Source organism: Ahaetulla prasina, chromosome 4 (genome assembly GCF_028640845.1).
Source record: "Ahaetulla prasina isolate Xishuangbanna chromosome 4, ASM2864084v1, whole genome shotgun sequence".
Taxonomy (NCBI): Eukaryota; Metazoa; Chordata; class Lepidosauria; order Squamata; family Colubridae; genus Ahaetulla; species Ahaetulla prasina.
The window spans coordinates 15,225,357-15,369,535 of NC_080542.1; the positions used below are offsets into that span (position 1 = coordinate 15,225,357).

Below are 144,179 nucleotides of genomic sequence, written 5' to 3' on the forward strand. Positions count from 1 at the left end.
TCCTGGAGCTCCCTGTACCCAAAGCCACTCAATTTTGCCAGGATTATATAGGAAACATGGTATAAGGATTACATTCAAAATGTTATCTTTCATAACTGCATATTTTTGGCTTAAAACCCAAAGAACGAGTTTTCAATCAGTTCTTCAAGATTTTCAGTAGCCCTTTAATGAGGCAAAGGAGGATTCTATCACAATTTAGAGAACTTATAGTGGACCAAATACATCGGTTTCATTTCTTTACCAGCTGTTCCTTTCTGTTCAGATCAGGCCTCAGAAGAATAATGTAACATTTGGGGGAAAAGATGCAACCCAGTAATCCAGCTGCAGAAGCCAAAATGGAGAAGATCTCCACAGCTACCATGTATTTTCCCTTGGTGCTCAGATAGGTGGGAACAAAGGATATCCAGACACTACAAAAGACCAACATGCTGAAGGTGATAAATTTGGCTTCATTAAAGCTGTCAGGTAACTTCCTAGCAAGGAAGGCAACTGAAAAGCTGACTGCAGTCAAGAATCCCAAAAAACCAAGAACAGTATAAAACATAATGGTTGAACCTTCTTTACATTCTAGGACAATTTCTTCAGCCATGGAGTGCATGTCAGAATCTGGGAATGGGGGGGAAATTGCCAACCACACTGCACAAATGGAGAATTGTGTCAAGGAGCACGAAAGAACTATAGCATTGGCCAGCCTTTGCCCCACCCATTTCCTCATCTTGGATCCGGGTTTGGTGGCCATGAAAGCAAGGACCACTATGATTGTTTTCCCCAATATACAAGAAAGAGCTATAGAGAAGATGAGGCCAAAAGAAGTTTGTCGCATGAGACATTTTACTTGGTCAGGTTGCCCAATGAAGAGCAAAGTGCAAAGGAAGGAGAGGAGGAGAGCAATGAGAAGAATGTAGGTGAGGTTCTGGTTGTTGGCTTTGACAATGGGGGTGTCCCGTTGCTTAATGAAGATTCCCAGGACCATAACTGAGATGAAAGAAAAGAAGGAAGCAATAGCTGTCAGGCTAATTCCCAGAGATTCTTCATGAGACAAAAATGTGATGTGTTTTGGAATGCAAATGTTGTGAGCTTTGTTTGGGTACTGATCTTCTGAACATGGGAAGCAGTCATCTGCATCTGGAAAAGAAATTATTGCAGTCATGTGTTTAATGTTATAGACAACAATCCACTACCCAATTGGTCATCATTTCAGAGATATTTCCTTTCCTAACAATGAGTATTTGAAGATTACTTCCTCCTTCCTTCCTTCCTTCCTTCCTTCCTTCCTTCCTTCCTTCCTTCCTTCCTTCCTTCCTTCCTTCCTTCCTCCCTCCCTCCCTCCCTTCCTCCCTCCCTCCCTCCCTCCCTCCCAAATGTGAGGCTGGTCCTCAGTCTTCATCATTATGGAAGTTGAAGACTGATATGCAACCCTGGGTGTCCTGAGGGCATTGTTTTCACATTAACATTTTAAGTTTTAATGCTGCAACCCTACTTTTAAAATTTGTTTTTAACTTATATTTACTTATATCTTTATACTATGATTCACTTTTATACATAAAGTCTAGTGAAAAGAAGAAGGGCTGTCATGATAACAGTGTTCCAATATTTGAAGGGATGCCACAAGGAAGAGTCGGTCAATCTATTCTCCCAAGCATCTGAAGGCAGGACAAGAAGCAGTGGATGGAAACTAATCAAGGAGAGAAACAACTTACAACAAAGGAGAAATTTTCTGACAGGGATAACAATGAATCCAGTAGGTGCTTCAACATTGGAAGCTTTTAAGAAGATATTAGATAACCACTTGTCTGAAAAGGTATAGGGTTCCCTGCTTGAGCTAGGAGTCGGACTAGAAGACCTCCACGGTCCCTTCAAACTCTGTTATTCTGTTATACTAAGATATTTATTTATGTATTTACTTACTTACCGTCAACTTCCGGACCTCCGGACCTTCCGTCGCGAGCTTAAAACACATTTATTCATCTGCGCAGGACTAGACTAGATTTTAAATTTATAGTGGTTTTAATTGGTTTTAATATTTATACTATTTTTTAATAATTTGGCTTTTAGAATAAGTTTTTTAATGGTTATCTTAATTTGTACATATATGTTTTTACTTGCCTGTGAACCGCCCTGAGTCCTTCGGGAGATAGGGCGGTATACAAATACGAATAAATAAATAAATAAATAAATAAATAAACTTACTTATTTATTAAATTTATATTTCCATCTATTGGCACATGGCGACTCAAGGCAGCGTACAAGAATATAAAAATCTTATATAAAAAAAGAAAATTAATAAAAGAGACAATCATATAATATATTAATAAAATAATATAATAAAATAAACCCCACCCTGATGACAATATATCACACAAACCATTTAATGGGCTCCATCCCGCTCAGGTTTTTCAGCATCAGAGTGGGGGCCATTCTAATCTCTGGGGGAATGATGTTCCAGAGAGAGGGAGCCACCATGGAGAAGGCCGTTCTTCCAGGTTTCACCAGGTGTGTCTCTCTAGGGGATGGGGCCCACAACATTCCTTGCCTCCCTGCTCTGGTGGGTCCAGTAGATGTTACTGGCAAGAGACGGTCCCTCAGATAATCTGGTCCCAAGCTATCAAGTTCTTTAAAGGTGACAACCAGCACATTTTAATTGCACATGGAAGCAAATTGGCAACCAATGCAGCTCCCACAGGAGAGGTCATACATGTGCACAATGAGGTCTGCACAAAACCATGTGGGCCCTGTGTTTTATTTTGCATTTTGCACCAACTGGAGCTTCCGGATTGTTATGTCCTCCTCGCCTCCGTCCAATCGATGGCTTAATTAGCCGGCTCTGGCAGCAAAAGAGCCAGCGTCTGCCAAGAACCCTCGTTAGCTGCCAAGACGCTGGTGAGTCACAACCTTCAGCTCTAGTCAATCCGTGGATTTGCCTGATACAAAGAGACACACCAGCTCTTGCTGCCTTTTATATCCTGTGGGGTGTGGCTCCATGACTCAGCACTTCCTAAGCCTGCCCCTCCCCTGCTTCTGTTGTTCTCTTCTCTCCTGCCTACAAAACCTGGGATTGAGCCAAGCCTGATTGCTGTCAGCTGGGTCTGCAGGCATGGCCTGGGGGGGGGGAAAGAGTCAGGGGAAGGAGGCCTCGTTATCTCTTTCGCTTGGCCTGCTTCTGGCTCCTGGAGCTGATCCAGGGAGGCCGGTGCTTCCAAGGTAAGTCCTGATGGCCCTTCCCCCTCACTGTCCAAGTCACTTTCTGGCAGCAGGCCCGGCTCCAAGACATTTTCGGGCATGGGGCCTGGTTCGGGGGTGGGAGCCACAACACGGATGCTCTTTTAGAGCACATTTCAATAGTCAAGACAGGAAGGCCATAACCACCACCTCCTCTTTGTGCAGGAGTCGTAGGTCCAAGAGAACCCCCAGATTATGCACAGGTTCTATTTGGGGTAAAACTACCCCATCCAATACCTAATGTAGCAATTATCCCTGGGCCAAAGAACCCTAAACCCAGAGCCACTTGCAAGGGTTTAGTTTCAACCCGTTGTTCCCCATCCAGCCCCTAAGACCCTCCAAGCACTGTTAGAGGGAGGACACAGCATCGCTTAACTCACCACAGGCTGAGACATATAGCTGAGTATCATCAGCATATTGATGATACCTCAGTCCATGGTGATGAATGATCTCACCCAGTAGCTTCATACAAAACTTGAAAAGGAGGGGAAAGAGTATGTAAAAATGTGTAAACTGTCCAGATTAACTTAATTCAGAAGATGGTAGAGAAATGTGATGCATACATAAAAACATAATCTAAATTTAAATTATTGTTTGTTTCCCAAACTACACTGTCAAGAAATTATGCTTGCTGAACTAACTAAGATCTATCCTTTACCATTTATTTTAAATCTTTCTGAAATGCAATTCCCAAAATGATAGGTCAGTTCATTCTACCCAGTCTTGAAATTTCTTTACTTTCATAGAAACCATAGGTCAACAGATTTATTTTTATGGTCTGGTTTATCTTGATTGATTTAACAATCAATAAGTGGAACAACTTGCCTGCAGAAGTTGTGAATGCTTCAACACTGGAAATTTTTAAGAAAATGTTGGATAGCCATTTGTCTGAAATGGTGAAGGGTTTCCTGCCTCGGCAGGGGGTTGGACTAGAAGACCTCCAAGGTCCCTTCCAACTCTGTTATTATATTATATCTTTCCCTAAGTAAAAAAAGATGACATGATATTTAAATAGACTCCTAAGTAATCAACATCTCTCCTGAATTATGGAGTCATTTGTAAAGAGATGGTAAACTATTGTTTTATAATTAAAGAGTAATATAAGGCATTGAACAAAATACATAGGAATGAAATCTCTGCTTTAGATATCTTACCTGTGTTTTCTGAAATTTTTCCTTCTGGACATTTAAGGCAATCATAGCAGCAAAAGGGCTTTTCTTCTATTTTCATTTTGCTGTAACCTGATAAGCATGGAGGATTGCACATAGAAAAGGGCTGTACCTATTGGACATTAAGAAGGAAAATTAAGAAATTATTACTTAACTTTTCAGGAAGTTTTGCATCTGAAGAATTGGATTTGACTAGTATTTCAATGCTTTGAAACTCATTGAATTCATCATTTGTTTGGAACTCAATGAGGAAACTAGAACTTGTTAATATCAGCTACATTGTGACTCACAACCTTATTACTTATGAGAAAAAAGTGTTGTTGTTGTTGTTTATCATCAATTTTGGTACCTCCCGGTACCTGGTTTACTCATTGCACCTCCCAGAATCAATTATCAATGACTACTGAGGTATCATTGTATTAACAAAATATTGTGAAACAGGCCAGAAACACACCTTGGGAGAAGCAAGCAGCCTTAGTGATCTTACAAACAACACTTAAGATATGAGAAATGCAACTCTATTGCAAGCATATGATGTTCGGTAAATGTTTACCAATTAAATAAATGCACAGGCTGGATGTTGGGTTTATTTATTTATTTATTTATTAAATTTTTATACCGCCCTTCTCCCAAAGGACTCAGGGCGGTTCACAGCCAGATAAAACAACAATGAATAAATACAAAGTAAAACAATAATTAAAAAACTTATTAAATATGGCCCTAAGTTAAAATACATTTAAAACTATAAAACCCACTAAGTAAAATTAAAACCAAATAAAACATCTAAAATTCTATGCCAGTCCTGCGCGAATAAATAAATATGTCTTCAGCTCGCGGCGAAAGGTCCGAAGGTCAGGAAGTTGACGAAGTCCTGGGGGAAGTTCGTTCCAGAGGGTGGGAGCCCCGACAGAGAAGGCCCTTCCCCTGGGGGCCGCCAGCCGCCATTGCTTGGCTGACGGTACCCTGAGGAGTCCCTCCCTGTGAGAGCGCACGGGTCGATGGGAGGCAAACGGTGGCAGTAGGCGGTCCCGTAAGTAACCCGGTCCTAAGCCATGGAGAGCTTTAAAGGTGATAACCAACACCTTGGGTTGGCCATGTTGTACAAAGCATATATCCTATGACAGCCATGTGACAGAAAGTGGTATAATTTAGGAAGTGCACCATATAGGTTATTTTTTAAGACTCTTTTGTTATTTGTATAATCAAGCAAGATGTCACCAACTTTATCACAGTTGGTGAAATGATGAACAGAGTCCTCAAAAAGGATTCATTTCTCAAATTAAATTATATCTTAATGGCTCCAATGATCTTCTTTACTGTCTACTTGAAAGAATGCTTAATTGCTTCCTTGGAAGAATGGCTAACTAAATTGTGAAAGTATTCTTCCATATCAAGAATAAATTTGTATTTAAAAATTTGACGTTCATTCTAACTGGAAATCATCCTTGCACTATAACATTATAAAAGAAGTTAAATCACAACCAAAAGTCTGTCTTTGAACTTTATGGAAAATTAGATTTCCAGTATTTTTTTTTTATTATTTATTTATTTATTTATTTATTTATTTATTTATTTATTTATTTTATTTTATTTCATTTTGTCACAACAGTATACACAAACATCAACATAAGAAAATCAACACATTATAAAAGAAAAATATATATATAAGCAAAAGTATCCAACAACCATGTTAATTTGTTATAGCAAAAGGGAACAATAGGACAGGAACGGTAGTCACATTTGTTGATTCCATGCATTGCATTTATAGCTTTACTTGGTGATTTATACTATTTTAAGTAGGTATCTCCAATTTAAAGCTCCAAACAATTTTCAGACAGATATTTTACAATAACATGATTTATGCTATATTTATAAACAGTAGATATTTTAACCTTTGGCTATCAACCAGTATCTTATTATCTTTACTTTGTTATTTTACTTCTCTTACGCTACTTTTGCTTATATATATATTTAAAAATGTTTTTGTAAAAGGTAATATAGTATCTAGGTTAGTCACCTAGTCATCAAATTTTAATTAAATATTTCTAATATGTTTGGAATCTACTTTTCTCTGAAGTCCATGTTAATTTCTGCTAATGCCAAATCTGGATCTACTGACCAAGTCAAATCAGAACCCTGAAAGATGTATGTCAGGGGCAGTGACGGAAAGCTCCGCCCACACACCCGGATGTCACCACGGAGACTGCACATGTGCAGAAGGTTTATTTATTATTTATTTATTTATTATTTAAATTTGTATACCGCCCTTCTCCCGAAGGACTCAGGGCGGTTCACAGCCAAGTAAAAATACAATACTATAAATACAAATTAAAATACAATTAAAAAACTTATTAAAATTGGCCAGAATTAAAATTTAGAACTAAAACCCATTAAAACCCATTAAAACACTAACCCAGTCCAGCGCAGATGAATAAATAGGTTTTAAGCTCGCGGCGAAAGGTTCGGAGGTCCGGAAGTTGACGAAGTCCTGGGGGGAGTTCGTTCCAGAGGGCGGGAGCCCCCACAGAGAAGGCCCTTCCCCTGGGTGTCGCCAGACGACACTGTCGCGCCGATGGCACCCTGAGGAGCCCCTCTCTGTGAGAGCGCACGGGTCGGTGAGAGGTATTCGGTAGCAGCAGGCGGTCCCGTAAGTATCCCGGCCCTATGCCATGGAGCGCTTTAAAGACATTCACCAACACCTTGAAGCGCACCCGGAAGGCCACAGGTAGCCAGTGCAGCCGACGAGGATAGTGTCACCCGGGAGCCACGAGGGGCTCCCTCTATCACCCGCGCAGCTGCATTCTGGACTAACTGTAGCCTCCGGATGCCCCTCAAGGGGAGCCCCATGTAGAGAGCATTGCAGTAGTCCAGACGAGACGTCACAAGGGCGTGAGTGACTGTGCACAAGGCATCCCGGTCTAGAAAGGGGCGCAATTGGCGCACCAGGTGAACCTGGTGGAAAGCTCTCCTGGAGACGGCCGTCAAATGGTCTTCAAAAGACAGCCGTTCATCCAGGAGAACGCCCAAATTGCGCACCCTCTCCATCGGGGCCAATGACTTGCTCCCAACAGTCAGCCGCGGACTCAGCTGACTGTACCGGGATGCCGGCATCCACAGCCACTCCGTCTTGGAGGGATTGAGCTTGAGCCTGTTCCTCCCCATCCAGACCCGTTCTGAAGGTTCTGTGCATGCGCAGAAGGGCTGACCGCAAGTGAAGCAAGCACACACACTCACAGTTCTGAACCAGTAGAAAAGGTAAGTGGATCGCACTACTGATATATGTAGTCTCCCCTTCTGGAAATGTCTTAACCTTTGAGGCACATGAAGTTGCAAACCATTCTATATTCAAATATGCTATGAAAATTCAATCATCCTGGGTCACCATTTCGGAATCATTTATTAATTCAGTTTTAACATAAATTAACCACTCAAGAGAATCTTGTACATTCAGAGACACTGCATGATGCTAATTAAATGAAGCTGGCTTCGTAATAGGGGTCTTTGGTGACTGGTAGGAAAACTGTTAATATACTTGTATCTGTTACACAGGGGATGTTACAGATTGCAATTTTTAGGAAGCTGAGTGTTACTAAAGTGTGCCACTTTGCATAGTGTTGCTATTTGAGGTCCTGCTTCTAAACTCCAACTTTCCAGGAAATCATGTAAACTCAGGGACAGAGTTTTTCTTTATATTTTGTAAATCCCCCTTGATAGAAATCTGTCTTCTAATCAGTGCAAATATTTTGCATTGGTTCTTTATTTTAGGGTTATCATATTCATGAGTCACTTTGAAAAAACAGTCATTGTATGCCTGCAATTCCTGAAAGAACTTTCTGAACATTGAAGCACTAAGTAAAAATAAAATGAATTATTCACCATGGTTTAATATTGGTGCCAAAACTACCTGATTAAACATGGCAGGCCAGATGATCTCCTCTGCATAAATAGTAAGAAGATTTTCAGGGAGAGTCACTGGAGCTATCTTTCCAATTTTGATTCGATGAAATGATTGGTTTGGGAAGGTGACCCAGTTGATAACATCAAATCCAGTTGCTAGCTCTCCTCTTTCGTCAAAGGAAACCATTTCTCCAGCACTGTTGTTAAATGAAACAGCTTTCAGATACCAATGGAACTAAATGGAAATCATTAAAAGAGATTTATAACAACTGGAAATAATGAGCAAGTATGAATGAAGGATCTTTCATAAATTAGGTGTTATCCTTTTAAGGCAGACCAATCAGCAAATATAATATGAGGACTATTTATTGTTATGAGGTATGATAACATTAACTTGAATACCTGCAGGAATTTCCTTCTATTGCAGAATTAGTCTCTCTCTCACTCTCTCTTCTTTCCCGGTACTAAATTGGCATTTACTTTCTCTTAACAATCTTTCTAATGTCTTTTGCATCCTTTCTAAAAAGAATTTAGGTATTTAGAAGTCCTTTAGTATTCTCATGCATGTTGGAAGCATGCATGAGATAATATTATAATCTATGTCAGTTGGAATATTGACTCTTAATGGCACCCTGGTTACTTGCTGTTGCTCACAAGCTCTGGTGTACTGAAATATTGTGAGCATTGGATCTATGAAGGGCCAACAAAAAATAGTTGTGGTCTGTTTATTTATCTCTCTTCAATGCCATCCTTTCTTTTTGTTCTTCTTTTTATTTCTTTTTATTCTTTTTTTGTTATTCTTTTTTCAGCAAATGAACCAGCAAACATGTGGAAAACTCTTAAAAATATCACCGGCTATGGCAAACCTCCTTCCCAGGCTGAAGGTAATCAACAACTGGCAGATGACCTGAATGAGTTTTACTGCAGGTTTGAAAGGAAACTACAGCCACCTATCTCCACAACCCCCATCTCAGACACACCAACAACAGCCAAGCCTCCTACAACTGACCCCATTTCATTGGGTTCACAACCCCTAGTGATTACAGAAAAGGAAGTGCAGGACCTATTTCACAGACAAAAGCCAGGAAAAGTTCCAGGCCCAGACAAGATAACGCCTTCTTGCTTAAACGTCTGTGCTGACCAATTGGCCCCCATCTTCACCCATATTTTCAATAAATCACTAGAGATGTGTTATGTTCCTTCTTGCTTCAAATGCTCTACCATCATCCCAGTGCCGAAGAAGCCCACCATCAAGGAACTGAATGACTACAGACCAGTTGCTCTAACATCTGTAGTCATGAAAACCTTTGAAAGGTTAGTGCTTTCCTACTTGAAAATCATCACGGATCCGCTGTTAGACCCCTTGCAATTTGCATACCAAGCAAACAGATCAACAGATGATGCTGTTAATATGGCTCTGCACTACATCCTACAGCATCTTGAGGCTCCAAAGACCTATGCAAGGGTCCTTTTTGTAGACTTTAGTTCAGCATTCAATACCATCATTCCAGACATTCTTCTAACTAAGCTAAACCAGCTACAGGTACCGGAACAGACTTGTAAGTGGATCACAAGCTTCCTAACAAACAGGAAGCAGCAGGTGAAGCTAAGCAAGATCACATCAAATACCTGTACAATTAGCACAGGGGCCCCCCAAGGCTGTGTGCTCTCCCCACTTCTCTTCTCTCTGTATACCAATGACTGCATCTCCAATGATCCATCTGTTAAGCTACTGAAGTTCGCAGATGACACAACAGTGATTGGTCTCATTCAAGACAATGACGAATCCGCATATAGACAAGAGGTCGAACGACTAGCCTTATGGTGCAACCAAAACAATCTAGAACTGAACACACTCAAAACCATAGAAATGGTGGTAGACTTTTGGAAAAACCCTTCCATACTTCCACCTCTCACAATACTAGACAACACAGTATCAACAGTAGAAACCTTCAAATTTCTAGGTTCTATCATATCTCAAGATCTAAAATGGACAGCTAACATCAAAAACATCATTAAAAAAGGACAGCAAAGAATGTTCTTTCTGCGCCAACTCAGTAAGCTCAAACTGCCCAAGGAGCTGCTGATTCAGTTCTACAGAGGAATTATTGAATCTGTCATTTGCACCTCTATAACTGTCTGGTTCGGTTCTGCAACCCAACAAGAAAAACACAGACTTCAGAGGATAATTAGAACTGCAGAAAGAATAATTGCTACCAACTTGCCTTCCATTGAGGACCTGTATACTGCACTAATCAAGAAGAGGGCCGTGAAAATATTTACAGACCCCTCGCATCCTGGATATAAACTGTTTCAACTCCTACCCTCAAAACGACGCTATAGAGCACTGCACACCAGAACAACTAGACACAAGAACAGTTTTTTCCCGAAGGCCATCACTCTGCTAAACAAATAATTCCATCAACACTGTCAAACTATTTACTGAATCTGCACTACTATTAATCTTCTCATAGTTCCCATCACCAATCTCTTTCCATTTATGACTGTACGACTATAACTTGTTGCTGGCAATCCTTATGATTTATATTGATATATTGACCATCAATTGTGTTGTAAATGTTGTACCTTGATGAACGTATCTTTCCTTTTATGTACACTGAGAGCATATGCACCAAGACAAATTCCTTGTGTGTCCAATCACACTTGGCCAATAAAAATTCTATTCTATTCTATTCTATTCTATTCTATTCTATTCTATTCTATTCTATTCTATTCTATTCTATTCTATTCTTATGTATTTCATACTCTTCTCTTCACTGTGGAATCAAGAAGCAGGACCCCAAGCAAATAATCAAGACTCACTGCAATGCCCTTCCTTCCTTCCTTCCTTCCTTCCTTCCTTCCTTCCTTCCTTCCTTCCTTCCTTCCTTTCTTTCTTCCTTCCTTCCTTCCTTCCTTCTTTCCTCCCTCTCATAATCTTCTCCTCACTGTGAAATCAGAACCCAAGCAAATAATCAAATACAATTACTGTATTCATTGTTAATGTAGGACACTGAAAATATTCCATCCAGAAACTAATGAAGGGAATTTCTGCAGAGCTTATATTTCAAAAAGGAGGGCAAAATGATGCTTACATACCTATTCATAAGTAATTACATAATAGATCTCGTTACTTCCAGCTTAACTGTTATATAAAGAGAACAATGGTCTTACTTAGAAGAAGCATTTGCATCATAAGATTCAGAGGTTCCTAGTGGAATGTTTTGATAAAACTATCACAAACCACTGTGGGACACAAAGACATGTTCCTTATATCCTATTAAACAGTCCCATTCATTTGGAAACTGATTTACCCCATACTCTTCCAAAACTCTTCTTGAATTAGCATTTGACATTGCCTCTTTCTCATTGTGCATTGTTTAATGTTATCCGGAATTATTATTTGAAGTTCTGACATATCACTTATGAGTTAGTTCAGCTTCAGAATACTCTTCTTAATTATTCAACTCCAAAATACTAGTTGAACATTTGTATTACTGGCCCTTATATAAAGGTGTATTTTCATTCATGTTGTTTTTACCTGCCAAGACTGTTGATTGAGTTCCCAAGCAGTTCCTCTTTTTCTGCTCTTAGATGAAAGCATGGCTTGCAGAGCATGGGCCACTGCATAGACAGCATTGTAAATGCTATAACTTTGCCCAGTTATACTAGACTCAAGCACAGATTCAGGAAGGGTCTCCAGTGACTCCTCACCAGTGCATTGATTGTCACTGTCCTCATCTAACCCAGCATTTGGGAAAGAACATTCAAATGCATTTTCCCAAAACACTCTTGTCAAACTGTCCTCTTCTGAAGAAGAAGGCTTTCTCATCTGAATAAATTTCTTAAGCCCTAATATTTCCTTTGAGGAAACTGCCAATGATAGTGCACCATGGATGAAATCCAGGCCCCTGTATCTTTGAAAGGGGATTGATGTGAATTCCATCTGTGCTGGCATGACCCAAACTTTATCTTTTCTCTTCATTGGCATGTCTTCATATTCTGAAATAAATGGAAACATTCTAAAAAGGGGTATATCCTCATTTTCACAATATATGATTACAACATTGGTAGTACTTCTCATTATAGCCTGATACAGCAAAACATAACCATTAAGTTGAATTTCAACATCCTTGGCAACAGATTCCTTTGGCAATTCTTCCATGAAATCAAAACAGATGCCTTTTTTAGAAAATATATCAAGCCTATTCTCTATCAACCTTTTCCCCTTTTCACGGTTTGGGACAATGAGCCCAATCCATTTCCACTGGAAGTGAAGCAACAATTGGATCAGCCCCATAATTTGAAGGTCTTCATTTGGAAATAATTGATGGAAGAAAGCAGCTTGTATGTTGTCATCTATCTCTGCAGTTGAACCATATATGAGCTAAAAAAAAAGAAGAAATTAGAGTATATACTTCCAAATCACTTATGTCTATTTTAAGGATCGTATTTAAATATTAAATATTAAATTCTCCAGGCAAGGGCAGAATTGATTACCATTTGCATATTACCATTTGCATATTCCAGTACAATTTCTATGATAATTGTTTCTTTTTGTTTTAATAATCAAAGCTCCAGAAATATATGAACTGCAAGAATGAATATGAACCTCTGAATTATGCTATGTTTACACATCTTTCAGTGACATTTAACACTGCCAACAATGCGGCTACCCTTCAAAAAGACCTTGACTTTGTGTCGGAATGGTCAAAAAATTGGCAACTCCAAATCTCAACCAGCAAATGCTTTGTCTTACACATTGGAAAAAAAAGACATCAGAACACTAAATACGAGCTTGATGGACATTACCTTGTAGATGACCCTCACCCCATCAAAGACCTTGGAGTTTTCATATCAAACGATCTAAGTGCCAAAGCCCACTGCAACTACATCGCCAAAAAAGCTTTAAGAGTTGTAAACTTAATTTTGCGTAGCTTTTTCTCCAGAAAGATTATACTACTAACCAGAGCATATAAAACATTTGCTAGACCAATTCTCGAATACAGCTCGTCTGTCTGGAACCCACACTTCATTTTGGACATTAATACAATTGAGCGTGTCCAGAAATATTTTACAAGAAGAGTTCTCCATTCCTCTGATCACAATAAAATACCTTATGCCACCAGACTTGAAATCCTGGGTTTAAAAAATTTAGAACTCCACCACCTTCGGCATGATCTGAGTATAACTCATAAAATCATCTGCTGCAATGTCCTTCCTGTCGAAGACTACTTCAGCATCAATCGCAACAATACACGAGTACACAATAGATTTAAACTTAAAGTGAACTGCTCCAATCTTGATTGTAGAAAATATGACTTCAGTAACAGAGTTGTTAATGCCTGGAATGCACTACCTGACTCTGTGTTCTCTTCCCAAAATCCCCAAAGCTTTAACCAAAAACTATCTACTATTGACCTCACCCCATTCCTAAGAGGTCTGTAAGGGGCGTGCATAAGAGCACCAGCGTGCCTACCGTTTCTGTCCTAATGTTCCCTTTGATTGTATCCAATTTGTATGGTTATTTCATGCTTATACTTATATATAGTGTTTGACAAATAAAATAAATAAAAATAAATAAATAAATAATTTACCCTGTAAATTAGATATACACAACTTTCTAGCATTTTGAATCATTCCTCTCTTTCCCACCCTGGATGAAATATATTTTGATGTATAGCTTGATTGTGATTTTAACTATATGAGGCAATGTTCGTTATCCCTTTGTTTCAATGTTTCTGAAACTAGTAGCATTCATAAAAATAAAAGTTTGGAAAAGAAATTAATTAAATCAAGTAAGAAATACCGTATTTGGATTTGACTTCTTTCTTTATGGGATGGCTCTTACCTGTGGGATCTTATATATACTCAGAATGTTTGACATGAACTGACCAATGTAAGCATTATGTCCTGCGATCACAGATATTACATTGTCCTTGAGGTCACATTTGTAGTTTGGGATGAATCTTCCCTTTGTAGAGAGAAGATCCAAGGTAGCCAAATAGATCCATCTTGCCAGGATGTAGCTATTGGACATATGGATACCGAGGGTCATATTAGGCAGGATCTTGGAATCCTCATTGATTTCTTTGATTGCAAAGTCCAACGCCAAGATGTGCTGGTAGTTTTGCATATGAAATCTGAAATGAGTTTTAGAACAACTGTAGCCACATCTGGAATTGGCTGCATTGTAATTGTATCACACAAGTTTAGATTGTAGAGGCCACAAGCAGTGATACAGGCAGATGTACTAGTACCAAACAAACCATTTGTTTAAAATATTCAAGAAAGAGGTCAAAGCAATATAACAATCTATACGCATTCAGGCAGCCCAATTGCACAACGCAATAAACATCAATAATTAGGTTCCCCCCCCTTAATTTGGAGGTTCAGATTTAATTTTACATCCTACCCCAATATTCTACTTGACTTATTCAACACAGTGGAAATTTCTGAGGAATATTTGATAGAATATCTGCAGGTAGGACTAACTGCAATAATGCACACCTTAATATATTGCTGGTATGAAGCAATGCTCTGCAGGCAATTATTTCATTTGTACTTCATTGAGTTAAAGCCATATGAAAAAAAAGTATTACAATTACACTGATTCCTGCTAAAATGGTACCGAAGCAGGTATTATAAGCAATAGAAATAAAAACACATCGGAAAATAACTTGCATAAGAGATGGAAATTGAAGCAATACTATTGAGAAATAATAGTGCTGGATAGGCAATTTAACATTCACCCTCTATCCTAATTCAGTCATGTCACAGGCTTTAACTTTTTTCTGTATTTGCATTACTGAAAAACAGGAATTCCATACATGAAATCATCAACCAGTTCATCTGATGGACTTCTTCTGAATGTTACTTCATCAGACATCATGTAAACTTGAGACGAAATGCCTGCAATGACCAAATCTTCTGAATGATATCGCTTGTGCTGAATAAAAGGTTGGTTTCCTACAGAACATTTAGCAAGGGTTTCATCAGCTTCTAAATAGAAGGACAATATTGCTACAGATGCAAAGAATAATATCATTTTGGAGACAAATTTATCTCTCAGCCCTCTGTTCACTCCCTTAGAATTAAGCATTTCAAATAGGACAGCCTGAGATACAGTGTTCCATGAGGCTGCTTTAAAATAAAAGTTTACTTTTTTAAAAAATCAGAATGACAGGACTTTGTCTGTATCCTTGGAGAAAAAAGAATATTGCATTTTTGTTGCTGTGGAAATACATTACGTTTAATATTATTATTTATTAGATTTATAAACCACCCTTCTCCCGAAGGACTCATATTTTCCGTAACTCCTTAGAGATTGAAAACAAGAATGCATAACTGATAATGACTGTACAGGTCTAGACGTGCTCAAACTGACTTGTGATACACAGGCTATTGTAACCTGGAATTAAGGACAAAATAATAATGACGGGGATGGAAAGCACTAAATGAGAAATGTAAAAGGTTTCTTCTCCAGCATCTGCAGTTGGCTTCCAACTGAGAAAACAGCTGAATTCAAATGAAAATTTCAGTCATGATTAATTAAACAACAAAGTAAATCAAATCAAATTGCATTCAATGAAATTTGGATCTCACTATTACGAATCATCTTTCTCTTCGGATATTCTAAAAATAATAAAATTACTCAAAGTACTGGTATTGTCTGAATTTTGCTTGATATCCCTTTTGGTCACCAATGTGCTTATTTGTGTCACACTTACATTATGAGCATTAGCACCACATACATAATTCTTCAATACAGATTTTCCCTTTTGGGGAAATCAATAACAGAACTAAAATTTACTTCTATTTCTTGGCACATTTCGGGCATTCCCTTCTCTTCTATCTGGGTCCTTGATTGAAGTCCAATTTCAGAGAGAAAGAGAGATACAGAGAGGAAGAGAGAGGGAGGCAGAGGAGAGAGAGAGAGAGGGAGGGAGGGAGGGAGGGAGAGAGACCCATACACTTTATGTGTATATACATACACATAAATATAAATGTATAAATCTATACATACATAGATCTTTTCCAAACTTTGATGTTTCAGTAAAAGAGAATATTTGTAGCCAAGGGTTGAACTGTGGACCGTAGTGCTCTCTGAGCTTGGTTATTTTCTTGCAGATTTTTCATTAAATTAGTCATCTGTACTACAAAAAAGTGGGGTTTGCTCTCATTGTATATAGTGGCTAGCCCTGTCAGTGAGACCTTCATGATTCCTAGATTAGGCTGTTGTTTATTGTTAGCTTGTTTGACTGCATTACTAGTTTGTTGATTGGACTTGTTTACTTGATTGTTGGTTTAGCATTAATCTTTCTGTTGATTGCTGGTGACAAGGTATTTTAAACTTATTGTTTTCTTTTTGGCTTTTTGATTGTCTCTTTTGAATGATATATAGTTGTTGTTACCTCTCTACGCATGTTTGGATTTGCTTGGTCTCTGATTCTCAGTTGAAACTATGGTTTCCCTCTTGAAACTATGGTTAAATCATTCCATGTGTTCTGACATGGAAATCGTTAAGAGTTTATTGCAAAAATCAAATCCAGAAAGCACACACGGCAGACTGATGCAGCAGGATTCATTACCTTCTTTATATACATAACAAATAATTTACAATACCAACAGCAGATTTCTTCCAACGTGGTAGTTCAACAGAGAGACAAGACCAAACTTGTTTGCTAGACTCAGAGCTGAGCAGAGAGCTAAGCCATGCCCAGATTCCTTCCATGCCCTCATTGGCTGACCCAGTTGCCATGCCTATTCATTGGCTGACCTTGTTATCATGTCTATTCATTGGCTAACCTTGTTACCATGTCTTCCCAGTCATGAATATTCTGACAGAAATTAATATGGAAATTAAGGCACTTTGATCATGTCTTCTGATGATGATTGCTAGTTGGTGTTCATGGATGCACTCTACTAGTCTTCTGACTTTTGTTCTAGACAGGGCCTGTTACACTATATGTTGTATATACTATATGTTGCATTTCTACTCTGGGACTGCTGGGTCTTTTGCTTTACTTTGGAGGCTTTGGGGGGCTTTAACTGGCTTATAAGATACAGTAAAGCCACCTGGTTTGCATTTTGCTATGTATTATTTTCTTTTGTAAGTAATTGTAAGTTGTGTTAGTGATTTGTTTTATGAAATTTACATTGACAAGTAGATAATATTATGGAAATGTCAAAACTGCTGAAAGACTTCAATCCCTAATCCTAGAAATACTTACACATATATCCCCTTTTTATTTTCTCAATTCTGTTTTAGACGTTTACCTATTGCCAAAAGATTTATCATCAGTTTTCCAAATACATCTTTTTCTCTCTTTTCTTATGTCTTTGGGTTATCAAGTTTTTTTTATGGTTGTAAAAAATGGCAAAAACCAGGCTCGAATTTTATTTCTCATTTAATAATAACAATAACAGAGTTGGAAGGGACCTTGGAGGTCTTCCCCTGCCCAGGCAGGAAACCCTACACCATTTCAGACAAATGGTTATCCAACATTTCTCCTTCTTTCCCTTCATTTTTTCAATAGCTTTTATCTTCTGGTTTTCCTATGGGTCTCTCTTTTCTATGACAAACGTAAATAATTATTATAGCAGCTACATTACATTTCTCTATTTCTCACAAAATATCCCCCAATCTGATGTGTAAAGAAACCATTTGATAAGGACTACATTCCATATTTTATTCCTGCACACTTGTTTTCAATCAATTCTACAAGATGGACAGCAATCTCTTAAGGAGAAAATTTCTATCTATCCTTGAGTGGCGCAGTCTGCTAAACAGTCTGTTATTAACAACAGCTGCCTGCAATTATTGCAGGTTCAAGTCCCACCAGGCCCAAGATTAACTCAGCCTTCCATCCTTTATAAGGTAGGTAAAATGAGGACCCAGATTGTTGGGGGCAATAAGTTGACTTTGTATATATTATACAAATAGGATGAAGACTATTGCTTAACATAGTGTAAGCTGCCCTGAGTCTTCGGAGAAGGGCAGGGTATAAATGTAAATAAAAAAAAATTAAAAAAAAATTGGAGACTTTATAGCATACTGGATCTGATGAGTCAGTTTTGTTTCTTTACCAACTGTTCCTTTCTGTTCAGATTAGGTCTCAGAACAATAATGTAGCATTTTGGGGCAAAAATGCAGCACAGTAATCCAGTTGCAGAAGCCAAAATAGAGAAGATCTCCACAGCTACCATGTACTTCCCCTTGCTGCTGAGATAGGTGGGAACAAATGATATCCAGACACTGCAAAAGACCAACATGCTGAAGGTGATAAATTTGGCTTCATTGAAACTGTCAGGTAGCTTCCTAGCAAAGAAAGCCACTGTAAAACTGATAGTAGTCAAAAACCCCATAAAACCAAGGACAGTATAAAACATGAAGGCTGAATCTTCATTACATTCTAGGACAATTTCTTCGGCCATGGAATATATGTCTGAATCTGGGAATGGGGGAGAAATTCCCAACCATATACTACTGATGGTGACTTGCACTAGGGAGCAAGAAAGAACAATAACATTGGCCAGCCTTTTCTCCACCCATTTCCTCATTTTGGAGCCTGGCTTGGTGGCCATGAAAGCAAGAACCACTATGATTGTTTTGGCCAATATACAAGAAAGGGCTACAGAGAAGATGATACCAAAAGTAGTGTGTTGCATGAGACACTTTACTTGGTCAGGTTCCCCAATGAAATCATAGTGCAAAGGAAGGAGAACAGGAGAGCAATGAGAAGAATGTAGGTGAGGTTTCTACTGTTGGCTTTGACAATGGGAGTGTCTCGGTGTTTAATGAAGATATGCAGCACCAAAGCTGAGATGAAAGAAAAGAAAAAAGCAGGAGTTGTCAGGCTCATTCCCAGAGTTTCCTCATAAGACAAAAATGTGATGTGTTTTGTAATGCAAAGATTGTGCGGTTCGTTCGTATATTCATATTCTGAACATGGGAAACAGTCATCAGCATCTGAAAAAGAAATTATAGCACTCATATTTATAAATGTTTTGATCAAATGGGAGGAAAGATGACTAATGAAACTTTCTAAGATACGTGTTTTCCAACTCAGTAAGCTCAAACTGCCCAAGGAGCTGCTGATTCAGTTCTACAGAGGAATTATTGAGTCTGTCATTTGCACCTCTATAACTATCTGGTTCGGTTCTGCAACCCAACAAGAAAGACACAGACTTCAGAGGATCATTAGAACTGCAGAAAAAATAATTGCTACCAACCTGCCTTCCATTGAGGACCTGTATACTGCACAAATCAAGAAGAGGGACGTGAAAATATTTACAGATCCCTCACATCCTGGACACAAACTGTTTCAACTCCTACCCTCAAAACGACGCTATAGAGCACTGCACACCAGAACAACTAGACACAAGAACAGTTTTTTCCCAAAGGCCATCACTCTGCTAAACAAATAAAACTGAGTCCTTCGGGAGATAGGGCGGTATACAAATTTGAATAAATAAATAATAAATAAATAAATAAATTCCATCAACGCTGTCAAACTATTTACTAAATCTGCACTACTATTAATCTTCTCATCGTTCCCATCACCAATCTCTTTCCACTTATGATTGTATAACTGTAACTTTGTTGCTGGCAATCATTATGATTTATATTGATATATTGATCATCAATTGTGTTGTAAATGTTGTACCTTGATGAACGTATCTTTTCTTTTATGTACACTGAGAGCATATGCACCAAGACAAATTCCTTGTGTGTCCAATCACACTTGGCCAATAAAAATTCTATTCTATTTTAAAACTGACCTGACCATAGACATTTTGATGCTTCAGCATTGCCATACTGGAGATGAGGGATAAGGAGGAGGGGGGAAAGAGATAGCTGGTGTTTTATAGCCAAAATAAAATACTTTCCATGGGAACCAAGGACATTCTAACACCTGGACACAGAGAGGAGAAGCAAAACATTATAGGCGACCGGACAGCACCTTGATTGGACCATGTGACTGATTGTTTGGGGAAGAGGAAAATCGTTTACTTTTAATTAGGTGAAAACTGCAGGAACCTTCATAGTTGGTTTTCACCAGAACTGAGCCAATATGATATTTTCAATAAAGCTGTTCTTTGAGGAATCTACTTGCCTCATAAGTTTATTTCAGTAGTGAGGTTCAAATCCCGGTGCTACCGGTTCCCTATTGCTAGTGCGTGGGCGCATGTGTTTGCTTCAGGAGCGTGTGGCACTTCTGTGTATGCGCAGAAGCTTCTGCATTTGTGCAAAGTGTTTTTGATGATGTCTGGGTGGCTGGAAGGAGCTTCCCGCCACCATTGCTACCGGTTCCACTAAACTAGAACGAACCAGTTGAAATCCCCCACCCCGATTTGTTTGCTATGGGTGTATTATTTGGAACTCTAACATCTATATTCACATATACTAAACAAATTGAACCATCCCAGGTCACCCTCCCACAATCATTTATTCCTTCAGTTTTAACATAAATTAACCACTCAGAGAATATTGTATGTTCAAAGATAGAACACTTGAAGAAATATGTGTAACTAATGAATTACCATTTGAATAGCATGGCATCCATTCAAGGTCCAAAGAGCCTTTTCTGGCATCACTCCCACCCTTTGGAACATTGTTCTCCTTGAGAGAAAATCCACTTGCACTCTTTTAGTCCTGTAAAGGGTATCAAAACCTCATTCTGCTGATTGACCTGGAGCCCCAGTGGGGGTGTTCCATGGTTAGTAGACTGGGAAGAAGATGCTGTCTCTGCCCTTTTGTATACTGATTATCTAATTTTGGTTAATTTTTAACTTTTAGTCTTTTGTATATTTGCTTTTATGATGTTGTCAGTCACCCAGAGTAGCCTGGCAATGAGATGAGTGGCATGTAAATTTAATAAATAAATAGATTTGATCAACACACAGACAAAATTGGAAATTAGTGCAGAATATTGTTGAATATGGTGGGCCAGATAATATTCTCCACAGAAATATATCAGTGCAATTTTAAACGTTGATACAGATCCCCATATTTTGTTGAAGCTATCACTGAGTAAGAGGTTAGATAACCATATTCTTTTCAGTATATGCTTTTTTATACTGTAATAAAATGCCTACAGTTTTTAATATAATGTTAAACATTGAAGAATGTTTTTTTAAAAAAATGATATATTTTCATCTTTTCTGAAAGTATTTATAATTTTTTTTAAGACTCAGAAAAATCAGGTGGATGAGGAAAATGGCTGCATTCTCTTGACAATCATCTATTCACCTAACAAATTCAGTTCAAGTCAGTTTTTATATTGGGTTTTTAATTTATTATTTTTCAGCTCTTTTTCCCCCTACAAAATTAAGCTAGAATGGTTTCATAAACGCAAAACAAAAACAAAACCCAGGATGCAAACACAAGTTGAGTTAATTTATGCTTTACTGCTGCCTTTGTAGAGAAATACAGGCCTTTTATCTATGTACTGCATTTTTAAAAAATGATGCAAACATGTTCAATATTTTTAACTCTGGGGATTAATCATAACTCTTTCAACTACTTTAGCATCTATTTTTCTCACATGGAGATTCAGTGAACACAAATCTTAGCATTGATGGAGTATTAGGGAGATGGTAGGGAAATGGAGATCCTCTTGTACCCAGCACTCCTTATAACTGAATTTACTGCATCATCATCTTCATTTAACAACCCCATCATCCCTTGTGGGGTGGAGTCTGGGCAACTGAATGGAGTGTTAGCAGTGTGTTTACTGGCTGGATGCCCTTCCTGATGCTAATATAGAGAGTTGTTCAGCAGATATATTCTCATTGTGTCCATAGAGAGAAATATCTGCTTCTACCTAGGATTGAACTCACAGCCTCCTGATTATGAGGTAAGAGCCACTGTACTACTCCTAACTGCATACACTGCATGATGCTAATTAAATGAAGCTGACTTCGTAATAGGGGTGTTTGGTGTCTGGGAAGTAAAACTGTTAATATACTTATATCTGTTCCACAGGGGATGTCGCAGATTGCAATTTTTAGGAAGCTGAATGTTACTAAAGTGTGCCACTTTACATAGTGTTGTTATTTGAGGCCCTGCTTCTAAAACTCCAACATTCCTCTGTGACCATACTATAAGTAATTGTGTTCTCTTCACCGATGATGTTAAACTATTGAACACTACCAACAATGCGGCTACCCTTCAAAAAGACCTTGACTTTGTGTCAGAATGGTCAAAAAATTGGCAACTCCAAATCTCAATCAGCAAATGCTTTGTCTTACACATTGGAAAAAAGAATCAGAACACTGAATACAAGCTTGATGGACATTACCTTGTAGATGACCCTCATCCCATCAAAGACCTTGGAGTTTTCATATCAAACGATCTAAGTGCCAAAGCCCACTGCAACTACATTGCCAAAAAGGCTTTAAGAGTTGTAAACTTAATCTTGCGTAGCTTCTTCTCAAGAAAGATTACACTACTAACCAGAGCATACAAATCATTTGCTAGACCAACTCTCGAATATAGCTTGCCTGTCTGGAACCCACACTTCATTTCGGACTTTAATACAATTGAGCGTGTCCAGAAATATTTTAGAAGAAGAATTCTCCACTCCTCTGATCACAACTAAATACCTTATGCCACCAGACTTGAAATCCTGGATTTAGAAAATTTAGAACTCCGCTGCCTTCGGCATGACCTGAATATAACTCATAAAATCATCTGCTACAATGTCCTTCCTGTTGAAGACTACTTCAGCTTCAATCGCAACAATATACAAGCATAAAATAGATTTAAACTTAATGTGAACCGCTCCAATCTTGATTGTAGAAAATATGACTTCAGTAACACAGTTGTTAATGCCTGGAATGCACTACCTGATTCTGTGGTCTCTTCCCAAAATCCCCAAAGCTTTAACCAAAGACTATATACTATTGACCTCACCCCATTCCTAAGAGGTCTGTAAGGAACGTGCATAAGAGCACCAGCATGCCTACCGTTCCTGTCTTAATGTTCCCTTAGATTGTATCCAATTCGTATAGTTATTTCATGCTTATACTTATATATACTGTTGTGTTTGACAAATAAATAAATAAAAATAAATAAATAATTTCCCAGAAATCATGTAAACTCTGGGACAGAGTTTTTCCTTATATTTTGTAAATCCCCCTTTATAGAAATGTCTCTCTTCTAATCAAGGCAAATGTTTTGCATTGGTTTTTTTATTTTAGGTTAATCATGTTCATGAGTCACTTTGAGAAAAGAATTGTATGCCTGTAATTCCTGAAAGAACTTTCTGAACATTGAAGCAGTAAGTAAAAATCAAGTAAATTATTCACCATGGTTTGATGCCAAAACTACCTGATTAAACATGCTGGGCCATGTTATATCCTCTGCAGAAATAGTAAGAAGATTTTCAGAGGGAGCCACCGGAGTTATCTTTCCAATTTTGATTCGACAAAATGATTGGTTGTGGAAGGTGACCCAGTTGATAACATCAAATCCAGTTGCTAGCTCTCCTCTTTCATCAAGGGAAACCATTTCTCCAGCACTGTTGTTAAATGAAACAGCTTTCAGATACCAATGAAACTACATGGAAATCATCAAAAGAGATTTATAACAATTGGAAGTAATGAGCAAGTATGAATTTAGGATCTTTCATAAATTAGATGTTATTCTTTTAAGACAAACCAATCAGCAAATATAATATGAGGAATATTTATTGTTATGGGGTATGATAACAGAAACTTGAATACCTGGACTTCCAGTCTGGCTCCGCTTCCTTGAAAGCAGTCTTGTTTAGACTGCTAACTCCATAGTCTGTAGAGATGTCAGGACATCGTAAATCAAATGTCTGACAGCTTGTAAATCTCTTCCCTTGGGCAAAGAAGGAGAGATGAGCATTCAGGCTGAAGTTGAGGCACCCAAAAAAGCCACAAAAATGTTTCTGGAGGTTTGAGGGGAGTGCTTCTTCCATAGCCTGAAAAGCTTCAGACTGGGAGAGGCATCTACCTTCTGGCAGGAAAAAACATAGCGTCCAGTCTCCATGGCAGAAATTGATTTATGATCAATTGTAACGTGGACGGAGCAGAAACTGGAGTTCTAGCATTTGTTTGTAAGAAGACTCCAAGCCCCTGAGCATATATTTGTTGTGAAAATAGGAGAGAAGAAAGCAAATGGCATTTTGTGGAATGTGTGTATTGGAAACGAAAGTTAAGGAAATGCTTATTAACAGCTAGTGTGGAACTAGAAAATATACAGGAAGACACTGACTAAATGGAAGAAATGAGAATTTTATGATTTATATTTTTTCTTCTTCTTTGGGATTATAGTGATTTAGAAGAAAAGCTTTTTGAATTTTTCTTTTTTAACCTCTTTTTGTCCGTTATTAGGCTATATTTTAAAAAGCGGCTTTTAAGCAAATAGTACCAAAAGTCACTAAAAACTTTGAAATTTCTTCAGTTCAGATTCAAAAATTAAAAGAAGAAATTAAAAAGGAATTAAGAAATTCTTTACAGGAGTTTTTGGAGATTCATTTTTTAGAAATAGATCAAAGATTTGATGAAATAGAGAAAGAGATGTTGGATTTTAAGGAAGTGGTGGAAGAGTAGAAGAGGGAGATGAAATGGTAAAGGATGCAATTGCGCAAATATTAAGCCCTTGTATTCAGATGGAAGATAATCTTGAAGAAATTAATAAAGCTAATTTAGAGTTGCAAAGGAAAATAGAGGAAATTCAAAAGAATCAAAATAATTGGAACTTAGATAATAAGATGGAAGATATACAGGCAAAGGTAGATAGGGCAGATGAAGAAAGAGTAACATTACAATATAGATTAATGGAATATGCTATAAGGGTGAGGGGGTTGAGGCAAAGTAGGAAGGAAAATTTAAAAGAGATTTTTACGCAAGCCTTTGTTCAGATAAAGGGTGTGGAGCCAGAAGACTTTGAGATTAATATTGAAAGACTTTATCATGTTAATTCTTGGTGGGCAAGACAAAATAGATTACCGAGGGATGTGGTTATTTATTTTACAACTAAAAAGATTAGGTATGAAATTTTGCAAGCCTTTTATAAAAATAAATTTCAAATATTGGGACAAGATATAAAAATGATGAAGGAAATTCCTCCTAAAATGTTAAGAAAGAGAAGAGAATTTGCTTTTTTAGTGGATGAGTTTAAGAAACATCCAATATATTTTAGATGGGAAGTTCCAATGGGTTTGTCAGTGAATTTTAGAGGTAGAAAGTATTTTCTTAATTCAGTTATGAAAGCAAGACATTTCTATATTAATGTTTTAAAGAGTGGGAATCTTTTGTTGTTAGATGCTAAGTTAACTGGTTTGGAAATGATGGAAAATAGAATAGGAGAGGGGAGAAATGTTTAAGATGTGAATATGATGATTATGGTTAATTTTTGGAATTGATTTGTTTAGGATATAAATTATAGGATTTTTGTTATTTGCTATTTGTATGGTATAAACCTATGGGATGATATTATTTAATTGTGAAGGATGGAAAGTAAAATTTATGAATTTAGATAAGGTTGTGGATGTAATGATTTTAACTGTTTACTGTTATATTGTGGATGTAACTTAAATGATTATTTGTTTTAATTGACACGTTTATAGACAGTAAAAGTTATGAAGTTAAGTTGGAAATATTGTATTTGAGAGATTTTATTCATAATGATATTTGATTGATGGAGTAGTATTGGAAGATCGGACATTAAATGTTATGACAATTGAAGAAATATATAAGTGATGAGAATTTGAATTCGAGAAGCTGGATTGTAATCTGAGAAATGGATTTATGAAATTTGAAGGAATATACAAGTGGGGGGGGAATTGAATTTGAGAAGATGGACTAATTTTTAAAATGGACTGTAAGAAGAAGTAATATGTGAAGTTGGTACGGTTTCTTTTCTTTTTTCTTTTTTCTTATTCTTTCTTATCTCTTTATTTTTATTGTGAGGGGATTTAGAGTTTTAAATTTTTGAGGGTGAGAGTTTATGTATATTTTGTATAGTTTATTTATTTATTTATTTATTTTGTCACAACAATATATGTAACTATCATACAGAAAGGTTATATAGTATATAAAGGTATAGAAGAAAAGAAAAACAATAGGACAGGAACGGTAGGCACGTTTGTGCACTTATGCACGCCCCTTATGGTCCTCTTAGGAATGGGGTGAGGTCAATAGTAGAAAGTTTTTGGTTAAAGCTTTTAGGATTATGAGAAGAGACCACAGAGTCAGGTAAAGTATTCCAAGCACTGATGATTCTGTTACAGAAGTCATATTTTCTGCAATCTAGATTAAAGCGGTTGACATTAAGTTTAAATCTATTGGTTGCTCTTGTATTATTGCAATTAAAGCTGAAGTAGTCTTTGACAGGAAGGACAATACAATAGATGATTCTATGAGTTAAACTTAGGTCTTGTCTAAGGCGATGGAGTTCCAAGTTTTCCAAGCCCAGGATTTCAAGTCTAGTGGGATAAGGTATTTTGTTGTTTACAGAGGAATGGAGAACTCTTCTTGTAAAATATTTCTGGACACGTTCAATTGTATTGATGTCAGAGATATGGTGAGGGTTCCAAACAGGTGAGCTGTATTCTAGAATTGGTCTAGCAAATGTTTTATATGCTCTGGTTAGTAGTGTAGTGTTTTTGGAAAAGAAGCTACACAAGATTAGGTTTACAACTCTTAGAGCCTTTTTTGCTATGTATTTGCAGTGGGCTTTGGCACTTAGATCATTTGACATGAAAACTCCAAGGTCTTTAACGGGATGGGGGTCATCTGTAAGGTAATGTCCATCAAGCAAGTACTTAGTGTTTGGGTTCTTTTTTCCTATATGTAAGACTGAGCATTTGCTGGTTGAGATTTGGAGTTGCCAAGTTTTAGACCAAGCGGTTAGATGATCAAGGTCTTTTTGAATGATAGATGTATTATCAGTGGTGTTAAATAGTTTGACATCATCAGCAAAGAGAACACAATTACTTGAGATATGGTCACAAAGATCATTAATGTATAGTATGAAGAGTGTTGGTCCAAGGACGCTGCCTTGAGGAATGCCACTCTTGACAGGAACAGGATTTGATAGAGCATTGCCAATTTTGACCACTTGTTGTCTGTTAGACAGAAAAGCAGATATCCATTTGTGAAGGGGTCCTGAAATGCCGTAGGATTTTAGTTTTAGGAGAAGTTTATCGTGTACTACTGAGTCAAAAGCTTTGCAGAAGTCTATGTAGATTGCATCTATTGTTTTGCCTTGATCAAGATTTGTAGTCCATATGTTTTTACAGTGTAAGTTGCATGATAATTTTTTCCTGAAACCAAATTGTTTATTGGAGAGTAGGTTGTTTGCTTCTAAGTGTGAGGTAATGTATTGGTTGATGATTGATTCCATGACTTTGCAGGTGACGCAGCATAGAGAGATTGGTCTGTAATTTTCGACTAAGCTGGGGTCTCCTTTTTTGAAGATGGGGATGACTGTGGCCAGTGACCACAGTTTGGGAAGGGAACTGGTAGTGAAAGCTTTATCAAAGATTATGCTTAGGGGTTCTGCTATATTAGTGGAAAGTTTTTTTAAGAAGTAGGCACATAGTCCATTGGGTCCAATAGATAGCGATGGTTTTATGTTATGAAGAGCTTTTCCAACATTTTCTTCTGTATTTTGGGGTTGTGTGATTGTTGGTCATAATACCCGGTATTTGCTCTGGGAAGTCTGGGGGGAGGAAGGGGGAGGAGGGGGGGAAAGGGGGAGAAATGATACATGGATTGGTTATTAATGTACAGTAATGATTGAAGATATGAAATTAACATTTAAAATGATATTGGGGCTGCCCGACTGCCATTTCAGAAAGAAAAGGAGAGAGGAGTAGAAGGAGGGAAGAAAGTAGATAGAAAGAGTTGAGAAGGAGGAGGGGAATAAGAAGGTTAGATAGGGTGGAAGAAGGGAGAAGTGGAGAAGGAGGAGAGGAAGTAGTAAAGTGAAGCAGATGAAGGATGGGAAAGTAATAGAGGGTAGAGGGAGGTTGTGAAGAAAGGAAGTGGCAGTCGGGCAGGCCTGTATCAGTAATAAATAAAAATAATGATTAATGATGAATAATAGTTTGTACATACATATGATGTTGGAAAATGGAAATAAAAATTTAATTAAAAAAAAGAAAGAAAGAAACTTGAATACCTGCAGGAATTTCCTTCTAAGGCAGGATTAGTCTCTATCACACTCTCTCTTCTTTCCCAGGACTAAATTGGCATTTACTTTCTCTTAACAGTCCTTCTAATGACTTTTGCATCCTTTCTAAAAAGCATTTAGGTATTTAGAATTCCTTTAGTATTCCCATGCATGTTGGAAGTAATATTATAATCTATCTCAGTTGGACCAAAGATGTTGACTCTTAATGGCACCCAGGTTACTGCTGTTGCTCACAACCTCTGGTGTACTAAAATATTGTGAGCATTTGATCTATAAAGAGCCAACAAAAAATTGTTTTGGTCTACCTATTGATCACAGTTCAATGCCTTCCTTCCTTCCTTCCTTCCTTCCTTCCTTCCTTCCTTCCTTCCTTCCTTCCTTCCTTCCTTCCTTCCTTCCATCCATCCATCCATCCATAATCTTCTCCTCACTGTGGAATCAAAATTCAGAACCCAAACAAATAATCAAAGATAATTACAGTATTCATTATTAACTTTGGAGACAGAAAAACTTCCACCCATGGAGGGAACTTCTGCAGAGCTTATATTTCAAAAAGGAGGGCAAAATGTTGTATGCATATCTTTTCATAAGTAATTATATAATAGATCTCAAGTTATTTCAAGCTCTCCTGTTAATTAAAGAAAACAATGGTCTTACTTAGAAGAAGCATTTGAATCATAAGATTCAGAGGTTCCTAGTGGAATGTTTTAATAGAACTATCACAAACCACTGTGGGATACAAGGACACATTCCTTATATCCTATTAAACAGACTCATTCATTTGGAAACTGATTTACCCCACACTCCTTCTAAAATTTCTCTTAAATTAACATTTGACATTGCATCCTTTTCATTGTGCATTGCTGCACCCTGTGTTTAGTGTTATCCAGAATTACTATTTGAAGTTCTGACATATCACTTATGAGTTAGTTCAGCTTCAGAATGCTCTTATTAGCTACACAACCCCAAAATACTAGCTGAACATTTATATTTCTGGCGTTATATAAAGGGGTATTTTCATTCATGTCGTTTTTACCTGCCACGACTGTCGACTGAGTTCCCAAGCAGTTCCTCTTTTTCTGCTCTTAGATAAAAGCATGGCTTGCAGTGCATGGACCACTGCATAGACAGCATTGTAAATGCTATAACTTTGCCCAGTTATACTAGACTCAAGCACAGATTCAGGAAGGGTCTCCAGTGACTCCTCACCAGTGCATTGATTGTCACTGTCCTCATCTAACCCAGCATTTGGGAAAAAACATTCAAATGCACATTCCCAAAACACTCTTGTCAAACTGTCCTCTTCTTCTGAAGAAGGCTTTCTCATCTGAATAAATTTCTTAAACCCTAATATTTCCTTTGAGGAAACTGCCAACGATAGTGCACCATGGATGAAATCCAGGCCCCTGTATCTTTGAAAGGGAACTGATGTGAATTCCATCTGTGCTGGCATGACCCAAACTTTATCTTTTCTCTTCATTGGCATGTCGTCATATTCTGAAATAAATGGCAACATTATAAAAACAGTCATGTCCTCATTTTCACAATATATGATTACAACATTGGCAGTACTTCTCACAATAGCCTGATACAGCAAAACATAGCCATTAACTTGAACTTCAACATCGTTGGCAACAGATTCCTTTGGCATTTCTTCCATGAAATCAAAACAGATGCCTTTCTTAGAAAATATATCAAGTCTATTCTGTATGAACCTCTTCCCCTTTTCAGGGTTTTGCACAATGAGCCCAATCCATTTCCACTGGAAGTGAAGCAACAATTGGATCAGTCCCGCAATCTGGAGATCTTCATTTGGAAATAATTGATGGAAGAAAGCAGCTTGTATGTTGTCATCTATCTCCACAGGTGAACCATATATGAGCTAAGAAGAAAGAAGAAATTAGATGATATACTTCCAAATCACTTATGTCTATTTTAAGGATCATATTTAAATATTAATATTTTCCAGGCAAGGGCAGAGGTGATTAGCATTTGTATATTCCGGTACAATTTCTATGACAATTGTTTCTTTTCGTTTTAATAAACAAAGCCCTAGAAATATATGAACTGCAAGAATGAATAGAAACCTCTGGATTATGCTATGTTTACATATATTTCATTGACATGATTTACCCTGTAGATTAGATATAAGCAACTTTCTAGCATTTTGAATCATTCCTCCCTATCCCACCCTCGATGCAATATATTTTGATGTTTAGCTTGATTGTGATTTTAACTATATGATGCGATGTTGGTTATCCCTTTGTTTTGAATGTTTCTGACACTATTCGATTCATAAAAATAAAATTTGGAATAGAAATTAAAGTCAAGGAAGAAATACTGTATTTAGACTTCTTTTTTTATGGGATGGCTCTTACCTGTGGAATCTTGTATATACTCAGAATATTTGACATGGACTGACAAATGAAAGCATTAGGTCCGGCAAGAACAGCTAGCACATTGTCCTTGAGATCACACTTGTAGTTTGGGATAAAATTTCCCTTTGAAGAGAGAAGATCCAAGGTAGCCAGATAGATCCATCTTGCCAGGCAATAGCTATTGGACATATGGATACCGAGGGTCATATTAGGCAGGATCTTGGAATCCTCATTGATTTCTTTGATTGCAAATTCCAAAGCCAAGATGTGCTGGTAGTTTTGCATATGAAATCTGAAATGAGTTTTAGAACAACTGTAGCCAAATCTGGAATTGGCTGTATTCTAATTGTATCACACAAGTTTAGATTGTAGAGGCCACAAGCAGTGATACAGGCAGATGCACTATTACCAAACAAACCATTTGTTTAAAATATTCAAGAAAGAGGTCAAAGCAATATAACAATCCATATGCATTCAGGCAACCCAATTGCACAATGCAATAAACATCAATAATTAGGTTTTTCCCCACTTAATTTGGAAGTTCGGATTTAATTTTACTTCCTACTTCAATATTCTGCTTTACTTATTCAATACAGTGGAAATTTCTGAGAAATATTTGATCAAATATCTGCATGTAGGACTAACTGCAATCATGCACACCTTAATACCACCTCATGCTGGTATAAAGCAATGCTATTCAGGCATTTATTTCATGTGTACTTCATTGAGTTACAGCCATATGGGGGGAAAAAAGTATTAAAATTACACTGATTCCTGCTAAAATGGTACCGAAGCAGGCATTAGAAGCCATAGAAATAAAAACACATTGGAAAATAACTTGCGTAAGAGATGGAAATTGAAGCAATATTATTGAGAAATAATAGTGCTGGATAGGCAATTTAACATTCACCCTCTATCCTAATTCAGTCATGTCACAGGCTTTAACTATTTTCTGTATTTGCATTACTGAAAAACAGGAATTCCATATGTTAAATCAACAAACAGTTCATCTGATGGACTTCTTCTAAATGTTACTTCATCAGACATCATGTACGTTTGAGATGAAATGCCAAATCTTCTGAATAATATAGCTTGTGCTGAATAAATGGCTGATTTCCTACAGAACATTTAGAAAGGGTTGTATCAGTTTCTACATAGAAGGATAATATTGCTACACATGCAAAGAATAATATCATTATGCAGACCAATTTATCCCTCAGCCGTCTGATCACTCCCTTAGAATTAGGCATTTGAAATAGGACAGCCTGAGATACAATATTCCATGAGTCTGCTTTATAGTAGAGGTTTACTTTTTTTAAAAATCAGAATGACAAGACTTTGTCCTCTAGCTGTACCCATGAAGAAAAAAGAATATTGCATTTTTGTTGCTGTAGAAATACATTACTTTTAATATTTTTTGTAACTCCTTAGAGATTGAAAATAAGAATGCATAATTGACAATGATTGTACAGGTCTTGACATGCTCAGGTTATCAAACCAACTTGTGATACACAGGGTATTGTAAACTGGAATTCAGGACAAAATAATAGTGATGAGGGACAGAAAGAACTGCATGAGAAATGTGAAAAGTTTTGTTATTCAGGAACTGCAGTTGGCATCCAACTGAGAAAACAGCTGAATTCAAATGGAAATTTCAGTCATGATTAATTAAACAACAAATTAAATTGCATTAAATGAGATTTGGATCTCACTGTTAAGAAGTATCTGTCTCTTCAGATATTCTGAAAATAATACAATTAATCAAAATACTGGTATTGTCTGAATTTTGTTTGATATGGCTGTTGGTCACCAATTGTTCTGTTTCCCTTCCCCCAATACTCCCAGCAAAGAGTCAGTCAGAGGCCTCTTTTCTGATTTATTTACATATATATAAATGTCCTGGCTACGTCTACCCACGGGCCTGCCAAGTTTCTGGAGATAACAAGGAAATTACAGATAAGGCCAGAATTACTCACGAATATATTCTTCCCTCTGTTGATACAGATTGCCCGCGCAAATTCATTACTTTGTCCAAGACAAAAAACCAGGAAGTTCCGCCTCCTATTTATAGTCTCTGCAGATGTCACTGCATGACAATTATGACTTGGCTTTGTCCCAACTCTTCCGCTGCTGCGCACGCCGGTCACGTCTTCGTAATCTTGCATCACTCCAAAACTGTTCTTGGGGCGTTGCCAAATCAGAAGGAGGCTCCATGGAATCAGGCTTTGCCGGCCCCTCCTCCTCCCTTTGAGTGGGTGCCAGGGAGGGAAAGGGCTCACGAGAAGCAGGGCTGGCCAGGTCTTCTCCCTCACTTTCTGAATCATCCGAGTCCAGGAGTCCGGGTCCAGGAACTTGGGTCACAACACTATCCCTCACCGCAGGGCCCTTCCCCCAGGGCTGACGATAGGGATGCGGTCGGGCTGGGTTCTGCTCATGGAAGGCCTGCACCAGGTCAGGGGCATGAACGTCGGAGGCATCTACCCAGGAGAAATCAGTCCCGTATCCCTTCCACGCGATCAAATATTGGAAACGACCCTTCAGCCAGCGGGAGTCTCGTACGCTGTGGACTTCGTATTCCTCCGATCTGTCCTCGGCGACAGTGACGGGTGCTATTGGGCATCGAAGGGGACTCGGTGTGGCCTCAGGAACCAGAAGGGACCGGTGAAAAACGGGGTGGATCCGCATGGATCGTGGCAGGGTCAGTCGGATACCGGGTTGATGACTGCCTCGACAGGGAACGGGCTGATGAATCGGTGGTCCAACTTCTTTACCGGGCGGTCGGACGGGAGGTGTTTGGTGGAGAGCCACACCCGGTCTCCAACTGCCAGCGGGGGCGTTGCCTGTCGGGAGCGGTCGGCGGACCGTTTGTAGTCCTCCTTTGCCCGATTCAGCTGCTGACGTACCAACTGTTGGACCGCATGCAATTCTGTCAGGAAGGTCTGCGTTTCGGGAACAGGAGAGTCCGGTGGTGCCAGAGGGAAGAGCCGCGGATGGTACCCCACATTGGCAAAGAACGGGGTCATCTGAGTAGAGGTGTGCTGAGAGTTGTTAAAAGCAAATTCCGCCAGGGACAGGTAGTCGGCCCAGTTGTCCTGTTGCTGGTTGATGAAGCAACGGAGATACTGTTCCAGTATACCGATGACCTTCTCTGTACCCCCGTCGGTCTCCGGATGGTGCGATGACGACAGACACACCTGCACCTCCAACGCGGCCATCAGGCTCTTCCAGAAGCGGGCTGTGAACTGAACTCCGCAGTCCGAAACCACCCTGTCCAGTAGACCATGGAGGCGGAAGATGTGCTGCAGAAAGAGACGGGCCGTTTTTGCGGCTGTGGGCAGTCCGCGGCATGGGATGAAGTGTGCCATCTTGGTGAGCATGTCCACCACCACCAGTACCGTGGTGAACCCAGAGGACGGCGGCAGGTCTGTCAGGAAGTCCATAGAGATCGCCCCCCAGGGTCTGTCGGGTGTCGGCAAGGGCTGGAGGAGCCCGGGAGGTGCCCCCGTGGCGGTCTTGGCTTGCCGGCACGGTACGCAGGATGTCACGTAGGCATGTATATCATGCCGCACTCGGGGCCACCAAAAGGTCCGTGTCACCAGGTGGAGGGTCTTGAAGAACCCAAAATGTCCTGCTGCAGGGTTGTCGTGGCACTGGGTCATGACGAGGGCTCGGAGTGGTCATGTGGGCACATATAATCGCCCCCGAAACTTGAGTAAGTCCTCCTCCAAGGTCCAAGGAGACATGGGGCCCACCTCCACTCTCCTTTGCTGCGACCAGGCGTCCTGGCGCTGCGCCTCTCGCACCTGGGCCCGCAAGTCCACTGGCTCCCGTGCTGCGGCCAAGGCTTCTGCCGGCAGCACTGTCCATGGAGGAAGGGGGTCCTTGGCGCAGAGGTACTCTGGCTTGCGGGACAGGGCATCCGCCCTCCAGTTGTGACCGCTGGGAATGTAGGTCACGCGGAAGTTGAACCGGGCAAAAAACAACGACCACCGGAATCTGCCGCTGGTTCAACTTCCGAGCTGTGGTGAGGTGCTCGAGATTCCGATGGTCCGTTCGGACCTCCACCTGATGTCGGGCCCCCTCCAGATGGTGTCGCCAAGCCTCGAATGCAGACTTGATAGCCAGCAACTCTTTTCCCCAGATAGTGTAGTTGCGCTCGGAAGGATTGAGTTTCCGGGAGTAGTAAGCACAGGGAAAAAGTGTGCCGCCATTCGTCGGAGCCTGTAGCAGCACCGCTCCCAGAGCCACATTGGATGCGTCCGTTTCCACCACAAAAGGCCGGAGCGGGTCGGGATGCCTCAGGACGGGTTCCGTGACGAAGGCTTTTTTGAGGGCTGTGAATGCTTCTTGCTGCGGGGGACCCCACCGGAACGCAACCTTCTTCCTGAGGAGCTGAGTAAGTGGAGCCATCAGTGTGGCGAAGCCCAGGATGAAGGTCCGGTAGTAGTTGGCGAAGCCCAGCAGGCGCTGAACATCCTTCACCCGACGAGGGGCTTCCCAGCTACACAAAGCTTCTACTTTACATGGGTCCATGGCTATGCCCTCGGGCGAGATGATATGCCCGAGGAATTCTATGGAAGTCCGGTAGGAGGCGCATTTCTCCAGCCGCATTGAGTTGTTGCTCCAAGCGTTGCAGAACCAGACCGACGTGTCGAAGGTGGCTTTCCCTGGACCGGGAGTAAATCAGGATGTCGTTCAGGTAGATAACCACGAACCGATCCAACATGTCTCGGAACACGTCGTTCATGAAGTGCTGGAAAACGGCGGGAGCGTTGGTCAACCCAAATGGCATGACAGTGTATTCGTAGTGTCCGTATCGGGTGCCGAATGCCGTCTTCCATTCGTCTCCTTCTCGCATCCGCACCAGGTTGTAGGCCCCCCGGAGATCGAGCTTGGTGAAGATCGTGGCCTCTCGCAACCTCTCCAGTAGCTCCGGGATGAGCGGCAGGGGGTAGTGATTCCGCACCGTAATGGTGTTTAGCCGGCGGTAATCACAGATAGGCACAAGTCCCCTGTCTTCTTCTTCACGAAGAGGACCGGGGCCGAGAGAGGGGACTTTGAAGGCCGGATGAACCCTCGGGCTAGGTTTTTGTCCAGGAAGTCCCTGAGGGCGGCCAACTCGGGCTCCGACATGGAATACAGGCGTCCCACAGGCAGTGGTGCGTTGGGCAGAAGGTCCACGGGGCAATCGTAGGGCCGATGCGGGGGTAGTCGGTCCGCCTCCTTCTCGCTGAACACGTCGGCGAAGTCCGTCAGCTCAGGAGGCAAGGTGATGGCAGCGGTGGGGACGTTCTGGCCGGCACAGGTGTGGCGGATGTGATCGACGCACTGCAGACTCGGGAAAGAGATGGCGTTCCGCGACCAGGCCACCTGAGGATCATGGGTCCGAAGCCAGGCCAACCCAAGGACCAAGGGAAAATGAAGGTCCGCCGTGACATAAAACTGGATCGCCTCCTCATGGTCCCCAATAGCCAGGCGCAAAGGCTGGGTGGCGAATTTAATGGGGCCGGACACCAGTTCTCGTCCATCAATTGTCTCTACCCGCATCGGAGGGTCCACCGGAACCACGGAGACCGCAAACTGGGTCACAAAGGCCTGGTCCATAAAGTTTGTATTGGCTCCTGAGTCACCAGCGCATGCGCCTGGAGCCCGTCCGACTGGTTCCCCAACCATATCCGTGTGTCCAGAATCAGATGCCGAGGGGGCCCAGAGTCTACTTCCGCAACGTCCAGTGGGGGCTTAGTACGTGCCCGACCTAGGGTTTCCCCGAGGTCGGGCCTGCTCCGTTTCCCGATTGGTCACGCTGTGATTCGGGGACCGGCGTCGTGCCCGCCGCTTTCTGGGGCAAGAAGCGGCGGTGGCGGGCTCCCACAGTACAGGCACAATCCCCCTTGGCGCCTCCGGTTCCGCTCCTGGGCTGTCAGGCGAGGTCTGGCCGCTCCCAACTCCATGGGCTCTTCCGCAGCGGTTACAAAACGTGGGGCGACCCCGGGTGCTGGTGGTGCAGGAAGTGGGGGTGCAGATGTTGATGGCGGGTCCCGGGGGGTGCGACGGGATGGTCGCCGTTGCAGACGGGCATCGAGGTGGAGACAAAGGGGCACCAAGTTGTCGAGGTCATGGCGCCTCCACGCGGGCCAGCTCGTCTTGCAATTCCTCTGAGAGTCCCTCCTGGAACGTGTCCACCAGCGCTGCATCATTCCAGTCAGAGTCCTGGCACAAAAGACGAAATTCGGCGATGTACTCCTGCAGGGGGCGTTTCTCTTGACGGAGTTCCTTAAGGCGCCTGGTTGCCGTCAGCATTCGAACGGGGTCCTCATACATGGTGCGCAGGTGCTGCCAAAAACGCTGTTGGTCTGCCAGCAGGGGGCTGTCCTGGAGCAAGAGGGGCGTGGCCCATCGAGCAGCCGAGCCGGAAAGAAGGTTAATCACGAAGGCCACCTTAGCCCGGTCGTCTGGGAAATCCTCTGGCCTCACAGCCATGTAGAGCTGGCACTGTCCCAAGAAGGTCGGGAACATCTCAGGCTGCCCAGAAAACTTATCCGGCACGGTTATCGGGCACTTGCGACGAGGAGGAGGAGTGGGAGGATGGGGGGGGGCTGCAGGCACATTCCTGGCAGCAAGTTGGCCTGCCAAGTGAGCCACTTGCTGCTGGAGCTGTTGATTAGCCGCTTGTAGCTGCTCTAACTGCTGCTGTACCTGCTGCTGGTCCATCTTTGGTGGAAGATGTTTTAGTCAGGTCTTGGACAAAATGTTCTGTTTCCCTTCCCCCAATACTCCCAGCAAAGAGTCAGTCAGAGGCCTCTTTTCTGATTTATTTACATATATATAAATGTCCTGGCTACGTCTACCCAAAGGCCTGCCAAGTTTCTGGAGATAACAAGGAAATTACAGATAAGGCCAGAATTACTCACGAATATATTCTTCCCTCTGTTGATATAGATTGCCCGCAAATTCATTACTTTGTCCAAGACAAAAAACCAGGAAGTCCCGCCTCCTATTTATAGTCTCTGCAGATGTCACTGCATGACAATTATGACTTGGCTTTGTCCCAACTCTTCCGCTGCTGCGCACGCCGGTCACGTCTTCGTAATCTTGCATCACTCCAAAACTGTTCTTGGGGCGTTGCCAAATCAGAAGGAGGCTCCATGGAATCAGGCTTTGCCGGCCCCTCCTCCTCCCTTTGAGTGGGTGCCAGGGAGGGAAAGGGCTCACGAGAAGCAGGGCTGGCCAGGTCTTCTCCCTCACTTTCTGAATCATCCGAGTCCAGGAGTCCGGGTCCAGGAACTTGGGTCACAACACCAATGTGCTTATTTGTGTCACACAATATTAGCATTAGCACTGCATACATAATTCTTCAATGGAGGTTTTCCCCTTTGGGGAAATCAGTAACAGAAGTAGAATAACTTCTACTTCTTGGCACATTTGGGGCATTTCCTCCTCTTCTATTTGAGTTCTTGATTGAAGCCCAATTTCAGAGAGACAGCGAGACAAAGAGAGAGAGAGAGAGACCCATACACTTTATGTGATATACATACACATAAATATAAATGTACTTTATATAAAGGTAAAGGTAAAGGTTCCCCTCACACGTATGTGCTAGTTGTTGCCGACTCTAGGGGGCAGTGCTCATCTCCATTTCAAAGCCAAAGAGCCAGTGCTGTCCGAAGACCTCTCCATGGTCATGTGGCCGGCATGACTCAACACCAAAGGCGCACGGAACGCTGTTACCTTCCCACCAAAGGCAGTCCCTATTTTTTCTACTTGCATTTTTACATGCTTTCGAAACTGCTAGGTTGGCAAAAGCTGGGACAAGTAACGGGAGCTCACCCCATTACATGGCAGCACTAGGGATTCAAACCGCCGAGCTGCTGACCTTTCGATCAACAAGCTCAATGTCCCAGCCCCTGAGCCACCGCGTCCCTCGTACTATATATATATAGATTAAGGTTAACAAAATTTGGAAAAGATCTATGTTCTTTATATACATAGATCTTTTCCAAACTTTGCTGTTTCAGTAAAAGAGAATATCTGTAGCTAAGGGTTGAACTGCCTGGACTTTAGTACTCTCTGAGCTTGGTTGTTTTCTTGCAGATTTTTCATTTGATTATCTATACTACAAAGTATAGATAATCTATACTACAAAAGAATGGGGTTTGCTTTCATTGTATATAGTGGCTTGCCCTGTCAGTGAGACCTTCATTGTTCCTGGATTAGGCTGCTGTTTATTGTTAGCTTGTTTGACTGCATTACTAGTTTGTTGCTTGGACTTGATTACTTGGTTATTGGTCTAGCATTAATATTTCTGTTGATTGCTGGTATTTTGAACTTTTTGTTTTCTTCCAGGCTTTTTAACATAAGATAACATAATAACAGAGTTGGAAGGGACTTTGGAGGTCTTCTAGTCCAATCCCCTGCCCAGGCAGGAAACCCTACACCATCTCAGTCAGATGGTTATCCAACATTTTCTTAAAAATTTCCAGTGTTGGAGCATTCACAACTTCTGCAGGCAAGTTGTTCCACTTATTGATTGCTCTAACTGTCAGGAAATTTCTCCTTAGTTCTAAGTTGCTTTTTGATTGTTTCTTTTGAATGGTATATAGTTGTTACCTCTATATGCATTTTTGGAGTTACTTGGTCTCTGATACTCACTTGAAACTATGGTTTCCCAGTTGAAACTATGGTTAAGTCATTCCATGTGTTCTGACATGGAAACTGTCAGAGTTTGTTGCAAAAATCAAATCCAGAAAGCACACAGAGGGAGACTGATGCAGTAGGATTCATTAATTTCTTTATATACATATACTTTATATACATATACTTCATATAACATATGAAGTAAATTTACAATACCAACAGCAGATTTCTTCCAACCTGGTAGAGAGGAGAGATTGTAAGTAAGTTCTTAGTTTTAGTTCAGCAGACAGACAAGACCAGACTTGTTTGCTAGACTCTGAGCTGAGTTAAGCCACGCCTAGACTCCTTCCTTAAGTTTCTGTTTCCAAAACAGCCCTCATTGGCTGAACCAGTTGCCATGCCTATTCATTGGCTGACCTTGTTACCATGTCTTCCCAGTCATGAATATTATGACATAAATTAGTGTGGAAATTAAGGCACTTTGATCATGTCTTTTGATGATGATTGATAGTTGGTGTTCATGCATGTGGGCTAGTAGTCTTCTGAGTTTTGTCTTACACAGGGCCTGTTATAGTCCTTATACTATATGTTGTATACACTATATGTGTATTTCTACTCTGGGGCTGCTGGGTCTTTTGCTTTACTTTAGATGCTTTGGAGGGCTTTAATTGGCTTATATGCTACAGTAAATCCATGTGGTTTGCACTTTGCTGTGTATTATTTACTCTTGCAAGCAATTGTATGCTGTGTTAGTTATTTTTTAAATTTATATTGACAAGCATATAATATTATGGAAATGTCAAAACTGCTGAAAGATTTCAATCCCTAATCCTAGAAATACTTACACATATATCCCCTTTTTATTTTCTCCATTCTGTTTTAGACATTTACCTATTGCCAAAAGATTTACTATTATTTATACAAGTTAAATCTATTTTCTCTTTTCTTATGTCTGTTGGTTATTAAAATTTTAATGGTAGTACAAAATGGCAGAAATGAGGTTCAAATTTTATTTCTCACATTTCTTCTTTCCCTTCATTTTTTTTTTCATTAGCTTTTACCTTCTGGTTCTCCTATGGGTCTCTCTTTTCTATGAGAAACTTAAATAATTCTATAAATAAAATAAATGCAGCTATGTTACATTTCTCTATTTCTCACAAAACAGCCCCCAATGGGATGTGTAAAGAAACCATTCTATAAGGACTTCATTCCATATTTTATTCCTGCACATTTGTTTTCAATCAATTCTACAAGATGGACAGCAATCTCTTAAGGAGACAATTTCTATCACAATTTGGAGACTTTATAGCATACTGGATCTGATGAGCCAGTTTTGTTTCTTTAACATCTGTTCCTTTCTGTTCAGATTAGGTCTCAGAACAATAATGTAGCATTTTGGAGTAAAAATGCAGCACAGTAATCCAGCTGCAGAAGTCAAATTGGAAAAGATCTCCACAGCCACCATGTACTTCCCCTTGGTGCTGAGATAGGTGGGAACAAATAACATCCAGACACTGCAAAAGACCAGCATGCTGAAGGTGATAAATTTGACTTCATTGAAACTGTCAGATAGCTTCCTAGCAAAGAAAGCCACTGTAAAACTGATAACAGTCAAAAAAAATCCATAAAACCAAGGACAGTTTTTTATTTATTTTATTTATTTATTTTGTCACAACATCATACAAAAAGATTATATAGTATATACACATATAAACATATATAGGAAGAAGAAAAGAAAAACAATAGGACAGGAACGGTAGGCACGTTTGTGCGCTTATGCACGCCCCTTATGGTCCTCTTAGGAATGGGGTGAGGTCAATAGTAGAAAGTTTTTGGTTAAAGCTTTTAGGATTATGGGAAGAGACCACAGAGTCAGGTAAAGTATTCCAAGCACTGATGATTCTGTTGCAGAAGTCATATTTTCTGCAATCTAGATTAAAGTGGTTTACATTAAGTTTAAATCTATTGGTTGCCCTTGTATTATTGCAATTAAAGCTGAAGTAGTCTTTGACAGGAAGGACATTACAATAGATGATTCTGTGAGTTAAACTTAGGTCTTGTCGAAGGCGACGGAGTTCCAAGTTTTCTAAGCCTAGGATTTCAAGTCTGGTGGGATAAGGTATTTTGTTGTTTTCAGAGGAATGGAGAACTCTTCTTGTAAAATATTTCTGGACACGTTCAATTGTATTGATGTCAGAGATGTGGTGAGGGTTCCAAACAGGTGAGCTGTATTCTAGAATTGGTCTAGCAAATGTTTTATATGCTCTGGTTAGTAGTGTGGTGTTTTTGGAAAAGAAGCTACGCAAAATTAGGTTTACAACTCTTAGAGCTTTTTTTGCTATGTAGTTGCAGTGGGCTTTGGCACTTAGATCATTTGACATGAAGACTCCAAGGTCTTTAACGGGATGGGGGTCGTCTGTAAGGTAATGTCCATCTAGTATGTACTTAGTTTTAGGGTTCTTTTTTCCTATATGTAAGACTGAGCATTTGCTGGTTGAAATTTGGAGCTGCCAATTTTTAGACCAAGCAGTTAGATGGTCAAGGTCGTTTTGAATTATAGAAGTGTTATCTGTGGTGTTAAATAGTTTGACATTGTCAGCAAAGAGAACACAATTACTTGAGATATGGTCACAAAGATCATTAATGTATAGAATAAAGAGTGTTGGTCCAAGGACGCTGCCTTGAGGAACGCCACTCTTGACAGGAACAGGATTTGATAAAGCATTGCCGATTTTGACCACTTGTTGTCTGTTAGACAGAAAAGCAGATATCCATTTGTGGAGGGGTCCTGAGATGCCATACGATGTTAGTTTAAGGAGAAGTTTATCGTGTACTACTGAGTCAAAAGCTTTGCAGAAGTCTATGTAGATTGCATCTATTGATTTGGCTTGATCTAGATTTGAAGTCCATATGTTTTTGCAGTGGAGAAGTTGTAAGTTACATGATAACTGTTTCCTGAAACCAAATTGTTTGTTGGAGAGTAGGTTGTTAGTTTCTAAGTGTGAGGTAATGGATTGGTTGATGATAGATTCCATGACTTTGCAGGTGACGCAGCAATACAGTATAAAACATGATGGTTGAACCTTCATGTTGTGGCTCCAGCCTCCAAACCTGGCCCCATGCCTGAAAGTGACTCTGAGAGTGAGGGGGAAGGGCCGGTAAGGCTTACCTCAGAAGCACCGATTCCTTTGGCCCGGCTCCAGGAGCCAGAACCAAGCCAGTCGGAGGACGTAATGAGGCCAACATCCCCTGATTCCTCCCTTCCTCAGGCTATGCCTACAGATGCAGCTGATAACCATACCAATCAAGCCTGGACTGATCCGCGCTTCAGAAGATTAGAGAGGTGTCATCATCAAAGGGAAGAGTGGGATATATATATCCACAGGATATATAAAGAGTTTTGGGACTGCTTTCAGTTCTACGGGAAGCAAATTAGCTGAACCGTGTCGAAGTGAGCTGAAGTCTTAATCTGTTTGAACTTTTTGGCAGGTAGCTGCGTTTTCCCAGCCAGGACTGATAAGAGCCATCTATCCACTGGCTGAAGGCCAGCTCATTTCTCCAGAGTGAGGACGGAGACAGAACACTTCATTACATTCTAGGACAATTTCTTTGGCCATAGCGTGCATGTCTGAATCTGGGAATGGGGGAGAAATTCCCAGGCATATACTACTGATGGTGGTACTAGGGAGCAAGAAAGAATGATAACATTGGCCAGCCTGTTCCCCACCCATTTCCTCATTTTGGAGCCTGGCTTGGTGGCCAAGCATGCGCAGACCTTCTGTGCATACACAAAACATTCAGCTCATGCCCAGAAGGTAAAACACACATTACTTCCTGTTTAAAACGAGGAAGTAATGACACCTGGGAGGGTGGGCAGAGCGTTGCTCTGCCATCCCTACCGGATCGCTGAACTACCAGCCACAATCGCTACCAGATTGTGTGATCCGGTTCTATCTTGGAGCATTTCACCCTTGCTACCAACCTGCCTTCCATTGAAGAACTGTACACTGCACGAGTCAAAATGAGGCCTGTGAAATATTTAAACATCATTAACATGGGAAATATTGCTAGATATAAAGATATTTTGAATGAAAAGGGGAAACCTAAAACTAAACAAGAGCCGAATGATCAAGGGATCAACATGGCGTGGTTTTCACAAGTGCAGATACATTCTAGATATGAGAAAGATGCTTAATTATATGGTTTCCATAAAGAATTAACAGAATTAGAGAAGATGTTAACAGGGACAGAAGACTGATAAAAATGCTGTATAATTACTTATTTGTCATTAAAGATTAACAATTGAAGGAGGCAATGATAGCATGACCAAAAAACATTGATTACAGAATAGAATTAGATAAATGGCAGAAGTTGTGGGACAGGAAATATTTTATTTATTTTTATTTATTTGAATTTATATCCCACCCTTCTTCGAAGACTCAGGGCGGTTTACACTATGTCAAGCAATAGTCTTCATCCATTTGTATATTATATACAAAGTCAACTTTATTGCCCCCAACAATCTGGGTCCTCATTTTACCTACCTTATAAAGGATGGAAGGTTGAGTCAACCTTGGGCCTGGTGGGACTTGAACCTGCAGTATAATATAATAATATAAATATAAATATAAAGTAACAATGTCAAGTGCATATAATGAAAATCTGTATAAGTTGTTTTATAGATGGCATCTTGCACTGGCGAGGTTAGCAAAGATTTTTAAAGACAAGTCAGCTAAATATTGGAAATGCTACCAGATACCTGGGTCATATTGTCATTTGTGCTGGACATGTGTAGAAGAAAAAAATATTGGATAAAAATACAAATGTGGTTGGAAAAGATGATAAAGCACCACATTGACTTAAAACCAGAAACGTTTTTGTTGGGGATTTTACCTGAAACTTATAGTAAAGGGAATGCATATTTAATTATACACGTATTAACCGCAGATAGAATTGTATTTGCACAAAACTGGAAAAGCGGAGAGGTCCCTACTGATGAGAATGCGATTAGGAAAATATTAGAATGTGCAGAAATGAATAGATTAACGCTTGCTATAAAGGAGAAAGGGCAAACTGACTATTAGATGACATGGGAGTTATTGTATGAATGGTTGAAAACAAAAATAGAAGTTAGAAATAAATGGAGATCAGTGAAATATAGAAAACATGTTAAGATAGAGAAGCAAACAATATGTTGATTCCTACTAATATGACTATTAAGATTATTATATTTAATATTATATTCTAATTAGCAGACATGTTAAGAGGGAGAAATGAATAGATGTATTATACTCATTATTGTTATTGTAAGATTAAGGAATTAATATCAATGTAATGAATGCTGTTGTAAATTTTTATTGTTATTGTACAAAGATATTTGTATCCAGACGACACACTATTTAATGGAAGATGGAATGTTTACGTTTAATATTTTTTTAAAAAAAGTAAAAAGTTTTGTTCTCCAATATCTGCAGTTCACTTCCAACTGAGAAAACAGGTGAATTCAAATGGAAATTTCAGTCGTTTAATTAAACAACAACTCCTTCTCCTCCTCCTCTTCCTCCATCACCATTTCCTTTGTTTTAGTCAACTATTAAAATAGGTTGTGTGAATCTGAAAACAGTAACTCTTAGAATGACCATAGAGTCCTAATGGATGATCACTTAAATATGAGCTAGCAGTGTGTGGCAGCAGCCAAATAAACTGTTTGATGTTTAAAAAGCTAAATGTTTGTTGTATAAAGAGGCATAAAATTGGTTGCAGGATCTGGGTTTGGCTAGAAAATATTAGAATGTGCAGAAATGAATAGATTAACGCTTGCTATAAAGAAGAAAGGGCAAACTGACTATTAGATGACATAGAGAGAGAGAGAGAGAAGGATTAGGGGGGACAGGGTAGCAGTATTCCAGTATTTGAGAGGTTGCCACAAAGGGGGGAGGGAGATGTCAATTTATTTTCCAAAGCATCAGAAGCAATGGTGGGATTCAGCCAGTTCGCACCACTTCGGTAGAACCGGTTGTTAATTTTCTGAGCAGTTTGGCAAACTGGTTGTTGGAAGAAATCATTAGGGCAGAGAACCGGTTGTTAAATTATTTGAATCCCACCACTGATCAGAAGGCAGGACAAGAAATAATGGATGGAAACTAATCAAGGGGGAGAAGCAACCTGGAATTAAGGAGAAACTTCCTAGCAGTGAACCAGTGGAATAGTTTGCCAATAGCAGTTGTGGGTGTTTTATCACTGGAGTGTTTTAAGAAGAGATTGGATAGTCTCTTGTCTGGAATGGTGTATGATCTCCTGTTTGAGCACAAAGCTGGACTAGAAGACTTCCAAGGTCTCTTTCAGCTCTATTCTGATTTATTGAGATAAAAATATGCACACTTTTCCTGAGCTTTGGTATTTACTACTTATTATGGTTTAATGAGTTGTATCTATTAAATGAAAATTATATTGTCAAGCAGGTTATTATTATGTAGATGTCAGATTGCTACAATATTTTAAATTAATTTATCTTCTGTTCCTGTGAGTATCCCCTCCAACTCTCTTTTCTAAGTAAAAACCATATTGTTTAGCATCTTTTTCTTATCTTGTTTGAAATATCAAAATGAAATTCAACAGTGAAAAAAGTAAGGGTCTACATTTAGGCAAAAAAACAAAAAAACAAAATGCACAGGTACCGGATATGTGGTACCTTGCTCAATAGTAGTAACTGTGAGAGGGATCTTGGAGTCCCAGTGGACAACCATTTAGATATGAGCCAGCAGTGTGCAGCAGCTGCCAAAAAAGCCAACACAATTCTGGGCTGCATAAACAGAGAGAGAGAATCAAGATCACGTGAAGTGTTAATACCACTTTATAATGCCTTGGTAAGGCCACACTTGGAATATTGCGTTCAGTTTTGGTCGCCACGATGTAAAAAAGATGTTGAGACTCTAGAAAGAGTGCAGAGAAAAGCAACAAAGATGATTAGGGGACTGGAGGCTAGAACATATGAAGAATGGTTGCAGGAACTCGGTATGTCTAGTTTAATGGAAAGAAGGACTAGGAGAGACATGATAGCTGTGTTCCAATATCTCAGGGGTTGCCACAAAGAAGAGGGAGTCAAACTATTCTCCAAAGCACCTGAGGGTAGAACAAGAAGCAATGGGTGGAAACTAATCAAGGAGAGAAGCAACTTAGAACTAAGGAGAAATTTCCTGACAGTTAGAACAATCAATAAGTGGAACAACTTGCCTGCAGAAGTTGTGAAAGCTCCAACACTGGAAAGTTTTAAGAAAATGTTGGATAGCCATTTGTCTGAAATGGTGTAGGGTTTCCTGCCTGGGCAGAGGGTTGGACTAGAAGACCTCTAAGGTCCCTTCCAACTCTGTTGTTATGTTATGTTATGTTATGTTATGTTATGTTATGTTATGTTATGTTATGTTATGTTATGTTATGTTATGTTATGTTATGTTATGTTATGTTATGTTATGTTATGTTTGTATTTGCATATTGGTTTTCTGAGGGGCTGAGGGAGATGAAACGCCGGAGAAGACGCCTAGAGAGTTCCTGGAGATCCAGTCATTCGGAGGCTGATCGGACACTGGTTAGGTCATATACCAGGACCTACCTAGCGGCATTGAGGGAAGCGAGACGTGGCTATGTCTCCTCCCTCATTGCGTCGGCAGATAACCGTCTGGCCGCCCTGTTTCGGGTGACTCGCTCTCTCCTTCAACAGGGGGAGTGGGATGACCTGTTGCAGGGACATGCCGAGGAGTTTAGTGGTTATCTATACGATAAAATCGTTCAGCTTCGGGATGGTCTGGATCAAAATTGGGTGGATCCAGGTGAGAGGTGGGTGAGCTGTCTTGTTGAGACTGTTTGGGATGAGTTTGACCCTGTGGCTCCCGAGGACATGGACAGGTTATTGGGGAGGTTGAATGCCACCACATGTTTACTGGACCCGTGCCCCTCCTGGTTGGTACTGGTTACACAGGAGGTGACACGAGGCTGGCTCCAGGGGATTACTAATGCTTCTTTGTTGTAGGGGGTCTTCCCTGCCGCCTTGAAAGAGGCGGTGGTGAGACCTCTCCTCAAGAAGCCTTCCCTGGACCCAGCTTTTTAGGTAATTATCGTCTGGCCTCCAACCTTCGCTTTGTGGCGAAGGTTGTAGAGAGTGTGGTGGCATGTCAATCACCCCAGTACCTGGATGAAACTGTCTATCTAGACCCATTCCAGTTCGGCTTCTGGCCCGGATACAGCACAGAGACGGCTTTGGTTGCATTGGTTGATGATCTCTGGAGAGCCAGGGATAGGGGTTATTCCTCTGCCTTGGTCCTATTAGACCTCTCAGTGGCTTTTGATACCATCGACCATGGTATCCATGCACCGGTTGGAGGGATTGGGAGTGGGAGGCACCGTTTATCGGTGGTTCTCCTCCTATCTCTCTGACCAGTCGCAGACGGTATTGACGGGAGGGCAGAGGTCGACCTCGAGACACCTCACTTGTGGAGTGCCTCAGGGGTCGATTCTCTCGCCCCTCCTGTTCAACATCTATATGAAGCCGCTGGGTGAGATCATCAGTGGCTTCGGTGTGAGGTATCAACTGTACGCTGATGATACTCAGCTGTACCTTTCCACACCGGGCCACCTCAACGAAGCTGTCAAAGTGCTGTCCCGGTGTCTGGAGGCCGTACAGGTCTGGATGGGGAGAAACAGGCTCAAGCTCAATCCCTCCAAGACAGAGTGGCTGTGGATGCCGGCACCCTGGTACAGTCAGCTGCAGCCATGGCTGACTATTGGGGGTGAGTCACTGGCCCCAATGGAAAGGGTGCGTAACTTGGGTGTTCTCCTGGATGGACGGCTATCTTTTGAAGACCATTTGATGGCCGTCTCCAGGAGAGTTTTTTATCAGGTTCGCCTGGTTCGCCAGTTGCGCCCCTTCCTAGACTGGGATGCCCTATGCACAGTCACTCATGCTCTCGTGACATCTCGCCTGGATTACTGCAATGCTCTCTACACGGGGCTTCCCTTGAGGAGCACCCGGAGGCTCCAGTTAGTCCAGAATGCGGCTGCGCAGGTGATAGAGGGAGGCCCTTGTGGCTCCCATGTGACACCACTCCTGCGCAGACTGCACTGGCTACCTGTGGCTTTCCAGGTGCGCTTCAAGGTTTTGGTAACCATGTTCAAAGCACTCCATGGCTTAGGGCTGGGCTACTTACGGGACGTCTGCTGCCACTGACTGCCTCCCACCCACCAACCCGTGCGCTCTCACAGGGAGGGACTCCTTGGGGTGCCATCCGCCAGGCAGTGCTGACTGGCGACACTCAGGGGAAGGGCCTTCTCTGTGGGAGCCCCCACCCTCTGGAATGAACTTCCTCTGGGACTCCATCAACTTCCCGACCTTCGAACCTTTCGCCGCGAGCTTAAGACACATATGTTTATTTGCGCAGGACTGGGCTAGGATTTTAATTTAATGTAGTTTTAATGGGGTTTTATTATTTTAATTATAAATCTTAATTCAGCCTTATTTAATAAGTTTTTTAATTAGTGTTTTATTTTGTATTTATATTTGTGTATTTGTGTTTTTAATAGGCTGTAAACCGCCCTGAGTCCCTTGGGAGATAGGGCGGTATAAAAATGTGATTAAATAAATAAATAAAATACCAATCTAATTCAATCCGCTGTTCTTCCAAATTTTGTTTCCGCTTCAATTCCCCCCATCTGTTAATAATTCTTTATATCTAATAATATTTCTAAAATTAAAAGTATTTGGATGTATTAAAGCTTCTATTGTTGATAACCATGTTGGAATGTTCATATAATATTTATCTCTAACCTTCTCCCAAACCAATAGCAATGCATTTCTTATATAATCTCTATGAAAGTACCTATGCATCTTCTCCCATACCATAAAAAAGCATGTCATCCCAGTTGGAAGTCATGTCCTTCCAAAGTTAATAGTCTTGTACAGGGGTGAAATGTAAAATTTGTTACTACCGGTTCTGTGGGCATGGCTTGGTGGGGGGGTAATGTGACTGGGTGGGTGTGGCCAAACTTTTTTTTAATTTTAAAAGCATTTTTTCTACAACCTCTTTGGCTGAAGAGGTTGTAAAAAATGCTTTTAAAAGCCTCTGATGATCAGGCAACTCAGCTGGAATCACCAGAGAAGCCTTTTAAAAGCATTTTTTTACAACCTCTTTGGCCAAAGAGGCTGTAGAAAAAATGCTTTTAAAGGGTTCTGATGATCCCAGCTGAGTTGTCTGATCGCCAGAACCTTTTAAAAACATTTTTTACAACCTCAGGTTGAATACTCAATTCTTCTATCATTGTATGAAAGGACTTTGGCACTATTTTCCTTGCTTTTTTTGTTTGTCTTTATTGTTTTATAATCCAATTCCGCATCCATTACAGCGTTAAAATCTCCCATTATACAAATGTTTTCATAGTCCAGTTCTAGGGTTTTTCTATGTGGTCTCTTATAAAAAATCTTGTTTTCATTCGGTGCGTATAACGCTATCAGGAGTATTTGCTTGAAGTGTATTTTTATTTCCACCATCAGGACTCTACCTTCTCCGTCTTCAAAAAGGAATTTGGGTTCTAATTTTTCTTTGATCTACAAGGATATTCCCCTTTTACTTGATATATTAACGAAATAAATAGAATTATTTATTTTGAATGTTCTAATAATTTTATGTGTTGTTTTCTAATATGGACCTCTTGTAAACATACAATGTCTATCTTCAGAGTATTTAATTTGTTTCATGTTCTATTCCTTTTTATTGCCACATTCAGTCCATTTACGTTTATCAATATTGCTTTTATTTCTTCTTCCATATTTTACTTGTTAGTAGTTTTTAATTTCATCGCCCTAGTTTCTCTTTGTTTCATTGGCTCCTTGAACCTAGTCCCTTCTCTCAGTGCTCTTTCTTTCTGTTCTTTTATTTTTCCTTCTTTATCTTTCTCTTCTTTTTGTTGTATATCTCCTGACGCTCCCCACTCATCTTCCAGTGGTCCCACAAGTTGGTCATAGAAAAATCTCACTTTTTCAATAGTGTCTAATCTAAGTCTTTGTTCTTGCCATGTCACCAAGATTTCTTCAGGAATTAGCCATCTGAAATTCACTCCTTTTGATATTAAGAGCCTTGTTAAGAATTGATATTCTCTCCTCAAATCTCTAACTCTTTTAGGTATTTGCCTCAATGTCACAATTTCTTTATCTTTGTATTTCAGTGCTGTATTTCTTGCTGCTTGTAATATCTCCATTTTCAATGCTTTCTTTGTGAATCTTACATGTACTTCTCCTGGCAGTTTGTTTCTCATTGCATATCTTGTTCGTAGTCTAAAAGCTTCATCAATCTCATTTAGAATCTTTTCCTTAGGTTGTTCGAGGGCTTCCATCAGTATCTCAGCTATCACATCAGGTAAATTTTCTCCTTTCTCCTCCTCAATGTTTTGAAATTTTAAATAAAAATCAGATTTGACCATTTCCAACTGAATTATTGTTTTCTCTTGCATTTCTTGAATTTTATCAGTTACTGACACTGCTACTGCTTCAGTTTTGTCCCTATCTGGAGTGAGGAGTGTTGGCTAAAGCCAACATGTCTTAATAATTGCAAAATGAGGCTATATTTTGACATGTCCAACCTGTCAGGCCTGGAAGCCATCTTTTGCATTGGATCTTCAGGCTTGCCACATTTACTACTGTGGGAAATTGGGAGGGGGGATTGTATGGAGCAAGGGCGATATACAGTCATAATAAAACTCCAGCTCATGCTGCTTCCTCTGTTTGGATTCTATTGAGGATGACGAGAGCTTAATAAAGTGCTCCCTATCTAGCATGGTTGTGCATCACAAATGCATGAAATTAACCAAAGCCATGGCCCAATTCATACAAGAGGCCTCACTCCCATCTTCTCATTTTGCACTCCCACTTCTCTGCCGATCTTGCAAACCAAAACTAGACAATGTCAATGCCCTGCAAGAAAGGGTTATCTCTATTGAATCTCGTTTAGCATCCCTTGATTCCTAGGAAGCAGGAGATGGCAAGCTACATCTGGAAAATCTTATCAAGAAAACTGCAGAGACATGTCCAGGTGGTCATCTGGGATCAACAGACTTTCAACCAACTTTTAAAAATGGAGATCATTGCAAAGAGGCAGGATATAAGAAATAAATTCTAAACTCTTGATTCAGGAAATGTCATAGTGAAAATGGACCACTTTTTGTTAAGTCTGATTAGTTCTGAATATTGGAGAGCACACGAGCTTATACTTCATCTGGCTTCCTGTTTGAAGATCCAAGAAAGAAAGTAAACTATGATGACCTGGGGCGTGGCACAAAGGCAACACAGCCAGAGAATAAGTCCCTTTATTAGCTCCAAACTTTGGCCCCAATGTCCCTTTACTCTCCGGTCTGGAGAAAAACTCTTCCACCAACCTGTAAGCAGACAAAACTTTCAACTATAAATCCCACAAGGCAAGATAAGGTAACTTATCTGACTTTGCCCTTCCCCAGTTTCCTCCACAGCTAATGGAGCCACTCTCTCACTCTCTGTCAGCTATTCCTTTTCTGTCTCAGAGTCAGACTCTGACAGGGGTCTGACACGGGGTGAAATCTAAAAAATTTCCCTACCGGTTCTGTGGGTGTGGTTAATTGGTGGGCGTAGCTTGGTGGTCAGATGGCTGGGTGGGCATGACCGATAACAATAAATAATAAAAAAAATAAACAAAGTATAAAAAGTAATAAAAGGTACCAAAAACCAACTTTCACACTTTACACACACACAACACAACACAACACAACTGACTCACACACAATGAAAAAGTAGCTGCACTTCACACTTCACACAGCCATAAAAAGCTCAAAAACCAACTTTCATACTTTACACACATACAACACAACACAACTCACTCACACACACACACACAAAATATCACATACAACTTTCTGAGATTTTGTGTGTTTGTGTTGTTAGAGTGAAACCCTACAGAAACACACCAATTCTCAGAAAGCTGCACAAATATTTTATTTTATTATTAAGTTTTGTGGACTTCAATTTCCAGAGTTCCTCAGCCAGCAAAGCCAGCCAGCACTAGTCACTCAGTGATGAAATAGATTAGCTAAGTTTATATTAGTTCTGTCTGGTGCTGAAAGCGAAACTGGGGCTTTCCAGCTAGGAAAAAAGCCATGAGGTCGATCAGTAATCAGGTAAGTGCCTTAGAATCTCTTAAAAGGAGGTTTTTTTAAGGTTCTGCTGATGAGGAACTCAGGTGAGATCCCCAGAGTAGCCTTTAATTTTTTTTTAAGTTTAAAGGCTCTGCCGATCTCAGCTGAGGGGCGGGATCCTCAAAGGCTTTTTTTTACTTTTAAAGGCATGTTTCGGCTGAAGCAAAACCTTCTTTTAAAAGTAAAAAAAAAAACCTCTGCTGATGGTGGGGCTCAGCAGAGGCGGGGGGGCGGGGCTAGGGATTTTTGCTACTGGTCCTCCAAACCAGCAGCCACCATCGCTATTGGATCACGTGAGCCGGTCTGATCCGGGAGCATTTCACCCCTTGACATAAACAAATCAAAGGATAGTAATATAAAGAAACAAACAGCATCATTGTCTTATGCTTAATGTCTCTGAAATATCTATTCTGTTAGCTACTTTAAGTATTACTGAGGGTCTAGAAAGACTAGGTGGATAGGATTACTTCCATGAAACTGAAGTTCATCCATTATTATGTCTAATGGATGAACTTGATCTTTACCAGGGTTGTCAAACTTGATTTCCTTGAGGGCCACATCAGGGTTATGTTTGACCTTGAGGGAGCTAAGTTGGGAATCGCTGGGCTGGGTGTGGCCAGCTTGACGTCACTTGTGTCAGGGGTGCCTGTGGCGACGTCAGCACTCTGCCAGCAAAAACGGGCTTCCAAACTCTTTTTTTTGGGTGGGGGGATGAGACAGCTTCCAGCAACCTTCTGTCAGCATAAACAGAGCTCAGGAGGGCTGGAATCTCTCTTGAGCTCCTTTTTCAGTTGTGATGGTGCCCTGCAACCCTTGACCAGTGAAAATGGAGCTCAGGAGGGCCACATGCAGCCCTGCTGAGCTCCGTTTTTACTGGCAAAGACATTGAGGGCCGGTCCTTTGCTGTTTCCAGGAAGGCCCTGGGGCCGATCTAAGCATCCCATGGGCCAGATCCAGCCCCTGGGCCTTGAGTTTGACACCCTTGGTCTTTACCATCTATGCATATATTCTGACTAAAAAAAGATCCACCTAGACTGATCTGACAGTGAATCTATGCTATTGTCCCCCTTCGCCTCCATCCGAGTGATGACTTAATTAGCTGGCACTATCAGCTCTGGCAGCAGAATAGTAAGCAACTGCCAAGTGTCTCTGTTATCTCCCTCGATGCCAATGAGTCACCCAGGAACAAACTTCAACTCTTATTTAATCAGTTGATTTGCCTGCTACAAAGAGGCACAGCGGGGTGATGCTCCATGACTCAGCACTTCCTAGGCCTGCCCTACCCCTGCTTCTGTTGTTCCCTTGTCTCCTGCCAATGAAACCTAGGGTCCAACCAAGCCTGATTGCCATCAGCTGGGTCTAAATGTGTGGCCTGGTGGGGGGAAAGAGTCAGGGGACAGAGGCCTCGTTATCTCTTCCACCTGGCCTGCTTCTGGTTCCTGGAGCTGAGCCAGGGAAGCCGGTACTCCCGAGGTAAGTCCTGACAGCCCTTCCCCCTGACTTTCCAAGTCACTTTCTGGCAGGAGGCCCGGCTCCAAGTCACTTTCTGGCAGGAGGCCTGGCTCGGGGGGCACAGACACAACAGCTATTTACTCAATAACGTACCCTCCAAAAGAATGTTGGAAACTACTATCCAATAATAGCTTCTTAGCTTCTTAAGAGCTCTGAACTGGATTTTGGTAACTATCATCTTATACTTAAGCCTCCTTCAAAGCTTTACTCATGAAGACCCAAGACTATAACAAATCTGAGCAACTGGTAAGCAAAATCCTGGGCAAAATCTTTGTTGTACTTTATTGGTTGACATGGATATAAACCTGGGTACATTCCAACATTAGACAAATATTTATTTTGTGCATTTTTGGGGGAAAAAATCTGGCTCAGACTGCGAAGTCTAACAGAAAAAGTAAACCTAACAGTGAAGAGAATTTATAAGATTTGGAAACATAATTTAGGTTTTTTTTAATAAGTTTGTCCTTTTTATTTAAATCAGGTCTTAGAAGAATAATATAGCATTTTGGGAAAAAGATACAGCCAAGCAATCCCATTGCTGAAGCCAAAATAGAGAAGATCTCCACCACCACCATGTACTTTCCCTTGGTGCTCAGATAGGTGGGAACAAATGTTACCCAAACACTGCAAAAGACCAACATGCTGAAGGTGATGAATTTGGCTTCATTGAAGCTGTCAGGTAAATTCCTAGCTAGGAAGGCTACTGTGAAACTGATACCAGTCAAGAACCCCATAAAGCCAAGGACAGTATAAAACATGATGGCTGATCCTTCATTACATTCTAGTACAATTTCTTCAGCCATTGAGTGAATATTAGAATCTGGAAATGGGGGACAAATTGCCAACCACACAACACAAATTGTGACTTGTACCAGGGAGCAAGAAAGGACAATGGAGTTGGCTAGTCTTTTCCCCACGCATTTCTTTATTTGGGATCCTGGTTTGATGGCCATGAAAGCAAGAACCACTATGGTTGTTTTACCCAAAATGCAAGACATGGCTACAGAGAAGATAATGCCAAAAGCAGTTTGTCGCATGAGACATTTCACTGGATCGGGCTGTCCAATGAAAAGAAAAGTGCAGAGGAAAGATAGCTGGAGAGCAATGAGAAGAATGTAGGTGAGGTTCCTGTTGTTGGCTTTGACTATGGGGGTTTCCCACTGTTTAATGAAGATCCTCAGCACCAAAGCCGAAGTTACAAAAAACAAGACAGCTACCGTGGTCAAAGTGATTCCCAAGGGTTCTTCGTAAGACAAGAAAGTTATCTGTTTTTCAATGCAAAGATTGTGAGCTTCATTTGGGTATTGATCTTCTGGACATTGGAAACAGTCATCTGCATCTGAAGAAGAAAACATTAATATTTATAGCTCAGAGTTATGAAATGAAGGGTCCTTGATGCTCTCTGAGCTTGGTTGTTTTCTTGCAGACATTTCATTACCCAAACTAGGTAATTTCATCAGTGCTAGTGACTACACTGATGATGTTACCTAGTTTGGATAAAGAAACATCTGTAAGAAAACAACCAAGGTCAGAGAGCACTAAGGGCCTGTTGTGGTCTGCCAACAGCCTGCGGACCTGGCAGCAGAGTTGGACAGTGAGGAGGGGAGGATAATGGGCCAGTTCTGGAGTCACGGGAATGCCTGGACAAGGGTTCTGTGTTGGAGGCAGAGATGGGGCCAGGGCCATCTGGGAGCAATGTGTGAACTCCGGAACCCTAGAGGCAGACAACAGAGAGGCAGAGGAACAGGGGGACCCTGTTCCTAGTGCATGCATGAGAAGAGCTGCCAGAAGGCAAGAGCAGCTGAAGCAAAAAGGACGACTCGGGAGTAAGGCCAGAAGATGATTGGCCACTCTCATAAGGCTTAAAAGAGCAGCAACGAGCCGGTTGGTTCTTTGTGGAAAAGCAATGTTCATTCTAGTGCTTCTTGTCAGCGTCTTTTAAACTTTGTGTGGTTTTTGCCATGAAAAGCCTTTGGCAGGTTGCCAAAGACAACATGGTTGGTGGTAAGGCCGAAGGACTGTTTATAAAGAATTTGTTTTGGGCTAAACTGAGAATTAATTCATTCTCAGCTGTTTTAATAAAGCAAGTTTGTTTTGAATTGTGTTTGATAATCACTACTTGGGCCTCAGTCACAGCAGGACCCCTCAAAGAAAATATTGTGACCCAAATAAGCTATGAATGCAAGTCCATTTATTTCTAATTAATTATGTCTGTTTTATTTGTTGTTGTTTTTTTAGCGTATGGCATGCGTTAGCCAGGGATCACTGAGGTGGTTGGCTGTCTCTGTGAAAGGAATTTTTTGGGCGGTGTTATCTTTACCCATGGGATGCCTGAATGCTGGTAAGCAATTGGGGAGGGGGGACTCCTTTCTTGTCCCTACACAGTTTATTCACTCACAGGAATTGAGTTGCTGACCTCAGCGGTGCGCAGGCCCAGCATCTTAGCATGTGAGCCAGGGCAGCCCTGTGTTTTATTTGTATTACAGTATTACAAATTAAGAATGAGAACATCCACATGCATAAAAGTAGCCTGCATGTGCTTGGTCACAAGAATGTTGTTTGCGTCAATCTCTGTCATGTTGGAGGATGGAAGGGACTGCAAAAGAGAAATGTTTATCTTAATTCAAAGTTTCCTAGTTTATTTTCCAGAGAAATGTTATGATACTTCTTTGTGAGCTCTTCTTGAACATCCTACTTAATAACTGACTTATTTTACGGAAGATGAGTTCAAATCTATCAGTTTTCCTCTTAATAAGTGACTTCTCTATATCTAGGAAAAGGTAATTTCCATCAACTCATAAACATTTTTGTTTTGGATATTCTTCATGTTCAACTGACAATTGTTTTAGCAAGAATTGCAGTTATTTATAAGGGTTAAAGATCCATGAGGATTGTAATTCACTATCAGAGCAGGAGGAGGACCAATATTTATGTTCCATATCTACTTATATGCCTACTTCTCTCCAGCATGGATGAACTCATCTTTGTGCTTCTTTATACCTAACATAGTATCATGAGCCATGGTGGCGCAGTGAATAGAATGCAGTATTGTGGGCTACTTCTGCTGATTGCCAACTGCCAGCAGTTCAGCAGTTCAATTCTCATCAGCTCACGGTTGACTCAGCCTTCTTTCTCCCAAGGTCAATAAAATAAGGATCCAGATTGTCGGGGGCAATATGTTGGCTCTGTAAACTGCTTAGAGACGGCTGTAAAGCACTGTGAAGCAGTATATAAGTCTAAGTGCTATTGCTATATTCAGTTCACTTCCTTCAAAGATGAAGAATAATAAAACACAAGTGTTCAACTTCTTCTCCAGTGCTCCAAATTTTCTTAATTTTAAGAAAATTCTTCTCTCACTTAGCAAGAAGTCTTTTCATGCTATAGAATTTCAGATATAATTTCAAAAAAAAAATTTTTTTTTAAAAATTCAGGGATAACAACACAGACTAGCAATTCAGATTTAGATGTTACGAAAAAGTTTTGAAGAAAAAAAATCTAATACAGAGGTTGCCTTACTTCAATGAAGCCAATACTCCGAATTCTGAATAACAGATTATATCTGAGAACAATATAATGCAGATTAAAAAACAGACAGGTCCACTATACTGCTGGTGAAAATCAATAAGTCTTCTCAATTATATACATGACACACCTTACCTAATCTGTTTGAAATTTTCCCCTCTGCACAAGGAAGACAATCAAAGCAGCAAAATGGCTTCTCATCTATTTTTTTCTTGAAGTAGCCTGGATAACAATTTTCATTGCATATAGAAAGTGGTAGTGCCTGTTCAGAAATGAAACCAGGAGGGAGTTCAATAGTTGCATATTATACACATGTATTTCACCATGTTTATGATATTCTGATAAATTTGCATGAATTTTTGAGAAATTCTATACATGGGATACAAATTCAACGTATTATTAAATAAGAACATTTAATTAATGTCACCATAATAACCTGAAAACCATCACAAATCCGTTCTTAGACCCCTTGCAATTTGCATACCGAGCAAATAGATCAACAGATGATGCTGTTAATATGGCTCTGCACTACATCCTACAACATCTTGAGTCTCCAAAGACCTATGCAAGGATCCTTTTTGTAGACTTTAGTTCAGCATTCAATACCATCATTCCAGACATTCTTCTAACTAAGCTAAACCAGCTACAGGTACCGGAACAGACTTGTAAGTGGATCACAAGCTTCCTAACAAACAGGAAGCAGCAGGTGAAGCTAAGCAAGATCACATCAAATACCTGTACAATTAGCACAGGGGCCCCCCAAGGCTGTGTGCTCTCCCCACTTCTCTTCTCTCTGTATACCAATGACTGCATCTCCAATGATCCATTTGTTAAGCTACTGAAGTTCGCAGATGACACAACAGTGATTGGTCTCATTCGAGACAATGACGAATCCGCATATAGACGAGAGGTCGAACGACTAGCCTTGTGGTGCAACCAAAACAATCTGGAACTGAACACACTCAAAACCGTAGAAATGGTGGTAGACTTTAGGAAAACCCTTCCATACTTCCACCTCTCACAATACTTGACAACACAGTATCAACAGTAGAAACCTTCAAATTTCTGGGTTCTATCATATCGCAAGATCTCAAATGGACAGCTAACATCAAAAACATCATTAAAAAAGGACAACAAAGAATGTTCTTTCTGCGCCAACTCAGTAAGCTCAAACTGCCCAAGGAGCTGCTGATCCAATTCTACAGAGGAATTATTGAGTCTGTCATTTGCACCTCTATAACTGTCTGGTTCAGTTCTGCAACCCAACAAGAAAAACACAGACTTCAGAGGATAATTAGAACTGCAGAAAAAATAATTGCTACCAACCTGCCTTCCATTGAGGACCTGTATACTGCACGAATCAAGAAGAGGGCCATGAAAATCGTTGCAGATCCCTCGCATCCTGGACATAAACTGTTTCAACTCCTACCCTCAAAACGACGCTATAGAGCACTGCACACCAGAACAACTAGACACAAGAACAGTTTTTTCCCGAAGGCCATCATTCTGCTAAACAAATAATTCCCTCAACACTGTCAGACTATTTACTGAATCTGCACTACTATTAATCGTTTCATAGTTCCCATCACCAATCTCTTTCCACTTATGACTGTATGACTATAACTTGTTGCTGGCAATCCTTATGATTTATATTGATATATTGATCATCAATTGTGTTGTAAATGTTGTACCTTGATGAACGTATCTTTTCTTTTATGTACACTGAGAGCATATGCACCAAGACAAATTCCTTGTGTGTCCAATCACACTTGGCCAATAAAATTCTATTCTATTCTATTCTTGTCTATATGTCCTCATGGAGCCATGCATTTCCTAAGATATGGTGTAGTCAGAAAACCTCTTAGGTTTTCTGAAGGCTTAATTGTTCAAACTGGACTTCCCTCAAATTCCATTTTGGTCAATCTGATCAGTAAATATCTTTATCAACCCTGAAGTGAACATGGCTGAGGCCATCTTGGAGGCTTCAGGGTTGCCACACACTAGTGGGAGGGGGGGGAATAGTTAAATGGGGTTTGTAGTCAAAACAATACAACTTTCCTGTGGGAACTCAAGGACATTCACACAAGTGGCTGGCCAGAGGAGGAGTGAAATAACCAAGCAACTGGCCAACTCCTGGACTGGACAGCATGACCAGTGAATTGAGGGTGGGGGAGGAAGGGAAAATTTTTTACTTTTAATTGGGTGAAAGCCACAGGAACGTTTAGAGCCGGTTTTCACCAGTTGTGCCAATACAATAAAACTGTTCTTTGAGGAATTTGCCTGCCTCAGAGTTCTAATTTTTATGGAACTTGGAATGCTGACAATTTGTGGAGATTCTCAATCATCCAGGTCATAATTGTCCCAAAGGTGTTTTTCAAAAGGCAACTGGACTTTCTTGGGTTTTTTCCTTAAAACATTTGAAAAACGTTCAGTTCTTTGAGAACTGAAGAAGCTTCTTCCATGAGAAATAAAATACTTTCAAGGGAAAAAAACAAAACAGGAAAGGCCAGTTGTCTTTTGAAAAGCATCTTTGGGATGAATCTGATCAGTAGTTTATCCCATGATTTATAGGTGAAATTAAACCTTGGAATAATCTGCATTTTCATTGATTCTTTCTGTCAAATAGTTCCTGAAAAGTAATACTGTGAAGGTAGACTATAATAAAATTATAAGGTAGTGATTTTCTACCCTTAACTGATGAAGAAAAATAAATGTGGAACATGAGCAGGAATAAGACATTTCAACCAGTACAGTGTCTCAGCATATAGCTTCTTTATTATTAAATAATTTCCAGCTTTTATAACTCAAAGATGGTTTCCTATGTAGGGCAACCTGAAAATTCCAGCTGGTAATTACATACATTCAGAAATGCACATAGATTTTATTTATTTATTTTATTTCTTATTTATTTTATTTATTTATTTTGTCACACAGTATATATAAGCGTAAGCATGAAGTAACTATACAATATATAAGTATATATATATAAGTATGGGTATGTAATAACTATATTAATTGGATAAACAAAAGGAAACAATAGGACAGGAATGGTAGGCACTCTTGTGCTCTTATGCACGCCCCTTATTATTTATTTATTTATTTATTGTTTATATTTATATACCGCCCTATCTCCCAAAGGACTCAGGGCGGTTTACAGGCATTTAAAAAACAAAAAATACAATAAATACAATTCTAAAAACAATTAAAAAACTTATTCAAAAGCCTTAATTAAAAATATAAAAATTAAAACCCAAGATAAAACCCACAAACTAAAATCTAACTCAGTCCTGCGCAGTTAAATAGATATGTTTTAAGCTCATGGAAGGTCCAAGGTCCGAAGCTGACGAAGTCCTGGGGCAGTTCATTCCAGAGGTGGGAGCCCCCACAGAGAAGGCCCTTCCTGGGCGTCGCCAGACGACATTGCCTCGCTGACGGCACCCTGAGGAGTCCCTCTCTGTGAGAGCGCACGGGTCGGTGAGAGGTATTCGGTAGCAGCAGGCGGTCCCGTAGATAACCCGGCCCTATGCCATGGAGCGCTTTAAAGGTGGTCACCAAAACCTTGAAGCGCACCCGGAAGGCCACAGGCAGCCAGTGCAGTCTACGCAGGATGGGTGTTATACGGGAGCCACGAGGGGCTCCATCTATCACCCGCGCAGCCGCATTCTGGACTAACTGCAGCCTCCGGATGCCCTTCAAGGGGAGCCCCATGTAGAGAGCATTGCAGTAATCCAGGCGAGATGTCACGAGTGCGTGGGTGACCGTGCATAGGGCATCCCGGTCCAGAAAGGGGCGCAACTGGCGTACCAGGCGAACCTGGTAGAACGCTCTCCTGGAGACGGCCGTCAAATGATCTTCTAGAGACAGCCGTTCATCCAGGAGGACGCCTAAGTTGCGAACCCTCTCCATCGGGGCCACTGACTCGCCACCGATGGTCAGCCGCGGATTTAGCTGACTGTACCGGGATGCCGGCATCCACAGCCACTCTGTCTTGGCGGGATTGAGCTTACAGACCTCTTAGGAATGGGGTGAGGTCAATGGCTTAGTGGCTTAGGACCTGGGTACTTACGGGACCGCCTGCTGTTACCACATGCCTCCCACCGACCCGTACGCTCCCATAGAGAGGGACTTCTCAGGGTGCCGTCCGCCAAACAATGTCGGCTGCCGGCCCCCAGGGGAAGGGCCTTCTCTGGAACGAGCTTCCCCCGGGTTTACGTCAAATACCTGACCTTCGGACATTCCGTCGCGAACTGAAGACACATCTTTTTATTCGCGCGGGGCTGGCTTAAATTGGATTTTTAATAGTGAAATTTTATCAATTTTAAATGGGGTTTTAATTGACGGTAATTTTTTAACTTCAGGCTAATTTTAAATAAGTTTTTTAAATGGTATTTTAACTTGTATATTTGTATTGTTGGTTTTATCTTGCCTGTACACCGCCCTGAGTCCTTCGGGAGAAGGGCGGTATAAAAATCAAATAAAATAAAATAAATAAATAAATAAATAAATAAATGGTAGATAGTTTTTGGTTGAAGCTTTTGGGATTTTGGGAAGAGACCACAGAGTCAGGTAGTGTATTCCAAGTATTAACAACTCTGTTACTGAAGTCATATTTTCTGCAATCAAGATTGGAGCGGTTAACATTAAGCTTAAATCTATTGTGTGCTCATGTATTGTTGCAATTGAAGCTGAAGTAGTCTTTGACAGGAAGGACATTGTAATAGATGATTCTATGAGTTAAATTCAAGTCATGTCGTAGACAGCATAGTTCTAAACTTTCTAAACCCAGGATTTCAAGTCTGGTGGCATAAGGTATTTTGTTGTATTCAGATTTCTTTTGTTTTATTTTTTATTATTTTTTATTTTATATATTATTTTATATATTTTATAATGGAAGCCCTTGTACACGATGGCGAACCTATGGCACATATGCCAGAGGTGGCGTGCGAGCTGTTGCCCCAGTTCAGCCCCACCGTGCATGTGCGTGTGCCTCCCGTTGGCCAGCTGGTCTTCAAGGTCTCTGCTGCGTGGGCGGGGGAGCGCATGAGGGAGCTGCGTGCACATGCTGAGGGGTGGGGGGCATGGGGGACATGTGGGGAGGCACATGCACATGTGCGGGGGCCGTGCATGATTTGCATTTTGGGGTTTTGGGCGTGCGCACATTTGCACATGCACACGCTTCGGGCACTCGGTCTGGAAAAGGTTAGCCATCACTGTCCTATATAATCTAATCCCTGCTCTGTTCATTTTTCAACACATTTTCTTGGCTTAATTTTATTACTACAATGAAGTCACTCAAATGATAAAACTTGATTTTTGAAAGCGGCAGGGAGGAGGATTCTAGACAACCTGAAATGTCAGTAGGAAATACCTGGTTGAACATGGTCGGCCAGATGATGTTTCCTTCAGAAATCCTGAAAGACTCTTCAAGAGAAGCCAATGGGTCTATCTTTCCAACTTTGATTTTAAGGAAAGTTTGGTTTGGGAACGTGATCCAGTTGATGATATCGAATCCAGTTCCTAATTCCCCCTTTTCATTAAAGAAAACTTTTTCCCCAACACTGTTGTTAAATAAGACTGTTTTCAGGTGAGGATGGAGCTAAATGGAAGCAGATCAAACACAAATGTTTTGTATTTGAATTATATTGATTTTTTAGCTTTGTGAATTAATTGTGCACCAGCAATGGGTTTCCAATATTCTTAACACTGGTTCACTGCATGCACACTCGCTTCATGTGTGCACCTTCTGCGCATGCGCCCAGCCTTCGCCGCATGCACTTTGCTCCCACGTGTGCCTTCTGCGCATGGGCCCAGCCTCAAAAACTTGGCTAAATAGGACGGCATTATGCTGGGACAGGTGGGCAAGCCCACCCACAGTTGTCACTACCGGTTCACCCGAACCAGTCTGAACCGGCTGAATACCATCTCTGTTGTGCATGCTATCCAGGGTTACATGTCTGAGATGGTAAAGGTAAAGGCAAAGGTTCCCCTCGCACATATGTGCTAGTCGTTGCCGACTCTAGGGGGCGGTGTTCATCTCCGTTTCAAAGCCGAAGAGCCAGCGCTGTCCGTAGTCATCTCTGTGGTCATGTGGCCGGCATGACTCAACGCCAAAGGCGCACAGAATGCTGTTACCTTCCCACCACAGGTTTTCCCTATTTTTTCTACTTGCATTTTTACGTGCTTTTGAAACTGCTAGGTTGGCAAAAGCTGGGACAAGTAATGGGAGCTCACCCCGTTACATGGCAGCACTAGGGATTCGAACCGCTGAGCTCCCAACCTTTCGATCGACAAGCTCAACGTCCTAGCCTCTGAGCCACCGCATCCCTGCTGAGATGGGCAGCTACATAAATCCCTGCTGAGATGGGCAGCTACATAAATCCAACAAATAAATAAATAAATGCAATTGATCTGGAAAAATCAATATCCCTACGCTAAATGTACAGTAGTACCTTTTAAGAGGTGAATTGTAATATTAATAAACATAATGTTGCCAAAGTGAAAATGGCTTGACAAAGCTACAAACTGTATTATGAAAAGGTGATCAAATGCATTTTTCAGATTGGATCCTTCCCACCCATTGCTGTCATAAAACATGAACCAGGGCAGAGGTTTGTGTAATTTCTAAACTTTCCGGATACTGAACCTGAAATGTACAGTTTTGCGGTCAGAAAATCACCTGATCGCATCCGGAAAGCTTGATCAATGTAGCATTGTAAATTTTTCTATTATTTACCTGCCATGTTTCTTCCTTGAGAATCATCAGGCTTCCATGGTCCACCCTTGCTCTGTGTTTGTATTTGGATAAAAGCATGGCTTCCAAAGCATGTGCCACAGCATAGATTGCATTGTAGATGCTGTAACTCTGCCCAGTCATGGTGGTCTCAAACATAGAATTGGGAAGAGTCTCCAGCTTCTCTTCTCCAGTACACAGCTTTCCAGCGTCCTCACCTAACTTATCTTTAAAGAAAGAACATTCAAATGCCTGTTCCCAGAACAATCTTGTTAAATGGTCGTCTTCTTCTGAAGTGGGGCTTCTCATTCGCAAGAACGATTTGAACTCAGTCACCTCCTTGGAAGAAACTGCAAAGGATACGGCACCATGCATAAAGTCCAAAGGCCGTATTTTCTGAAAAGGGATTGACGTGAACTCCATTTGGGCTGGCATGATCCAAACTTTGTCTTTTCTCCTTACCGGTATATCCTCATATTCTGAAAGATAGGGAAATATTCTGAAAACGGCAACGACCTGGTTTTCACAGTAGAGGATCACAACATTGGCCGTGCTGTTCATGACAACCTTGTACAGGGCAATAAAATCTTTAAATGCAGTGTCAATGTCATTAGAAAAAGTTTCTTTGGGCAACTCTTGCATGAAGTCAAAGCAAATACCTTTCCGGGCAAACAGTGTAAGGGCATTCCGTACAAACCTCTGTCCACTCTCATCACGTTGGGAAATCAGCCCTATCCATATCCATTTTAAATGCAAAAGCAGCTGAAGAATCCCCTTGGTCTGAAGCTCCTCCTTTGGGAAAAAACGGTGAAAGAAAACTGTGTGTTCGCTGTTGTCTATCATTGGGGCTGATCCATATATGAGCTAAGAAAAATAGTTTAGGGTAGTTGGGTTTTAGGGTCTATGAATTCAGACTATGTTGGTCACAAACTTCAAGAGCAATATAGTCTAGAGAGAAACTAGGTTTTTTTCCTTTAATAAATATAAATGAAAAATGAATGAATGAATGAATGAATGAATGAATAATATTTGAATGGCAGAGATTTGACGATCTATTGATTCAGTAATTCCTAGAAGATAGGCTCAAGATCCAGACGGATCTTGACAGACTTGAACACTGGGCCCTATCTAACAAAATGAAATTCAATGTAGAGAAAAGTAAAGTCCTACACTTAAGTAAGAAAACTGGGGGAAACCAGGCTTAATAGCAGTGACTGTCAGAGGGATCTTGGCGTCTTAGCGGACAACCAGTTTTTATTTATTTATTTATTTTTATTTTATTCAATTTTTATACTGCCCTTCTCCCGAAGGACTCAGGGCGGTGTACAGCCAAGTAAAAAATCACAGTATCAATATTAAAAGAGATTAAAACAAACATATTATAAAGTGGCCAGATTTAAAACGAATTAAAATATTAAAATATAAATAACCCAATAAAATTTTAACCCAATAAAATTTTAGGCCAGTCCCGCTTGAATAAATAAGTGCGTTTTCAGCTCACGGCGAAAGGTCCGAAGATCAGGCACTTGATGTAAACCAGGGGGAAGCTCATTCCAGAGCATGGGAGCTCCCACAGAGAAGGCCCTTCCCCTGGGGGCCGCCAGCCGACATTGTTTGGCGGAAGGCACCCTGAGAAGGCCCTCTCTGTGAGAGTGTACGGGTCGGTGGGAGGCAAACGGTAACAGCAGGCGGTCCCGTAAGTACCCGGGTCCTAAGCCATGGAGCGCTTTAAAGGTGGTGACCAAAATCTTAAAGTGCACCCGAAAGACCACAGGAAGCCAGTGCAGACTGCGCAGGAGAGGTGTTACATGGGAGCAATGAGTTGCTCCCACTATTACCCGCGCAGCTGCATTCTGGACTAACTGCAGCCTCCGGGTGCACTTCAAGGGGAGCCCCATGTAGAGAGCATTGCAATAATCCAAGCGGGAAGTGACAAGGGCATGAGTGACTGTGCATAAGGCATCCCGGTCAAGGAAGGGGCGCAACTGGCGCACCAAGCGTACTTGGTGGAAGGCCTTCTTGGAGACGGCCGCCAAGTGATTGTCAAATGACAGCCGCCCATCCAAGAGGACACCCAAGTTGCGCACCCTCTCCGTTGGGGCCAATAACTCACCCCCCACAGCCAACTGTGGCTGCAGCTGACTGTACCGGGGTGCCGGCATCCACAGCCACCCCGTCTTGGAGGGATTGAGCTTGAGTCTGTTTCTCCCCATCCAGACCCGTACGGCTTCCAGACACCGGGACAGCACTTCGACAGCTTCGTTGGGGTGGTCCGGGGTGGAAAAGTACAGCTGAGTATCATCAGCGTACAGATGATAACTCACCCAGAAACCACTGATGACCTCGCCCAGCGGCTTCATGTAGATGTTGAACAGGAGGGGCGAGAGAATTGACCCCTGAGGCACCCCACAAGTAAGGCGCCTCGCGGTCGACCTCTGCCCCCCTGTCAACACCGTCTGCGACCGGTCGGAGAGATAGGAGGAGAACCACCGATAAACGGTGCCTCCCACTCCCAATCCCTCCAACCGGTGCAGCAGGATACCATGATCGATGGTATCGAAAGCCGCTGAGAGATCTAATAGGACCAGGGCAGAGGAACACCCCCTGTCCCTGGCCCTCCAGAGGTCATCCACCAACGCGACCAAAGCTGTCTCCGTGCTGTGACCGGACCGGAAGCCGGACTGGAACGGGTCTAGATAGACGGCTTCATCCAGGTACTGGGGAAGCTGCCATGCAACCACACTCTCTACAACCTTCGCCACAAAGCGAAGATTGGAGACTGGACGATAGTTACCCAAAATAGCTGGGTCCAGGGAAGGCTTCTTGAGGAGGGGTCTCACCACCGCCTCTTTCAAGGCGGCGGGGAAAATCCCTTCCAGCAATGAAGCATTTATAATTCCCTGGAGCCAGCCTCGTGTCACTTCCTGAGTAGCCAGCACCAGCCAGGAAGGACACGGGTCCAGTAAACATGTGGTTGCATGTAACCTTCCCAGCAACCTGTCCATGTCCTCGAGAGCCACAGACTCAAACTCATCCCAAACTACCTCAACAAGACGTGCCTCCTCCATCCCATCTGGATCATCACAATTTTGGTCTAAACTATCCCGAAGCTGAACGATTTTATTGTATAGATAACCGTTAAACTCCTCAGCCCGTCCCTGTAGGGGGTCATCCCGCCCCTCCTGATGAAGGAGGGAGCGGGTCACCCGGAACAGGGCGGCTGGGTGGTTATCTGCCGATGCAATGAGGGAGGAAACGTAGGAACGTTTCGTCTCCCTCATTGCCACTAGATAGGTCTTAGTAAAAGACCTCACTAGTGTCCAATCAACCTCGGAACGGCTAGACCTCCAGGTGCTCTCTAGGCGTCTTCTCCGGCGTTTCATCTCCCTCAGCTCCTCAGAGAACCATGGAGCCAAGTGAGATCTACGCCGGGTCAGAGGCCGCAAAGGCACGACATGGTCCAAAGCCCCAGCCGCGGCCTGTTCCCAGGCCGCAACTAGTTCTTCAGTCGTGCCGTGGGCAAGATCCTCAGGAAATGGCCCAAGCTCCATCTGGAACCTCTCTGGGTCCATCAGGCGCCTGGGATGGAACCAACGCATTGGCTCCGTCTCCCTGCAGTGGTGAGCGGCGGTCCGAACATCTAGGCGAAGGAGAAAATGATCTGACCATGACACCGGTTCTGTCACTAAATCTCCTAATTCCAGATCATTAATCCACTGTCCAGAGATAAAAATCAAGTCTAGTGTGCCTCCCCCCGTGTGTGTAGGGCCATCAGTTACTTGAATCAGGTCCATGGCCGTCATGGAAGCCAGGAACTTCTGCGCTGCCATCGACGACAAGCCGGCCGATGGCAAGTTGAAATCTCCCATGACCAAGAGTCTGGGAATCTCAACTGCCACGCCAGCAAGCACCTCTAGCAGCTCAGGTAGGGCTGTAGTCACGCAGCAAGGAGCCAGGTACGTGATCAACAGACCCATCTGATTCCTATGGCCCCACTTCACAAGGAGGGATTCACAACCAGCTATCTGAGACACAGTGGACTCCCTCGGCTCTAGGCTTTCCTTAATCACAACCGCCACCCCGCCACCCCTACCTTGAATATGAGTCAGCGGCGTGCAGCGGCAGCCAAAAAACCCAATGCAATCCTAAATTGCATTAACAGAGAGATACAATCAAGATCAAGCGAGGTACTAATACAACTCTATAAAGCCCTAGTAAGACCACACCTAGAGTACTGAATCCAGTTTTGGTCATCACACTATAAAAAAGAAAAAGTGCAGAGGAGAGCAACAAAGATGATTAGGGGACTGGAGACTAAAAGAACAGGAACTGGGCATGGCTAGTCTAGTGAAGAGAAGGACCAGGGGAGACATGATAGCAGTGTTCCAATATTTAAGGGGCTGCCATAGAGAGGAGGGGGTCAAGCTATTTTCCAAAGCACCTGAAGGCCAGACAAGGAATAATGGATGAAAACTGACCAAGGAGAGATTCAACCTAGAAATGAGGAGGAACTTTCTGACAGTGAAAACAATCAATCAATGGAACAGAACTTGCATTCAGAAGTTGTGGGAGCTTTGTCACCTGAGACTTTCAAGAAAAGATCAGTGCCCTTCCAACTCTGTTAATCTGTTCATTCCTGAACTTTAACAAGATAACAAAATAACAGAAGTTGGAAGGAGCCTTGGAAGTTTTCTAGCCCAACCTCTGCTCAAGCAGGAAACCCTATACAAGTTTTAGACAAATTATTGTCCAATCTCTTCTTAAAATCCTCTAGTGATGGAGCATCCACAACTTCTGAAGGCAAGTCATTCCACTGATTAATTGTTCTAGCTGTCAAGAAATTTCTCCTTCATTCAATTATTTCTCTCCTTGATCAGTTCTCATCTATTGCTTGTTGCTCTGTCTTCAGGTGCTTTAGAAGATAGGTTGACACCTCCCCTTCCTTATGGCAGTCCCTTAGATATTGCAACACTACTATCATGTCACCCCTAGTCCTTCTTTTCATGAAACCAACATACCCAATTCCTGCAACTGTTCTTAATAAACTTTAGTCTCCAGTCCCCTAAACATCTTTATTGCTCTTCTCTGCAATCTTTCTAGATTTATTTTAATTCACAAAATTTTCTTCTCCCGTTTCATGTGATGATCTGCTGTGATATATGATGATATGACATGTGACATATGGTCAAATACAGCTCATCTGCCTGGAATCAACACTGTATATCAGACATTAATACAATTGAATGTGTCCAGAGGTATTTCATGAGAAGAGTACTCCAATCCTCTGCTCACAATAGAATACCTTATGCCACAAGGCTTGATATTTTTGTTTGGACAATCTTGAACTATGCCACCTATGGTCTAACCTAAGCATAGTACACAAAATTGTCTCCTACAACATCCTACTTGTCAACGACTGCTTCAGCTTCAACCACAATAATATATGCGCACACAATAGATACAAGCTCAAGAATTACTGCTCCAAACTTGATTGCAGAAAATACGACTTCAGCAATAGAGTGTTCAATGCCTGGAATGCTCTATCTGACTCCATTGTTACTTCCTCAAACCCCCATAGCTTTAGCCTTAAACTGTCTATCCCATTCCTAGCTAATCATACCCAATGCATTGTCATACATGGTGAACAATTTTTGAAAAAAATACAAAAAAATATTCTTGGTTGCAAAAATAAAAATCACTTCTATGGAATGGAAAGAAATGTTTTCTAAGTATAAAGTCCAACAAGTAGGTCTTGTATAAATTAAATTGAATATCAATACAGATATAGTGTGCATTGTTTTATCATAGCTCAAATTATTTCACGGCCAAGCAGTATATAATGTTGATCAAGGTCCAATATGGGTTGGTCACTGAGACCACATGTTTAGTCTTCCAAGCATTCATCTTGTGCCAGAGCCTCAGGGAACTTCTCTCTACTGGAATGTATATCAATCAAGACACATTATTGATTTATGCATATAAAGGTAAAGGTAAAGGTTAAGGTTAAGGTTAAGATTCCACTGTACATGCATTTCCAGCTCTAGGGCTGATCTCTGTTTCAAAGCCGAAGAGCCAGCGCTGTCCGAAGACATCTCCATGATCATGTGGCCAGCATGACTAAATGTCAAAAGCGCACGGAATGCTGTTTCCTCTCCACCAAAATGGTCCCTATTTTTCTACTTGCATTTTTTACATGTTTTCGAACTGCTAGGTTGACAGAGCTGAGGCAAGTAACGGAAGCTCACTCCATTATGCAGCGCTAGGGATTTGAACCGCTGAACTGCCGACCTTCTGATTGACAAGCTCAGCATCTTAGCCACTAAGCTACCACGTCCCTTTTATGCACATATCACATAACTTAACCCTACTCTTTAGAGAGTTTTGCCTTTTTATTTACTCAGATGGTCAATTTGTTCGCAAATCTCAACTTTAAAAAACAAAAAAAATTAGAAATTGAATAAAAAGCTAACCAACCATAGATATTAGACATCGTGGGGAAAAAAGATCCTTATTCATAAGTCATTCTTACTTGTGGCATCTTGTATATATTCAGAATATTTGACATAAATGGGCAGATGTTTGCATTAGGTCCTGCAATAACAGATATTGTCTTCTCCTGGATATCACACTTATAATTTGGGATGAATTTTCCCTGTGTGGACAGCAGCTCCAGGGAAGCAAAATAAGTCCATTTTGCCATTAAATTGCTGTTAGTGATGCGGATGCCCAGGGTCATGTTAGATAAGAGCTGAGGGTTTTCATTGATCTCCTTCACAGCGAAAATCAAAGCCAGGGTGTGTTGGTAGTTTTGAAGAAAAAACCTGCAACGAGAATTATGGATGCATAGAGTTCTACCTGTAGAGTGAAAACCAATGTGATTTTCTGGCAGCGTCTAGAATTGGGTTTTCTGCTTTCAAATATATTTTAAAACTAACCTATAGCATGAAATATATTTTTATATGAGAAAGAGAACAAACATCTTACACTAGAGAATGAATGAATGACCAAATGGAATATTCATGAAGGATATTACATTTTGCTTGTCTTATTATTTCTAATCCTGCTTTCTATATCTTCTTCCTTCACTTTTTTTTTCTTCTGTAAAAGGTTAAGCTATGCAAGAGTGTAATTGTTTTAATTCTTGGCAACTCTTTAAAGCAACCATGCTGTTTGCCAAGATCATGCAACAACTGCAGAAAGCAGATATGTAATCCTGGAGAAAAAGATAGCTTACTTTGAACAGATTCATGATACAGTAGTGGCTAAAATTGTGGAAACCTTTTGGGAAAAGTGTGTTTTCTAAAACTAGCTAATAGCACCACTTTTTTTTTTTTTTTGGAGTAGAACCATAAAATTATATATCAATGGAAAGATAATTTAATCAAGAATGTAATGAAATAACTTTTATGAAGGATTTGCTATTAAAATAAGAGTTATAAAGAAGAAAAGTGAAACAAGATATACAAAAATTATCACCATAGAAAAAATGAGATATACAAAAATTATCACCAGGTCAGTTAATACTTAGTCAGGTAACCTTTAGCATGAATTATGGCTTTACAATATCTTCCTATAGAGTGAACCAAGTCTTTTAGTTCAGCTTTTATGTAAAACCAAGACTGAATGATTACTTCTATTAACTGGGTTTTATTGCTGGGTCGCTTCTGATTAGTAAGTTTCTTTAGCCGGCTCAATAGATTTTCAATTGGGTTAAGGTCTAGACTATTCCCAGGCCATTCCAGCAGTGGAATATGATTATCTTGAAAGTCACAAAAAAAGTGGTGTTGTTAGCCATCAAACCTCAAAAATACACTTTTCCCAAAAGGTTTCCACAATTTTGGCCACTAGTGTATATTTTACCTACTATATTGTCTAAAGAACCTTCTAAGACTTGAACTCAAAATCCACACAAACCTTCCTTTTCCTTAATATCCATGAAAATAATTCAGATCCTAAATATTGATGTCTGATTAATTTCAAAGGGGGATCAGGGATACATTATTGGCAATTCATTCTACAGTGTATACATTAAAAATTGAACCATAAATTTTTCATCATTTCTAGAAACAAAAGGAATGACTTTATGTAGTCCCTTGATATTATAGGTTTTGTTTTATTTTTCTTTTAAGACAGGAAGTATATACTGTCTTAAAAGATGTATATACTGTCAAAATACATACAAGAAACTTGGATCAATCAGCAAGAAATGCCAACTATTATTGGCATGGTTGATAATGATGATACTATGCTATAATGCAATTATTATCTGATAATTATTACTATAAAGCAGTCGGAAGGTAGGATTTCCATCAGTTCGACATTCCCTCTTTAAATATAGTTAAACACTCAAGTCATCATAGTGAAGAAAGATATCTATTTTATTATATGTTACACTTAATAGCAATATACATGAGGTCATCAACTAGTTCTTCAGATGGATGCCTTCTAAAATTCACTGCATCAGAAATCATGTAGAACTGAGAAAGAATGCCAGCAATGATGAGGTCTCCTCTATGATAACAATTATGCTTAAGAAGATTAGGGTTGCCCAACACACAGCTAGCAGTAGCAGGAATATGGCATACCACATCTGGCAGTAATATCATCAATGACATGAACAGTAGCATATTGTGCAAGAAATCTGAATTTCCTTCTGAAAAGCAAAAGCCTCGTTAAAGTGTGATAGCCTCCATATATGTTCTTTTACTTGCTTGATTGGAACTTGGAAATGTACAGTTTGAAGAACCGGATTGTCACAGTTCGGTCTTTTGCATCTCAGGCTTGAATGGACACGAAATGTTATTTGCTCACTTCAATCGTATTTCATTGTTTATGCTACCCTCCCTGAAGCCCCATAGAGATTTCAGAAGGAATTTAATTAATAAAGTGTCTTTTGGTAATTATAGGAGAGGTAACTACGACTCCTTCTAGGGACACGAAATGGAAAATAACTTCTTCTTTCTTTTCTGAAATAGCAAGAGAGTCTTACGTCTGTCATTTCCCCAGAAAAGTTTGTAAATACTATTAAAGCTTAATCCACTGGTTCGGGCCGGTTCTCCTGAACTGGTAGTAAAACCTACTTTTGGATTGCCGAACTGATAGTAAAAAAATGTAAAAAAAAAAAAAGTCCAACGATTTATTTATTTATTTTATTTTATTTTATTTTATTTTATTATTTAATTTAATTTAATTTAATTTAATTTAATTTAATAATTTAATTTAATTTAATTTAATTTAATTTAATTTAATTTTATTTATTTATTTATTTATTTATTTATTTATTTATTTATTTATTTATTTATTTATTTATTTATTTATTTATTTATTTATTTATTTATTTATTTATTTATTTATTTATTTATTTATCTATTTATCACATTTCTATACCGCCCTTCTCCGAAGACTCAGGGCAGTTTACAGCCAAGATAAAATCGAACAGAAACAAACGTTAAGAACATTATTAAAAATCTAATTCAAAATTGGCCCAATAATTTTAAAAACGAATAAAATATAAAATAAACCCTAATAAAACCACCCGTGTTAAAATTGCGATTAGGCCAACCCTGCACGATGGAACAAGAAAGTCTTGAGCTCGCGCTTAAAGGTCTGGAGGTCAGGGAGTTGGCGTAGCCCCAGAGGTAGCTCGTTCCAAAGGGCAGGAGCCCCCACAGAGAAGGCCCTCCCCCTGGGAGCCACCAGTTGGCATTGTTTGGCTGACAGTACCCTGAGGAGGCCCTCCCTATGGGAGCGCACAGGTTGGTAGGAGGCTATCAGCTGAGCAACCCGTGATCATCCGCGATCATCAGAAGGTTTTTTTTAAAAAATAATTTTTTTTTTACCATCGGTTCTTCAGAACCAGTAGTTAAAAATGCTTTAAAAAGTTTTAAAAAGCTGATTATTGGAACTTTTTTTTACTTTTTTAAAGCATCTTTTTTACTACCGGTTCCGACAAATAGGTAGTTAAAAATTGCTTTTAAAAAGGGGGGGGGGAAGGCTTGGATGATCACAGCTGTGCCACGCGATCATCCGAGCCTTTTTTTTTTACTTTTTTAAAACATTTTTTTTTACTACTGCTTCCACCGAATAGGTAGTAAAAAATGCTTTAAAAAAGTTTTTAAAAAGGTTCCCAAGATCATGCACCAAAGCTGATTCCCCCACCCCCGCTGTTCTACTGACTTTCCCACACCTCCTTTTGGCTTGTACCGCCCATGTGTGCACAGTGTGTGTTTGGTTCAAACTGCACATGCACAGCCACAGCTGCATGCGTGGCCAGCGAACCGGTAACAAACCGGTTCATTTCACCACTGGCTTAATCCCCAGTTGATCCCAGGTTAGAAAGTGAGAAAAGAAACACCCACTTTTTCAACACTTTTTAAAAAGCAGAGTAAAAAGAATGGCTTGAGTCCCTATATTCATTTACTGCACATAATTATTAATTCATAATCAAGAGGTGTGTGCCACAACTTAGCGAGTTTGGTGAGAACACGGAGCTGCAAGTGCGCCCATTTATCTCTTGATATTTTAACAGCTGCAACATCAATCAATATTTAATTGTTTATAGGTTTATCTCATTTTAATGTCCACTCTCTAAATGATCATTTCAAGTTAAGATGGTAATGAATGAAGGGTACATCTGACAGGTCATAATCTCCATTGTCATATTATCACAATAATGATTTGGAATTTAAATCACAATTATTGATTGATCATATTTTAAAACCACCTATCTCCCTAACTGAGGGACTCTGGGTATTTTAATATAAAATATTAAAAACTTAAAAGCAATATTTAGTGGCTAAGACATTGAGCTTGTCGATTAAAAGGTCGGCAGTTCAGCAGTTCGAATCTGGTCTATAGCCTTACAAATAAATTAGATGTCAAATCTGCAAACTTCCACTCTGCATGGTGACAGTTCCGAAATTCCAGGTACTGAAAAAAATCAATGCTTCTGAAAGTTGGGGATGGGTGTGCTAACTCTCAATATGCTTGACAACACTGTTTCGTCTTCGAGATTCAGATGACTGCTTCCCATGTCCTGAAAAAAGTTATCCCAACAAGGATAAGATTGTTTGCATAAAAAAACTCACAACCTTCTTGTCTTACAAAGAACCCTTGGGAATCACTTTGACCAGTGTTGCTTTCTTCTTTTCTTTCATATCAACTGTGGTGCTGGGAATCTTCATTAAAAATCAGCACACTCCCATTGTCAAAGCCAACAACAGGAACCTCACCTACATTCTTCTCATTGCTCTTTTTTTTCTCCTTCCTTTGCATTTTGCTTTTCATTGGGCGACCTAACCAAGTAAAATGTCTCATGAGACAAATTAATTTGGGCATCCTCTTCTCTGTAGCCCTTTCTTGTATATTGGGAAAAACAGCCATTGTTTTTCTTGCTCTCATGGCCACCAAGCCAGGCTCCAAAATGAGAAAATGGGTGGGGAAAAGGTTAGCCAACACCATTGTCTTGTCTTGCTCTCTAGTGCAAATTACCATTTGTAGTGTGTGGCTGTCAATTTCTCCCCCATTTCCAGATTCAGACATGCATTCCATGGCTGGAGAAATTGTCCTGGAATGTAAGAAGGTTCAGTCATCATGTTTTATATTGTTCTAGGATTTATGGGGTTCTTGACCTTGATCAGCTTCACAGTGGCCTTCCTAGCCAGGAGATTACCAGATAGCTTTAATGAAGCCAAATTTATAACTTTCAGCATGTTTGTTTTTTGCAGTGTCTGGATGTTGTTCATCCCCACCTATCTAAGCACCAAGAGAAAGTACATGGTAGCTGTGGAGATCTTCTCCATTTTGGCTTCTGCGGCAGGATTATTGGGTTGCATCTTTTCCCCCAAATGCTACGTTATTGTTCTGAGACCTGAACTGAACAGAAAGGAGCAGCTGATAAAAAGCCAAAAATGAATGCCAAGTTTTGTTGTTACTTATTTAGTAAGCTTCTTACTAGATAAAGCTTCATTCTGATGAACTGCTTACAGTTTGCTACAGTTAGCTTTAACTTTAAATTTCCCTTAGTATTTAAAAGAATAATTAGTTCCTCCAACTGGAGTTTAAATGAAATGTTACAGAAAGAAAAGCAATGGAAAATTAAAAAAAACAATAATCTTAACAAAGGTACAGATATAAGAATGGTTTAGATGTAAGAATGGAAAGATGTACTTTTATGAGAGGACATTTCATAACTCAAAAAAGAAAGAGAGAGAGAGAGATCAGAATGCACAAGTGATTTTAGATCAGATAAAAACAAAAGGGGAAGAATTAAAGAAATCCATGTTGGGGGGGTGTCATTTCACAACAAAGTTAGCCAGCAAAATGGTTGGCATATAAATTGAGGATCAAAAAAGAGAAAAACTATTACAATTGCAAGATGGAACACCATAATAATGGATCTCTCAGTCCTGGAAGCCATCTTTTACTTTGGATCTTCAGGACTGCCACTGCTGTGGGAAACTGGGAGGGGGGATTGGAGTTGGAAAGATATCTAGCCATAATAACATTTCTTTCTCTGAGAGTCAACGACATTCTGCCCTGCACCTGGAGTGGGTTGACTGGTAGGCATCTCCAATTGGGACGGTACCTTTATTGGACCATGTGATGGACCTGTGGGTGCTGGGGCAGTGGCTTGTACTTTCTTTTGGGTAAGGAAAACCTGGAAGCTTTCAGATTTGGGTTTTTCCAGATGTGCCAATATGACATCTCTAATAAAATGGAACTTTGAGGAACTTCTAGCCTTGGAGTCTTCTTTCGTCGGGGGTGTTACTTGGAACCCTGACAAGATCATTTAAAAATGCAAAAAAAAAAACCCTCATCAATATTATTATATAAAGGAGAAGAAGGTTCCTGACAAGAAAAAAAAATTAACAAAGATCACAGATAAAGAAAAACAATGAATGGATCCATAACAAGAAGGGAATTTTTTGAAGTTATTTTAAAAAGGCAGAAATAGTCAAGAATTTCAACCAGATGATTTAACCAGCCTCTTATTATAAATATTTTGAAGATGAGTCGTTACAACCATTGGAAAAAATAATGATGATGATGAATTCTCTTTTATAGCCTGAACTATAATTAGCAACTATAGATGCTAATATAACAATAATAACTAAGGAAAGCCAAGACTGACTTATCAAAAATTACTGTCTGGTATGGTTATTTGAGTTTCTACTTCAGGATCCAGGCTTCTAAAGAGCAGTCAGGGTTGATCTCCTCTAGGACTGGCTGGTTTGATCACCTTGCAGTCCAAGGGACTCACAGGAGTCTTCTCCAGCACCAAAGTTCAAAGGCCTCAATGGTCCATAAAGGCATAGAATAGGTTAAGCATTTTGCGGGAGAACTTTAAATATTTGAAAACTGTTTTTTTTATTTCTTTTAAAGTAATTTCTGTTCTCCTTGTATTCCACTTGCCAAACTGAATTCTTCTAATATTGCAAATACCTAGGAAAGCAATAGAAAATAAAGCAATTTAGTGTAGTGGTTGAAAGTGCTAGATAAGAAACTGGGACATCAATGAAGACTCAATCATCCAGGCCAAAGGTGTCTAAAGGTTGAATCATGGCAACTGGACCAAACTTTGTTAATTTTGAGATGTTACTTTGGTCATCCAAGCAATTTCATCGATCAGAGCAGAATTACATAAAAAGAGAGTCAGAGAATTGTTGGAATGTACCAACATCTAATGAGAAGAAAGGACTCACTGGAGAAGAGCCTAATGCTGGGAAAGACTGAGGGCAAAAGAAGAACGGGACGTCAGAGAACGAGGTGGCTGGACGGAGTCACTGAAGCAGTCGGCATGAGCTTAAATGAACTCCAGAGGATGGTAGAGACAGGAAGGCCTTGAGGAATGTTGTCCATGGGGTCATGATGGGTCAGACACAACTTCACAACTAATAAACAACCAACTCTTATCATATCAATTTCAAGGTTTCTCCCCAAAATGTCTTGCAATATATCAATGAAGACTCAATCATTCAAAGGTTGGATCATGGCAACTGGACCACACCTGGAAGACTGTGGGTTCTGATTTGTGCTTGTCACATAGATTAACTAGATAACTGAGCTAGTCACTGTCTCTCAACTTCAAGAAGAAGATTAGGAGAATCATCATCATCATCATCGCATTTTTCCTGCAAGTGCAGGGTCTGGTATTTTTGGATCAATAAGCACAATATTGTGCGATCAAATGCAGCATCCAAGTCTAACTGGGCATTTTTCATGTCCGCAATTATTGTATCTTGCCATCTTTGCTTCAGCCCTCCATTTATTGCACTTGCCATCTATATTGAAGTGGAAAGCAAGGTGGCCAATGAAGTTGGATTCTGCTTGTACAACATGGTCGTACCACTCTAGACATTTCTCCTGCATTTTCTCTTATATTGGCATGGTGCCCACTTGCCATTGGTTATGACAAACACACTTCTGAAAATGTTACGAAGAAAACTTAATGGACTTGTTCTTATTAACACCATGAGTCAAGGCTGAATTAATCAATCATAACAACAATAATGCTAAACGTACATTTTGTCACATGAACTCATTTTATTACATTTATTTAAAGGATTGCTGACTAAAAAAGAGTAACACACTCTTGGTGGCCTAAAACCATGTACGTTTTTTGATAAATAATGAAGCTTTTTGATTGAATGTTGGTTGTTTTCTTATTTTGAAAGCATATTCTAAATGTAAAACTGACTTCCATGTCATGCCATTCAGTGGTGAAATTCAATTTTTTTACTACCGGTTCTGTGGCTGTGGCTTGGTGAGCATGGCAGGGGAAGGATGCTGCAAAATCTCCATTCCTACCCCCTCTGGGACCAGCCAGTAACAGAAATTTTGAGTCGTTCAGAGAACCAGTAAATACCATCTCTGACTTGCCCCATCCCATCTATTCTCTGCCTCCCAAGTCCCAGCTGATAGGGAGGAAATGGGGATTTTGCAGTAACCTTCAACTGGAGTGGGGAGGGAATGGAGATTTTATAGTATCCTTCCCCTGGAGTGGGGTGGGAATGGAGATTTTACAGTATCCTTCCCCTGCCATGCCCACCAAACCATGCCATGCTCACCAAGCCACGCCCACAGAACCAGTAGTAAAAAATTTTTTTGAATCCCACCATTGTAACACAGTGGCCTACAACCATGTACATTTTTTGACAAATAATGAAGCTTTCTGATTGAATGTTGTTTTCTTATTTTGAAAGCATATTCTAAATGTTAAACTGACTTCCATGTCATGCCGTTGGTACCAGTACAAAGCTGGCAAACTCAATCATTTTCACTCATTATGTTAGTAATTCATTTTCTGTGACCTCCTGAGCCCTTGACTGCCATCTATTTTTCCCCTTGCTGCTACATAGAAAGCCACAAATCATTTACACCAAAGTAAGATCAATTTCAGAAGGAGTTGAGCAACAGATGTTGTATCCCATAATTGACCCTGTTTAATTAGGGTCCCTCCTCTGGACCCTAAAGACTTCCCCAGAGCAGTAAAAAAGAGAACACAACCAAGACTACTGTTATTAATATTCCTTGCTCATAAAGATATTCACATAGCTTGAACAGGAAGACCACATGAGTCTTAACTGTTTTGGCTATACATTTCTGCAAGAGATCAACCCAGAAAAACAGATCTGCATTCAAATCAAATGTCTGCAAACCATATCAATGATCATTTGACAAAGGACAGCTGTGTTTTGCTATGTTATACTTCAGGCCGAGGGTGATAATATGGCTTCCTCAGATCATGTGCCATGATGCTAAAGGCACCACCAACAACCCTAGTATTAAATACAAGTCTTATCATTCAGGGGATTTCAACATGGGTGGAATTATTTCTCTGATTTATGTGATGTCTAATTCGATAACTTTCAAAACAATTCCATCTGAAGAACTTCTTGATGATCCCATGTATGTAGATAGTATTCTTAATTCTACCATCACTCAACTATGGCTGAATAATGGGTCCATGTGTTTTGGGAGGGCAGAAATGATTGAAATTTCAAATTCAACTCCTTTTAGTTATCTTTCCACTGCTCAGAGTCTATTCTTTTTACGACATACTTCATAGTCGTTGCTTATTTTTAAAGACAGTCCTTTTCTTCCAATTTCTTCAACTTCATAAAATTTACAAAACTGCACTTGCCTTGGTCTCACTTAACAGGTGTTGCAGTTTTCCCCCATTCCCTGCTTCCTGATTTCCCAGTATTTTCTATTCCAAACTTCCATGGCACACCAATTCAACAATATTATGTATGCCAACAATCAGCTTTTTCTCTTGACTGATTGAGTCTGACTGGAATTCATCAGTGAAGTAAAGCATCTACTATGTATGTTAGAGGTTCAACCAAGCTTGTTTGTGATTTTGAAGGATGTTTTCTATGCTGTTTTATGCCAACGTAAAGTCTATGCAAATTTTTATCTCATAGACCTTTCCAGTCCATATACTGTTTAATCAGACACATATCAAAAGATCCCCATAGAGGATTTTTCGAGATGTATGAAGAGGTATGGAGCTCGGGCCACATCCATTCCTTTGGCTGTCCCTGCATTGGCCCACATGATATTAATTAGAAATTAGAAATCAAATGTAAATAAGTATATGCCATGCCTGCAATACCACTGCATTTTTATTTTGAGGCAACAGCTATTTCTTTTTCGATTTATGTATGTCCATCCTTCTGTACCTACACACCTTCACAGTAATGTGTTGATCCTATTGGTTCAGCTCTCCACAACCGTCCCATTTTCTCATATGGCTTCTAGAGAAAATTAATTTCCTACCTCCATGCTATAAAATCAACTAGAAAAATTATTTAAAGAAGGATTAGGAAAAGAGTTAATTAATTTAGAGGCAAGAGACAAACAGAATTATTTTGTGCAATGACTATTTTTATTTTATCCAATGACTATAATAGCAATAACACTTAGATTTAGACAATAGCCTTCTCTAAGGGATTTACAGAGTCAGCATATTGTCCCCAATAATCTGGGCCCTCATTTTACCCACCTCGGAAGGATGGAAGGCTGAGTCAGCCCTGATCCTGGTGAGATTTGAACTGCAGCTAACAGTCAGTTGAAGTAGCTGAAGTAGCCTGCAGTACTGCACTCTAACCACTGCACCACCTCGGCTCTATAAACAAAGTAGTAGCACAATAGCAAATGTTTTGTTTTGAGACGAACACCCGAATCAATCTTTTGCAACAAGAATTACATTTCTAGGTACAAAAATAAGTTCATTCATTATTGTGTGAGATTCTTATTGTGTTGAGAAATGAGTATAACTATACCAGTGTACAGAGGGAAGAGGGGAAGGTGAAAGACAGAATTCTTTTAAGTGTGATAATATAGAAAATATAAACTTGGAAGCACAATATTTTGGTCTTCACCTTATATAATACTAGCACTAAGCACTAGCACTTACACTTATATATCGCTTTATAGTGCTTTACAGCCCCCTATAAATGGTTTATAGAGTCAGCATATTGCCCCCAACAATTTGGGTCCTCATTTTACCCACCTCGGAAGGATGGAAGGCTGAGTCAACCTTGAGCCTGGTGAGATTTGAACTGTCAAACTGCTGGCAGCCGGTAATCAGCAGAAATAGCCTGCAATACTGCATTCTAACTACTGTGCCACCGCGGCTCATTATATGTAGAAAGAATGTTGCATCTTCAATTGAATTTCACCTTGGCAGTTTTGCAGTCTAACTCACCTATGTGATTACATTTATTTATTTATTTATTTATTTATTTTTCACATTTTTATACCACCCTTCTCCGAGGACTCAGGGCGGTGTACAGCATAGATAAAACATAAATACCAAAAAATTTAAAATACAATATTCATTAAAAATCTAATTCGATAAGCTGGGTAATTAAAATAAGTGTATAAAATTATAAAATAGATTAAACCCCTTAAAAGCCCCACTAACAAACCCTCGATTAAAATTTATCGTTAGGCCAGCCCTACTTGGTAAAAGAAGAAAGTTTTGAGCTCGCGCTTAAAGGTCCGAAGATCAGGGAGAAGACGTAGCCCCACAGGTAGTTCATTCCACAGGGCTGGAGCGACACAGAGGCTCTACTGACAAAAAATCTTGATATCAAAGAAAGGAGTTCTTATGAACTGACAACGTTTCCTTTCCAGGTTTTATATATTGCCATTTCTAATATGGTTCAATGCACAACATTTAATCTTTCAAAGTGATTGAAATAGCCCAATGCTAGGAAATAAAAGGTATAGATAATTTACCCATTTCAAAGAAATGGATACCAAACATGTTATCTGCAAATGAGCTGATTCTGTATTCACCTTTATGAAACAGCAAGGACAAGTATTTTCCAGTTTTTCCTTGGGGTGGGTGGAGGGAGACAGTCTATTTTTTGTACCTTGATATTTACAAAGGTTTTTAATGCAATATGTAACAAATTATCTGTGTGGAAATACAAGTCTTATGACAGAGGCATTAACCTCCCTTGAAGTATATTTCTACAGAATCACCAGCATATCCTATCACTGATCTTTGCTGTAAAGGAGATCAATGAAAACTCTCAGGTCTGGCCAAATATCACTCTGGGCTTTGGGATATATAACAGCTACTTCATGGCAACGTGGACCTACCTTGCTTCTATGGAGCTTCTTTCTTCCCATGATATATTTGTTCCTAATTACAAATGCAGCATCCACCAAAACTCAGTTTGCGTTATTGCTGGACCCAACTCTCATATCTCCCAGGTTATGGCAGACATCCTGAGCGTTTACAAAATTCCACAGGTAAGGCCTGCTCAAGAAAAAAAGCAGAAATGTTATTGATTTGTGACTTTCTCTTGAATGACATTTCTTCTGTTTGTTGTAACTAATGGCAACTAGGACATCAATAACATCTGGCCGCACAATACGTTCATACTTTCAATCCTAAATTACTAAAACTTGTACAAAGGGTTTCAGAAAAAGATGTCCTGTTTTAGCAAGATATTTTTGTTTTAATTTGAAATATTTATTTGTTGATTTCCATGAGAGCTGTACAGTTGTTAAGAGAACCCCAACCCTAAAAGAACAAGAAAAATAATACATACTGCACTGCTAAAAGATTAAAGCTGTGCAGTTCTATACCTCCTTTGTTCTGTAGATTAAAATACCTTTTGCATGAAGGTTGTCCAGTCTAAGGAGTCTTCTGTCTCCCAAAGTTATTCCGTCACACCTTTAAAAGCACCTGCCTTGAAACGAGAGGGGGACTAAGGATGTAAATATGAAAAGAATAAGGAAACGAAGCTGATGTAAAGAAGGAATATGTTTTATGTCAATGTATGTTATGCATTGTGATTCTTGTGTGTGTGTGTGTGTATGTGTGTGTGTGTGTGTGTGTGTATAGATATAGATATACATATAAATATAGATATATATGTTTTCTGAGGTTTTCGCGGGTGTTTGTATGCAGGTCTTTGGTTATTCGGGTTTTCTCCCGTGTAAACTTGGAAGTGTCTTGGCAACGTTTCGACGAAGTCTCATTTGTCATCTTCAGGCTTCAGCTTCGTGCTTCTGGGAGCAATGTGTGATCGCAGCAGTTAAAAGGAAGAAACAGCTGCGATCACACATTGCTCCCAGAAGCACGAAGCTGAAGCCTGAAGATGACGAATGAGACTTCGTCGAAACATCGCCAAGACACTTCTAAGTTTACACGGGAGAAATATATAAACAGGGAGGGGGTGGCTTAGGAGCTAGGACGTTGAGCTTGTTGATCGAAAGGTCGGCAGCTCAGTGGTTCGAATGCCTAGTGCTGCTGTGTAACGGGGTGAGCTCCCATTACTTTTCCCAGCTTCTGCCAACCTAGCAGTTTCGAAAGCACGTAAAAATGCAAGTAGAAAAAATAGGGACCATCTTTGTTGGGAAGGTAACAGCGTTCCGTGCGCCTTTGGCATTGAGTCATGCCGGCCACATGACCACGGAGATGTCTTCGGACAACACTGGCTCTCTGGCTTTGAAACGGCTTTGAAACGGAGATGAGCACCGCCTCCTAGAGTCAGGAACGACTAGCATGTATGTGTGAGGGGAACCTTTACCTTTACCTTTATATATATAAACAACTGCCTATTTCTTTTTCTATTTTCTGTTTTTCCCCACATAAGCTCACATATGGCTCAGCTCCAGTGATCAGTAACATGATTCATGCAGCTTTCTTTCATCAGATGTTTCCAAATGAGCATCTCCAGATTATGGGGATCCTCCAGTTGCTGCTACATTTTAAGTGGACCTGGATTGGGCTGATTTGTCAAGCCAATGAGATCGGCGAAAGATTTCTGCGGGAAGTTCTGATCCTGTTTTCTGAGAAAGGAATCTGCTTCGCTTACATCGAAGAGCTTCTAGTAGAAGTTTTTTCCAATGGAGTGGGAGAAAAAATGGATACGTTTCTTAAAATGTACGAAACCATTATGACAAGTTTGTCCAACGTTGTGATTGTATATTGTGAAAACCAGCTCATGGCTCTTTTCAGAATGACCTCCGCTGTTTCAGAATATTGGGACACAACGGTTGAGCGCAAAGACAAAGTCTGGATTTTCCCAGCCCAGATGGAGTATACTTCAGTTCCATTTCAAAGAGACTGGAGTATGGACTTCATCCATGGGGCTCTTTCTTTTTCAGCTTCGTCAAAAGAATTATTAGGCTTCAATAGGTTTCTTCAGCTGGGAAACAGCATTCCAGGAAAGGAAGACACTTTGTCCAGGGTCTTTTGGGAACAAGCATTTGGATGTTCTTTCTCACAAGCCACATTAAACCTCAAGTCCGAGAAAAGGTGCACTGGGGAAGAGAAGCTGGAGACTCTTCCAATGACTGTCTTTGAATTGAGCATGACTGGACAAAGCTACAGTATCTACAATGCAGTCTATGCTGTGGCACGCGCTTTCCAGGCCATGCTTACATCCCATTCCAAACACAGAGCAAGGGCTGGTGGTGAGAAACAGAACCCTCTGAATCCTCAGGTGTGGCAGGTAATTTTATTTATTTGTTCATCGAGAAGATGATATTGCTTCCCTATCTACCTCTGTCCACAAAGAATATGGAAACCAAATTAAATATAAGGTTGGAAAAATGAATTAGATGGATCACAATGTCCATATCTTCAGATCCTATATGAAATGTTGGGTTTCTCCTAGATTAGTTTTTTTTTTTAATGACACAAAGTTCCAGATATTTTGATTACTTGTCGTATTTATATGGATTTCTTGTATTATTAAAAATGGTACCACTTCTGTTTTGCAACAATACAATACATTAGTAATCTGATGGTCAAAGTGGGCTTGCTACTTTTGTGTCTCCTTCTTCATGACATTGTTTTATTAAATTGTAAGGAAAGACCATCAAAAAGGAGGACATCTTCCCAGTTGTTTAAGAATTGTGCAAAAAACAATCTTGTCTCTGGAAAATTTCACATGATGCATCTATTTGCTCTCTCAACAATGTAGTAGAGAATACTGGAGGGTCATTTGTATTTAAGGATGGATGCATAACTATAAGAAGGAAGAACAGGCCAAAATATTGGTGGCTTCTGGCCATGAGAGTGAAAATTAGAATACAGAGAGAAGAGTAGACAGAGGTGAGAGTGGAGAGGAGAATGCCAAATGAGAGTAAGAAGCAGTGGTGGGTTGCTCCTGGTTCTCCCCAGTTTGGGCGAAGTCAGTAGTGGCTGCAGCAGGAAGTTCCGCCCATTCGCCCAGACATCATCAAGAATGCTCTGTGCATGCACAGAAGCTTCTGCACATGTGCAGAAGCACCACACGCTCACAAAGCAAGCAAGTGCACCTGTGGGCTACCAACAGAGAACTGGTAACATCAGGATTTGAAACTCACTACTGGTAAGAAGATGAACATGGTGTTACTGCTGGTGGTGTAATGTACCTCTAAGTGATAGACAAGAAAAAAAAGGACTGTTAAGGTCTCTTAGCACTTCTGTGTGTCTCCGTCAACCTTCTGGCTTCTGTTGATAGTAGTGAGGAATTAATACTATTATCATCATGTCAGTAGCATTATTACAATATTGCAAGAACACAATAATATTGCAGGATCCAGTCACTGGAGCAGAGGTTTAGTCTTCTGAGCTTTCAGACTTATGCTGCAGCCCATCCTCAAGGAACATTTCTCTAGCAGAATGTGTGCTTTGTAGTATTTACAGTAGTGGCCAAAATTGTGGAAACCTTTTGGGAAAAGTGTATTTTCTAAAACTAGCTAAAAACACCTCTTTTGGGGGGGAGTAAGGCCATAAAATTATATATGAATGGAAAGATAATTTAATCAAGAATGTAATGCAATAACTTTTATGAAGGATTTGCTATTAGAATAGCAGTTACAGTATAAAGAAGAAAAGTGAAACATGTAGAAAAAATGAGATATACAAAAATTATCACATCAGTTAATAGTTAGTTGGGTAACCTTTAGCGTGAATTACAGCCTTACAATGTCTTAATCATAATCATAATAACAAAGTTGGAAGGGACCTTGGAGGTCTTCCAGTCCAACCTCCTGCCCAGGCAGGAAACCCTACACCATTTCAGACAAATGGTTATCCAACATTTTCTTAAAAATTTCCCAGTGTTGGAGCATTCACAACTTCTGCAGGCAAGTTGTTCCACTGATTGATTGTTCTAACTGTCAGGAAATTTCTCCTTAGTTCTAAGTTGCTTCTCTCCTTGATTAGTTTCCATCCATTGCTTCTTGTTCTACCTTCAGGTGCTTTGGAGAATATTTTGACTCCCTCTTCTTTGTGGCAGCCCCTGAGATATTGGAACACTGCTATCATGTCTCCCCTAGTCCTTCTTTTCATTCATCTAGACATACCAAGTTCCTGCAACCGTTCTTCATATGTTTTAACCTCCAGTTCCCTAATCATCTTTGTTGCTCTTCTCTGCACTCTTTCTAGAGTCTCAGCATCTTTTTTACATCATGGCGAGCAAAACTGAATGCAGTATTCCAAATGTAGTCTTACCAAGGCATTATAAAATGGTATTAACACTTCATGTGATCTTGATTCTATCCCTCTGTTTATGCAGCCCAGAACTGTGTTGGCTTTTTTGGTAGCTGTTGCACACTGCTGGCTCATATCTAAATGGTTGTCCACTAGGACTCCAAGATCCCTCTCACAGTTACTACTATTGAACAGGGTACCACATATACGGTACCTGTACAATCATCCCATGGAGTGAACCAAGTCTTTTAATTCTGCAGCTGTTATAATGTGAAACCAAGATTGAATGATTGCTTCTATTAACTGGGTTTTATTGATGGGTCGCTTCTGACTAAAAAGTTTCTTTAGTCGTCTCCATAAATTTTCAATTGGGTTAAAGTCTGGGCTATTCCCAGGCCATTCCAGCAGTGGAATATGATTATCTTGAAACTCCCCCCCCCAAAAAAGTGATGTTATTAGCCATCAAACCTCAAAAGTACACTTTTCCCAAAATGTTTCCACAATTTTGGCCACTACTGCAGTGGTGGGTTGACCCCGGTTTGCACTGGTTCGCAAGAACCAGTAGTAAAAAGAGACTCCGCCCACAGACCCGGTTGTCATCAGGAAGCTTCTGCGTCTGCACACACGCTTCTGTTGCGAACTGGCAACACATAAATGCTACACATAGAATAGTCCAGAGAACACATTCTTGTGTGAGAGAAGTTCCCTGAGGATGGGCTTCAGCATGAATCTGCAAGCTTGGAAGATTAAACCGGTTTCGGTGACTGACCCAGATTGGATCCTGCAACATTACCCTGGGACACGTATATTTGTCTTCAGTCATAACTCATTAATATCCTCTGAAACAATATTGCTGTAGAGTTTTGGCATTCTTGTATGCTTTTGTTAATTCTGGTCATGTTCTTCCCCTGAGCTTCATCACTACCTGAAAAAAGTCTCATTTAATAACACTGCTGGAGAAAAGATTTTCTTTGACCAGAATGGGAAGGTTGCAACTGGCTTTGATATTATCAACTGGGTCACCTTCCCGAATCAATCCTTTCTTAGGATCAAAGTTGGAAAAGTACATGCATCAGCTCAACTAGAAAGCCTTCTCTCTCTATCAGCAGATAACATTGTCTGGCCCAATGCTTTTAAACAGGTACCTATTATTCTATTTTTTTTTTCAAGGAGTGATTGCAAATGAATCAGCAATATCTGATTCATTAATTTGTCCAACTGTTGAAGCAATTATTTGGAGATCATGCTGCAACTGATCTCCAAATAATTGCTTCAACAGTTGGACAAATCATGTATTTGCTGATAGTTTTAAAACTACAGTGGGAGAAAAGTACATGAAAAGCAAAATTCTAGATCAGGGTTAGTCAATCTTTTTATACCTACCGCCCATTTTTGTATCTCTGTTAGTAGTAAAATTTTCTAACTGCCCACTGTTTCCATAGTAATGCACCATGTATTATCATCTGCGCATGCCTCTCACACATCATGGATTGGGTTTTGTGGGGGCGCCGGCTACCAGCTCTGCTTGTCTGTTACAGCTGGGTGGTGTGGGGGGGAGATGTGCGAGCTATTCTGGGATGAAGCTCTTTTGTTTGTGGTTGCACTCTAGCGCCATTTAGTTTCACTTATGTAATGTGAACTAAACTTATGCGCGGGCGATACAAATAGTATATTTTCAGAAATTTAAATTGTCACGTGGAATTTTATGAAAACCTAATGAAAATGTTTTTAAATAATGCTATGATTTTTTTTTAAAAAAAGTCAATTAAATTTAAAAAAAAGGAAAGTGCTTCAGTATCGGCCAAACCCCTACCGCCCACCATGCAAGCTGGACCTCCCACTAGTGGGTGGTAGGGACCAGGTTGACTACCACTGTTCTAGATGCTCAAGTTGATTTTGCAGGAAAATTGGTAACTCAAAACAGTCATTCCTACTTTTGAGCTAATTAAATAATTAGCCCTAATCCTTGAGATCTATCAGATGAATTAGATACAATTCAGTTTGCATGGCTCATTATGCCATAATAATATTTCAAGGGATAAGATAAGCCTTGTAAACTAGCATCAATATTTGATAACTCTAATCAGAAGGAGGAGGAGGAGGAGGGGGAAGAGGAAGAGGAAGAGGAGGAGGAGGAGGAGGAGAAGGAAGAAGAAGAAGAAGAAGGAGAAGGAGAAGGAGGAGGAGGAGGAGGAGGAGGAGGAGAAGGAGAAGAAGAAGAAGAAGAAGAGGAAGAGGAAGAGGAAGAGGAAGAAGAGGAGGAGGAAGAAGAAGAAGAAGAAGAAGAAGAAGAAGAAGAAGAAGAAGAAGAAGAAGAAGAAGAAGAAGAAGAAGAAGAAGAAGAAGAAGAAGAAGAAGAAGAAGAAGAAGAAGCTAATCAAGAAGAGAAGCAACTTAGAACTAAGGAGAACTTTCCTGGCAGTTAGAACAATTAATCAGTGGAACAACTTGCCTACAGAAGTTGTGAATGCTCCAACACGGGAAGTCTTTAAGAAGATGTTGGATAACCATTTGTCTGAAGTGGTGTAGGGTTTCCTGCCTAAGCAGGGAGTTGGACTAGAAGACCTCCAAGGTCCCTTCCAGCTCTGTTATTCTATTCTATTCTATTCTATTCTATTCTATTCTATTCTATTCTATTCTATTCTATTCTATTCTAGGCTAGGCTAGGCTAGGCTAGGCTAGGCTAGGCTAGGCTAGGCTAGGCTAGGCTACGCTAGGCTATTCAGAAGAAGAGATTTCACAAGGTTTATCAATCCATTAGTAGATTACTAATATTTAGAGTTTAATTGTACTGCTCTTTTTTTTATTTACAGGCTCAACCTTTTTCTTTATGCAATGAACATTGCTCCTTGGGGTACAGCAAGATCAAAATAGAAGGGAAGCCATTTTGCTGTTACAAATGCCTTCGTTGTCCAGAAGGGAAAATTGCCAATCAGACAGGTAAGAAATGTCATACAAGAATGTTGATATCTATTAGTTGGGAAGGTCAATAGGTTCAAAGTACTACCCAGGCTTCAGAGGCTGGAAATTTACCTTACATTTACCCTGGGGATAGAAATTATTAGATAGAAACAACAACCGTGGGATTGTCCCAAATCAACATGGTTCCAATTCACAAAAGGTTCAAAGTACTTGAATTAATTTTTACCTCAGAACCACTATGTCATCTGATTTTTTTTAACTTTTTTTTTTCTAAATTTGCCTTAAGATAATTGGAAAATGGAGTATGGGAGTATGTTATTTTTGTAGTTTTTTACTAGATCCATTATCTTATTAATAAGGCAAATGTTCCCCTCGCACATTAATTAATTTCAGGGTTCTATTCTCAGCCAATTTAGCATTAGCATTTAGGCTTATATACCCTTCCGTAGCAATACCAATAACACTTAGGCTTGTATACCGCTTTACAGTGTTTTACAGCCCTCTCTAAGCGGTTTTCAGAGTCAGCATATTGCGCCCCCAACAATTTGGGTCCTTATTTTACCCACCTCGGAAGGATGGAAGGCTGAGTCAACCAGGTGAGCCTGGTGAAATTTGAACTGCCAAATTGCAGGTAGCTGGCAGGCAGCAGAAGTAGCCTGCAGTACTGCACTCTAACTACTGTGCCACTATGGCATAACAGAAACTTAACAGCACTGTCTGGATGGTTTACAGTGTAGAAGCATTATTTTCATGTTGCCCCCACCAATCTGGGTCCTCATATTTCTGACCTTGGAAAGATGGAAAGCTGAGTCAATCTTGAGCCCCATCAGGATCGAATTCCAAGCTGTGGACAGAGTTTGCCTGCAATACTGCATGTTAATCATTGCACCACTAGGTGGCTGATAATTTAGTTATAGGACTTTCCCGGTCCATAGCTTTAACAAAAATAACTTAGACTTTCCCAACTTTCCATTCTGTATGATGATAGTCTGGAAAGTCCAAGGACAGAAGTACAATTCTTTGGAAAGTTGGAGAAAACTGAACTCACTCCGAATGTTCTTGACAACTCTGTTTCATCTTTCAGATTTAGATGACTGTTTCCTGTGTCCTGAAGAAAACTATCCTAACAACGACAGGGCACTTTGCATTAAAAAGCTCACAACCTTCTTGTCTTATAAAGAACCCTTGGGAATCACCTTGACCAGTGTTGCTTACTTCTTTTCCGTCATCTCAGTTGTGGTGCTGGGGATCTTCGTTAAACACCAGGATACTCCCATTGTCAAAGCCAACAACAGGAGCCTGACTTATACTCTTCTCCTTGCTCTCCTGTTCTCTTTCCTTTGCATTTTGCTTTTCCTTGGGCAACCTAACCAAATAAAATGTCTCTTGAGACAAGCTGCTTTTGGCATCCTCTTCTCTGTAGCCCTTTCTTGCATATTGGGCAAAACAACCATAGTGGTTCTTGCTTTCATGGCCACCAAGCCGGGCTCCAAAATAAGGAAATGGGTAGGGAAAAGACTAGCCAACACAATTGTGTCCTCTTGCTCCCTTGTGCAAGTCATCATCTGCAGTGTGTGGCTGGCAATTTCTCCCCCATTCCCAGATTCAGACGTGCATTCCATGGCTGAAGAAATTGTTCTGGAATGTAATGAAGGTTCAGCCACCATGTTTTATATTGTTCTAAGCTTTATGGGATTCTTGGCCTTTATCAGTTTCACTGTGGCCTTTCTAGCCAGGAAGCTACCAGATAGCTTTAATGAAGCCAAATTTATCACCTTCAGCATGTTTGTTTTTTGTAGCGTCTGGGTGTCATTTGTTCCCACCTATCTGAGCACCAAGGGGAAGTACATGGTAGCCGTGGAGGTCTTCTCCATTTTGGCTTCTGCAGCAGGACTACTGGGCTGTATATTTTTCCCCAAATGTTACATTATTGTTCTGAGGCCTGATTTGAACAGAAAGGAGCAGCTGATAAAGTAATAAAAGTGATTTCTTATTTCTTCTTACTATTTATTCGCTAAGCGTCTTACTCTAGTTCAAGCTTCATTTTAATGAGATGCTTTCAATTTGCTAAACTTTCTTTTTTTTGTCAAAATAATCAACAGCAATGTATGCAAGCATGAAAAAAAGGCAACCCTATTGTTTATCTAAGCAGTGGATAAAAGTCTATGTAGATTCTCAGTCATCCAGGTCATGGTTGACCCAAAGGTATTTTTTTCAGGAGGCAACTGGACTTCCTTGTTTTTTCTTTGAAAATGTTTCACTTCTCATCCAAGAAGCTTCTTCAACTCTAACTGGATGGTGGGGAATGGAAGGGTTTATATTCCTGGCAGACAGCTGGTCATTTGCATTCTTTTAGTGAGTCATTGAGGCTACTTGGACATTTATCTGTGTCTTCAGGGTAACCAGAAGATGGGTGTGGACCCTTCTTGTCTACAGGATGTTTTCTATGTTGTGTCCCTTCACTGTTGAAGAATGCAAATGACCAGCTGTCTGCCAGGAATATAAATCCTTCCATTTCACACCATCTAGAGTTGAAGAAGCTTCTTGGATGAGAAGCAAAACGTCTTCAAAGAAAAAACAAGAAAGTCCAGCTGCCACCTGAAGAAGCATCTTTGGGATAAGCAGTGGATGCATTTTCTTTTTAAGCTATAGGAGTAGTCTTATATTGGAGCTATCTATATTTGATCCAAAATATTCAGTGTAAAAAAATTACCATTGTAGAAAATAAAGTTTAAATTAAAAATGTGATTTTTTTAGTCCAAACTGGTTAATTTTCAAAAACAAATTCTAGAGAGAAAACGGATGGGAAATTCCAACATCTTATTCCCCAAAAAAAAAAAAAAAATGGCTATCCTCTACAGTACTGTGCAAAAATATTAGTAGATATGGAAAACTCCTGTAAATTGAGAATGATTTCAGAAATAGTAACGTTGGTAGTTTATTTTTTATCAATTAACAAAATGGAAAGTAAATGAACAGAAGAGAAATCCAAATCAAATTAATATTTGGCATGACTTTTACAGCCCTCTCTACACTGTTTACAGAGTCAGCATATTGCCCCCAACAATTTGGGTCCTCATTTTACATGCCTCGGAAGGATGGAAGGCTGAGTCAACTTTGAGCCAGCGAGATTCGAACTGCCAAATTGCAGGCAGCCAGCAGTCAGGAGAAGTAGCCTACAGTACTGCACTCTAACCACTGTGCCACTTTGGCTAATTATACTACATCAGCAAGATCTCTCTCAGGCAAAGATTTCAAAGCAGACTGGGGTTTCAATATCATCTGGTTGTGATCTGAAAAAGTTTGAAATATCTCCAAAATAGTATTAGCCAAAACCTTAGATACCGAAAATATATCAATGTCGGGGTTCCAAATAACACCCCCAACCAAATAAGACTCCGAGGCAGGCATTCCCTCAAAGTTTCATTTTATTAGAGATGTCATATTGGTACATCTGGGAAAACCTGAATCTGAAAGCCCCCAGGTTTTCCCCACTCAAAGGAAAGTCAAAGTCTCTTCTCCTGCACCCACATGTACATCAGATGGTCCAATCAACCCATTGTCCCAACTGGAGATGCCTCCCAGTAACGCCTCTCTAAGTGCAGGCTGAACGTCCTTGGCTCCCAGAGAAAAGAATGTTGTTATGACTAAATAACTCTACCCACTCCATGCAACCCCCTCCCACAGCAGGCCTATGCACTAAGTGTGGCAGCCCTGAAGAACCAAAGCAAAAAATGGTCTCCAGGCAGTGGTGAAATGCTACTGGCTTGGGCGAACCGGTAGTGATAAAAGCTCACTAGTGAACCAGTAATAAAAAAAAAAAGCTACCGGTTGGTCCAAACTGGTATTTTCAATGATCAGCTGTGCCACACAATTTATATTCACTAGAAAGCAGGAACTTTCTAGTGAATCTAAATAGCATGGCACAGCTGTTCCACGCCTCACTGTTATACTTACCTTGTTAAGTGTCCTTATTCCACATGAAGTGCATATTTGGCACGCGCTGTGCATGCACGCATGTACAGCGAGCACTTGGTTCACACTGCACATGTGCATGCAGCATGCATTTGGCATGCATTGTGCATCTGCGCACATAGCATACATTTGGCCTGCATCCCACATGCGTGGGCAGGGAACCAGTGGCAAACCGTGGAGGATTTCACCACCGCTTCCAGAGCTAACGATCTATATAACATGCACGTTCTCAATAGACTAGAGTTATCAATTTGCTGCCATGCTAAAAAGGATAACACAGTAATTACTCTGAAATTTGAAGAAAAATAAATTCTTTCTGTTTCAGAGAGTCTAAACTTTGAGCAGGTGACCAATATTTTTCCCATCAATGTGACTGCTTATATTAATTTTCTTAGAAATCCATCAATATTGGTTACTATCAAAAAGAAAAATGGTACCCTGAATAAAGTAACAGGAAAGGAAGGAAGGAAGGAGGGAGGGAGGGAAGGAAGGAAGGAAGGAAGGAAGGAAGGAAGGAAGGAAGGAAGGAAGGAAGGAAGGAAGGAAGGAAGGGATTTTAGTTCTTACTAAACTCAAAGGGGAAATCAACTATAATGTTCTTTTTTTCATTTACTTCCATGGAAATTAAGTTCAAAAACAAGAGCTGGAATCAACACAACACAGTGCCTACAATACCTACAATATGCCTACAATACTCCCTCATCTGTAATTATCAAAATAATCACTATTATCTCTGCTTCTTGTATGGATGATATCCATGGCAGTAGTAGCACAAATTTGTATTGAGATTAAGATATGCTGCTAATATCCATGCATTATTCAGACAAGGCTTCTTCGTGGCTGATGTAACAAGAGCACTTGCAATAGCATTTCTGCCGCATAAATCTGCCATTCAAGCCGGGACTCACATCTTCTTGAATTTTGTTTTGTGCTTCGGTGAAAGATACTGGAAAGCAGCTGGTAATGCAGAATGCTAATTTTAATGAAGCTTTTATTGGTGGTGTTCCCTTCTGTGACATGCCACTGTCCTGTCGGCCAAAGGGCTACTCAGATACTTCTGCCAGTCCTTCATAGATATTATCATGCTGGAGACCTCAATATTGCTGGCATTACTTCTCAGAATTATGTGCTTTCACGTTCAATAACATTTCACAAAGCTCCCTCACCTGAACTCTTTGATGATATCATGTAAGGAGTTATTGGTTTACTTACTTTAAATAAAACAAGCCAAAGTGCACTATATATTCTTCAAATGGTTATTTTTGTGTTGTTATTTTGGTGGATTTATCCATTAAAATGTCTTGTACAAACCCATTCCTGTCTTCTTACACATGGTGCAGGTTTCATTTTAAGGAAATGAACATATCAAGATGGGTACGATATGATTTGCTTTCTTTTTTAGGAAACATTTTATTGCTAAAACCTTTTTCCATATTCTTTTTGTTCCCCAAAATAGAATAGAATACTATTTTTTTATTGGCCAAGTGTGATTGGACACTTGTCTTGGTGCATATGCTCTCAGTGTACATAAAAGAAAAGATACCTTCATCAAGGTACAACATTTACAACAACAACAACAACAACAACAACAACAACAACAACAACAACAATAATAATAATAATAATAATAATAATAATAATAATAATAATAATAATAATAATGTTTTAATTTGTATACCGCCCTTCTCCCGAAGGACTCAGAGTGGTGAACAGGCAAGTAAAATACAAAACAGAAATATACATCATAATTAAAACAACCCTTAAAAAACTGATTCAAATATGCCAGAAATTTAAAATAACATTACACCCCATACAAATTACAACAATTTAAAACCCACAATTAAAATTTAAAAATTTAAGAATCAGGCCAGTCCAGATGATGGTCAATATATCAATATAAATCATAAGATTACCAGCAACAAAGTTACAGTCATACAGTCATAAGTGGAAAGAGATTGGTGATGGGAACAATGAGAAGATTAATAGTAGTGCAGATTTAGTAAATAGTTTGACAGTGTTGAGGGAATTATTTGTTTAGCAGAGTGATGGCCTTCGGGAAAAAACTGTTCTTGTGTCTAGTTGTTCTGGTGTGCAGTGCTCTATAGCATCGTTTTGACGGTAGGAGTTGAAACACTTTATGTCCAGAATGTGAAGGGTCTGTAACTATTTTCACGGCCCTCTTTTTGATTCGTGCAGTATACAGGTCCTCAATGGAAGGCAGGTTGGTAGCAATTATTTTTTCTGCAGTTCTAATGATCCTCTGAAGTCTGTGTCTTTCTTGTTGGGTTGCAGAACCGAACCAGACAGTTATAGAGGTGCAAATGACAGACTTATGTCTTCTGTACGGTGAAATTGTTGCACATTCCATAACTTCATGTTACACCCATGAAATGAACAGACTGTTTTTTTTAAAAAAACCCTTAATACTAGAGGTGATCTTTGTAATGTAATTTCATAATAATATATGGGAGCCAATTATAATATTCCTTTTGTGTGTTTTGACATGCTTAGAATGGATGGAAAGTAATTGAGGGATAAGTTGTCCCAAGGATGCCTTTTCAAGAGACAACTGGACTTTCTGGTTTTTCTTTGAAGATGTTTCCCTTCTCATTGAAGAAACTTCTTGGATGAGAAGCAAAACATCTTCAAAGAAAAAACAGAAAGTCCAGTTGTCTCTTGAAAAAGCACTTTTGGGACAACCATGACCTGGATGACTGAGAATCTACCCTCAAAACAACGCTATAGAGCACTGCAAACCAGAACAACTAGACACAAGAACAGTTTTTTCCCAAATGCCATCATTCTGCTAAACAAATAATTCCCTCAACGTTGTCAAACTATTCACTAAGTCTGAATTACTATTACTATTAATCTCATCATTCCTATCACACATCTCCTCCCACTTATGACTGTATGGCTATATCTTGTTGCTTGTATCCTTACGATTTATATTGCTATTGTTTCCTGATTGCTTAGTTGTACCCTATGACTATCATTAAGTGTTGTACCTTATGATTCTTGATGAACATATCTTTTCTTTTATGTACGCTGAGAGCATATGCACCAAAGACAAATTCCTTGTGTGTCCAAACACACTTGGCCAATAAAGAATTCTGTCTGTCTGTCTGTCTGTCTGTCTGTCTGTCTGTCTGTCTGTCTATCTATCTATCTATCTATCTATCTATCTATCTATCTATCTATCTATCTATCTATCTATCTATCTATCTATCTATCTATTCAATATAGAACAAGTGAAACTATAGTAAGAATCTTGTACTACAACATATGGATTGTTACACAATTTATATATTTCTTTAATATAATATAATAATATAACAACAGAGTTGGAAGGGACCTTGGAGGCCTTCTAGTCCAACCCCCTGCCCAGGCAGGAAACCCTACACCATCTCAGTCAGATGGTTATCCAATATTTTCTTAAAAATTTCCAGTGTTGGAGCATTCACAACTTCTGCAGGCAAGTCGTTCCACTTATTAATTGTTCTAACTGTCAGGAAATTTCTCCTTAGTTCTAAGTTGCTTCTTTCCTTGATCAGTTTCCACCCATTGCTTCTTGTAGGGTATTGACTCAACATTACCAGCATATCCTGGCTCTAGTATTTGCTGTAAAGGAAATCAATGAAAACACACATATTTTGCCAAACATCACTCTGGGATTCCAAATCTATAACAGCCATTTCAGTGCAAGCTGGACTTATCTTGCCTCAATGGAACTTCTCTCTTCTTGGAAGAGGTTGACTCCAAACTACAAGTGTGATAGTAGAAACTATGCTGTTGCAGTCATTGGGGGACCTAATTCAAATGTCTGCCTCCACATGGCCACCATCCTAGGTATCTACAAGGTTCCACAGGTAAGGATTTGTTGAACAGTCTTGGTTTGCAACAGATGTTCAAATTCTAACATAACAATATTGGTTTGAATAGTCATCTCTTTTTTTAATCACTTTTCTGTGATAAAAGTGTGTATCACTGTCCTTGTAGTACATGAAAACACCTACATTTCTTGAAGTAATATATAAAAGATATGGACATTATGGACATTTAAATGAAGAAATCTGTTTATTAGGTAAAAACCTGTGCCTTAGAAAACATTGCAGATGTTAGTTTTTAGTCTTATCAAAATCAATGGCATTGTTTATCATTTTGCTGCTATTTGGCTGATTTTATTAGGCTACTAATTTAATGGTATTTTTATGGATAACTTTATTCTATATGAAGTATTTTTATTGTCTCTTCTTTTGTTGTACTGTAGGAGATAACTTGTAAACCTTCAAATAAAATACCAGGAATGAATGATTTAACAACTAGGATGTGAGTTGGCAATGTTTTAGCCTTCATATAACAGGAAACTGGAATTTAAGTGGAATTGTTCAGTTATTAGCTATCCCAATTCAAATAAGCCAGTGATAACAGTTCAGATGGATTGCAGAGTGTAGTTTTGATCTGTTGTGTATTATATAAGAGAAGGAATTACATATGAACTGCAGGCTGAGAGATTCTAATCTATAGAAAAAGTGCAGAGAAGAGCAACAAAGATGATTAGGGGACTGGAATATGGAACATATGAATATGAACATATGCACACATGAATATGGAGCATATGAAGAATGGTTGCAGGAACTGGGTATATATATATTTAATGAAAAGAAGGACTAGGGGAGACTTTATTTATTTATTTATTTATTTATTTATTTATTATTAATTTTGTCACAACAGTATATGCGATCATCAACATAAACAATAATTCATTGTGAGAGAAAAAGTATATATAAGTAAAAGTATAAGTAAAAGTATGCATATAATACTATAATGAAGAGAACAATAGGACAGGAAGGGTAGGCATTTTTGTGCTCTTATGCATGCCCCTTATAGTCCTCTTAGGAATGGGGTGAGGTCAATAGTAGACAGTTTTTGGTTGAAGATTTTGGGGTTTTGAGTAGAGACTATAGAGTCAGGTAGTGAGTTCCAAGCGTTAACAACTCTGTTACAAAAGTCATATTTTCTGCAATCAAGTTTGAAACAGTTGACATTAAGTTTAAATCTATTGTTTGCTCTTGTATTGTTGCGATTGAAGCTGAAGTAGTCTTTTACAGGAAGGATACTACAATAGATGATTCTGTGTGTTAAACACAGATCATGTCAGAGTTGGCAGAGTTCTAAGTTTTCTAAACCCAGGATTTCAAGCGTGGTGGTATAAGGTATTTTGTTGTTTTCAGAGGAGTGAAGAACTCTTCTAGTAAAATATTTCTGGACGCGTTCGATAGTATTAATGTCAGAGATATGGGATGGGTTCCAGACAGATGAGCTGTATTCAAGAATAGGTCTGGCAAATGTTTTGTATGCTTTGGTATAGTATGATAGCAGTGTTCCAATATCTAAGGAGCTGCCACAAAGAAGAGGGAGTCAAGCTATTCTCCAAAGCACCTGAGGGTAGGACAAGAAGCAATGGGTGGAAACTAATCATGGAGAGAAGCAATTTAGAGCTAAGGAGAAATTTCCTTACAGTTAGAACAATCAATCAGTTGAACAACTTGCCTCTGTAAGTTGTGAATGCTCCAACCAACACTGGAAGTTTTTAAGAAGATGTTGGATAACCATTTGTCTGAAGTGATGTAGGCTTTCTTGCCTAAGCAGGGGGTTGGACTAGAAGACCTCCAAAGTCTCTTCCAACTCTGTTATTCTATTCTATTCAGTCTTAAAAAGATATGATAGTTAAAAAAATGGAGGAGGAGAGGACAAGGGCTGGGAAATGGCTCACCAAGCTAATGTAGCCTGTTATTAACACACAGCTGCCTGCAATTACAATTACTGCAGGCTCGAGTCCCACCAGGCCCAAGGTTGACTCAACCTTCCATCCTTTATAAGGTAGGTAAAATGAGGACCCAGATTGTTGGGGTGGGGCAATAAGTTGACTTTGTATATAAATATACAAATAGAATGAGACTATTGCCTTACACAATGTAAGTGTCAAGGTTCCAGAAATACCTCTTCTGCGTAAAAGAAACTCAAAGGCATTTTTTGTTTTTTCTCAAAGTTCTTTACTAGCATGAGGAGACTGGCACGCGATGAGTGCAATTCCCAAAACTGAAGTTCCGGATTCGTTTCCCCAGTTATACAAACCCCAAGAGTCCCACCCCCCTGACCCCTTTGATGGTCACATGGTCCCACGTTCTCCCAGTTCATTCGAGTATCTTCTTGCCACTCTTCCTGCAGACGTGAACGCCATCCGACCTTGACTGCTTGAAGAATGTTACCATACCCCACAACCCCCCCTCCTCCCCTCAGGAGAAAAATGTGGCAGCGTCTGGAAACCTAAAGTCTAATATGGTTTCCAGGCCTGACAGTAAGCCGCCCTGAGTCTTCAGAGAAGGGCGGGATATAAATTCAAATTAAAAAAAAAAAAACATTCGCTCTCCTTCCATGTAGGTATATTAGAATCAGCATCGAAGTTTAACCAACATACCACTTCTAGAAGCACATAAACCTTCTTTTAGAAATGTGTTCTTTCTTATCAATTCCTCAGCTGTCCTATGGTTCTGCTCCAGTGCTGGATTACAAACACCAAAATGCTTTTGTCCAAGAGATGTTCCCCCAGGGCATCCATCAGTACAATGGGATTCTTCAATTGCTTCTTCATTTTAGATGGACATGGATTGGAGTGCTGTATCTCGATGATTACAACGGGGAGAGATTTGTGCAGAATGTACTTCCATCATTTTCCCAGAGTGGCATATCTCGATGATTACAACGGGGAGAGATTTGTGCAGAATGTACTTCCATCATTTTCCCAGAGTGGCATCTGCTTTGATTTCATTCAAAGGCTACCCAAACAAGGATTTTCTAACGCTATTGAAACCCTTGTGGAAGATGGGATTAAAACATACAAGATCATCAGCAGGAACACTTCCAACGTCTTAGTCATACACGGAGAACTACAAACCATGTCAGTTCTCGTCCTCCTGCTAGGAATGCCAGAGTATCTTGGCATGGAGAAATCAAAAGGAAAAGTCTGGGTGATGACAGCTCAGATGGATTTTGTGTCTTATTCTTTTAAAAAACCACATGACATAGAATTCATCCATGGTGCTATATCCTTTGCGGTTCACTCAAAGGATGTGTTAGGATTCCAGTCCTTTCTTCAGACCAGGAATCCCACCTCAGAAAAAGAAGATGATTTTCTCCAGATCTTTTGGGAACATGCATTTGACTGTTCTTTACCCAAACCCAAGATAGACAACATGTCCGGGAGAGCTTGCACTGGGAAAGAGAAACTGGAAAGTCTCCCTGGGACTCTTTTTGAAATGAAGATGACTGCCCACAGCTACAGCATCTACAATGCAGTCCATGCTGTAGCCCATGCTGTGCACTTCATGTCTTATTCACAGTCCAAGCAGAGACAGATAAGAAAAAATGAGCAGCAGAAAAATCTTCTCAGTCAAGTCTCCTGGCAGGTAAAAACAAAACGGGAGGATGGTCAGCGGTGAAATCCTCTAAAGTCTGCTACTGGTTCTGTGAGTCTGCTACCGAGCGCGTACTTTGCACGCGCAGGTGCACTTTGCGTGCATGTGTGCCTGTGGTGCGCCTGCACAGTGCTAAAAAAGGAACATTTTGAAGCCTTCCGAGTCTGCAAAGTAAATAGAACAGCGAGGGGGGAGAATCCACTGTGCCACGTGATTTAGATTAGCTGAAAAGCAGGTAATCCAATGATTCTAGCTAATATGAATCGTGAGACACAGCTGATCGTCGCCCAGCTGATCATTGAAAATACCAGTTCGCCCAAACTGGTAGCATTTTTTACTTCCAGTTTGGGAAAACCAGTCCGAACTGGTAGCATTTCATCCCTGAGGATGGTGCTGTGACACAAAACAATCTACCAGAACTATAAATGACACACTGTAAGTTTTGAACCTAAAGTCAAAGTCTCTCCTGACTTCATTGAAGAAGAAAGAGTAAGCACATTTCTGAATTTTCAATGAAGGGGCTCAGATTGTGTAGCTAGTTGTCTTACAGGGATTTCACCATGATGTGCCTGTGTGGTTGGACTATAAAATAGCCTGACAATCAGAATTGAAGCCTAGTCATTTGTTTTATTAATCTGAGTTTATTAAAGTCAGACTTACAGCTAAGCACAGAATTGGTCACTTTGTGTTGTATTTTTGAAAGGGACAATTTATTTATTTGTTTATTTATTTATTTATTTATTTATTTATTTATTTTTGTCACAACAATATACACAAGCATCACACAAAATGATTATATAGTATTTAAACATATATATGAGGAAATATAAGGTAGTATAAGCATATATATATAAGAAAAAAACAACAACAATAAGACAGGAACGGTAGGCATGTTTGTGCTCTTATGCACGCCCCTTATAGTCCTTTTAGGAGTGGGGTGAGGTCAATAGTCGACAGTTTTTGGTTAAAGCTTTTGGGATTATGAGAAGAGACCACAGAGTCAGGTAATGTGTTCCAAGCACTGATAACTCTGTTACAGAAGTCATATTTTCTGCAGTCTAGATTGAAGCGGTTAACATTAAGTTTAAATCTATTGGTTGCTCTTGTATTATTGTAATTGAAGCTGAAGTAGTCTTTAACAGGAAGGACATTACAATAGATGATTCTATGAGTTAAACTTAGGTCTTGTCGAAGGCGGCGGAGTTCTAAGTTTTCTAAATCTAGGATTTCAAGTCTGGTGAGATAAGGTATTTTATTGTTTTCAGAGGAGTGGAGAACTCTTCTTGTAAAATATTTCTGGACACGTTCAATTGTATTGATGTCAGAAATGTGGTTTTCAACATACATTCAACATACATTCAACAGCTTAATATAACATCACAAATTCATTCTAAGATTAATTATCTCTGCATAAGATCATAGAGATAATAATGATAAAAGAGGAGGTTGTCACATTCAAACAAAACAACACAACATAACAAGTAAATAAATTGGAACTGGGATAGCTGAGTGACAAGAATCACATTGATCTGAAAACAGATATCTTGACCATCTCCCTTTCTCCATGACTTTTAACAAAAAAGAATGTCATTTGTAATTATTTCTGCATTGAATATGATTTCAAAGCAACTTATTGTCCAAGCTATGAAGGCAAAGCTTCGTAAAGGATTTTGAAACATGGGCAGTTTAGCTATGAGATCTCTCTCCAGCCTCAATTGAATTAAAAAAAAATACTGAAGGTGATAACAATTATAATACTCTGATCAAGATCTGAGTTTCTTTCAATCTAGTTAACTGCATTCATCATCATCATCATCATCATCATCATCATCATTATTATTATTATTATTATTATTATTATTATTATTATTATTATTATTATTATTATTATTATTCCTGCAATAATACCAGCGGAACTGCAAAAAACTGCGCTACTTGGAACATCGTACATCTTAAGAAGGTACTTGGTTGATACCTAGGATCCTGGCAGCAACCCGTATCAACCATTAGGACCAGTCAATGGTATTTGTGATGCATTTTTAAATGTTCAATTGACTGAGTTTCATATTTAAAGAATAAAGTTAATAATAATGATGTTGATGATGGTGATGGTGATGATGGTGATGATGATTTATTATTTATTTATTTATTTAATCAAATTTGTATACCGCCCTATCTCCCGAAGGACTCAGGGCGGTTCACAGGCCAATAAAAACATATAAATACAGATTAAGATCACAATTAAAAAACTTATTCTAAAGCCAAATTAATTAAAATGATATAAATACTAAAACCAATTAAAATCAATACAAATTTAAAACCTAGCCCAGTCCTGCGCAAATGAATAAATATGTTTTAAGCTCGCGGCGGAAGGTTCGGAGGTCCGGAAGTTGACGAAGTCCTGGGGGGAGTTCGTTCCAGAGGGTGGGAGCCCCCACAGAGAAGGCCCTTCCCCTGGGTGTCGCCAGACGACACTGCCTAGCTGACGGCACCCTGAGGAGTCCCTCTCTGTGAGAGCGCACGGGTCGGTGAGAGGTATTCGGTAGCAGTAGGCGGTCCCGTAAGTAACCCGGCCCTATGCCATGGAGCGCTTTAAAGATGGTTACCAAAACCTTGAAGCGCACCGGAAGGCCACAGGTAGCCAGTGCAGTCTGCGCAGGATAGGTGTCACGGGAGCCACGGGGCTCCTCTATCACCCGCGCAGCCGCATTCTGAACTAACTGCAGTCTCCGGATGCCCTTCAAGGGGAGCCCCATGTAGAGAGCATTGCAGTAATCCAGGCGAGACGTCACGAGGGCGTGAGTGACCGTGCATAGGGCATCCCGGTCTAGAAAGGGGCGCAACTGGCGCACCAGGCGAACCTGGTAAAAAGCTCTCCTGGAGATGGCCGTCAAATGATCTTCAAAAGACAGCCGTTCATCCAGGAGGACGCCCAAGTTGCGCACCCTCTCCATCGGGGCCAATGACTCACCTCCGACAGTCAGCCGTGGACTCAGCTGACTGTACCGGGATGCCGGCATCCACAGCCACTCTGTCTTGGAGGGATTGAGCTTGAGCCTATTTCTACCCATCCAGACCCGTACGGCTTCCAGACACCGGGACAGCACTTCGATAGCTTCGTTGGGGTGGCCCGGTGTGGAAAAGTACAGCTGGGTGTCATCCGCGTACAGCTGGTACCTCACACCAAAGCCACTGATGATCTCACCCAGCGGCTTCATATAGATGTTGAACAGAAGGGGCGAGAGAATCGACCCCTGCGGCACCCCACAAGTGAGGCGCCTCGGAGCCAACCTCTGCCCCCCTGTCAACACCGTCTGCGACCGATCGGAGAGATAGGAGGAGAACCACCGATGGCGGTGCCCCCCACTCCCAACCCCTCCAACCGGCGCAGCAGGATACCATGGTCGATGGTATCAAGAGCCGCTGAGAGGTCTAATAGGACCAGGGCAGAGGAACAACCCCATCCCTGGCCCTCCAGAGATCATCCACCAACGCGACCGAAGCCGTCTCCGTGCTGTAACCGGGCGGAAACCAGACTGGAGCAGGTCTAGATAGACAGTTTCATCCAGGTGTAAGGAAACTGATATGCCACCATACTCTCTACAACCTTCGCGCGGGCGGGTTGGAGACCGGACGATAGTTACCTAAAACAGCCGGGTCCAAGGCAGGCTTCTTGAGGAGGGATCTCACCACCGCCTCTTTCAAGGCGGCCGGGAAGACTCCCTCCACCAAAGAAGCACTCGTAATTGCCTGGAGCCAGCCTCGTGTCACCTCCTGAGTGGCCAGCACCAACCAGGAGGGGCACGGGTCCAGTAAACATGATGATGTTCGACTAGTGATCTGTGATACGAAATCCAGCATAGTTATCTTGTTTGCTGTATATACTGTCATTTTGTATAAATAAAATAATATGTTAATATTTTTTGTCATTTGAATATAATTCCCACATGATTTTTTAATTTAATTTTGAATCTTTACTGATTGTTGCTTCTACTTTCCCCAATATAAATATTTTTATCTAATAAGCCTCGTTATTTTTAATTTTATAGAATAATGTGTATGCAAATCTATCTATCTATCTATCTATCTATCTATCTATCTATCTATCTATCTATCTATCTATCATCTATCCATCCATCCATCCATCCATCCATCCATGCATTTTTCTTTCAGTTTCAGCTTCACTCATTTTTGAGAAAAGTTTCATTCAACAATAACGCTGGTCACATTATTTCTTTTAATCAAAATGGTGAACAAATAGTGGGATTTGATATTCTAAACTGGGTAACTTTCCCAAACCAGTCTTTTCAGAGAGTCAAAGTTGGAATGATAGACCCACATGCTTCTTCAAAAAGTGCATTTCTCATTGATGACAGTCGTATTGTGTGGCCTGTGAGGCTTACCCAGGTAAGTATGCATCTGTTTAGAAGTTTTCAGACATCACTGATAAGTTAGAACATTTATTCATTTCTGAACTGCTGATCTCCCTTAAGACTCCCTACTGGGTTCTGTACAAATGTTAAAATATAAAAATAGTCTCCCCCCCCCCCTCTCTCTCTCTCCCTACCTCTCTATCTAGCTGGCTACCATCTATCTATCTATCTATCTATCTATCTATCTATCTATCTATCTATCTATCTATCTATCTATCTATCTATCTATCTATCTATCTATCTATCTCTATCTCTATTTCTCTATCTACCTACCTACCTATCTCTATCTCTATCTCTATCTCTATCTCTATCTCTATCTCTATCTCTATCTCTATCTCTCATCTATCTATCTATCTATCTATCTATCTATCTATCTATCTATCTATCTATCTATCTATCTATCTATCTATGTATCGATTGATCGATCTATCTATCTATCTCTATCTCTATTTCTCTATCTACCTACCTACCTATCTCTATCTCTCTCTCTCTCTCTCTCTCTCTCTCTCTCTCTCTATCTATCTCTATCTCTATTTCTCTACCTACCTACCTACCTATCTCTATCTCTATCTCTATCTCTCTATCTCTCTATCTATCTATCTATCTATCATCTATCTATCTATCTATCTACCTACCTACCTACCTACCTACCTACCTACCTACCTACCTACCTACCTACCTACCTACCTACCTATCTGCCTGCCTGCCTGCCTGCCTGCCTGCCTATCAATATAGAAGGAAGCAAGAATGATTAGACATATTAAAATCAGTTAAAAGGGGAAGGAAAGGCTTTCGGGGGATTAATCAACCTCATGGCTTTGTGCTCCTCTGTGCTCCCTGCATAAAGCCACACAGTCTTGTTTTAACTCATTTTGGAAAGGCTAGGAGAATGGGGACCTGCCTCACCTCAGGGGGGGAGGGGTATTCCACAGGGCAGGGGTAATAACAAAAAAAGCTCTCTTTCTAGATCCAGCCAGTCAGAGTTCTTTGACTGATAGGGTGGCACAGGCTGATGTAATGGGATGAAGATGATCCTGTGGGTAGCCTGGTCCCATGCCATGTAAGGCTTTGTAGGTCACAAACAGCACCTTGAATTGGAATGAGAAGCAATCCATTCCAATGCAGCTGACAGAACAAAAGAATGTACCGTTCTTTGGGTATTTAAAATTATTCATAGGGCCACATTTTATACCAACTGAAGCTTCTGGATACTTTTCAAGAGTAGCCCCAACTACAGCACATTGCAGTAATCCAAATGGAACCATGACATGAGTGACTGAGTGGACCAATGGTGGGTTGCTACCGGTTCTCCCCAGTTTGGGCAATCTGGTAGTGTCAATGGTGAGTTGAGAGCAAACTGGTTTGCTGCGACCGTCATTTGAGACCTCTCACCAACTGCTGTGCTATACCTACCTATATTTATTCATTTTTAGCCCAGATGATAGGTGCAGCAGAGCAGATTGTCGTGCCTCAGCTGTTCTGAAATTTAATGCGCATGCGCAAAGCAAACCGGTGCAAATTGTTCACAAAGCTCATGCACGAAGCGAACCAGTGGTAACACCAGTTGAAACCCACCGCTGAATTGGAGAGACTCCCTATCGCCTATAAACATAATTTTTTGGTGCTTGCCCTAATATTAGGTTGAACAAAACTTTGATTCAGATTGAAGCGCATCTCCCTAAATTTCTTTCTCCCAGTTGATGAACACAGATCAGTATGTTGAACAATTCAGAGTCTGGCCACTTGAGTGACCTGACAGGATGGTAAACAAAGTCATGCCATTGTCATCAAAATAAAACTGGGAACATAGTATTGCATTTACAAGTATCAATGTTTTTTCTGGATAGGTTTCAAAGATCTGTTTTTGCAAAGCATTGTCAAACTCGCCATGGAACAAGATTATCATAACCATATCGACCGAAGATGAAATATAGCAAACTGTATTTGATTTTCTTGGGGTTTTATTTAGTAACGAGTGTATACCAAGAATTGACATCAAAGGACAAAACAATGGAAGAGTCCTTTATGCATTATTATATCCCAAAAATTATAGTCAAACTACATTTAATCCTGCGTCCAAAGCTGTTATAAAATCTTCTTCTGTGTTACATTTTACTCTTTCTTTCATGTCTAGGGGTATCCCCTTTCATTGTGTAATGATAATTGCCAAGAGGGTTATAGTAAAACAAAGAAAGAAGGGAAGCCATTTTGCTGTTATGATTGTTTTCCATGTCCAGAAGGAAAGATTTCGAATCACGAGGGTAAGTTATATTATTCTTCTATAGAGACAAATTGTTGACCAATCTTTTCTTAAAAACTTCCAGTGTTGGAGCATTCCCAACTTCTGGGAGCAAGTTGTTCTACTGAGTACTTTCCGCTGAGTACTTTAAAGATGTAAAATAAATTACAATTGAAAAAAAATCACCTATTCAGCCATACAGGTAGTTCTCGATGTATGACCCCCAAGCCAACCAAAAACGTCTGTTGCTAAGGAAGTCATTTGTTAAGTGAATTTGTCCCTATTCAACAATCTTGCCATGGTTCTTATGTGAATCACTGCAATTGTAAAGTTAGTAACATGGTTGTTAAGTGAATTTGGTTTCCCCATTGACTTTGCTTGTCAGAAGATCATAAAAGGTGATCACACGATTCCAAGATACTGCAAATGTTATTAATATAAGTCAGTTACCAAGCATCTGAATTTTGTTCAGTGATCATGGGGATACTGCAACAATCGTAAGTGTGGAAAATGGTCCTGTCACTTTTTTCATTGTCGCAGCTCTGTATGGTCACTAAAGAAATTGTTGTGAATTGAGGACTACCAGTCATACATGATAGTCATACAAATAATATATATATTATATAGGTCTTTGGTTATTCGGGTTTTCTCCCGCGTAAAATTGGAAGTGTCTTGGCGACGTTTCGACGAAGTCTCATTCGTCATCTTCAGGCTTCAGCTTCGTGCTTCTGGGAGCAATGTGTGACTGCAGCTGTTTCTTCCTTTTTAACTGCTAGTGGGGGTTTGAACTGATTGGGTGGGAGCTTGGCTGTGCTCTGATTGGATGGGGGGGGTTTTGTGCTCTGATTGGCTGGGGGTGTGTCCTGTTTGGGTGGGGGCTTGCTTGTGCTCAGATTAATCCGAGTTGCAGGGGGATTTGAGCTGGTGAGTTGCATTGCTGTTGTTTGGTTTCGTGTTTGTGGTCGTGCTACATCTTCATAGTGGGTGTCTGTCTGCTGTATGTATGGATTGGAGGGGTTTGAAATGGCTAATGTTGCAGCTGCGGTCCAATTTTACGCGGGAGAAAACCCGAATAACCAAAGACCTACATACAAACACCATGAAAACCTCAGAAAACAAATATATATATATATATATATATATATATATATATATATATATATATATATATATATATATATATATATATATATATATATATATATATATATATATATATATATATATATATATATATATATATATATATATATATATATATATATATGTAGGTCTTTGGTTATTCGGGTTTTCTCCCGTAAAATTGGAAGTGTCTTGGCGACGTTTCGTGAAGTCTCATTCGTCATCTTCAGGCTTCAACCGTGCTTCTGGGAGCAATGTGTGACTGCAGCTGTTTCTTCCTTTTAACTGCTAGTGGGGTTTGAACTGATTGGGTGGGAGCTTGGCTGTGCTCTGATTGGATGGGGTTTTGTGCTCTGATTGGCTGGGGTGTGTCCTGTTTGGGTGGGGGCTTGCTTGTGCTCAGATTAATCTGAGTTGCAGGGGGATTTGAGCTGGTGAGTTGCATTGCTGTTGTTTGGTTTCGTGTTTGTGGTCGTGCTACATCTTCATAGTGGGTGTCTGTCTGCTGTATGTATGGATTGGAGGGGTTTGAAATGGCTAATGTTGCAGCTGCGGTCCAATTTTACGCGGGAGAAAACCCGAATAACCAAAGACCTACATACAAACACCCGCGAAAACCTCAGAAAACAAATATATATATATATATATATATATATATATATATATATATATATATATATATATATATATATATATATATATATTTATATATATATATATATATATATATATATATATATATATATATATATATATATATATATATATATATATATATGTAGGTCTTTGGTTATTCGGGTTTTCTCCGTAAAATTGGAAATATCTTGGCAACGTTTCGACAAAGTCTCATTCGTCATCTTCAGGCTTCAGCTTCGTGCTTCTGGGAGCAATGTGTGACTGCAGCTGTTTCTTCCTTTTAACTGCTAGTGGGGTTTGAACTGATTGGGTGGGAGCTTGGCTGTGCTCTGATTGGATGGGGTTTTTTTTGTGCTCTGATTGGCTGGGGGTGTGTCCTGTTTGGGTGGGGGCTTGGTTGTGCTCAGATTAGTCTGAGTTGCAGGGGGATTTGAGCTGGTGAGCTGCACTGCTTCCTTTTAGTTAAAAGGAAGAAACAGCTGCGATCACACATTGCTCCCAGAAGCACGAAGCTGAAGCCTGAAGATGACGAATGAGACTTCATCGAAACGTCACCAAGACACTTCCAATTTTACGCGGGAGAAAACCCGAATAACCAAAGACCTATATATATATATATATATATATATATATATATATATATATATATATATATATATATATATATATATATATATATATATATACACACATACACTTAATATATATTCCATCTTCATCTTCCCCTTTAAAGGTTCCCCTCGCACATATGTGCTAGTCATTCCCGACTCTAGGGTGCGGTGCTCATCTTTGTTTTAAAGCTGAAGACGTCTCCGTGGTCATGTGGCTGGCATGACTAAATGCCAAAGGCACACGGAACGCTGTTACCTTCCCACCAAAGGTGGTCCCTATTTTTTCTACTTGCATTTTTATATGCTTTCGAACTGCTAGGCTGGCAGAAGCTGGGACAAGTAATGGGAGCTCACCCCGTTAAGTGGCACTAGGGATTCGAACCACTGAACTGCCGACCTTTCGATCGACAAGATCAGCGTCTTAGCCACTGAGCCTTTTACTTCCCCTTTACCACTACCTCTATTCTTGAAAAACCCTGAGGAAGATTTTAATTTAAAACAGATTGGGGTAGACCCTTCCACAATATCTCAAGCAACTAATTGAAACCACACCCGTATCCATTTCTGATTCAGATTTGTACCAGCTCAAACAGGGGTGGGCTTCAGATCCTTTAGCAATGGGTTTGCTGTTGGGTGAGCGTGGCCATGGTGGGTGTGGCCTAGTCAGCTGCCTGCAGATGGGGGGGGGGTGTTGTTCTCCCTCCCCAGGCTCTGGAGACTTTCCTCAAGCCTCTGGGAGGTCAAAAACTGCCTCCCCCGAGGTCTGGAGGCCCTCCGGAGCCAGAAATAGTCCTGTTTCTGGACTTCCGGAAGCTCCAGAACCTCAATCGGCCCATTTCTTACCTTCCCAGACCCTTCGTGTGGCCCCTGCACTTACTTGGAATGATGACTGGGCCAGGTGGAGACTCCTGGGAGGGGCAGGGCAGGATGGGTAGGTGGCCAGCCACGGGGCTGGCATTTGGGAGTTCGCCAAACTCCGGTGATCCTTGGCTAGAGGATCATTCAAACCCTGCTGAACCCCCAGGAACCACCACCCCCCAGCTCAAGAGTACGATCCTAACAAAATGTTAATGCATGTTCTGTCCGCCACCTCAGTCTGGGAGGCACGCGAACTGACTCAATTAGCCAGCAATGTAGTCCACGGCAACTATCAGCTCTGGCAGCAAACCAGCGTTCGTCTGCCAAGGTTTTCTTATCTCCATGATGCCGGCATCGCAGAGCTTGTTACTGGAGCAACCAGGAAGTCAGGAGCAAATAACAATTCAGGCCAAATGCTCCATCAGATAGTTCAGCTCAAGTGTTCTCCAATCAGTTGATTTGTTCGTCACAAAGTAGTATAGCAGCCCCTCCTGCTTTTATATCCTGTGGGGTGTGGCTCCGTGACTCAGCACTTTCTAGGCCTGCCCCACCCCTGCTTCTGTTGTTCCCACCTCTTTTGTCTACGAAACCTGGGATCTAACCAGGGCTGATTGTCCACAGCTGGGTCTGGAAGTATTTCCTGGGCGGGGTGGGGGGAGATACAGGAGACAGAGGCCTCGTCACCTCTTACACCTGGCTTGCCTCTGGCTCCTGGAGCTGAGCCAGAGAGGCCGGCCCTGCAGAAGGGAGCCCTGAGGCCCTTCCCCCTCGCTCTCTGAGTCATTTTCAGGCAGGGGGACAGGCCCGGGGGCCGGGCTGGAGCCACAACAGTGCAGTTTTATAGGTTCTGTTGAGTTTCTCTGACAAACGGATCCATCTTTACATGACTGAGTGCATATGTTTCTTTTTCAGATGCAGATACATGTTACCCGTGTCTGATAAATCAGTATCCAAATCCTCAACGACGTTTATGCATTCCAAAAACTTTCAGTTTCTTATCTCTTAAAGAACATATAGGGGTGTCTTTGGCTGTTCTGGCTCTTTTCTTTTCTTTCCTGACTATCCTGGTTCTTTGGCTTTTTATTAAGCATCGAGACCTCGCAATAATCAAGGCCAACAACCGGAGCCTCACTTACCTTCTCCTGATTTCTCTCCTGCTCTGCTTCATCTGTGCTTTATTGTTCATTGGGCCACCAGAGAAGATTACGTGTCTCCTTCGCCAAACCGCTTTTGGCATCATCTTCTCACTGGCGGTTTCTTGTATATTGGCCAAAACCATCATTGTGGTTCTGGCCTTCATGGCCACCAAACCTGGTTCCAAGATAAGGAAATGGTTGGGGAAAAGGTTGGCTTATTCCATCGTCCTTTCCTGTTTGCTTATTCAAATGATGATTTGTACTACATGGTTGACCACAGCTCCTCCCTACCCAGATGCTGATGTTCATTCATTGAATACAGAGATTATACTGGAATGTAATGAAGGCTCCTCTGCCATGTTCTCCTGTGTTCTGGGTTTCATGGGATTTCTGGCCATTGTCAGTTTTACGGTGGCTTTTTTAGCCAGAAAACTCCCGGATAGTTTTAATGAAGCTAAATTTATTACCTTTAGCATGCTGGTCTTTTGTAGTGTTTGGCTCTCCTTCATTCCATCCTACCTGAGCACTAAAGGAAAATACATGGTAGCCGTGGAGATTTTTTCCATCTTGGCCTCCAGTTTCGGGTTACTAGGATGCATTTTTTCCCCTAAATGTTATATCATTTTGTTGAACCCTGATTTAAAAATTGGAAGATCTTTAACAAGAAGGAATCAATAAACGGGAAAATTACAAATCTGGGGATGGGTGAACGGAACTTCAGGGTGCATTCTATATATGTTGCTGTTCAATAAATGTGGAAATATTATCTTGTGTGTTGAGTTATTTTGAATTGGAACGGATAAGCTTGGTTGATAATAAGTCTCTTTTCCATCTCCTTTAACATTTTCCAAACCTTGCTTACGATGATTATTTGAAGCATGGTAGGTATGTATGATGTTCTCCAGTACAATTGGCAACAATTCAAAGTCAAGTAGAAGACCTACCATGAAGGCTGAGGAACCAAAACAGATTTTGGGAGGATGGAGCCCTTTGCAATCCTGTTTTATGCAACCTACCAGGAAAGTAATAATGTACCCAGAGATGGGTTTCACATAATTTTACCACCAGTTTGCCACACACCGAAAATGTGAGCGTGCCTTCTGCACATGGGAGCAGCCTTCCACTCATGTGCTTTGTTCACATGTGCAGCTTGCACGCATGCGTGCGGCTTAGAAAACTTAGTGGCCAACTCCCCCCGCTCTCTCTTTCTCTCCTGCATCTCGCTTTCTCCCCCTCATCTCGCTTTCTCCCCCCTCTCTCTTTCTCTTCCCCATCTCCTTTCCCCCTCTCTCTTTCTCTCCTTCATCTCTCTTTCTCTCCCTTTCCCTCCTCTCTCTTTCTCTTCCCATCTCCTTTCCCCTCTCTCCCCTCTCTCTCTCCTCATCTCTTTCTCTCCCGCTCTCTTTCTCTCTTTCTCCCCCTCTCTCTTTCTCTCTTTTTCTCCCTCATCTCTTTTCCCCCTTTCTTTCCCTCCTTCATCTTTCTTTCTCTTCCTCTCTCTTTCTCTCCCTCATCACTCTTTCTCTCCCTTTCCCTCCTCTCTCTTTCTTTCCATCTCGTTTTCTCCCCCCTTTCTCTCCCTCATCTCTCTTTCTCTCCCGCTCTCTTTCTCTCTTTCTCCCCCTCTCTCTTTCTCTCTTACTCTCCCTCATCTCTCTTTCTCCCCGCTGTCTTTCTCTCTTTCTCTCCCTCATCTCTCTTTCTCCCCTCTCTCCCCCTCTTTCTCTCTTCTCTCCTCATCTCTCTTTCTCCCCTCTCTGTCTCTCTTTCTCCCCTCTCTTTCTCTCTTTCTCCCTCATCTCTTTCTCCCCTCTCTTTCTCTCCATTTCACTTTCTATCCCTTTCTCTCCCTCATCTCTCTTTTCCCCTTTCTTTCTCTCCCTCATCACTCTTTCTCCCCCTCTCTCTTTCTTTCCATCTCCTTTTCTCCTCCTTTCTCCTTCATCTCTCTTTCTCCCCCTCTCTCTTTCTCTCTTTCTCTCCCTCATTTCTCTTTCTCCCCCCTCTTTTTCTCTCCCTCATCTCTCTTTCTTCCACTCCCACCCAGGCGGTGGTCTCAGTGGCTGCAGTGTACCTACTGCACCATTGGGTCACCCCTTGGCCTGGATGTGGCAACTTAGGCCGGTGTGCCACTGCACGTGTGCTCATGAAACTGATCCTGCAGCTGGCTCTGGCTGCTCTAATTACACTTGACAATGGGCAGACGGCATCCCTCCTCCTCCTCTCACTCTCTTTCTTCGTCTCCCACCTGGGCAGTGTTGGAAGCAGCAGCAGGGGTGGCAGCAGCTGCAGCAGCATAGTTATCGCATCATCGGGTCGTCCCTCAACCTTAGACCTGTGCCCCACTGTGTGTCCGCCCGCCCAACTGTGCCTAGAGCTGGCTCTGGCTGTTCTTACTGAGTTTCACAAAGGGGCAAACAGTGTCCCTCCTCCTTCTCCTGGAGCACATTATGATGCAGAGCATCAACTGCAGCCAGGCCAGCCAGTGTTCTGGGACAGAAAAAAGTCCCTCGTCTCCCCCAGTGACTGGATGGGGTAGGGTAGGGTAGGCTGGCGCTGTGCGGGCCGCTAGATACCCCATCCAAGCAACTCGCTGGCCACCTGATCAAAGTGCCTTGCTAGCTACATGGCCACCGACCACGGCCTAGCCCCATCCAAGTGCCTCACTAGTGGCTGGCGGCCATATGGCTAGCGAGGCACTTGGATGGGGTGGCTAGTGAGGCACTTGGATAGGGTGGCTCATGGCTGCTGGCTCATGACTGCTGGCTACCCCATCCAAGCGCCTCACTAGAAACGTAGTCGCCAACCACTAGCAAGGCACTTGGATGAAGGTAGACTGTGGCCGGCAGCCAAGTGGGTGCAGGTTGACCACCTTTCTCAGCCCCACTTCCTCGAGGGTGCACTCGGCTGTACTTGCCTGTTCTGCTGTTGGAGTGGTTGGGAGCAGTCCGAGGTGAGCATTCGGGAGCAGAGTGGGAGGCCACCACATCATAGGCCATGGCAAAGGTAGGAAAGTAGGCTGGGCCACATGGTTGAGGAGCCAAAGAATAGTTGCAGCTATGCCTCGGTGTGTCACAAAGGCAAGCTATGCAACCCTGTGAGAGAGGCCAATAAATAGTGGTGGGGCATGGCATGGTGAGGGGCTGGCGAACCAGCCATTTAACAAACAGTTTGGTGTGCTGTGAGGTCAATAAATAGTGGTGGGGCAGGGCGGGACAAGGGGCAGGCGAGCCAGCAATTTAACAAATGGTTCGTGTACAGCGAGGCCAGCCAATAAATAGTGGTGGGGCGGGTGGGGTGAGGGGCGGGCGAGCCAGCAATTTAACAAACTGTTTGTGTACTGTGAGGCCAATAAATAGTGGTGGGGATGGGTGGGGCAAGCGGTGGGCCGAGCCAGCAAGGCTGCGAGGGGCCCACCTCCAGCACTCCTCTGCCAACCCTCTTGCCTCTTAGTGCTCCCCTGCTGCCCCCCTTGCCTCTTATCTCCCCCCTAAGTCATCCCACCACCCCCCAGGGGGTGGTACCGCACACTTTGGGAACCACTTGACTAAATTCTACTTCTGAAAACTCCTCCCAGACTCATGCAACAAGAGGACCCTGGGATATTCCACAATTCTGTTCGTATTTCATGGCCATAGAGGATACTAATCTTGCTAGTTCTTCAAGAGAATTCAAGGATATAAAAAGGAGCGAAAGTTGACTCTTTGTTTCACATAGAATACTTTCATGATTAATGAAAGTGGAACCCCACTGTCTGATTGGTAGTCAACAATTAAAAGGAGAATCCTGTAACCCTAAATTGTCATTTATCATTGCAAGGGGGGGATTGGAACAGTGTTTTCACCTGTCATGACTCAAGTTTATGTCTTTGTCAACAAAACATCTGTAGCAAAAATGAAGATGTATGCAGAGAGGTCAACGCAACCGCTCTGGATATAACCGTGACTTCTATTTTTATTTTTGTTTTGTTTCTAATGTATTCAGCATGTATTTGGGGCATTTTCTGGGGAAAAAATGTAATTATCAGTCTGGAAAGATACCAATGAGTTAATTTAGGTTAGTGTTCAGTTCAGCATAAATGCCACAATTTTTGAATGAGTTACTTTCACACACTCCTTTGTCAGCTCTTCATAGGATGATTCCTAGATTAATTTTAATTACTCTTTTCCTCCCACGGCAAATACTATCAAGCAGGAATGAAGATCTGATTATGTAAGAAAACCAAATGAGTGATCATTTGCTATCATTTCAAGCTCACTGTTATGTGTCCCCAGAGAACATTTGTGACTACAATCACAAAGGTTACTTAAACAAATAAAATGAATCAAGTTATATATAACACTTCCTAGAGTAGGATGAGTTAAAGGTTAGGTTATATAACATATATAACACATTAACATTAATTTTCATTTAACTTTATGGGAGACACTGATGTCAACTTATCCATGGACTTAAACACCCACAAAAAGGTTAACTGAACTTGCTGTGGACCCAAGACTGCAAAGCAACAGCAGCTTTGAGTAAATAATTATTATCAAAATAACCATAATTAAATTGACAGCTTTCTGTCTATCAGTGGTAGCAAAGCTACATATCACGTTTAATGTCTTTTCCATCCCAACAATTGATCTATACGCCCAGGGCTTTGTTTTACAGGAAAACCTTCTGCAATAGCAGTCAGTTAAATCAAGGTGTGACACTAAGATCTTCTCCACTATCATTTTTTAAAATCAACGAACAAGATGGTGGTGATAATAATGTTGGCATTAGCTTTGTTACCTCACACGGCTAGTAAATGCCCTGTAGATAAACTTGCAACTCGGGTGCTTCTTCCAATTCTTCACAAATATTACCATTTTGGAGAATTTAACATTGCAAGCATTACTTCTCAGAGTAATGTGCTTTCACGTGCCTTATCCTATGAAAAAATACCATCTCCAGAGAACTTTGATGATATTCCGTAAGAACCTGAGATATGATTGAATCACAATGTGTATCTCTCCTGACTCTCTCTCAGAGCAAGTTGCTTTATAGATGAACTTTATTCTGATTCATATCATTTGTAATATGACCTCATTCTAGTTTTAGCAGAGAAGCTTAATAATAATGTGTTCCTTTATTAATAGAAGCCATACATTCTGTTCTTCTTAATATTTGTGACCTTCTCTGAGGTTTTTGAGGCTGGACAGCTCAAGTTGCATTTTGTAACATCTTAAAGACTGTTGTGTGCTAACAAGGTTTTGATTCCCCAACAAAAGCAGCAAATATTTTCTGTTTATGTTTATCCAGGGTATATTTGCAAACAAGAACTGCAGCCCTTATGTTAACAAGTTTATTTTTTTAAAGATACACTCTTTTCAAAAGCAAAATTATTGTGCATGAATCATGCACAGCTCTCTAGTCAGCCCTGTAAATGAATGAAGGAGTATCATTTACAATCTTAACACAAATGTATGCATGGTTTGTCTTTACCGATTGTAGACAGATGCAGATTTCCCAAAACATATAACAAAATTATTGTGTGCATGCTGATTAGAAGTTCCAAATTAAATTCACATACAAATTTCAAGAAGTGATACCTTACAAGAGTGTATTTTTTCTTCGCATCGTAAGAGATACATAATCTATCTCAGTTGCAGAATAATTTATTTGATGTATATTTAATACAAGTATTGCTATATTGAGCAAATATAACATTTTGAAGGATATGGTTATCTCTTATGTACTTTTTATAGGGTATTGACTCAGCATTATCAGCATATCTTGGCCCTGGTATTTGCTGTAAAAGAAATCAATGAAAACCCACATATTTTGCCAAACATCACTCTGGGTTTCCAGATCTATAACAGCCATTTCAGTGCCAGCTGGACTTATCTTGCCTCATTGGAACTTCTCTCCAGCCAGAAGAGGTTCCTTCCAAACTACAAGTGTGATAGTAGAAACGATGCAGTTGCAGTCATTGGGGGACCTAATTCAAATGTCTGCCTCCATATGGCCACCATCCTTGGTCTCTACAAGATCCCACAGGTAAGGAAGATCTATAGCGCTGATGCTTCCCTTATTGGCATGATTAAAATAAGGGGGAAACTCTGTGGTTTTTAAGAGTTGCGACTACATGGTGACTTTCATTCTTCATATTTGAACATCATAATTCCTCTGATTATAGAGACTAAAATATTTTTCCCTTGATCAAATTTTGCATCGTGTCCACCATTTCTTTTTTTGCAGAAGGTATGTCCAAAATATTCCAAAATTGAGAATAATAGATTTTTATCCTTTTCATAATTTGATTAGTTTCTAGAAGCTAATATGGGATAATAGTGTGTTTAGATTTTATGATGTCATACATCATCGTAAGGATTATCCTTCACAACAGAAGATAAGTTTGGTTGGGTTTCTAACAAACAGAAGAGAATAACAGAATTTGAAGGAACCTTGGAGGTCTTCTAATCCACCTCCTGCTTAAGTAGGAAACCCTATACCATTTCAGACAAATGATTCTCTAATCTCTTCTTAAATACTTCCAGTGATAAAGCACGCACAACTTCTGAAGACAAGCTGTTTCATTGATTATTTTTTCCTTAGTTCTACATTGCTTCTCTTCTTGATTAATTTCCACTCATTGCTTCTTGTCCTACCTTCAGGTGCTTTGGAGAACAGCTTGACTCCCTTTTCTTTGTGGCAGCTTGGGAATTATTGGAACACTGCTATCATGTCTCCCCTAGTCCTTCTTTTCATTAAACTAGATAAACCCGGTTCCTGCAAACTTTCTTCATATGTTTTACCCTCCAGACCCCTAATCAACTTTGTTGATCTTCTCTGCACTCTTTCTAGAGTCTCCACATCTTTTTTTATATTGTGGTGCTCAAATATATTCACCCACAGTTATTATAACGTAATTTTAAAAAATCTTTTTTTTATTTTTTATTTTTTAAAAAGGTTACATATGGATCTGCTCCAGTACTGCCTTACAGAAGCCAAGCTGGCTTTGTCCAACAGATGTTCCCAAAAAGCACTCATCAATATAATGGGATTCTTCACTTACTTCTGCATTTCAGGTGGACATGGATTGGGGTGCTTTATCTCGATGATGACAACGGGGAAAGATTTGTGCAGAATGTCCTTCCCTTTTTCTCAGAGAGGGGCATTTGTTTTGATTTCATACAAAGTCTCCCCAAACAAGGATTTACTGGGGAACTGCAGAAACTTATAGAAGAAAGTCTTGAAATTTACAAGATCATCATGAGAAATACTTCCAATGTTTTGCTCATACATGGAGAAATACAGACGATGGCAGCTTTAAGATTGCTGATAGCAGGTTCAGTATATTCAGATATATCTTCGAAGCCAGGTGACAAAGTCTGGATTATGATGGCCCAAATGGATTTCACTTCCTTTGCTTTCCAAAGCAGCTGGAGCATAGATTTCCTTCATGGTGCTATATCCTTGGCAGTCCACTCAAATAAAGTGTCAGGATTCCGAGAGTTTCTTCGGACCAGAAACCCTATCTCAGAAAAAGAAGATGGTTTTATCCAGAGCTTCTGGGAAAGTGTGTTTGAATGTTTTTTCTCTGAAAACCTGTCTGAGAAAACTTGCACTGGGTTTGAAAAACTGGAGTCTCTTCCTGGTTCTCTCTTTGAAATGAAGATGACGGCTCACAGCTATAGCATATACAATGCAGTCTATGCTGTAGTACATGCTCTGCACCACATACGTTTCTTGAAATTCAAGCAAAAAATAATAGTAAAGGGGCAGAGAAAGAAACTTCTCAATCGATACTCTTGGCAGGTACAGTATATATCCTTATATGTATCATATATACAGTACAGCTGTAGAGAGAAGGTGTTGTGTCTGCGCCTCCCGCAACCTAGACCTAAGTAGAAATGTCCTAACAGTGAGAGCCATTAACCAGTAAAATGACCAATGCGACAACTTATGAGCAGGCTTGCCTTTGGAAGATGTGGATGCTCCATCACTTGAGGCTTTTAAGAAGAGACTGGGCAGTTGTTTATCTGAAATGGTAGAGGGTCTCTTGCTTGAGTAGGGAGTTGAACTATAAGATCTCCAAGGTCCTTTTCAACTCTGTTATTCTGTTTTTTTCTATTCTATGTCACAAGTGGAAAACGGTTTATCACAGCTTTATATGCAAAAGTATAAAGAATAGGAGTAACAAATAACTTAGAACACTGGCCCCCAAACCTTTGTGTACCAGGGACCAGTGGAGGTTTTTTCACAGACCAGAGGGAGGAGTGGTTTAGTGCACTGCCTGCATATCACCCATGCATGGCTTTGCTCATTTGCATGGTCCAGTTTTTGGTGATGGTCCACAGCCCAGAGGCTGGGGACCCTTGATTTAGAAGGAAAAAGGTCCTTCTGTGAAATATTTCCACATTAGCTCTGCTTGCCCTTAGCTGATGAGTCACCATAAAGTAGTGTAGAGTAGAGTAGAGTAGAGTAGAGCAGAACAGAGCAGAATAGAGCAGAACAGAACAGAACATGATATTGAAAATGGAGAATTGTGTCTGATTGCCATCCTTACACTTCCAAATGATGACAGAAAGTACAGCATTTTGGAAATTAATAACAGATCACAAAGTTTAATGTAATTACAGGGCTCTGCAATGAGGATTAACTGGATTATAATTTATGTCCTATCAGACAGGATTGAAAACAATATAGTTCCCTCTGTTGACTTTGGATGGGCAGCTCCATCCTGCTCCAAACTTTGTATCAAATAGGAGAATCCATATTTCTGATATTTAGTCACTCGCTCAAGAAAACAAGATGTTGGTTTAACCATAAGGAACACTTTGATCTCAAGAGATACTCTCATGGATGTTCCTATAATAAATTAAATGTTGGGATTATAAATAAACATTTGTTTCAGGTCTACTAATTTCCACACTGTTGCAATTCATTTCTCTATGTATTTTTTCCCATTGGAAGAAAATGTTACTTTTGTCAATTCTGTACCTCTAGTCCAGTATTTTTCAAGCATGTCAACTTTCAGATGAATAGGCTTCAAGTCACAGAATTCTCCAGCTAGTTGGGTTCCACACATTTAAGTTGCTGAAGCTGAGAAACATTGCTTAATATAATAGGATATTGTTGAAGATGACCAGGCTGAGTCCAAGGCAAGCGTCAAGCACAAACATCAGTTTGGAATCCTTCATTCCATCAGTATGAAATCCATAAGAGAGCTAAATCCAGTCCTCCTTGAATCCCATTGACTCTTATCTACCACCATTTTGCCTTGGCTTTAGTAATTCAGATTCTTGTAGAAAGATAACATGGAATAAACTTGTACACATTTGAACAACCTTGGTTCCTAATTTCTTGTGCCTGACAGATAAATTAGCAATTCTATGTTGCTTTTTCAAAATTATGATACTAAAATATTATTATTATTATTATTATTATTATTATTATTATTATTATTATTATTATTATTATTATTATTATTATTATTATTATTATTATTATTATTATTATTATTATTGTTATTGTTATTATTGTTATTATTATTATTATTATTATTATTATTATTATTATTTATTTTATTTATTTATTTTTGTCTATCATATATAAGATAACAGGTAAAAGTATAAACATAATTTGGATACATGAAATGAGTAAGTAAAAAAGGAATATTAGGACATGGATGGTAGGCACGCAGGTGCACTTATGCACGCTCCTTACAGACCTATTAGGAATAGGGTGAGGTCAACAGTAGACAGTTTAAGCTGAAAGATTTGGGGGTTTGGGGAAGAAACTACAGAGTCAGGTAGTGCATTCCAGACATTGACCACTCTGTTACTGAAGTCATATTTTCTGCAGTCAAGTTTGGAGCAGTTTACCATAAGTTTGTATCTATTGTGTGCTTGTGTATTGTTGTGGTTGAAGCTGAAGTAGTTATTGACAGGTAGGACATTGTGGTAGATAATTTTAAGTAGTATCAGTACATACAGACAACTGAAGTCTGTGTAGTTCTAAGTTGTCTAAGCCCAAAATTTGGAGTCTGGTGGCATAAGGTATTTCATTGCAAGGAGAGGAGTGGAGGACTCTTTTTGTGAAATATCTATGGACTCTCTCAATTGTATTTATGTCTGATATGCGATGCAGCTTCCAGACAGATGAGCTGTATTCAAGAATTGGTCTAGCAAATGTTTTGCATGCTCTAGTTAGTAGTACAATATTACCAGAGAAGAAGCTATGGAAGATTAGGTTAACAACTCTTAGTGCCTTTTTGGCAATGTTGTTACATTGGGCTCTGGCACTTAGATCTTTAGAAATGAGTACTCCAAGGTCCTTGACAGAGTGAGGGTCATCTATAAGGTCATGTCCATCTAATTTGTATTTTATGGTTTTTTTTTTGTTTTGTTTTCCAGTGTGCAAGACAGAGCATCTGTTGGTTGAGATTTGAAGTTGCCACTTTTTAGACCAATCTGACACAAAGTCACGGTCTCCCTGTGTGTTGTTTTAAAATGTTTTCCCCAATTTGATCTTAGCTTCATCACTTTCTACGAAAAGTATCATTCAACAACAGTGCTGGAGACCAAATTTCCTTTGACCAAAATGGAGAAAGAATAGCTGGATTTGATATTATCAACTGGATAACCTTCCCAAATCAGTCTTTCCTGAAAGCAAAAGTTGGAAAGATTGACCCATATGCTTCTTCAAAGAGTATATTCTCCATTAAGGACAATAGCATTGTATGGCCTAACAAGTTCAATCATGTAAGGATGCTTCCATTTCCTGAAGTGTTTTCAGATGTAATGGTATAAGGGAAGGACCTTGGGAGACATTGTGAAGAACCACAGTCAAACTAATAGTCAGATAAGAGGCAGCTTAGCCCACAGAAGCAAAGGGATATAGCAAAAATCTCAGAAGGGACTCTCCCTTGTTTTCTGGCAAGAGTAAAGGGAGAAATGTACTTCCAGACTTGCAAGATTTTGTTAATATAACTTTACAATAAAGTAGAGTTGGTTCATCTGGACTTGCTTCCTGTCTGGACTACCTTGCAAGACTAACACAGATGTAAAAATGCCAGATCTAATGTTTGGCCAAGGAAATCATTGGTGTTGGCCCTAAATATTGGATTGCAGAGAAGCAATGGGAGCCTTCCAAAGAATTTTGCCTCTTCACCTTAATGGACTGAAAATAAATAATATATTGCACAATGTGCCCTGAAGCTCCTAATATCACATAATATGATATCTATGTGATATCAGACACTGTTCTGCTATTTCTATGCATGAAAAGGGATAGGGTGTTTTCTTAATTTTCAATAGAATGAGACTATTGCCTTACACACTGTAAGCCACCCTGAGTATTCGGAGAAGGGCGGGGTATAAATGTAAACAAAAAAAAAAAAAAAATTTGGGAGAACAAAAGTATTTAATTCATTTTTTCTCACTTCTTGTTAAGTGAGATTTATCCAAATCAAGGTTTAAGGTAATATTGAAAGAAATATCAATTCATAGGGAATTTAAGTAACAGCCTAATTCACTAGAATTATCCCTTATGGAGGGCATGAGAGTTGACTAAAACAATAATCATACAACCATTGAAAGAAAAATATACACCAGTTTTGCAGTAAAGGAGTATTGCTATTAATCTGTTAATAATTAATTTAGTTTTGACTTTTATAATGAGAAAAGGATGAAGGCCTTTGAATAATATTGGAAAATAATGGAATTGCTGTGTTTGAAAAATAATTTACCACCTTTCTTTCCTTTTTTATATATTAAATTAATTTTTGCTCCAAAAGACACATCTAGGCTTATTTTCTGGTTAGGACTGATTTTGGGGGAAACAGGTACTAAATGCTCCCATCTGGCTGACAATCTTAATTGGGGCTTATTTTCGGGGTAGGTCTTATACTACGAGCATCTTGAAAAATCATGCTAGGACTTATTTTCCTGTTGGGTCTTATTTTTGGAGAAACAAGGTATGCATGTGTATGCCAACTAGTACAAAAATCCACACTCAAGATCTATAAGAAAAGCCAAATATAAAGACTTCAAGATAATTAGAGAGGAGATATGTCAATTACACATAAGCTATCTATACAGGCAACAGTAAGAAAAACTGTTAAAGTACAAAAGTGCTTTTGTACTTTAGGGTAATCAGAAACATCAAGAAAATCTCTGAAATAGGCGAACATTTTTCATAGTTATTTCAACTAAATGTTATTATTTCAGTAACTCTAAAAACACAATGTATAAAGAACATAGCTTAACAGTTTTGCCAAGCAGATCAAATCATTCTTAATCAATTTTGTTTCAAACTCCCTAGACATATTTATTGATATGATAACTTGATATTCTTTCTTTTACATTAAGTTTCAACCTATTTCAGTTTGTAACGATAATTGCCATCAAGGATTCTATAAGAGGAAGAAGGAGGGGAAGCCCTTTTGCTGTTATGATTGTCTTCCATGTCCAGAAGGAAAGATTTCAACCCAGAAGGGTGAGGAAAAAACAAACCTAGAATTCTCAGATGTTTTGATATTTGACGTAGGCAGTTCCTTTGCATATACAATCATCTTCTTTTAATGACCCCATAATCAGTGGTGGGATTCAAGTAATTTCTCTGCCCTAATGATTTCTTCCAACAACCAGTTTGCCAAACTGCTCAGACAGTTAACAAGCGGTTCTCCCGAAGTGGTGTGAACTGGCTGAATCCCACCACTGCCCATAATCCCTTACAGGGTAGAGTCTGGGCAACTGAATGGAGCTGAGTGTTTACTGGCCGGATGCCCTTCCTGTCACCAATGCAGAGTGTTTTTTTTTCAGCAGATATAGTCTCATTGTGCTCAGAGAGAGAAATATCTGCCTCTACCTAGGATCGAACTCACAGCCTTCTGATTGTGAGGCAAGAGCTCCACCTCTAGGCCACCAACACCAGTCTTCCTTTGCATTTGCAATGTTGTATGTAATTCATTAGCATCATATTTAACAGCTCAGATTTCTGTTTTGTATTATGAGTTTAAGATTATTTCAGGTTTGTGAAAGAGCAAGAACCGAAAGAAAAGGAGAACAAAACACTAAGTATTTAATCCTTAAACATTATATTTGGAATATTTATTACTTTTCTGAAGGCCTAATTGTGTAAGACCCTGGGTTTTCCACCCAGAACCAAACCATTTGGCACACCCTGTATGCGTATTATGCTATTCCCTTTATAATGTGAGTGAAAGGGACTGAGGTCCCCTTTCAACGATCAATTGCCAGAACCATAAAGAATTGAACCAGAGAAAAAGAGAGCTTACTGGACCATACTGGGTGGAAGTAACTGTTGGTAACAATGGAATCAAGAGCTTGTAAAGATTGTCTCCATTCAATTAATGAAGCCAGTAGTTGGCCCTTCACAAAATGGAAAGACATACAGAGTCTAGATAATCCCAACCTGTACTGTTGAAGAAGGTATAACATTCAATATAAATGTATTCACCATTTTTCATGGATAGTGTAAGATCTGGATTGTTAGATAATGTTTGTACTAAAGTTGACTAAAGAAGATTCTATGCGTTCCTTTAAAATTTTAATCCAATTGACCCTCTTCATAGTTGTGTCACTACAAAATGATGTGTCCGGGCTCCAAGTAATAAACCCGTAGCAAACAGAATTCGAAGGCAAGCATGTTCCTCAATGAACAGGTTTATTGGACATTTGATATTGGCACAGATGGGTGAAAATAGATTCTAAAGGCTCCTGCGGTTGTCATCTAATTAAAAGTAAAGTTTTCCCCCTTTCCCAGTCATATGGTCCAATCAAGGCACTGTCCAGTTGCTTGGAAACTTCACTCCTTTTCCTTTCAGTCACCTGTGGGAATGTCCTTGGTTCTCAGGGGAAACTATTTTGTTTTGGCTACAAACCCCAGCTATCTCTATTCCCCTTTCCCCATCCCTCAGCACCATGGTGGCAACAAGATGACCTCAGTTAGGCCAGCTTCAGAGATCACATGATGTTTGAAATGAATGACATTATTGATATATATTTTCTCTTCCAGACATGGATGACTGTGTTCAGTGCCCAGAAGGACAATTTCCAAACGATGCTAAAGATGGATGTCTTCTGAAAAAAATCACTTATCTCTCTTACAGAGAACCTTTGGGATTTGGTTTGACGATTCTTGCACTCTGTCTTTTTTTAATTACAATGTTGATACTTGTGATATTCATTAAACATCAAGGCACTCCCATTGTCAAAGCCAATAATAGGAATCTCACTTATGCTCTCCTTATTTCTCTCATGCTCTCATTCCTTTGTGCTTTACTGTTCATTGGCCAGCCCAGAAAGTTGTCATGTCTTTTCCGACAAAGTGCCTTTGGTATCATCTTTACATTTGCCGTATCTTGTGTCTTGGCCAAAACCATCATCGTAGTTCTTGCTTTTAAGGCCACGAAGCCCGATTCCCAAATGAGGAAGTATATGAAAAAACCCCTGGCTACCTCCATTGTTTTTCTATGCTCCTTTGTCCAACTCATTATTTGTACCATGTGGTTGATAATCACTCCCCCATTCCCAGATTTTGATATGCATTCTTTAGCGGAAGAAATTCTGCTCGAATGTAATGAAGGCTCAATGGTCATGTTTTACTGTGTCCTCAGCTTTATGAGTTTCTTGGCACTCCTGAGCTTCACTGTAGCTTTCTTTGCCAGAAATTTGCCAGACACATTCAACGAAGCCAAGTTTATCACCTTCAGTATGCTGATGTTTTGCTCAGTTTGGCTAACTTTTGTCCCCACATACTTGAGTGCAAAGGGAAAATCCATACTGGCTGTGGAAATCTTCTCCATTTTGGCTTCCAGTGCTGGGTTACTAATTTGTATGTTTCTTCCCAAAAGTTATGTTATATTGATAAAGCCAGAACTGAACAATAGAGAACAGCTGATAAGAATAAAGAACTAAAGAATATACAGTATGTATTAACAACATTACAAGTTTCCTTCTTTGTAAAGTGGTACTAAAAGTAGAATTAATTGTTCTAGTGATTACCAAAATATTAAAAAAGGAGTTTGAGATTCTGCAAAGAGTGCAGAGAAGAGTTACAAGATTAGTGGGACAGAGACTAAAACATACAAAGAACAGTTACAGGAATTGGGTATGAAAAGAAGGACTAAGGGAGATATGATAGCAGTGTTCTAATATTTGAAGGGTTCCCATAAAGATGACAGTGTCAAACTATTTTCCAAAGTACCAACAGGCAAGACCAGAAACAATGGATGGAAATTAACCAAGAAGAGAAGCAATCTAGAACTAAGGAGAAAAATCTTAATGATGAGAGCAATCAACCAATGGAACAACTTGCCTTCAGAAGTTGTAGGTGCTCCATCACTGGAGCTTTCAAAAAGAGACTGGACAACAATTTACCTGAAATGGTATAAGGTCTCCTGCTGAAGTAGGGGATTGGATTAGAAGACCTCCACGATACTTTCAACTCTATTATTCTATGTTCTAACTAATCTAGTTCTAAGGCAGGACACACATTACTATATTTGCCTACCTCTGCACACCACTATATAACTATATTATATTGATCATCTGAGTCTTACCTGCTAAATTCCCAGCAGTAACTTATCCATAGGTACCTAGGTCCATCACATAAGCGAACAGTTTTTTATTTTATTTTGTAATATTTTATATAAACACAATTACTATGATATATATGAGGCAGGACAACTGAATTCGGGATTTTTCAATCACTTTGTTACTTTAAAATAGAGATTCTTCATCAATTAAATCCTTTATAGGTTACTATATGGGTGATATAGTGTATGTAGTATTCTGACTTGGAGATTTGTATTATTATATTTGTATCTCAGTAGCTGCCTCACCCTAATGGGACTATCCCAAATAGTGTGCCACTTACAGCAGCAGAAGAGGCCTCCTACAGATCCTATCCGCTAAGAAATTCTGGTGGGCAGGGTCAAAGAAAGAGGCTCTTCCACTGTGGACCAATCCCTATGATCACTCCACCATGGGAGGTGAGAACTTCTCCCATCATTTTGACCTTCTCGAAGGGTATTAAAACTTGGATTTGATGGTTGGCCTGGAGCCCTAAAGGGGATGCTCACTGCTGGAGGTGGTTGATGGGATAAGAAGACTTCATCCTTGGGTTGCATGTCTCTTACTCTTGATTTTTTTTCTCCAGTTCTAAAATTCTAATTTGAATTGTTTTAATTTTAAAGTCTTTGTCTTTTTATAATCTGTAAGCCACCCAGAGTTACTTTATAAGGGAGACAGGTGGCAAAGAACTTTAATGAATAAATAAAATAGAATAGATAAGATTGAAGTCTCTGATTTCTTCTCTTCTCTTCTGAAATGTTTGGAAAAGTAGACTAGCGAAACATTCTCCTGTAACAAGTCCAGATGGAATAATTACACAAGTTCCTATCTAGAGTTGTTGCTCACATTATCTCAGTAACATATAACACAACAGCTCTTAATTTAATTGATTAATGCGACCCAGTCAAAATGAGCTAGCACAGAAGGCAAAATTCATATATATAATTGTCCCTTTAGAAAGGAGCAATGGTAGGATTCAGCCAGTTCACACCAGTTCGCTATAACCGATAGCTAATTTTTTGGGCAGTTCGGCAAAATGGCTGAATAGCCTTGCCATGCCTGCCCCTCCACTCCCAGCCACTCCTCACTGGCCAGGCATGACAAGGAGGGGAGGGGTGAGGCAGGGACGGGTGTGTTGAGGAGAGGCCAGCTGCACCTGGTGCACCTGGGACTGGCAGCACCTGCTGCTTGGGACCAGCATGTCATGCCGATCCATTACTCACTCCTGCTCTTGCCTCACCTGGCGCCTGGCCTCCCTGAGCCCCTCACGCACTCAGGACAGGCGAACATCACGATGCGGTGCTGCAAAGCCACTGTCATGGTGCTCCTGCATAGTAAGTCATGGTAAGTCATCTGCATAGAGATGACTTACCAGGGCACTTCAGTTTTGGGCCTGCTGGAGGAGGTGCCCACCAACTCCACCCACAGCATCCTGCTGGGAGGTGTGGGCATCCCCTGTGAACCACTACCTGGTGCTTGAACTGCTGGAGAACCTGAGAGCAGGCAACCTTCACACGTTGTGATTTGCCTTTCAGGGAAAAATTCTGCTGGGGATGGACTAATCCAGGCTCTTTCTGAACACTTACAAGGATGAAGGAAAAAGCAGATAGGTTCTGTTCTCAAGGATCCTGCTTTGAGGCTTATAATGGAACTGGTGAGAACTCACTATGTCAGCCTCCACTTTATTTTAAGTGTATTTCACCTACTAGACTGTTTTATTGTTTTATTAATTAGTTAAAGGTTTTCTTCTTACTGAATGTCTTACATGATTTATGGAGGAGAGGGGAAGTTTGTACTGTTGCCAGCGTTCGGTTGACATTGCAGGTGTGGGGGGAGATAGTCTTTCAAACAGACATTTGAACTGATTTGGCGTGTGAATGTAATGGGAGTTGCCTGCTTTGCATTCCATCCAGAAGATTGACAGAGGGAGAATATCAGAAGTGAAACTACATGTGGCCAAGGAGGAAGACGACATTGGATTATGACTGTTTGAATTCTGGTGGGAAGATGGGTCAGGAGAGGATATTTATTTATTTATTTATTTATTTATTTATTAAACTTATATACCGCACCATCTCCCATAGGACTCAGGGCGGTTCACAGGCATATTAAAACAATATAAAACAATATAATAAATAAACATTTAAAACCCAGATTAAAACTAAATATTATCAAAGCCTGATCACTAAAACAATAAGAACCAATAAAACCCCCATTAAAATTTGGTTAAAACATTTTTTTCTTAGGCTAGTCCCGCACGCTGAAATAATAGAGTCTTCAGTTCACGTCTGAAGGTCCGGAGGTCAGGGAGTTGTCGTAATCCAGGAGGAAGCTCATTCCACAGGACTGGTGCCGCCACAGAGAAGGCCCTCCCCCTGGGGGTCGCCAACCTGCATTGTTTGGTCGACGGCACCCTGAGGAGGGCCACTCTGTGGGAGCGCACAGGTCGTTGGGAGGCAATCGGTGGCAGAAGGCGGTCTCGAAGGTATCCCGGTCCTAAGCCATGGAGCGCTTTAAAGATGGTAACCAAAACCTTAAATTGCACCCGGAAGACTGCCGGTAGCCAGTGCAGGCCGCGCAGGATAGGTGTTATATGGGAGCAACGCGGTGCTCCCTCTATCACCCGCGCAGCCGCATTCTGGACTAACTGGAGCCTCCGGGTGCTCTTCAAGGGGAGCCCCATGTAGAGAGCATTGCAATAGTCCAGGCGGGAAGTGACAAGGGCGTGAGTGACCGTGCGTAAGGCGTCCCGGTCAAGGAAGGGGCGCAACTGGCGAATCAGATGGACCTGATAAAAAGCTCCCCTGGCGACGGCTGTCAAATGATCCTCTAAGGACAGCCAGTCGTCCAGGAGAACGCCTAAGTTGTGCACTCCCTCCCTGGGGGTCAGTACTTCCTCCCCCACAGTCAGCGATGGTGTAAGCTGACTGTACCGGGAAGCCGGCACCCACAGCCACTCTGTCTTGGATGGGTTGAGTCGAAGCCTGTTCCTCCCCATCCAGACCCGTCTGACCTCAAGACACCGCCCATCACCTCAACGGCTTCATTGGGGTGGTTTGGGGTGAAATGTACAGCTGGGTGTCATCAGCATACAGATGATAGTCCACCCCAAAACCACGGATAACCTCACCAGCGGCCGCATTCTGGACTAACTGGAGCCTCCGGGTGCTCTTCAAGGGAGCCCCATGTAGAGAGCATTGCAATAGTCCAGGCGGGAAGTGACAAGGGCGTGAGTGACCGTGCGTAAGGCGTCCCGGTCAAGGAAGGGGCGCAACTGGCGAATCAGATGGACCTGATAAAAAGCTCCCCTGGCGACGGCTGTCAAATGATCCTCTAAGGACAGCCAGTCGTCCAGGAGAACGCCTAAGTTGTGCACTCCCTCCCTGGGGGTCAGTACTTCCTCCCCCACAGTCAGCGATGGTGTAAGCTGACTGTACCGGGAAGCCGGCACCCACAGCCACTCTGTCTTGGATGGGTTGAGTCGAAGCCTGTTCCTCCCCATCCAGACCCGTACGGCCTCAAGACACCGGCCCATCACCTCAACGGCTTCATTGGGGTGGTTTGGGGTGGAAATGTACAGCTGGGTGTCATCAGCATACAGATGATAGTCCACCCCAAAACCACGGATAACCTCACCCAGCGGCTTCATATAGATGTTGAACAGGAGAGGCGAGAGGACAGACCCCTGAGGCACCCCACAAGTGAGGCGCCTTGGGGTCGACTTCTACCCCCCTGCCAACACCGTCTGCGAACGGTCAGAGAGATAGGAGGAGAACCACCGATACACGGTGCCTCCCACTCCCAATCCCCCCAACCGTCGCAGCAGGATACCATGGTCGATGGTATCAAAAGCCGCCGAGAGATCTAATAGAACCAGGACAGAGGAACAACCCCTGTCCCAGGCTCTCCAGAGGTCATCCACCAACGCGACCAAAGCCGTTTCGGTGCTGTAACCGGGTCTGAAGCCAGACTGGAACGGGTCCAGATAGACAGTTTCCTCCAGGTGTTGAGGAAGCTGATTTGACGTCTGTGTTTATAGGATACTTTCCGTTCTGGCTTATCTTCCTTTGCAATCTGACATGTTTATTAAAAATTACCAATCTCTTCAAAATGATGGAGTTGGGTCTTTATTTTCTTAAGCATTGATCGGAGGCAAGCTGACACACTACCTTGAATACTGTCCGGGGAAGAAAGGCAAAATGCACATCTAGGGAGTTATTCTAACCAAGGCCGCCCTACCGTAATCATCATGCAGATAAATATCCATTTCTTTAAGAAAAAGGATGCCCTGTTCCAAAATAGAAAAATAGAATGACATTAATTTCAGTGACAATACATGCATCCAGCTGGTTAACCAAGATTATTACCTGTTGTTGTTTTTTATTATAAAGGGTATTAAGTAACTGTGATCAGTTAATACTCTCTGGAGTTCCCCAAGACCTTTTATAGCTGCTGCAGTGTTGGCTACTTCTTGTTTCTTCCTGGGGGTGGGGGGGTGGGAAAAGATACAGGATGGGATGATGATGCAGCTTCATCATACAAGCCCTGGATTTAATGCATGTGTGGTCCAGCCAGCTGTATTGATTCTGCTGTGAAGCATCCAATTTAGAACATAGAAAACATAGAATAATAGAGTTGAAAGGGACCTCAGAGGTCTTCTAACCCAACTCCCTGCTGAAGAAGGAGACCCTATATCATTTCAGAGAAATAGTTGTACTATCTCTTTTTGAAAGCCTCTAGTGATGGACCATCCACAACGACTGAAGGTTGATCGCTCTCACCCTTAGAAAAGTTCTCTTTAGTCCTAGGTTGCTTCTCTCTTTGGTTAGTTTCAATCCATTGTTTCTTATCGTGCCTTTTGGTGCCTTGGAAAATAGATTGACCCCCCTAATTTTTGTAAGAGCCCCTCAAATATTGGAACAGTGTTATTTTATTGTGAGTTGTGAGTGGTAGTTTATTGTGAGTTGGGGAGATGTTTGGCAAAATTGATTAAATGGGGAAAAAAAGGCGTGGTTGAATTTGCTTTTTAAATAGCGATAGCACTTAGATTTATATACCACTTTACAGTGCTTTTTCAGCCCTCTCTAAGCAGTTTACAGAGTCAGCATATTGCCCCCAACAATCTGGGTCCTCATTTTACCAACCTTGGAAGGATGGAAGGCTAAGTCAACCTTGAGCCTGGTGAGATTCAATCTGCCAAACTGCTGGCAGCCGGTGATCAGCAGAAGTAACCTGCAATACTGCACTCTAATCACAGTCAGCACTTTTCTAGATAAAAAGTGAAAGATCATTAAAAAGATCACTAGTATTGTAGAACTGGGGCAATTTTTATACTGTCAATTTGAAACAATCTCAAAATTTCCAATGGAAAGAACACATAAAAAAGACATGGATGACTTTCCTACTTTTCTGTATGCACTTATCAGTCTGGAAAGATACCAATGAGTTAGTTTAGGTTACGGTTCAGTTCAGCATAAATAGTACAATTTTTGATCAAGTTACTTTCATGTGCCCCTTTGTCAACTCTTCATAGGATGATTCCTAAATTGATTTTAATTTTTTCCTCCCATGGCAAATATGATCAAACAAGAATTAAGATCTTATCACTCTATTTTGATTTTCATTAAGTAAGAACACCAAATGAGTGATAATTTTCTATCATTTTGGAGCTCACTGTTCTGTGTCCCTAGATAACATTTGTGGAGACACTGATGACAATTTATCCATGGATTTAAACACCCACAAAAAGGTTAACCAAACGTGCTGTGGACCCAAGACTGCAAAGCAACAGCAGCTTTGAGTAACTAATTATTATCAAAATAACCATAATTAAATTGACAGCTTTCTGTCTATCAGCAGTAGCAAAGCTACAGATCATGTTTAATGGCTTTTCCATCCCAACAATTGATCTATATGCCCAGGGCTTTGTTTTTCAGGACAGCCTTCTGCAATAATAGTCAGTTAAATCAAGATGTGACACTAAGATCTTCTCCATTATCATTTTTTTTAAATCAACGAACAAGATGGTGGTGATAACAATGTTGGCATTAGCTTTGTTACCTCACACGGCTAGTAAATGCCCTGTAGATAAACTTGCAACTCGGGTGCTTCTTCCAATTCTTCACAAATATTACCATTTTGGAGAATTTAACATTGCAAGCATAACTTCACAGAGTAATGTGTTTTCACGTGCCTTATCCTATGAAAAAATACCATCTCCAGAGTACTTTGATGATATTCCGTAAGAACCTGGGATATGACTGAATCACAATGTGTATCTCTCCTGACTCTCTTTCTCGGAGCAAGTTGCTTTATAGATGAACTTTTATTCTGATTCTTATCATTTGTAATATGACCTCATTCTAGTTTTAGCAGAGAAGCATAATGATAGCATGTTCCTTTATTAATAGAAGTGATAAATTCTGTTCTTCCTAATATTTGTGACCTTCTCTGGGGTTTTTGAGGATGGACAGCTCAAGTTGCCTTTTGTAACATCTTAAAGACTCTTGTGTGCTAACGAGGTTTTGGTTCCCCCACAAAAGCAGCAAATATTTTCTGATTATATCTGTTCAGAGTATATTTCCAAACAAGAGCTGAAGCCCTTACGAAGATATATGATAACTCATTTATTTTTTTAAGAGACACTCTTTTCAACAGCAAGATTATTTTGTAATCATTTGCTTCGGCTCCCAAAATCACATCTGCTGAATTGAATGTACAGCTGTTGTACTAGATTCTTTCCCCCCACATTAGGGAAAATGACCAACTTTTCAAAACGGGCAAATTATATTTTTAGTTGAGGGCAAATTGATGGGAACAGAATTCTGAACTGGAGATGAACAATTCTGGGAACTTGTTTGTGTCCTGGGTCGTCGTCATCATCATCATCATCATCATAATATTTTAATTTGTATACCGCCCTTCTCCCGAAGAACTCAGGGCGGTGAACAGGCAAATAAAATACAAACAGAAACATACACCATAATTAAAACAACCCTTAAAAAACTGATTCAAAATTAGCCAAAAAATTTAAAATAACCTTACACCCCATAAAAATTACAGAATTTAAAACCCACAATTGAGGTTTAAAATTTAGAATTTAAAATCAAGCCAGTCCAGCCAAACGGAAACAGAAGTTAATTATTCCCAATCCTTGATTTTTTTTAAAAAAGGGATCTCTTTTGTCTTCCTGCTTCTCCTCAAAATATCTTTTTAGCACATTCATGTGTTTTTGTGTCTGCACAAAAACATGTGTGGGTGGATAAGTGGATGGGTGTTATATCCATGTGATAACATGTGATAACACAAATATGAATTCTTCCCACATCCTGAATCAAACGTTCTGAGCCCCTGAGAATATGAGTCCTCATAAAGCTGATGGCCATAAAGATGCTATGCTAGGCTTTATTCCTGTTGCTACCCTAGTATATTGTTCTCCTTTTTAAATGGGATAGAATCTAACTTTATATGAATCCCATTTTAACAGTGCTATGGAGCTCAGGTTAAGATATTCTACAAGGGAATGAACTAGAAGATTAGGTTTTAGCATCATAAATCATGCACAACTCTCTAGTCAGCCCTGTGAATGAACGAAGGAGTATCATTCACAATCTTAACACAAATGTATGAATGGTTTGCCTTTATTGAATGCAGGCAGATGCAGATTTCCCAAAACATGTAACAAAATTATTGTGTGCATGGTGACTAGAGGTTCCAAATTAAATTCACAGACAAATTACAAGAAGTGATACCTTTCAGAATGTTGGAAGTGTCATCAGATACCTGGCCCATACTACCATATGTGGTGGACATGCGTGGAAGCTAAACGATATTGGACTAAAATACACACATGGTTGGAAAAAATGATCAAAAAACATATAGACTTTAAGCCAGAAGTTTTTCTACTGGGGATCATACCTGAAACATACAGCAGAGAATTGAGATATTTGATTGTGAATGTTGTAACAGCAGCTAGGATTGTGTTTGCTAAAAATTGGAAAAACGAGAAATTACCTATGCAAGATGAAATTATTTGAAAAATAATGGAATGTGCAGAAATGAGTAAATTGACATTTGAAATTAGAGAACAGGAAGATAAACAATACTACAATATATGGGATTTATTTTATCAATGGTTAGAAGGGAAGATACACTAAACAAGATTTGAGAAAGGTTATTATAAGGGGAAATGTTGAACTAATTTGATTTAAGATGATGGGATGAATGATGCAATAAGATAAGATCGGCATAACGTAAGATTAGTTAAATTAATGACATGTGTATGTTGAAGTTGCACAAAGGATTTGTAATCTGCCCACCGACACACTGTATTTGGATTGAAGATGTTTTTATACTTGTTTAAAAAAAAAAAAAAAAAAAAAGAAGTGATACCTTTCAGGAATGTATTTTCTCTTCCCATCGTAAGAGATACATAATCTATCTCAGATGCAAAATCATTTGTTTGATATATATTTAATGCAAGTATTGCTATATTGAGCAAATGTAACATTTTGAAGGATATGGTTATGTCTTACATATTTTTTGTAGGGTATTGACTCAGCATTACCAGCATATCCTGGCCCTGGTATTTGCTGTAAAAGAAATCAATGAAAACCCACATATTTTGCCAAACGTCACTCTGGGTTTCCAGATCTATAACAGCCATTTCAGTGCCAGTTGGACTTATCTTGCCTCATTGGAACTTCTCTCCAGCCAGAAGAGGTTCCTTCCAAACTACAAGTGTGATAGTAGAAACGATGCAGTTGCAGTCATTGGGGGACCTAATTCAAATGTCTGCCTCCATATGGCCACCATCCTTGGTCTCTACAAGATCCCACAGGTAAGGAACATCTACAGCGCTGATGCTTCCCTTATTGGCATGATTAAAATAAGGGGGGAACTCTGGGTTTTTTGAAGAGTTGAGACATGTTGATTTTCATCCTTCGGATTTGAGTATCATAATTCTTCTGATTAGAGAGACTAAAATATATCTTTCCTGTGATCAAAATTTGCATCATGTCCACTATTTTTTGAAGAAGGTATGCCAAAATTGAAAATAATTTATTTTTATCCTTGACTTTTCATAATTTGATTTAGAAACCTATCAGTTTCTAGAAGCTAAAATGTTTTCTGTGATCAAAAACTTGCACTAATGTGTTTACATAAACAGAAAGTTTTGGGGGAACTGTTACTACCTGTTGGAATCTTCTATTGTTTCCTACTGATATTTTATAGAAAACATAGGATCTTAGTTTATAACATTACAGATATGTTAACAGAATAACACCCTCCTTTCCATCATTTCTTCCCATTCGTCTTCTCTCTCTCGTCTCTACTCCAGTGTAATTAAACTCCTTTCTTAACAGAATAATAATCTCATGCAAGAATTAATAATTTAATTTTGAAAAAATATCTAGGACTCTTGTGTATCTAAGACTGATTCAAATATTCCTTTGGAAGCAAATTGTTTGTCATCTGTACTACTACCTTGTTTATATAAATTCATTATAAAAAACAATCCCCTTTATTTCTCACCTCTAAAACAATTTCCCCTCTTTTCTGGATCCCTCCTTAAATAATTATTCTAGTTCATTCTTCTGCATCATCTTCAACCTCCACTGCCACTCTCCCAAACCTCTATTCTATATATCTGAAGAAATGAGTTATAGATTGCACAAGTATATGGGATAATAGTGTGTTTAGATTTTATCTTGTCATACATCATCAGAAGGATTATCTTTCCCAACCAAAGAGAAGTTCAGTTGTATTTTTAATAGATCAAAGAGAATAACAGAGTTTGAAGGAAACTTGAAGGTCTTCTAATCCACCTTCTGCTCAAGTAGGAAACCCAAACCATTTCAAATAGTTCTCCAATCTCTTCTTAAAAATTTCCTGTGATAAAGCACCCACAACTTCTGAAGACAAGCTGTTCCACTGATTAATTTCTCCTTAGTTCTAGGTTGCTTCTCTCCTTGATTAGTTTCCACCCATTGCTTCTTGTCCTGCCTTCATATGCTTTGGAGAATAGATTGACCCCTGTTCATTGTGGCAGCCCTTTAAATATTGGAACACTGCTATCATATGACCCCTAGTCCTTCTTTTCATATAAACTAGACTTATCCAATTCCTGTAACCATTCTTCATATGTTTGAATTTACAGCCCCTTATTATCCTTGTTTGCTCTTTGCTGCACTATTTCTAGAGTCTCAACATCTTTTTTTATATTGTTGTGATCAAATATATTCACCCATAGATATTATGACATAATTAAAAAATCTTTTTTTAATTTTTTAAAAAGGTTACATATGGATCTGCTCCATTACTGCCTTACAGAAGCCAAGCTGGCTTTGTCCAACAGATGTTCCCAAAAAGCACTCATCAATATAATGGGATTCTTCACTTACTTCTGCATTTCAGGTGGACATGGATTGGGGTGCTTTATCTCGATGATGACAACGGGGAAAGATTTGTGCAGAATGTCCTTCCCTTTTTCTCGGAGAGGGGCATTTGTTTTGATTTCATACAAAGTCTCCCCAAACAAGGATTTACTGGGGAAATGCAGAAACTTATAGAAGAAGGTCTTGCAACTTACAAGATCATCATGAGAAATACTTCCAATGTTTTGCTTATACATGGAGAAATACAGACAATGCCGATTTTAAGATTCCTGATAGCAGGTTCAGTATATTTGGATAAACCTTTGAAGCCAGGTGACAAAGTCTGGATTATGATGGCCCAAATGGATTTCACTTCCTTTGCTTTCCAAAGCAGCTGGAGCATAGACTTCCTTCATGGTGCTATATCCTTGGCAGTCCACTCAAAGAAAGTGTCAGGATTCCGAGAGTTTCTTCAGACCAGAAACCCTATCTCAGAAAAAGAAGATGGTTTTATCCAGAGCTTCTGGGAAAGTGTGTTTGAATGTTTTTTCTCAGAAAACCTGTCTGAGAAAACCTGCACTGGGTTTGAAAAACTGGAGTCTCTTCCTGGTTCTCTCTTTGAAATGAAGATGACGGCTCACAGCTATAGCATGTACAATGCAGTCTATGCTGTAGTACATGCTCTGCACCACATATGTTCCTTGAAATTCAAGCAAAAAATAATAGTAAAGAGGCAGAGAAAGAAACTTCTCAATCAATACTCTTGGCAGGTACAGTATATACTCTTATATGTACTGTATATACAATACAGGATGATAGCAATATTTCTATATTTGAGGGGCTGCCATGAAGAAGAGGCAGTCAAACTATTTTTCCAAGCCCCAGAAGGCAAAACAAGAAGCAGTGGATGGAAACTAATCAAGGAGAGAGAAGCAACCTAAATCCAGGGGTGAAATGCTACCTGTTTGGGCGAACTGTAGTAATAAAAGCTAGCAGTTCGGGAGAACTGGTAGTAAAGAAATGCTACCAGTTCGAATGAACTGGTATTTCCGATGATCAGCTTTGCCGTGCAATTTATATCAGCTAGTAAGCAGGAAATCCAGCTTTCTAGCGAATCTAAATCGCTTGACCCAGCTGTTTCCTCCATTGTCCTACTTACCTTAGAAAATGCTTCTTAAGTCTTTTTCAGTGCTGTGCGATGGCGCCTGTGGTGCTCATGTGCGCATGCACGAACCAGTAGCAGACCTCGGAGGATTTCACCACTGCCTAAATCTAAGTAGAAATGTCCTAACAGTGAGAACCATTAACCAGTGGAATGACCAAAGGAACAACTTGTGAGCAGGATTGCCTTTGGAAGTTGGTGGATGCTCCATCACTTGAGGCTTTTAAGAGATTGGACAGTTGCTTGTCTGAAATGGTAGAGGGTCTCCTGGTTGAGAAGGGAGTTGAAATATAAGATCTCCAAAGTCCCTTTCAGCTCTGTTCTGTTTTTTCTGTCCTATATCACAAATGGAAAATGGCTTCTCATAGCTTTATATGCAAGAGTATAAATTATAGGAATTACTGGCCCCCAAACCTGTGTGTGCCAAGGACCAGTTCTGTAGAGAGAGGTTTTTCCACTGACTGTGTTTTTTTAAAATGTTTTCCCCAATTTGATCTTAGCTTCATCACCTTCTACGAAAAGTATCATTCAACAACAGTGCTGGAGACCAAATTTCCTTTGACCAAAATGGAGAAAGAATAGCTGGATTTGATATTATCAACTGGATAACCTTCCCAAATCAGTCTTTCCTGAAAGCAAAAGTTGGAAAGATTGACCCATATGCTTCTTCAAAGAGTATATTCTCCATTAAGGACAATAGCATTGTATGGCCTAACAAGTTCAATCATGTAAGGATGCTTCCATTTCCTGAAGTGTTTTCAGATGTAATGGTATAAGGGAAGGACCTTGGGAGACATTGTGAAGAACCACAGTCAAACTAATAGTCAGATAAGAGGCAGCTTAGCCCACAGAAGCAAAGGGATATGGCAAAAATCTCAGAAGGGACTCTCCCTTGTTTTTTGGCAAGAGTAAAGGGAGAAATGTACTTCCAGACTTGCAAGATTTTGTTAATATAACTTTACAATAAAGTAGAGTTGGTTCATCTGGACTTGCTTCCTGTCTGGACTACCTTGCAAGACTAACATAGATGTAAAAATGCCAGATCTAATGTTGGGCCAAGGAAATCATTGGTGTTGGCCCTAAATATTGGACTGCAGAGGAGGAATGGTAGCCTTCCAAGCAATTTTGTCTCTTCACCTTAATGGACTGAAAATAAATGAGATATTGCACAATGTGCCCTAAAACTCCTAAGGGAACATTTCTCATATCAGTGTCCTGCTGTCTCTATGCAAGAGTCAGGGGTGAAATCCAATAGGTTCTGACAGGTTCTGGAGAACCGGTAGCAAAAATTTTGAGTAGTTTGGAGAACAGGCAAAAACTACCTCTGGCTGGCCCCAGAATGGGGAGGGAATGGGGATTTTGCAATATCCTTCCCCCAAGAGTGGGGAGGGAATGGGGATTTTGTAGTATCCTTCCCCTGCAGTGGAGTGGGAATAGAGTTTTTGCAGTATAATGCAAAATCTCCATTCCCACCTCACTCCAGGGAGGAATGGAGATTTTGCATTATCCTTCCCTGCCATGCCCACCAAGCCACGCCCACAGAATCGGTAGTAAAAAAAATGAATTTCCCACTGGATAGGGTGCTCTCTTAACTTTCAATTTTAGAAGAATAAAAGTATTTAATTTCATTTTTTTCTCAGGTTTGTTAAGTAAGATTTATCCAAATCAAAGTTTAAGGTAATCTTGAAAGAAATATCAATTTATAGAGATGTTAAGCAACTGCCTAATTCACTAGAATTATCTCTTATGGAGGGCATGAGAGTTGACTAAAACAATAATCATACAACCGTTGAAAGAAAAATATACGAAATGGTTGAAAGAAAAATATACACCAGTTTTGCAGTAAAGGAATATTGCTATTTAACTGTTAACATTAATTTAGTTTTGACTTTTATAAAGAGAAAAGGATGATGGTTTTTGAACAATATTGGAAAAATAATAAAATTGTTGTGTTTGAAAAAGTATTTACCAAGCCTCTTTCCTTTTTCTTTTTATATGGTGCATTATGATTTCTACATTTTTAATTATATTATTTCATTGACTCTGTTCTATGCATGTATATTTCTTTCTTTGGTTAATTAGTTCAGCCCAATAAAATGTATGCCAACTAATCTAAAAAAAAAATCCACATCCAAGATCCATAAAAAAAGTTAAATGTAAAGACTTTAATATAATTAAAGAGGAGATATGTCAATTACATGTAAACTATCTATATAGGCAACAGTAAGAAAAACTGTTAAAGTACAAAAGTGCTTTTGTACTTTCAAGTAATCATAGAAATATGAAGAAAATCTCTGAAATAGGTGGACATTTTTTCAGTTATCTCAATTAAATGTAATTATTTCAGTAACTCTAAAAACACAATGTATAAAGAACATAACTTAACAGTTTTGCCAAGCAGATCAAATCGTTCTTAACCAATTTTGTTTCAAACTCCCTAGACATATTTATTGATATGATAACTTGATATTCTTTCTTTTACACTAAGTTTCAACCTATTTCAATTTGTAACGATAATTGCCATCAAGGATTCTATAAGAGGAAGAAGGAGGGGAAGCCCTTTTGCTGTTATGATTGTCTTCCATGTCCAGAAGGAAAGATTTCAACCCAGAAGGGTGAGGAAAAAACAAACCTAGAATTCTCAAATGTTTTGATATTTGACATTGACAGTTCCTTTGCATATACAATCACGCCCTTCCTGTCACCAATGCAGAGGTTTTTTTCAGCAGATATAGTCTCATTTTGCTCAGAGAAGAGAAATATCTGCCTCTACCTAGGATCGAACTCACAGCCTCCTGATTGTGAGGTGAGAGCTCCACCTCTAGGCCACCGCACCACTCTTCCTTTGCATTTGCAATGATGTAATTCATTAGCATCATATTTAGCAGCTCAGATTTGTGTTTTGTAGTATGAGTTTAAGATTATTTCAGGTTTGTGAAAGAGCAAGAACCGAAAGAAAAGGAGCACAAAACACTAAGTATTTAATCCTTAAACATTATATTTGGAATATTTATATGTTTTCTGAAGGCCTGATTGTGTAAGACCCTGGGTTTTCCACCTAAAACCAAACCATATGGCACACCCTGTATGCGTATTATTCTACTCCCTTTATAAAGTGAGTGAAAGGGACTGAGGTCCCCTTTCAACGATCAATTGCCAGAACCATAAAGAATTGAACCAGAGCCAAAGAGAGTTTACTGGACTATACTGGGTGGAAGTAACAATGGAATCAAGAGCTTGTACAGATTGTCTCCATTCATTTAATGGTGCCAATAGTTGGCCCTTCACAAAATGGAAATACATACAGAGTCTAGATAATCCCAACCTGTACTGTTGAAGAAGGTATAACATTCAATATAAATATATTCTCCATTTTTCATGGATAGTGTAAGATCTGGATTAATAGATAATGTTTATACTAAGTTGACTAAAGAAGATTCTATGTGCTCCTTAATAATTTTAATCTTTATAGTTGTGTCATTACAGAATGATGCTTGAAATGAATGACATTATTGATATATATTTTCTTTTCCAGACATGGATGACTGTGTTCAGTGCCCAGATGGACAATTTCCAAATGATGCTAAAGATGGATGTCTTCTGAAAAAAATCACTTATCTCTCTTACAGAGAACCTTTGGGATTTGGTTTGACGATTCTTGCACTCTGTCTTTTTTTAATTACAATGTTGATACTTGTGATATTCATTAAACATCAAGGCACTCCCATTGTCAAAGCCAATAATAGGAATCTCACTTATGCTCTCCTTATTTCTCTCATGCTCTCATTCCTTTGTGCTTTACTGTTCATTGGCCAGCCCAGAAAGTTGTCATGTCTTTTCCGACAAAGTGCCTTTGGCATCATCTTTACATTTGCCGTATCTTGTGTCTTGGCCAAAACCATCATCGTAGTTCTAGCTTTTAAGGCCACAAAGCCCGATTCCCAAATGAGGAAGTATATGAAAAAACCCCTGGCTACTTCCATTGTTTTTCTATGCTCCTTTGTCCAACTCATTATTTGTACCATGTGGTTGATAATCACTCCCCCATTCCCAGATTTTGATATGCATTCTTTAGCGGAAGAAATTCTACTCGAATGTAATGAAGGCTCAATGGTCATGTTTTACTGTGTCCTCAGCTTTATGAGTTTCTTGGCACTCCTGAGCTTCACTGTAGCTTTCTTTGCCAGAAATTTGCCAGACACATTCAACGAAGCCAAGTTTATCACCTTCAGTATGCTGATGTTTTGCTCAGTTTGGCTAAC

The 144,179-nt window shown here is 40.2% G+C and overlaps 5 protein-coding genes and 1 pseudogene across 5 annotated transcripts; 4 read left to right on the top strand and 2 right to left on the bottom strand.

The window, feature by feature from the left end:
- Window positions 1–229: 229 nt before the first annotated feature.
- Window positions 230–18,872, bottom strand: LOC131197985 (vomeronasal type-2 receptor 26-like). The gene is made up of 8 exons (XM_058182493.1): window positions 18,375–18,872; window positions 15,940–16,063; window positions 15,116–15,308; window positions 14,137–14,314; window positions 11,827–12,672; window positions 8,293–8,520; window positions 4,374–4,500; window positions 230–1,125 (listed from the first exon to the last, which is right to left on the bottom strand). Exons 1-8 carry the CDS (start codon window positions 18,870–18,872, stop codon window positions 230–232), a joined length of 3,090 nt encoding a protein of 1,029 aa, XP_058038476.1.
- A 92-nt stretch (window positions 18,873–18,964) lies between these two features.
- LOC131197986 (vomeronasal type-2 receptor 26-like) lies at window positions 18,965–73,070 on the bottom strand. Its single transcript, XM_058182494.1, has 10 exons — window positions 72,853–73,070; window positions 70,973–71,150; window positions 64,447–65,307; window positions 63,082–63,309; window positions 57,849–57,975; window positions 54,597–55,530; window positions 30,840–31,131; window positions 29,498–30,343; window positions 23,601–23,850; window positions 18,965–19,107 (listed from the first exon to the last, which is right to left on the bottom strand). The coding sequence occupies exons 1-10, from the start codon at window positions 73,068–73,070 to the stop codon at window positions 18,965–18,967; spliced, it is 4,077 nt and encodes a 1,358-aa protein (XP_058038477.1).
- A 9,973-nt stretch (window positions 73,071–83,043) lies between these two features.
- On the top strand, window positions 83,044–92,296 carry LOC131197987 (vomeronasal type-2 receptor 26-like). The gene is made up of 4 exons (XM_058182495.1): window positions 83,044–83,214; window positions 84,567–85,427; window positions 90,211–90,337; window positions 91,404–92,296. The coding sequence occupies exons 1-4, from the start codon at window positions 83,044–83,046 to the stop codon at window positions 92,294–92,296; spliced, it is 2,052 nt and encodes a 683-aa protein (XP_058038478.1).
- An 8,599-nt stretch (window positions 92,297–100,895) lies between these two features.
- On the top strand, window positions 100,896–113,485 carry LOC131197988 (vomeronasal type-2 receptor 26-like). The gene is made up of 5 exons (XM_058182496.1): window positions 100,896–100,972; window positions 101,037–101,763; window positions 105,952–106,179; window positions 108,340–108,466; window positions 112,584–113,485. The coding sequence occupies exons 1-5, from the start codon at window positions 100,896–100,898 to the stop codon at window positions 113,483–113,485; spliced, it is 2,061 nt and encodes a 686-aa protein (XP_058038479.1).
- Window positions 113,486–119,806: 6,321 nt separating this feature from the next.
- LOC131198676 (vomeronasal type-2 receptor 26-like) lies at window positions 119,807–127,722 on the top strand. The gene is made up of 4 exons (XM_058183574.1): window positions 119,807–120,595; window positions 123,316–123,543; window positions 125,152–125,278; window positions 126,821–127,722. Exons 1-4 carry the CDS (start codon window positions 119,807–119,809, stop codon window positions 127,720–127,722), a joined length of 2,046 nt encoding a protein of 681 aa, XP_058039557.1.
- An 11,014-nt stretch (window positions 127,723–138,736) lies between these two features.
- Window positions 138,737–144,179, top strand: part of LOC131197989 (vomeronasal type-2 receptor 26-like) — a 5,639-nt pseudogene continuing 196 nt past the window's right edge.

Bases quoted from the DNA above. Each gene is read 5' to 3' on its own strand.
- LOC131197985 (XM_058182493.1), bottom strand. From the start codon at position 18,872: ATGGCCACCAAGCCAGGCTCCAAAATGAGGAAATGGGTGGAGAAAAGG. The intron at 8,521-11,826 runs GTAAAAACAACA...ATTTCCATTTAG, and splicing joins TCAATCAACAGTCTTGGCAG to TTCCATTGGTATCTGAAAGC. The intron at 4,501-8,292 runs GTAGTTTTGGCA...AATGTCCAATAG, and splicing joins GGCCTGCCATGTTTAATCAG to GTACAGCCCTTTTCTATGTG.
- LOC131197987 (XM_058182495.1), top strand. From the start codon at position 83,044: ATGGCAACGTGGACCTACCTTGCTTCTATGGAGCTTCTTTCTTCCCAT. The intron at 85,428-90,210 runs GTAATTTTATTT...TTTTATTTACAG, and splicing joins TGAATCCTCAGGTGTGGCAG to GCTCAACCTTTTTCTTTATG. The intron at 90,338-91,403 runs GTAAGAAATGTC...TTCATCTTTCAG, and splicing joins GAAAATTGCCAATCAGACAG to ATTTAGATGACTGTTTCCTG.
- LOC131198676 (XM_058183574.1), top strand. From the start codon at position 119,807: ATGTTCCCAAAAAGCACTCATCAATATAATGGGATTCTTCACTTACTT. The intron at 120,596-123,315 runs GTACAGTATATA...ATTTGATCTTAG, and splicing joins TCAATCGATACTCTTGGCAG to CTTCATCACTTTCTACGAAA. The intron at 125,279-126,820 runs GTGAGGAAAAAA...TTTCTCTTCCAG, and splicing joins AAAGATTTCAACCCAGAAGG to ACATGGATGACTGTGTTCAG.
- LOC131197988 (XM_058182496.1), top strand. From the start codon at position 100,896: ATGTTCCCCCAGGGCATCCATCAGTACAATGGGATTCTTCAATTGCTT. The intron at 101,764-105,951 runs GTAAAAACAAAA...TTTCAGTTTCAG, and splicing joins TCAGTCAAGTCTCCTGGCAG to CTTCACTCATTTTTGAGAAA. The intron at 108,467-112,583 runs GTAAGTTATATT...TTTCTTTTTCAG, and splicing joins AAAGATTTCGAATCACGAGG to ATGCAGATACATGTTACCCG.
- LOC131197986 (XM_058182494.1), bottom strand. From the start codon at position 73,070: ATGCTACTGTTCATGTCATTGATGATATTACTGCCAGATGTGGTATGC. The intron at 23,851-29,497 runs GTAAAAACGACA...ATTTCCATGTAG, and splicing joins TCAGTCGACAGTCGTGGCAG to TTTCATTGGTATCTGAAAGC. The intron at 19,108-23,600 runs GTGAATAATTTA...CTTTCATCTCAG, and splicing joins AGTTTTGGCATCAAACCATG to CTTTGGTGCTGCATATCTTC.